The sequence below is a fragment of the Oncorhynchus mykiss genome, chromosome 4 (genome assembly GCF_057628025.1).
Source record: "Oncorhynchus mykiss isolate SJ-2025 chromosome 4, ASM5762802v1, whole genome shotgun sequence".
Lineage (NCBI taxonomy): Eukaryota > Metazoa > Chordata > Actinopteri > Salmoniformes > Salmonidae > Oncorhynchus > Oncorhynchus mykiss.
The window spans coordinates 96,462,187-96,571,275 of NC_143025.1; the positions used below are offsets into that span (position 1 = coordinate 96,462,187).

Sequence of the window (109,089 nt, forward strand, 5' to 3'; positions counted from 1 at the left end):
CTAAACCAGACAATAGATTATCTATTTACCTAGTCATGTAATGGTGTTATTAAACTAAACCAGACAATAGATTATATATTTACCTAGTCATGTAATGGTGTTATTAAACTTAACACGACAATAGATTATCTATTTACCTAGTCATGTTATTAAACTAAACCAGACAATAGATTATCTATTTACCTAGTCATGTTATAAACTAAGCCAGACAATATTTGATCTCTTTACCTAGTCATGTTATTAAACTAAACCAGACAATAGATTATCTATTTACCTAGTCATGTTATAAACTAAGCCAGACAATAGTTGATATCTTTACCTAGTCATGTTATTAAACTAAACCAGACAATAGATGATCTATTTACCTAGTCATGTAATGGTGTTATTAAACTAAACCAGACAATAGTTGATCTATTTACCTTGTCATGTTATTCAACTAAACCAGACAATAGATTATATATTTAACTAGTCATGTTACTAAACTGAACCAGACAATTTATGATATAATTTACATAGTCATGTAATGGTGTTACTAAACTAAACCAGACAATAGTTGATCTATTTACCTAGTCATGTAATGGTGTTATTAAACTAAACCAGACAATAGATTATCTATTTACCTAGTCATGTTATTAACACAATAGTTGATCTATTGACCTAGTAATGTTATTAAACTAAACCAGACAATAGATCATCTATTTACCTAGTCATGTTACTAATCTGAACCAGACAATAGTTTATCTATTTACCTAGTCATGTTATTAACACAATAGTTGATCTATTTACCTAGTCATGTAATGGTGTTATTAAACTAAACCAGACAATAGTTGATCTATTTACCTAGTCATGTTATTAACACAATAGTTGATCTATTTACCTAGTAATGTTATTAAACTAAACCAGACAATAGATTACCTATTTACCTAGTAATGTTATTAAACTAAACCAGACAATAGATCATCTATTGACCTAGTCATGTTACTAAACTAAACCAGACAATAGATGATCTATTTACCTAGTCATGTAATGGTGTTATAAACTAAACTAGACAATAGTTGTTCTCTTTACCTAGTCATGTTATTAAACTAAACCAGACAATAGTTGATTTCTTTACCTAGTCATGTTATTAAACTAAACCAGACAATAGATAATCTATTTACCTAGTCATGTTATTAAACTAAACCAGACAATAGATACTCTATTTACCTAGTCATGTTATTAAACTAAACCAGACAATAGATCATCAATTTACCTAGTCATATTATTAAACTAAACCAGACAATAGTTGTTCTCTTTACCTAGTCATGTTATTAAACTAAACCAGACAATATAAGATCTATTTACCTAGTCATGTAATGGTGTTATTAAACTAAAACAGACAATAGATCATCTATTTACCTAGTCATATTATTTAACTAAACCAGACAATAGTTGTTCTCTTTACCTAGTCATGTTATTAAACTAAACCAGACAATATATGATCTATTTACCTAGTCATGTAATGGTGTTACTAAACTGAACCAGACAATAGATGATCTATTTACCTAGTCATGTTACTAAACTGAACCCGACAATTTATGATATAATTTACCTAGTCATGTAATGGTGTTATTAAACTAAACCAGACAATAGTTGATCTATTTACCTAGTCATGTAATGGTGTTATTAAACTAAACCAGACAATAGTTGATCTATTTACCTAGTCATGTTACTACTCTGAACCCGACAATTTATGGTATAATTTACCTAGTCATGTAATGGTGTTATAAACTAAACCAGACAATAGTTGTTCTCTTTACCTAGTCATGTTATTAAACTAAACCAGACAATATATGAAATATTTACCTAGTCATGTAATGGTGTTATTGAACTAAACCAGACAATAGATCATCTATTTACCTAGTCATATTATTAAACTAAACCAGACAATAGTTGTTCTCTTTACCTAGTCATGTTATTAAACTAAACCAGACAATATATGAAATATTTACCTAGTCATGTAATGGTGTTATTGAACTAAACCAGACAATAGATCATCTATTTACCTAGTCATGTTATTAAACTAAACCAGACAATATATTATCTATTTACCTAGTCATGTAATGGTGTTACTAAACTGAACCAGACAATAGATGACCAATTTACCTAGCCATGTAATTGTGTTATTAAACTAAACCAGACAATAGATGATCTATTTACCTAGTCATGTTATTAAACTAAACCAGACAATAGATGATCTATTTACCTAGTCATGTTATTAAACTAAACCAGACAATAGATGATCTATTTACCTAGTCATGTTATAAACTAAGCCAGACAATAGTTGATCTCTTTACCTAGTCATGTTATAAACTAAGCCAGACAATAGTTGATCTCTTTACCTAGTCATGTAATGGTGTTATTCAACTAAACCAGACAATAGATTATATATTTACCTAGTCATGTTACTAAACTGAACCAGACAATTTATGATATAATTTACCTAGTCATGTTATTAAACTAAACCAGACAATAGTTGATGTCTTTACCTAGCCTGCTAATGGTGTTATTAAACTAAACCAGACAATTTTTGATCTAGTTACCTTGTCATGTTATTAAACTAAACCAGACGATAGATGATCTATTGACATAGTCATTTATTAAACTAAACCAGACAATAGATGATCTATTTTCCTAGTCATGTAATGGTGTTATTAAACTAAACCAGACAATAGTTGATCTATTTACCTAGTCATGTTATTAACACAATAGTTGATCTATTTACCTAGTAATGTTATTAAACTAAACCAGACAATAGATGACCTATTTACCTAGTAATGTTATTAAACTAAACCAGACAATAGATAATCTATTTACCTAGTCATGTTATTAAACTAAACCAGACAATAGATTATCTATGTACCTAGTCATGTTATTAATCTAAACCAGACAATAGATGATCTCTTTACCTAGTCGTGTAATGGTGTTATTAAACTAAACCAGACAATAGTTGATATCTTTACCTAGTCATGTTATTAATCTAAACCAGACAATAGATGATCTATTTACCTAGTCATGTAATGGTGTTATTAAACTAAACCAGACAATAGTTGATATATTTACCTAGTCATGTTATTAAACTAAACCAGACAATTGATGATCTATTTACCTACTCATTTTGTTAAACTAAACCAGACAATGGATGATCTATTTACCTATTCATGTAATGGTGTTATTAAACTAAACCAGACAATAGTTGATCTATTTACCTAGTCATGATATTAAACTAAACCCAACAATGGATGATCTATTTACCTAGTCATGTTATTAAACTAAACCAGACAATAGATGATCTATTTACCTAGTCATGTTATTAAACTAAACCAGACAATCATCATCGTAAAGAGTAGACCAAGGCGCAGCATGATACGAATACATAACTCTTTTAATTAGAAGAACGAACACTGAACAAAACTATACGAAACAACAAAACGAACCATGACGCTATATACAACGAGTGCTGACACAGGCAACTACACATAGACAATATCCCACAGATAAACCAAGGAATTTTGCTACCTAAAGATGGTTCCCAATTAGAGGCAGTTGTTTATTGTTGTCTCTGATTGGGAACCATACCACTATGCTGCATCAGTTGGGCTACAGGTAATAATCTTATAATATAGAACATGCATAGTTAAAGCTTGGTCGCAAATGGATCTTCCAAATGGACCTAGGATCCCAAGCATTCTTCCAAAGTTGTGGCAAAATGGCCTAAGGACAACAAAGTAAAGGTGCTGGAGTGGCCATCACAAAGCCCTGACCTCAATCCTATAGAAAATGTTGTGGTCAGAACTAAAAAAACGTGGGTGAGCAAGGAGGCCTACAAACATGATTCAGTTACACCAGCTCTGTCAGGAGGAATGAGCCAACATTCAGCCAACTTATTGTGGGAAGCTTGTGGAAGGCTACCCAAAAAGTGTGACCCAAGTTCAACAATTTAAAGGCAATGCTACCAAATACTAATTGAGTGCATGTAAACTTCTGACCAACTGGGAATGTGATGAAAAAAATTAAAGCTGAAATAAATCAGTCTCTCTACTATTATTCTGATATTTCTGACATTATTCTGACACTTAAAATAAAGTGGTGATCCTAACTGACCTAGGAAAGGGAATTTTTACTAAGATTAAATGTCAGGAATTGTGAAAACTGAGTTTAAATGTAATTGGCTAAGGTGTATATAAACTTCTGACATCAACTGTATATGTATCAATAATTTTAACATCATGTTTACCAATATGTAGGCTCATTTCTGGAGGTGAATGTCCTTTTAAAAAGTCACAAAAACTTAGCTTCTCAGTCCTTCTACATAATAATTATCCTGGGAGGACCCCAGACACTCTAAACAAGGGGACTGGAATTGATCGCAGTTCAATGCATGTGCAATTTTAAAGGGGAGATTAACGGTCTGAGATTGATTTACAGTAAGTTTATCGATTTACCTGAGATCTACCTTTTTTTTAAACTAGGCAAGTCAGTTAAGAACAAATTCTTATTCACATTGGCCATGTTCTGTTATAATCTCCACCCGGCACAGCCAGGAGAGGACTGGCCACCCCTCATAGCCTGGTTCCTCTCTAGGTTTCTTCCTAGGTTTTGGCCTTTCTAGGGAGTTTTTCCTAGCCAACGTGCTTCAACACCTGCATTGCTTGCTGTCTGGAGTTTTAGAGTGGGTTTCTGTACAGCACTTTGAGATATCAGCTGATGTACGAAGGGCTATAAAAATACATGTGATATTATTACCTCAGTCTGGAGGTATTCGTGGTGGTGGTGAGAAAGGTTTTTTAGGCTCCGGTGTCCGGGAGAGAAGCTGCCCGGAAGTTGTTCCAGCTTCGGCAGGACACCCTCAGTGTGGCAGACTATGAACCTGGAAGTTATTCCAGCTTCAGCAGGACACCCTCAGTGTGGCAGACTATGCGATGGAGTTCCGCATGCTAGCAGCGGAAGGTACCTGGAACCCGGAAGCGCTGTTCGAGACGTTCCTGCATGGATTATCGGAGGAGGTAAAGGATGAGCTTGCAGCCCAAGAACTACCGTCAGATCTTGACTCACTCATGGCTTTAACCATCCGGATCGATGGTTGGCTATGGGAACAAAGGAGGGAGAAGAGGTCCGATTGCGGTCTCAATCATTCACTCAGGAATCCCACCTTTTATCTGATGAACTCAAGATGTCCCTGGCGTCTACATCCCTGAGAGGATCCGAGCTTACACGAGTCCCTCCATGACCCTCCGGAGCCTGCTGATTCACCACTTCCCGAGCAGATGAAGCTCGGCAGGGCTAGGCTGTCTCCAGCCGAATGAGTACGCAGACTTGAGACCCAGAATTGTCTATATTGTAGTACTGCTGGTCATTTTGTGTCTACCTCTCCCTTCAAGAGACCTAGCTCATTCATTGGAGTGAGTGCACTTGTGCGTCTTAAAGATAATTGTTCTCCCCTTACTTGCCCCCCTCTCCATGCCACCCTGCTGTGGGGCGACCAGTCCAAATCTCTCCAGGTGCTTATCGACTCGGGGGTCAAAGTGAGTCTCATGGACGTTACGCTGGCGTCCGAGCTGGGCATCCCCACTCAACTCCTCTCCTTTCCCATGGGTGTTAGATTGCTGTACGGGCGCTCTGTAGGCTGGGTCACACACCAGACCACCCCCTGTGAACCTACGACTGTCGGGAAACAGCGAGACGATCCAATTCCTGCTGGTTAGGTCTCCGCAGGTTTCCGTTGTATTAGGATTCTCTTGGCTCCTGCGACAGAATCCCTCCATTGACTTTGCTACTAGTGCTATTGTGGGCTGGAGTCTGTCCTGCCACTCATTGTCTGTTCTCTTCCTGCCCCAGAATGTCTTCCTGGGGGCTTGGACCAATAGCTTCGGGCTAATTGGTGATTCCCCCGGGATGGTAACGCTAGCCAGGAGTGGTCACCCGGGATTGCGGTTAGCTAGTTGCAAAGATCCAGATGAGAATGTTCAGAGTTTGCGGTAGGGATCTGGCGATATGGAGAGAAATAGGTCCGTTATGCTCTGGTTTGAGTCACGTTGTTCGAACTGGCGAGAGCTTTCCAAGCTAAAGGTTAGCTGATGACCGCTAGCAATACTTTGCTAACTGATAGTTAACTGGCTAGCTTCAGTTGAGGGATTCTAGATCCGAAGTAAATAGAAATACTTTAGAAAAGACAGATCCACACCACATTGGGTGAGGCGGGTTGCAGGAGAGTATTTAGAAGTTGAGGTTTAGGAAAATATTTTTAAAAGATATGTGAAGAAAAAGATGTAAAAATATACAAGGGACACGACAGGACAAAGACGTCTGACTCCTACGCCATCTTGGAAGAAGAGCGACTGTTACTTTCTATTTTGACTCCCCCATTTGTTCAGGGACACATTATTCCATTTCTGTTCATCACGTCTGTGGAACTTGTTCAGTTTATGTCTTAGTTGTTGAATCTTGTTATCTTCATACAAATATTTACACATGTTAAGTTTGCTGAAAATAAACGCAGTTGACAGCGAGAGGAACATTTTTTTTCGCTGAGTTTAGTAGCCATGTCTAGGAAAACCAAAGTTAATAAGGCCTTAATTCAGTGTATAAGAGGTCATAGAAAAGGTTTTGTAGTGGTTCTTATGTTGATGATGTAACGCATATTTTCTGATCTGTGGTGTGTAATGAGGAGCAACCAGACGCAGCAATTGACACATTTATGGAATTGCTTATTCCACTTTCTAATACAAATGCACCAATTGAGAAAAATACTGTAAAAATTGTTAAATCCCCTTGAATTGATAAGGAATTGAAAAATTGTGTGGTTGAGAGGGATGAGGCAAAAGGTATGGCAAATAAGTCTGGAAGCACAAATGATTGGCAAACATACTGCAAATTAAGGAATCATTTGACTAAACTAAATAAAAAGAAGAACAAACTATACTACGAAAGAAAAATTAATGATATGAAGAATGCAAGTAAAATACATTGACATTTGGGCAATGTACAGACCGGCATAGGCAAAAGATGCAGTCGATGGTTTCGAGTACAGTATATACAGTGGGGAGAACAAGTATTTGATACACTGCCGATTTTGCAGGTTTTCCCATTTACAAAGCATGTAGAGGTCTGTAATATTTATCATAGGTACACTTCAACTGTGAGAGACGGAATCTAAAACAAAAATCCAGAAAATCACATTGTATGATATTTAAGTAATTAATTTGCATTTTATTGCATGACATAAGTATTAAGGGTACGATGTGTATGTGACCAATAAAATGTTATTTTGTTATATTTTATTTTATTTGATAGTACCTTTGTCCTGGATATCTGCTGTTGAGGTCAAGTTCATGAACTCATTTCAAAACTCACTGTCCATGAATTGAAGCCTAAAGTTACCTTTCAGTCTCAACTGCTTCTTTATCTCATTTGAGAGTTCATTCACAGACAATGATATTACAGGCGGAATAGTCAATCTCTGCAAGTTATTTTGTCCAAAGAGGATTCTGAGCCGTCAATTGCCAACTTGGTCTTAAAGAGAAGCTGAGGACAAATTTTGTGGCAAAATCATTTGAGCATTCATCTTTTCAATTCCTGAAACAAAAGTGTTGCAAACAAGCCAATACCAAGCACAACGTACTACTGTGTGTGTGTGTGTGTGCCAATACAGTTTACTAAGACAACTGTAAAAGCACATTTGCACATGTCTCTATTGAGTTTTATCGGATGGCAAAAGCTAGCAAGTCTCACCGGAGTAGTGTTAGCTGAATGATAGCTAGCAGAAACCCATAGACTAGCTAGCAGATACCCATAGACTAACTAGCAGATACCCATAGACTAGCTAGCAGATACCCATAGACTAGCTAGCAGATACCCATAGACTAGCTAGCAGATACCCATAGACTAGCTAGCAGATACCCATAGACTAGCTAGCAGATACCCATAGACTAGCTAGCAGATACCCATAGACTAGCTAGCAGATACCCATAGACTAGCTAGCAGATACCCATATACTTGCTAGCAGAAACCCATAGACTAGCTAGCAGATACCCATAAGACTAGCTAGCAGATACCCATAGACTAGCTAGCAGAAACCCATAGACTAGCTAGCAGAAACCCATAGACTAGCTAGCAGATACCCATAGACTAGCAGGCAGAAACCCATAGACTAGCTAGCAGAAACCCATAGACTAGCTAGCAGATACCCATAGACTAGCTAGCAGGTACCCATAGACTAGCTAGCAGATACCCATAGACTAGCTAGTAAATACCCATAGACTGGCTAGCAGATACAATGGACTAGCTAGCAGATACCATAGACTAGCTAGCAGATACCCATAGACTAGCTACACGCTACAATGCAATGAAAGACAAGTAGTTACACATAATCATGTCTCCAATACAAGATGTTCTAAACCAGTAAAATGACATTTACACATATTCATCCCTCTCATTTTAACAGATGACAATTTAATTTCATTTACTTATCAAAGTCTGCCATGGATCCCTCCAAAAAAAGATGATGGATAATCCTGACTCTCTGCTTTTGTGTTACCAGTTTGTGATGTCTTTTCAGCTTGGGGTGCCCCGAATTGGTGAAACAGCACCCACTTTCCCGCAAAACATGAAAACTAAATTTGGTCAGTTTTTACATTACAAGAAGGAATCTGGTGCATATCAAGTGCAGCTGAGTTAAGTAAATTCTACAAGACCCCGAAGTTGCATCTGTTGAAGATTCTGGAGGAAAATGCACATGAGGAGGTTATGCAGGCAACTAACGAGCTCATTATGAATTTGGGCCTTGAGATTGGAGCCAGAGCCATAGGTCCCCCCTCTGATGAAGAGCCAGGGCCCTCACAGCCAAAGAGACTAACAGTCACATACTGCGAGTCCTCCAACTTGGGGGATGGAGCAGATATCATTATGGCTGTGTCAAGACCAGTGGAAAACTGAATAAAACACAATGTGGCATCAAACTGGACCCCAGTCTAACAAACAAACCTGCCGCTGTTCTGTTGTGGTGGCAGGCACAGAGATTTCAGTTCCCTGCGCTCAGCAACCTTGCCCGCCACATCCTCATCATCCTGGCTTCCAGTGCCCCATCCGAGCAGGAGAGAGGAGAGACGGTTCATGCTCAGCAACATCCTCTTTCTTCATGGGTGTTTAAAGGGATGGCTAAAAAGTCATTGCCTATGCATGGTGTTGGATTCATTAAACAGTAATTTTGTGTTTAGCTCTGTTATGCTATATGTTGCATGAGATGTTTGGTTCTGTTGAAACAATGGATTGAATAAACGATTGAATATGTTTTTATTACATTTTAATTTCCGAGATACCAACCTGTTTAAATAAAACTATTTAACCTTGCTAACAAAAAATACACATTAAATTCAATTATATCAATGGGTTCTGTATACGGCAAAATGCGCGTTCATTATTATTGCTTTCAATTATATTATTTGTTGGTTTACTTTAGTGTGAAATTAGCTAAATTCATTTCCCAAAATCGAATTGAATATTTTAGAAGAAATAAAATATATTTATTCTGTGTATAATACTCATGCATTTTGTTAAAAAAGTAAAGGTTTCTATCTGCCTCTGTTATGACCATATTGGCTTATCCATTCCAAACTTCTTCTTAAATAGTCTATCTGGAAAGTATCGGTAGGCGATGATCAATTCTGTGACTGACCAACCCCTAATTAACAAAGATTTTGTCACGGTTGTCGTAAGAACGGGACCAAGGCGCAGCGGATGTTGAGTTCCACATATTTATTGCAAAGTGAAACTTAAAGAAAAAAACAATAAATTGTTGTGTCTTTGGCATCATTAACACTGAAGACTTAATGATCAAATAACTCCCTGTAATTATTATTACACGATTAAACTGATTAATCATGTAACTGTAATTAACTAGGAAGTCGGGGCACCAAGGAAAATATTCAGATTAAAAAGTTCTAATTTTCCTAATATAACTTTTCAGATATTTTAATATCTGATTAATTAGTCTTCTGATTAATGAGTTATTCTTTATTTTACCTCACGTTAGTCTCATTCCAAACATCAAAAATTGTTGGTGATCTGCACGAACACAGTCTTCACTATGAGTCATCCATACATCAATTGTTTAAAATAATATATTTGCTGTCTAAGTAATTAACAGAAATGCATAACAAACAGTAGATGGTTACAAGGAAATGATAACGGAGTTTCCCTGGTGGGATAAACCGGTATCGCGGCTTGGTGGACAAAAAGGGAATTGGGGGTCAACTGAGATGAGACACTACAAAAATGACAACTATAACAATTTAAATGCTATTCCTTTGCACATGAACGCTCACTCATTCGGGAACAATTGCAATCAATATATATATTTACGCTCAGTGTGTCGTTGGGATCTCTGTTGAAAAGTTAGTTTCCGTTGGAGAGTCTGTCCGCTCTCTCTCTGTAGTGGTTAGAATAGACAGTTCAGAGTGACATTCATTCCTGTCATTATAGAATAGATGTTTCGGCGGTTGTCGGTCTTCGCGTTCAATGATACTGAATTCCTAGCTGGAGACCAGTAATTAATATCAAAGACTTGTTCTTATTCTGTCAGTATTGATAGTCTAACAGTTTAACCACGTGGGATGGTTATTAAAAGATTCAGCAGTCTGGTCTGAAACCTTGGCCCTCTCGTTATTGAGGTAAGTTGGTCTGCAACCTTTGTCGTCTCGTAATTGAGAGAAACATGGTCCGTTGAGAAATTCTCAAGGTGGGGATTATATTCGGAAGAGCAGAAAAAGGCTGTCTCATGAGGGCGTGCCAGTGACTTAAGTGAAACTTCACACAGACATTCAATTCTCTCACATTACATCATTACATAGCATCCCATAATTTCACAAATAGTTTAATCTTTCCTCGTTCATCCTGTACAACAATTAGATGTAAGCCTCATATGTGAGGCTATTGTATAAACAGCGTTATGGATATTATATATTGTATCCCATGAGTTTCACAAAATTATACCAAACGGACCAGTTCGTAGCTGGATTCTTCACCGATCTTTTATACCTTCTCCAGAACATAAATGTTGTTCGGACCTCAAGTTCTGTGAGGTGGAATAAATTATTTTGTTCTCTATGAAAATTCACTCTCTCTCTATACAGTGGCCATGAGATCTCCTCCAGGAATTTATGACCTCTCTCTGACCACAGCAGCCTGGGTGTAGGAGACAGGGGGTAGGGGGATGGTGCATAGAAAAAGGCTGGTGCAGAGGGAGGGGTGCTCGCTGTACCCAAAGAGGGCAACGTCATGACAAAATCAATAAACAAACAACTAAACGTGACTACGTGGTGCACATGCACAAACACAAAACAATATCCCACAAACACAGGTGGGAGAAATATCTACTTAAATGTGATCCACAATTAGAGACAACGATTACCAGCTGCCTCTAATTGGGAATCATACAAAACACCAACAAAGAAAATATAAACTAGAACACAACATAGCAATTATAAACGAGAATACCCTCTAGTCACGCCCTGGCCTAATACACCACAGAGAAACAAGGGCTCTCTATGGTCAGGGCGTGACAGTGCCCCCACCAAAGGTGTGGATTCAGGCCGCAAAACCTGAAACCTGTGGCCGCGAACCCCGTCGTCGTCGCTGTCCTCCCTTCTCTCCTTGCGTTTGCCGCCAAGGAAGGCTATCCTATCCTGCCATGATTTCCTCCCATGTCCAGGATCCTTTCCTATCCAAGATCTCCTCCCAAGTCCAGGATACCTTCCCATCCAAGACCTCCTTCCAAGTTGAGGATTCCTTCTCCTCCTGGGCACGCTGCTTGTTCCTGTTATGGTGGGATATTCTGTCACGGTTGAATTTCACATATTTATATTAAAGTGAAACTTAAAAGAAAAACAATAAATCTATAAACGAACAACTAAACGTGACTACGTGGTGGACATGCACGAACACAAAACAACATCCCACAAACACAGATGAGAGAAATATCTACTTAAGATGATCCCCAATCAGAGACAACGCTTACCAGCTGCCTCTAATTGGGAATCATACAAAACACCAACATAGAAAATATAAACTAGAACACAACATAGAAGTTATAAACTAGAATACCCCCTAGTCACGCCCTAACCTACTACACCATAGAGAAACCAGGGCTCTCTATGGTCAGGGCGTGATAGATTTAGCCTACATTCATACTAACAGGTCGCGGTTTTACGGGCTCCTAACCAATTGTGCTACATTGAGTGTTTTTTCATGTTGTTTGTAATTTATTTTGTAAATAAGGTTGATGCTACCATCTCTTATGACTGAAAAGAGCTTCTGGATATCGAAACAGCGATTACTCACCAGAAACTGGACAAAGATTTGTATCTTTAATGAGCCTGACATGAAGGATATAATGCTGCTCCCAGACAAGAGCCAAATCAAATTCAAATGAAGAAAAGGAGATTCGGGGGGAGGTCAGGGTGCCTTGTGAGAATTTGTCAGCGAGTGGATAACCCTCTTCTTCCATCCTTTTTATTGAGTGAATTGCAATCACTGGAGAATAAACTGGATGAGCTCTGTTTGAGACTAACTGGGAGGCTATTTAACAGACAATTAGTTTAACTGGGAGGCCATTTAACAGACAATTAGTTTGATAACATCTTGAAGCTAGGGGGCACTATTTTTTATTTTTGTAAAAATAACGCTCCCAAAGTAAACTGCCTATTTCTCAGGACCAGATAATAGAATATGCATATAATTGACAGCTTAGGATAGAAAACACTCTAAAGTTTCCAAAACTGTAAAAAATATTGTCTGAGTATAACAGAACTGATGTTGCAGGCGAAATCCTGAGAAAAATCCAATCAGGAAGTGGCTCTTATTTTGAAGCCCCTGTCTTTCTATGCATCCCTATTGCCCATTGAAAGGGATATCAACCAGATTCCCTTTTCTGTGGCTTCCCTATTTAACAGAAAAGAGCGTAATAAACATAGCTTCTACAGCGCTGGAAAAGTTTGTTAGCTATTCCAAGAGAAGGGGGCTCCTTTGCAACCTAGCTACCTAGCTAGCTGGCTAGTTGGTAGCAGGTGTTAACAAAGACAATGATCAAAATTAGGTATCCAAGTTCATAACAGGAAATTGCAGGCTATATAACAGACAATTAGATTAACTTGTAGGCTATTTAATGCACAATTAGTTTAACTTGTAGGCTATTTAACAGACAATTAGTTTAAATTGGATGCTATTTCACAGACAATCAGTGGTGGAAAAAGTACCCAATTGTCTTACATGAGTAAAATATACTTCAATAGAAAATTACTTAAGTAAAAGTGAAATTCACCCAGTAAAATATTTGGTTTTAAATAAGTATTTCAAGTAAATGTATGAATAATTTCAAATTCCTTATATTAAGCAAACCAGACTGCACCATTTTAATTAACTTGGAGGCTATTTAACAGACAATGAGTTTGTTTATAGGGACATTTCCTTCAATCCTTATACAATATTATTTATGAATATTGGTTCAATATCTAAATGTTTATTGATTGAATATTTTTCATTGGTTGGGTTAAATTGTTGTACATTTCTTTAAAATGTTGTTGCTAAAAAAATATTTACTGCCCCTTTTCCTCCCTTTTATAGGATCCATGGCTGAAAACTACCTTGAAAATGGTTCCTCTAAACCTTCTGACTCCTGTGTGTGTAATTGTGTAGCTCTATTTGAACTGCAAATCTACTTGAGGGACATTCATGCTGTGACTCAGAGTTGCCTCCGCTGTGGGTACACTAGGACTAGGAGAAGCCAATTTATAGGCAGCACACCTGCATGGAATTTGCACCTCTGAGCAGCCATGGTAGTCACATTTGCATTTAAAATGTTTAAACACAGGTTTGAATTTTGCATCTTTTCGCATGAGAAAATAAGCTGTTGACCAATCTGAGACACTACCACCGACAGGTCTGTGGGTGAATCAAACTTCCCACCAGTACGATTCCAATGCTGTAGCCTATATTATAGCCATTCAAATCAAATCAAATCACATTTATTTGTCACATACACATGGTTAGCAGATGTTAATGCGAGTGTAGCGAAATGCTTGTGCTTCTAGTTTCGACAATGCAGTAATAACCAACGAGTATTCTAACTTAACAATTCCAAAAACTACTACCTTATACACACAAGTGTAAAGGAATGAAGAATATGTACATAAAGATATATGAATGAGTAATGGTACAGAACGGCATAGGCCAGATGCAGTAGATGGTATAGAGTACATATGAGATGAGTAATGTAGGGTATGTAAACAAAGTGGCCTAGTTTAAAGTGGCTAGTGATACATGTATTGCATAAAGATGCAGTAGATGAATATACATATGAGATGAGTAATGTAGGGTATACCAAGTATATGCATATCCTAGCTTCCGGGCCTGAGTAACAGGCAGTTTACTTTGGCAGGTCAGTCATCTGAAGTTCCAAACAAAAACCAGTCTCCAAAACAGGTTAAAGGTCTTACTAATATCGGCTACGGATAGAGTGATAACACAGTCGTGCGGAACAGCTGATGCTCTCATACATTTTTCAGTGTTACTTGCCTCAAAGCGAATATAGAAGTAATTTAGCTTGTCTGGTAGGCCAGTGTCACTGGGCAACTCGCGGCTCTGCTTCCTTTTGTAGTCTGTAATAGTTTGCAAGCCCTGCCACATCCGACGAGTGTCAGAGCCGGTGTAGTATCATTCAATCTTAGTCCTGTCTTGACGCTTTGCCTGTTTGATGGTTCGTCAGAGGGCATAGTGGGATTTCTTATAAGCTTCCGGGTTGGAGTCCCGCTCCTCGAAGCGGCAGCTCTACCCTTTAGCTCATTGCGGATTTTGCCTGTAATCCATGTCTTCTGGTTGGAATATGCACGTTCGGTCACTGCGGGGACGACGTCATCGATGCACTTTTTGATGAAGCCAGTGACTGATGTGGTGTACTCCTCAATGCCATCGGAAGAATCCCATAACATATTCCAGTCTGTGCTAGCAAAACAGTCCTGATCACGTCCTTATTGACCGAGTCACTGGTGCTTCCTGCTTTAGTTTTTGTTTGTATGCAGAAATCAGGAGGATATAATTATGGTCTACAGAACCAGGGTGTCTGTAGTGACGCCTTTAGTGCTCAGGTGCAATGCCTAAGACTGCTGCGCCACTCAGAAGACCCATTAAATTAATCAAAACAAGAACATTTTACATTTGGCTAGAATTCTAAAGGAAATTATCTCAACAGAGAAACATTTCCTACTGTGTGCTACCTATATCCCCCCAGTAGAATCCCCATAGTTGAATGAAGACAGCTTCTCCCTCCTGGAGGGAGATCTCAATCATTTCAAAGCCCAGGGACATGTACTAGTCTGTGGCGACCTAAATGCCAGAACTGGACAAGAACCTGACACCTTCAGCACACAGGGGGACAAACACCTTCCTGGAGGAGACAGAATTCCCTGCCCCATATCAAATCAAATCAAATAAAATGCTATTCTTCAGATAGCATGATTAGCAGATGTTATTGCAAGTGTAGTGAAATGCTTGTGCTTCTAGTTCCAACAGTGCAGCAATATCAAACATGTAATCTAACAATTCCACAACAACTACCTAATACACACAAAACAAAGTAAAGGAATGAAGTAATAATATAATATAATAATATATATAATAACACTACCTTTAAAAAGTTTGGGGTCACCTGAAATGTCCTTGTTTTTGAAAGAAAAGCTAATTCTTTGTCCATTAAAATAACATCAAAATTATCAGAAATACAACATAGACATTGTTAATGTTGTAAATGACTATTATAGCTGGAAACTGATGATTTTTAATGGAATATCTACATAGGCATAGAGGCCCAACCATCTCTCCTGTGTTCCAATGGCACGTTCTATTAGCTAATCCAAGTTTATCATTTCAAAAGGCTAATTGATCATTAGAAAACCTATTTGTAATTGTGTTAGCACAGCTGAAAACTGTTGTTCTGATTAAAGTAGCAATAAAACTGTCCTTCTTTAGACAAGTTGAGACTCTGAAGCATCAGCATTTGTGGGTTAGAATACAGGCTGAAAATGGCCAGAAACAAAATTCTTTCTACTGAAACTCGTCAGTCTATTCTTGTTCTAAGAAATGAAAGCTATTCCATGCGAGAAATTGCCAAGAAACTGACGATCTTGTAGAAGATCTCGCTGTGTACTACTCCCTTCACAGAACAGTGCAAACTGGCTCTAACCAGAATAGAAAGAGGAGTGGGAGGACCCGGTGCACAACTGAGCAATAGGACAAGTACATTAGAGTGTCTAGTTTGAGAAACAAAGTCTTCTCATGCTTTGTTGATTTCAAAAAAGCCTTTGACTCAATTTGGCATGAGGGTCTGCTATACAAACTGATGGAAAGTGGTGTTGGGGGTAAAACATACGACATTATAAAATCCATGTACACAAACAACAAGTGTGCGGTTAAAATTGGCAAAAAACAACACATTTCTTCACACAGGGTCGTGGAGTGAGACAGGGATGCAGCTTAAACCCCACCCTCTTCAACATATACAGTGCCTTGTGAAAGTATTCGGCCCCCTTGAACTTTGCGACCTTTTGCCACATTTCAGGCTTCAAACATAAAGATATAAAACTGTATTTTTTTGTGAAGAATCAACAATAAGTGGGACACAATCATGAAGTGGAACGACATTTATTGGATATTTCAAACTTTTTTAACAAATCAAAAATTGAAAAATTGGGTGTGCAAAACTATTCAGCCCCCTTAAGTTAATACTTTGTAGCGCCACCTTTTGCTGCGATTTCAGCTGTAAGTCGCTTGGGGTATGTCTCTATCAGTTTTGCACATCGAGAGACTGACATTTTTTCCCATTCCTCCTTGCAAAACAGCTCGAGCTCAGTGAAGTTGGATGGAGAGCATTTGTGAACAGCAGTTTTCAGTTCTTTCCACAGATTCTCGATTGGATTCAGGTCTGGACTTTGACTTGGCCATTCTAACACCTGGATATGTTTATTTTTGAACCATTCCATTGTAGATTTTGCTTTATGTTTTGGATTATTGTCTTGTTGGAAGACAAATCTCCGTCCCAGTCTCAGGTCTTTTGCAGACTCCATCAGGTTTTCTTCCAGAATGGTCCTGTATTTGGCTCCATCCATCTTCCCATCAATTTTAACCATCTTCCCTGTCCCTGCTGAAGAAAAGCAGGCCCAAACCATGATGCTGCCACCACCATGTTTGACAGTGGGGATGGTGTGTTCAGCTGTGTTGCTTATACGCCAAACATAACATCTTGCATTGTTGCCAAAAAGTTCAATTTTGGTTTCATCTGACCAGAGCACCTTCTTCCACATGTTTGGTGTGTCTCCCAAGTGGATTGTGGCAAACTTTAAACAACACTTTTTATGGATATCTTTAAGAAATGGCTTTCTTCTTGCCACTCTTCCATAAAGGCCAGATTTGTGCAATATACGACTGATTGTTGTCCTATGGAAAGAGTCTCCCACCTCAGCTGTAGATCTCTGCTGTTCATCCAGAGTGATCATGGGCCTCTTGGCTGCATCTCTGATCAGTCTTCTCCTTGTATGAGCTGAAAGTTTAGAGGGACGGCCAGGTCTTGATAGATTTGCAGTGGTCTGATACTCCTTCCATTTCAATATTATCGCTTGCACAGTGCTCCTTGGGATGTTTAAAGCTTGGGAAATCTTTTTGTATCCAAATCCGGCTTTAAACTTCTTCACAACAGTATCTCGGACCTGCCTGGCGTGTTCCTTGTTCTTCATGAAGCTCTCTGGGCTTTTAACGGACCTCTGAGACTATCACAGTGCAGGTGCATTTATACGGAGACTTGATTACACACAGGTGGATTGTATCATTAGTCATTTAGGTCAACATTGGATCATTCAGAGATCCTCACTGAACTTCTGGAGAGAGTTTGCTGCACTGAAAGTAAAGGGGCTGAATAATTTTGCACGCCCAATTTTTCAGTTTTTGATTTGTTAAAAAAGTTTGAAATATCCAATAAATGTCGTTCCACTTCATGATTGTGTCCCACTTTTTGTTGATTCAACACAAAAAATAAAGTTTCATATCTTTATGTTTGTGTCACGCCCTGGTCGAAGTAATTCGTGTTTATCTTCATGTATTGGGTCAGGCCAGGGAGTGGCATGGGGTTTTTGTATTGTGTTGTGTTTTGTCTTGGGGTTTTGGTGTGTATGTATTGGGATTGTAGCTAGTGGGGTGATCTAGCAAAGTCTATGGCTGTCTGGAGTGGTTCTCAATCAGAGGCAGGTGTTTATCGTTGTCTCTGATTGGGAACCATATTTAGGCAGCCATATTCTTTGAGTTTGTTGTGGGTGATTGTCCTTAGTGTTCTTGTTCCTGTGTTAGTTTACACAAGTATAGGCTGATTTGGTTTTCGTTACGTTCATTACGTTCTTTGTTTTGTAGTGTTTGTATTGATTCGTGTTTACGTTTGTTTATTAAACATGGATTGCAATCTACATGCTGCATTTTGGTTCGATCCTTTTTCCACCTCTTCGTCAGAGGAGGAGATAGAAGAAAGCCGTTACAGTTTGAAGCCTGAAATGTGGCAAAAGGTCGCAAAGTTCAAGGGGGCCGAATACTTTCGCAAGGCACTGTATATCAACGAATTGGCGCGGGCACTAGAAAAGTCTGCAGCACCCGGCCTCACCGGGTGCTGCAGGAACATAAATTTCAACATACCAATTAGGATTTGGCTAAAAATACTTGAATCAGTCATAGAACCCATTGCCCTTTATGGTTGTGAGGTCTGGGGTCCGCTCACCAACCAAGACTTCACAAAATGGGACAAACACCAAATTGAGACTCTGCACGCAGAATTCTGCAGAAATATCCTCCGTGTACAACGTAGAACACCAAATAATGCATGCAGAGCAGAATTAGGCCGATACCCACTAATCATCAAAATCCAGAAAAGAGCCGTTAAATTATAATAATCACTTAAAAGGAAGCGATTCCCAAACCTTTCACAACAAAGCCATCACCTACATAGAGATGAACCTGGAGAAGAGTCCCCTAAGCAAGCTGGTCCTGGGGCTCTGTTCACAAACACAAACACACCCTACAGAGCCCCAGGACAGCAGCACAATTAGACCCAACCAAATCATGAGAAAACAAAAAGATAATTACTTGACACATTGGAAAGAATTAACAAAAAAACAGAGCAAACTAGAATGCTATTTGGCCCTACACAGAGAGTACACAGCAGCAGAATACCTGACCACTGTGACTGACCCAAAATTAAGGAAAGCTTTGACTATGTACAGACTCAGTGAGCATAGCCTTGCTATTGAGAAAGGCCGCCGTAGGCAGACATGGCTCTCAAGAGAAGACAGGCTATGTGCTCACTGCCCAAAAAATGAGGTGGAAACTGAGCTGCACTTCCTAACCTCCTGCCCAATGTATGACCATATTAGAGAGATATATTTCCCTCAGATTACACAGATCCACAAAGAATTCTAAAACAAATCCAATTTTGATAAACTCCCATATCTACTGGGTGAAATTCCACAGTGTGCCATCACAGCAGCAAGATTTGTGACCTGTTGCCACGAGAAAAGGGCAACCAGTGAAGAACACACACCATTGTAAATACAACCCATATTTATGCTTATTTATTTTATCTTGTGTCCTTTACCATTTGTACATTGTTAAAACACTGTATATATATATATAATATGACATTTGTAATGTCTTTATTGTTTTGAAACTTCTGTATGAATTGAATTGAATTGAATTGAAACAGACGCATCACAAGTCCTCAACTGGCAGCTTCATTAAATAGTACCTGCAAAACACCAGTCTCAACGTCAACAGCGAAGACGCGGTTCCGGGATGCTGGCCTTCTAGGCCTTGAGATAGAACAACAGATTTTTTAACCTTGTCAGCTCGGGGATTCGTTCTTGCAACCTTTCGATTACTAGCCCAACACTCTGTATAGACATACTCTCTGTTCATTTTTTTTATTTCACTTTTATTTAACCAGGTGCCAAAACAGATGGCACTGTGATAGACTGCATCCAGTTTGCTGAGAGAGTATCGGAAACTATTTTGTAAATGACATTGCTGAAGTCGAGGATTGGCGGGATAGCCAGTTTTACGAGGGTATGTTTGGCGGCGTGAGTGAAGCTGATTCTAGATTTAATTTTGGATTGGAGATGTTTAATATGAGTCTGGAAGGAGAGTTTACTGTCTAGCCAGACACCTAGGTATTTGTAGTTGTCCACATATTCTAAGTCAGAACAGTCCAGAGTAGTGATGCTAGTCGGGCAGGCATGTGCGGGCAGCGAATGGTTGAAAAGCATGCATTTGGTTTTACTTGCATTTAAGAGCAGTTGGAGGACACGGAAAGAGTGTTGAATGACATTGAAGCTCCTTTGGAGGTTAGTTAATTAACACAGTATCCAGAGAAGGGCCACATATTCTAAGTCAGAACCGTCCAGAGTAGTGATGCTAGACGGGCAGGCGGGTGCGGACAGAGATCGGATGTAGAGCATGCATTTAGTTTTAAGTGTATTTAAGAGCAATTGGAGGCCACGGAAGGAGTGATGTATGGCATTGAAGCTCGTGTGGAGGTTTGTTAAACACAGTGTTCAAAGAAGGGTAAAAGTATACAGAATGGTGTCGTCTGTGTAGAGGTGGATCAGGGAATCACCCCGCAGCAAGAGCGACATCATTGATATACAGTGGGGCCAAAAAGTATTTAGTCAGCCACCAATTGTGCAACTTCTCCCACTTAAAAATATGAGAGAGGCCTGTAATTTTCATCATAGGTACACTTCAACTATGACCGACAAAATGAGAAAATAAAATCCAGAATATCACATTGTAGTTTTTTTACTTTTTTGCCCCACTGTATACAGAGAAAAGAGTCGACACGAGAAATGTACCCTGTGGTACCCCCTGTGTTTGACACACTGAACTCCATCAGAGAAGTAGTTGGTAAACCAGACGAGGCAGTCATTTGAGAAACCAAGGCTGTTGAGTCTGCCGATAAGAATATGGTGATTGACAGTCGAAAGCCTTGGCCAGGTCGATGAAGAAGGCTGCACAGTACTTTCATTTTTCGATGGTGGTTATGATATCGTTTAGTACCTTGAGCGTTGCACCCGTGTCCAGCTCGGAAACAGGATTGCACAGCGGAGAAGGTACGGTGGGATTCAAAATGGTCGGTGATCTGTTTATTAACTTGGCTTTCGAAGGCTTTAGAAAGACAGGGTAGGATAGATATAGGTCTATAACAGTTTGGGTCTAGAGTGTCTTCCCCTTTGAAGAGGGGGATGACCGCGGCAGCTTTCGAATCTTCTCGGGATCTCGGACAATACAAAAGAGAGGTTGAACAGAGTGGTAATAGGGGTTGCAACAATGGCGGCAGATATTTTTTAGAAAGAGAGGGTCCAGATTGTCTAGCCCAGCTGATTTGTACGGGTCCAGGTTTTGCAGCACTATCATATCATCTGTTATCTGGATTTGGGTGAAAGAGAAGCTGGGGAGTCTTGGGCAAGTAGCTGCGGGGGGTGTGGAGCTGTTGGCCAGGGTTGGGGTAACCAGGAGGAAAGCATGGCCAGCCGTAGAGAAATGCTTATTGAAATTCTCAATTATCATGTTTCCTAGCCTCAGTGCAGTGGGCAGCTGGGAGGAGGTGTTCTTATTCTCCATGGACTTTACAGTGTCCCAGAACTTTTTGGAGTTAGGATATTTCTGTTTGAAAAAGCTAGCCTTTGCTTTCCTGACTGACATATTATCTACGTACTTAATCTACGTACTTATTACCTCAATTTCCTCAACTAACCAGCACATTGACTGTTTTATATATATATATATATATATATATATATATATATATATATAATATATATATTTATATTGTCTGTTGTATATAGTTTCGCTATTGTTATTTAACTGCTGATGTTTCATTTTTTGTTTGTTTTATTTTCTATTTGTTACTTTTGTTTTCTATTTTTTACCTAACACTTTTTTTTCTAAACATCTTAAAGCCGGTTAAGGGCTTGTAAGTAAGCATTTCACCTGTTGTATTCGGCACGTGACAAAACAAATGTGATATGATTTGATTTGAAACAGTGAAAAAACAAAGACCATTGTAAATACAACCCATATTTATGTTTGCAACAGTGTGTATAGACATAAAATTACATTTGAAATGTCTTTATTCTTTTGGAAAATGTGAGTGTTATTTTGAAATGGAGAGAGAGAGAGTGTGAGAGAGAGAAAGGGAGGGAGAGGTAGAGGAAGAGAGAGAGATAGAAAGAGAGGTAGAGCAAGAGCGAGAGAGAGAAAGGGAGAGAGAGAAAGAGAGGGAGAGAGCTCTCATTATTTTAATGAAGACAAAAGAGGTCTGCAGCTCAATGTTGATTGGATGGGAGGATTGGAGCGTCACAACGTGTGTGAGTGTGTTTGCGTGTGGGGGGTTATGGGGGTTCAGGCTGGTGGCAGTCAGTGCCTGAGGCAGGGTTGAGGGGTCATGGCCCCCAGGGGGTGGCAGGGCCACACTAACCAGGGGACTTCTTCTCAATTAGCAGAACCGGAACTCCAGGCAACCACACACACACCTCAAACTCTCTGCTCACACAAATACATCTCACAGAACTACAGTCACATAGTACTGCACAATACAAAATACTGTCATTCACAAACGCATCTAGTGTGTTATTTTTAGATTTGCTAACTTCTTAGTAATGACTCGGGACGTCGGTTCTGATACGAAAGCTTATTTTAGTAAGAATACTTGTTTACGTTACATTTAACAACAATTGTTTTGGTACAGAGCAATGCAGGTAAGATGCTATCGGAAAGTCAGCCACAAAAAACACTAGCACCTGCACATAATTGGCGCGTTATCACTCATTCCTCTCGCAAGGCATTCTGGGACTTGCAGTCAAAAAGCGTAATTCAACACAACCCAATACAATTACATATGCAAATAAATCTAAAGAAATATCTTTAGATACAGCTCAAAGAATAAACTTAAACATTAACTCTGTAACACATTAAAGTTACAACATCCTCCCCCCCCGATGAACAAGTGTGTTCATCTAGATCTCTAGGCAGTATATCAACTGAATAGGTCTCCTCAACAAAGTCCCTGAAGCAGTACGAACTGAACATGATCTAACTAAGCCATCTCGGCCTGGAAACAGTTCCTCAATCTTTCCTAGTTTCCAGGTTTGTCTGGGTAGGTTATCTTCTCCAATGAGTACAACGTCACCCGCTTTCAGTGGGGTGGGCTGTGGTGTGTCACAGCGGTGTGCTGACTTTAGATCCAGCAAGTAGTCCCTTCGCCAACTGTTCCAGAAACTGGTCACAAGTCTCTGCCTGTACTTCCATCTGCGTGTCATTTCCCCTTTGTTTAACGTTGGGTGCTGAGTGTCAGCTGGAAATGGCTTTGGAGGCAAAGAGGTTAGTCTTTTACCCACCAGGAAGTGTGCTGGGGTCAGGGGTTGTGGTTCATCCACCTCATTGTGCACGAAGGTCAGAGGCCTAGAATTTAGGATAGCTTCAACCTCTGTCAGGACTGTGCATATCTCTTCAAAATTAAGTGAAGCTCTCCCAAGAACCTTTCGCAGGCATGTTTTTACTGACCTGACGAGTCTTTCCCAGAATCCGCCCAACCAGGCTACTCGCTCTGCGATGAACCTCCAGGTGATGCCCCTTTCTGAGAAGAACGCCAAGAGTTGGGGCTCTTCGATTGCCTTCCACAGCTCTTTCAAGTCCTGATCAGCTCTCTTGAACGTTTTTGCATTGTCTGAGTAGATTACCTTGCATAATCCTCTCCTTGAGATGAATCTTTTTAGAGCTAACAAGAATGTCTCTGTTGACTGATCTGAGACCAGTTACAAATGCACTGCTCTGGTTACAGCACAAGTGAACAGTGCAATGTATGACTTCTTCACAGAACCATTTTCTTTCACATAGAGCGGTCCTGCAAAATCCACACCTGTGACTTCGAATGGTGGGGATTCAGTTATTCTGTCTTTTGGTAAAGGCGCAGTGACCTGCTGTCCGGCCCTTGCCTTGAATCTCTTGCACACTATACATCTTGCCACTGTGCTCTTGACTAGCTGCCTAGCACTCAAGATCCAGTATTGCTCTCTGATTTGTACTAGAGTGTCTCTTGCTCCAGAATGCATCACCTTCTCATGGTGGTACTGTATCAGCATTTCTGAGTATCTGGACTTATTGGGCAGAACCCATGGGTGCTGCTCTCTGAATGTGAAGTTGGACTGTTGCAGTCTTCCTCCTACACTGAGTAGTTTGTGTTCGTCCAGGAAAGGTTTCAGTTCTCTGATTTTACAGTCATTGTTTAGGCTTTTTCCTGCCTTCAGTAGTTTGATCTCTTGTCCGAAACTCTGTTGTTGTGTTACCTTAATCCAGTACTTTTCTGCATCGAACAGTTCGTCAGCAGTCAGTTCACCTTGCATCTTTATGGTTGTACGAGCATTGGCTATGAATCTCTTTATCCAGGCGGTGACTCTGAACACTCTTTTCAGTTTGCTGTACCTTTCAAGCTCCAACACAGGTTCAGTGCTGTCTGTGCTGTTTGCTGCGAGTTGTACAGTAGCCTGGCAACTGGACTTGAGTTCTATATTCACCTCATCCGGAACCTTGTTTTCATCAGTCTCTTCGGACTGATTGGGTGATGTCAGAATTCTGGGTCCATTCCACCATAGCTCGCTCTGTGTCAAGTTTCTAACAGTTTGTCCTCTTGTAGGGAGGTCAGCTGGATTAGTTTTCCCTTCAATATGTGACCATGACTCTGGATTGGTCAAGGACTGGATCTCCGTCACTCTGTTCGCAACAAACTGTTTCCATTTCTGAGCTGAGCTGCAAATCCAATGCAGCACGATCATCGAGTCTGTCCACATGTTGATCTGTTTTTCTTCCATTTTCAGTGTGGTCATCAAGTTGTTTGCTAGTCTCGCTCCAATCACAGCTCCCATGAGCTCCAGGCGTGGCAGCGTCATTTTCTTAAGTGGGGCTACCCTGGACTTGGATGCGACTAGACTTGTTGTTTCCCTGTCTTGTGACTCACCTTGCAAGTAAGCTACTGCACTGTAAGCCCTTTCACTTGCATCACAGAACACGTGTAGTTTCAGGGTGTGGTTATTCTGTGGCCGCATGTCTGTTCGGTACCACCTTGGTATGGTGAGCTGGTGTAACTGGGGTAGTTCTGAACACCACTGTTGCCATTCTCGTGTCAGATCAGGTGGTAATTCTTCGTCCCAGCTGAGTCCCCTCTCCCACATTTCCTGGAACATGCACTTGATCCTGATGGTGAAGGGAGTTAAGAAACCAAGAGGGTCGAAGATACGTGCAGACGACTGCAGAACACTTCTCTTTGTGTTTTCCTTTTGCTTTAGAATGCTCAGTAGCGGCCTGAGGTCAAACAAAGTCATCCGTTTCCGGCCTCCATACTAAACCTAAAACCTTCAGCACTACTCCTTGTGTTTCTAGCATCAACGGGTGGTCAGTTGTCGTACTCTCCTCCCATTTTGTTTTCAATTCAGGAGAATTTGTCATCCACTTGCAGAGGTCCATGCCTGCATTCGACAGCATTCGCTTTGCAGTTGTTGTCACAAGGTAAGCCTCTTCAACATTGCGTGAACTTGCAATGAAGTCATCTACGTAGAGTGACTCTCTCAGTATCTCTACAACTTCTGGTTGTTCTGTTTCTTATTGTTTCAGGTGCTTCCTGATTGTAGCTGCCAACAAAAATGGACTTGGGGAAGCTCCAAATACCACTCTTTTCATCCTCAGCACACGCAGCTCCTCTTCATTTTCTCCCCTTGGTGGGCTAGTGAGCCATAGAAATCTCGCGGCGTCTCTGTCTCTCTCTGCTAGGGATATCTGCAGGAAAGCTTTCTTGATGTCTGCCATGAATGCGATCTCATGTAGTCTGAACTTTATCAGAACGCTGAGCAGATCCGGATTCAGGTTCGGTCCTGTGAGTAGACAGTCATTGAGAGATGGACAGCCATCTTCATGGGACGAGGCATCAAACACCACTCTCAGTTTTGTTGTCACCTTATCTTCTCGGAGTACTGCATGGTGAGGTAAGTAGTATTTTACGTTGTCTGCACTTGATGCGTTGTCCTTGGGCACGTCCTCTGCCATATCTTGTTGTAAGTAGTCTTCTACTACTTCATTGTATCTGCTGTACAACGTCACATCCTTCTTCAGCCTTTTCTTCAGACATTCAAACCGTTTCTTGGCGATTCTATAGTTGTCTTGGAGTTCTGGCATTTCTCGTTTCCATGGCAACTCCACATGGTATCGCCCATCTTTGAAGGTGGTTGTTTCCTCAAACCTTTGTAGAGCCTCGGTTTCCTCTGAGTTCTGTATTTTCTCGCTTAGAATACCCAGAGACTCAAGCTCCCAGAATGCATGCAATTGCTTGGAGACTAGTGTGTCTTCATCAAGTGGGATGAACATGCAAGTTGCCTCGGCGACACTTGACATGGACACGGGTCCCTGCACCGACCATCCAAAGGTGCTCTCTAAAGCAACTAGCGTCTCCGTCAGTCGCTCCACTCTGCCTGATACTATCTGCCAGTAGTAGTCTGCTCCTATCAGGACAGAGAGTTCAGGATCATTGTCATCTCCTGGAAAGTCTGCGAGCTGCAATCCCCTTTTACTGAGCTCATGCTGAATCCGTTCACCAGGAACCTTCATCACAGCTGTGCACACTTGTGGGGTTTCAATTGCCTCTATCTCTATTCTCTGCTGTTTGTCCCAGACATTCTCCAAGATGACTTTCACTGTGTTGCGTTGGGACGTTGCTGGGGCAGAGGAGCCAAACGTGTGAAGAGTGAGTGCCTCTTGTCTGATTACTGGTAGCTTCAAGCCCTTCACAAAGTTCTCATGTATGAAGCTTCTCTGACTGCCTCCATCTAGTAAGCAACAAGCTATCTTCCTGCCCGATGGGCCTTCTATCCATGCCTTTGCCGTTTGTAGCAACACAGTGTTCTGTCCATCTGGTTTCATCTTCACTGAATGGGGAATAACTGAGGAAACAACAGCATCTACAGAAACAGTAGGGGGTTGCACCTCCCTCCTCTTACTGGTACAAACCGCAATGTGATGTCTGCTTCCACATGTTGCACATGACACATCTTTGACTTTACAGAATTTTGCTATGTGTCTCTGTCCTAAACATACAAAGCATCTTCCCATGTTCTTTAGTTTCTCTTTGCGTGTAGCAATATTGTAGTCAGTGCAGTTTTCTGATTTGTGGTCTGCACTGTCACAAAATAGACACGTTTGTTGTTCCTTCTGGCTGGTTGTATGCAGTGCTGCAGCAGAGGGCATGTTGGGTCTTCTTGTTTTCATTTCATTGGAGAAGCATGACTTGTTCCATGGTTTGCTCTCTTTCTGTTGGTTGTATGATCTTGTCATTTGTAGCGCTCTCTCCCTGCTCTGAACCTCTTTCTGTAGGAAACTGATAATCTCAGACACTTTCCATTCATCATCTACTCCCCTCTGACGACTATAGTCAAGAGCTATGTCCTCTGGAATCATCTGCAGTAAGATTGGGAATAGTAGGCTTCCATAGGTTTCTGACATTACACCCAGTGCTTCCAGGCTCCTAATCTGAATTTCACATTCATCATATAGCTGCCTCAATGCATTTGGATCAGAGGATTTCTTCACAGGTGTGAGATTCAGCAGCTTTGACATATGAGCATTAATCACAAGATCTTTCCTTCCAAATCTGCTCTTGAGTAGAGCGATTGCATTATCATAGTTACTGTCTGTTAACATCAGTCCTGCTACTGCCTTTGCAGCTGGTCCAGTGAGATATGTTTTCAGATAGGTAAACTTTTCTTTTTTACACAGTGAATCATTGTTGTGAATAGCAGTCTCATATTGGCTCCAAAACTCCTGCCACATACTGACATCTCCATAGAATTTCTCAATAATCAACTTCGGTAGCCTTACTGATTGTCTCTGTGATATGTTTGAGTTAGCGTCACTCACCCGGGCTGGTAGTGGATTGACGTCCTGTTTCTTCGTTATCACTCTTTGTGCACGGCTCTTCAGCATGATAATGCGTTCTTTGTAATCCTCCGTGCATGCAATCTCTGCCTCCAATCCGTCCAATGACGTTAACTGTTCAATTCCACGATCGAGTTCAAACAAACTGTCCTCCTTAGTTGATAACAATTCCAACAATGTACTCAAGTGATCGGTATCCGGATTTGACTGGGATATTTCCACATCAATCTGATTCAAAATCCGCCTTGTTGCGCCTCGAATGGTACCCCGCTTTCGTCTCATTCTTTCTGCTTCATGCCGACGTTCCTCCTCAGCCATTTCAGCCACTTCTTCGTCGCAGCTCATATCCCGGGTTTCGGCACCAACTTTTAGATTTGCTAACTTCTTAGTAATGACTCGGGACGTCGGTTCTGATACGAAAGCTTATTTTAGTAAGAATACTTGTTTACGTTACATTTAACAACAATTGTTTTGGTACAGAGCAATGCAGGTAAGATGCTATCGGAAAGTCAGCCACAAAAAACACTAGCACCTGCACATAATTGGCGCGTTATCACTCATTCCCCTCGCAAGGCATTCTGGGACTTGCAGTCAAAAAGCGTAATTCAACACAATCCAATACAATTACATATGCAAATAAATCTAAAGACATATCTTTAGATACAGCTCAAAGAATAAACTTAAACATTAACTCTGTAACACATTAAAGTTACAACAGTTATACCTTGTTCACAATATCCTGACAAACCGACTCCAACCTTACTGTGTTATCCTGTTGACTCCAACCATACAGTGTTATCCTGTTGACTCCAACCTTACTGTGTTATCCTGTTGACTCCAACCATACTGTGTTATCCTGTTGACTCCAACCATACTGTGTTATCCTGTTGACTCCAACCATACTGTGTTATCCTGTCGACTCCAACCATACTGTGTTATCCTGTTGACCCCAACCATACTGTGTTATCCTGTTGACTCCAACCATACTGTGTTATCCTGTTGACCCCAACCATACTGTGTTATCCTGTTGACCCCAACCATACTGTGTTATCCTGTTGACTCCAACCTTACTGTGTTATCCTGTTGACCCCAACCATACTGTGTTATCCTGTTGACTCCAACCATACTGTGTTATCCTGTTGACCCCAATCTTACTGTGTTATCCTGTTGACCCCAACCATACTGTGCAAGCTTGGATATCACTGTTAATAACAACAAATAACCAGGCCAGTTAGTATCCCTAAACCTAACCCTATCTCAGTAACATTATCTCAATAGTACAGCTATATCCCTAACCTTATCCGAGTGGTACAGCTCTAACCCTAACCTTATCTGAGTGATACAGGTCTAACCCTAACCTTATCTGAGTGGTACAGCTCTAACCCTAACCTTATCTGAGTGGTACAGCTATATCCCTAACCTTATCTGAGTGGTACAGGTCTAACCCTAACCTTATCTGAGTGGTACAGGTCTAACCCCAACCTTATCTGAGTGGTACAGCTATATCCCTAACCTTATCTGAGTGGTACAGGTCTAACCCTAACCTTATCTGAGTGGTACAGGTCTAACCCCAACCTTATCTGAGTGGTACAGCTATATCCCTAACCTTATCTGAGTGGTACAGGTCTAACCCTAACCTTATCTGAGTGGTACAGGTCTAACCCTAACCTTATCTGAGTGGTACAGCTATATCCCTAACCTTATCTGAGTGGTACACGTCTAACCCTAACCTTATCTGGGTGGTACAGGTCTAACCCTAACCTTATCTGAGTGGTACAGCTTTATCCCTAACCTTATCTGAGTGGTACAGGTCTAACCCTAACCTTATCTGAGTGGTACAGGTCTAACCCTAACCTTATCTGAGTGGTACAGCTATATCCCTAACCTTATCTGAGTGGTACACGTCTAACCCTAACCTTATCTGAGTGATACAGGTCTAACCCTAACCTTATCTGAGTGGTACAGCTCTAACCCTAACCTTATCTGAGTGGTACAGGTCTAACCCTAACCTTATCTGAGTGGTACAGCTATATCCCTAACCTTATCTGAGTGGTACACGTCTAACCCTAACCTTATCTGGGTGGTACAGGTCTAACCCTAACCTTATCTGAGTGGTACAGCTTTATCCCTAACCTTATCTGAGTGGTACAGGTCTAACCCTAACCTTATCTGAGTGGTACAGGTCTAACCCTAACCTTATCTGAGTGGTACAGCTATATCCCTAACCTTATCTGAGTGGTACACGTCTAACCCTAACCTTATCTGAGTGATACAGGTCTAACCCTAACCTTATCTGAGTGGTACAGCTCTAACCCTAACCTTATCTGAGTGGTACAGGTCTAACCCTAACCTTTTCTGAGTGGTACAGCTCTAACCCTAACCTTATCTGAGTGGTACAGGTCTAACCCTAACCTTATAAGAGTGGTACAGGTCTAACCCTAACCTTTTCTGAGTGGTACAGCTCTATCCCTAACCTTATCTGAGTGGTACAGGTCTAACCCTAACCTTATCTGAGTGGTACAGGTCTAACCCTAATCCAATAGTACAGCTATATCCCTAACCCTATCTCAGTGGAAGAGCTCTAAACCTAAACCCATCTCAACAGAACAGCTTTAACTATAACCCTCTGTGTTAAAGCTCTAACCCTATCCCTATCTCAGTGACACAGCTCTAATGCAAACCCTATCTCAGTGGAACAGCTTTAACCCTATCTCAGTAGTACAGCTCTAACTATAACCCTATCTCAGTGACACAGCTCTAACGCAAACCCTATCTCAGTAGTACAGCTCTAACTATAACCCTATCTCAGTGACACAGCTCTAACGCAAATCCTATCTCAGTGGAACAGCTTCAACTCTATCTCAGTAGTACAGCTCTAACTATAACCATATCTCAGTGGTACACTTCTAACCTAACCCTATCTCAGGGGTACAGCTCTAACCCTAACCCTATCTCAGTGGTACAACTCTAACTATAACCCTATCTCAGTGGTACAGGTCTAACCCCTAACCCTATATCAGTGGTACAGCTCTAATCCTAACCCTATCTCAGTGACACAGCTCGAACCCTATCCCTATCTCAGTGACACAGCTCTAACTCTAACTACAACCCTATCTCAGTGGTACAGAGCTTACCATAACCCCACTTGATTCTCTCCAAGATGGCGTAGCAGTCAGACATCTTTGTCCTGTCGTGTCCCTTGTATACATCATTTTACATATTTTTCTTCGCATATTTTAAAATATTTTGCTAAACCTCAACGTCTAAATAGCTTTTTTTTCTAAAGGATTTATATTTACTTCGGATCTGGAATCCCTCAACTGAAGCTAGGCAGCTAACTACCAGCTATCAGTCAGCAAAGCATTGCCAGCGGTCATCAGCTAACCTTCAGCTCGGAAAGCTCTCGCCAGTTTGAACAACGTGACTCTAACCAGAGCATAACGGACCTATTATTTTTATCCCCGGATCCCTACTGCAAACTGAAAATTTTCATCTGGATCTTCACAACTAGCTAACCGCAATCCCGGATGACTACTCCTGGCTTGCGTTTCCATCCCAGAGCAAGCACCAATTAGCTTGAAGCTAGTCCGGCCAGGGCTCCTGTGCTACCACCGAAGCATACTCCTGGGCTACAATATCCGGACCCCTTCTACAGCCGGTACGGGGCATGGAAACCCGCAGATCCCCTACAACTTGAATACTGACATAATCTGCCCGAGGACTCCAACAGGCCCCTCAGGCGCGACGCCCGCTGAAGGCCCATTCAGCTAACCAGCTAGGCCTGCTAGCTAGCTAGAGCTACTTGGAAGCCTACTAACTTAGCCTACTAAGCAAACTGCTAGCCTGCCCCGGTCTACTAACTGCTAACTTGCCCCGGTCTACTAATTGCTAGCTTGCTGGCCCCGGCCTGCTAACTGCTAGCTTGCTGGCTCCGGCCTGTTAACTGCTAGCTTGCCTGCCTGGTCTGTAACTGCTAGCCCCTGCTAACTGCTTGCTTGCTTGCTAGCCCGACCTGCTAACTGCTAGCTTGCCCCTGTCTACTAGCTGTTAGCTAATTAGCATCGGCCTGCTAACTGTCTGAATCGCCGTGTCCCCAGCCAGCCCAACCACTCACTGGACCCATATATTCACATGGCTACGCATGACTCTCTCTAAAATCAATATGCCTCGTCCATTACTGTCCTGGTTAGTGATTACTGTCTTATTTCACTGTAGAGCCTCTAGCCCTGCTCAATATGCCTTAACCAACCATGTTGTTCCACCTCCTACATATGCGATGACATCACTTGGTTTAAACATCTCTAGAGACTATATCTCTCTCATCATTACTCAATGCCTAGGTTAACCTCCAACGTACTCACATCCTACCTTACCTTTACACTTTGCCTTGAATCTATGCTATCGTGCCCAGAAACCTGCTTCTTTTACTTTCTGTTCCAAACGTGCTAGACGGCCAGTTCGTATAGCCTTTATCCGCACCCTTATCCTACTTCTCCTCTGTTCCTCTGGTGATGTGGAGGTTAATCCAGGTCCTGCAGTGCCTAGCTCCACTCCCACCAGGTGCTCTCATTTGTTGACTTCTGTCACCGTAAAAGCTTTGGTTTCATGCAGGTTAACATTAGAAGCCTCCTCCCTAAGTTTGTTTTACTCACTGCTTTAGCACACTCTGCCAACCCAGATGTCTTAGCCGTGTCTGAATCCTGGCTTAGGAAAACCACCAAAAACCATGAAATCTCCATTGCTAACTATAATGTTTTCTGCCAAGATAGAATTGCCAAAGGGGGCGGTGTAGCAATGTACTGCAAAGATAGATAGTAATAGAGAACTCTGCAGGCTAAGTCTGTACTCAAACAATTTGACCTTCTACTTCTAAAAATTAACCTTTCTAGAAACAAGTATCTTATTCTTGCCGCTTGCTATAGACCTCCCTCTACCCCCAGCTGTGCCCTCAATACCATATGTGAATTGATTGCCCCCCATCTATCTTCTGAGCTTGTGCTAGTAGGTGACCTAAACTGGGACATGCTTAACACCCCGGCCATCCTACAATCTAAGCTATATGCCCTCAATCTCACACAAATTATCAATGAACCCACCAGGTACAACCCCAAATCAGTAAACACGGGCACCCTCATAGATGTCATCCTAACTAACTCGCCCTCCAAATGCACCTCTGCTGTTTTCAATCAAGATCTCAGCGATCACTGCCTCATTGCCTGCATCCGTAATGGGTCTGCGACCAAACGACCACCCCTCATCACAGTCAAACTCTCCCTAAAACACTTCTGCGAGCAGGCCTTTCTAATCGACCTGGCCGGGAATGATACTGGAATGATACTGACCTCATCCTGTCAGTAGATGATGCCTTGCTATTCTATAAAAGTGCCTTCCTCACCATCTTAAATAAGCATGCCCCTCTCAAAAAATGTAGAACTAGGAATAGATATAGTCCTTGGTTCACTCCAGACATGTCTACCCTTGACCAGCACAAAAACATCCTGTGGTGTTCTGCATTAGCATCGAATAGCCCCCGTGACATGCAACTTTTCAGGGAAGTTAGGAACAAATATACATAGGCAGTTAGAAAAGCTAAGGCAAGCTTTTTCTAACAGAAATTTGCATCCTGTAGTACTAACTCAAAAAAGTTCTGGGACACTGTAAAGTCCATGGAGAATAAGAGCACCTCCTCCCAGCTTCCCACTGCTCTGAGGCTAGGAAACACTGTCACCACCGATAAATCCACTATATGAGAATTTGAATAAGCATTTCTCTACGGCTGGCCATGCCTACCCCTGTCAACTGCCCGGCACCCTCCACAGCAACCCGCCAAAGCCCCACCATTTCTCCTTTACCCAAATCCAGATAGCTGATGTTCTGAAAGAGCTGCAAAATCTGGACCCCTGCAAATCAGCCTGGCTAGACAATCTGGACCCTCTCTTTCTAAAATGATCTGCCGAATTTGTTGCTACCCCTATTACTAGCCTGTTCAACCTCTCTTTCGTATCGTCTGAGATTCCCAAAGATTGGAAAGCTGCAGCGGGCATCCCCCTCTTCAAAGGGGGTGATACTCTAGACCCAAACTGCTACAGACCTATATCTATCCTACTCTGTCTTTCTAAGGTCTTCGAAAGCCAAGTTAACAAACAGATTACTGACCATTTCGAATCCCACCATACCTTCTCCGCTATGCAATCTGGTTTCAAAGCTGGTCATGGGTGCACCTCAGCCACGCTCCAGGTTCTAAACGACATCATAACCGCCATCAATAAGAGACATTACGCAGACGTCCCATCTAGACACCTGGAAATGCAAATGCGCTACGCTAAATGCTAAATGTACTCGTTAAAACTCAAACGTTCATTAAAATACACATGCAGGGTATTGAATTAAAGCTACACTCGTTGTGAATCTATCCAACAAGTCAGATTTTTTAAATGCTTTTCGGTGAAAGCATGAGAAGCTATTATCTGATAGCATGCAACACCCCGAAATACCTGAAGGCAACGTAAACAAAATAATTAGCGTAGCCGCCGCTACACAAATAGCAGAAATAAAATATAAAACATTCATTACCTTTGACGAGCTTCTTTGTTGGCACTCCTATATGCCCCATAAACATCACTATTGGGTCTTTTTTTCGATTAAATCGGTCCATATATACCCAAAATATCCATCTATGGAAACTGTGTGATTCAGGAAAAAACACAGTTTCAAAACGCAGCGTCATTTTTTTAAATTAAAAAAGTTGACGATAAACTTTAACAAAACACTTCGAAATACTTTTGTAATCCAACTTTAGGTATTAGTAAACGTTAATAATCTATCAAATTGAACACGGGGCGATCTGTATTCAATAGCTCCACGTCTTCAAATCATGTTCGGGAAATATCTCTTCCAAAACGTCCTGTCGGAGACCGGATGGAATGGAATCTCTCTCCTTTGTTTGACCAATAAATATCTCCCAGGAAATTGACAAGACTGAGTGTGGAAGCTGTAGGAATTGCAATCTCTGCCCCATTTAATTTGGTGTCCCTTAAACAATACATGCAAGTGGCGCATGGATATTTTTTATTTTATTTTTTTTTTTTTTTTTTTTTGATTTAACCAGTTTTAGAAACGTGAGAGTGTCTTCTATCCACACATACTAATCATATGCATATACTATATTCCTGGCATGAGTAGCAGGACGCTGAAATGTTGCGCGATTTTTAACAGAATGTTCGAAAAAGTAGGGGGTCGACTTTAAGAGGTACCTCCAGATGAGCTTCAATGCCATACAACTCTCCTTCCGTGGCCTCCAACTGCTCTTAAACGCAAGTAAAACTAAATGCATGCTTTTCAATCGATCACTGCCCACACCTGCTCGCCCGTCCTAAAACTGCTCTTAAACGCAAGTAAAACTAAATGCATGCTATTCAATCGATCATTGCCCACACCTGCTCGCCCGTCCAGCATCACTACTCTGGGCGGCTCGGACTTGTAATACGTGGACAACTACAAATACCTGGGTGTCTGGTTAGACTGTAAACTCTCCTCCCAGACTCACATTAAGCATCTCCAATCCAAAATTAAATCTAGAATCGGCTTCCTATATCGCATCAAAGCATCCTTCACTCATGCTGCCAAACATAAAACTGACCATCCTACCAATCCTCGACTTCGGAGATGTCATCTATAAAATAGCCTCCAACACTCTACTCAACAAACTGGATGCAGTCTATCACAAGGCCATCCGTTTTGTCACCAAAGCCCCATACACTACCCACCATTGCAACCTGTACGCTCTCGTTGGTTGGCCCTTGCTTCATACTCGTCGCCAAACCCACTGGCTACAGGTTATCTACAAGTCTCTGCTAGGTATATCCCCGCCTTATCTCAGCTCACTGGTCACAATAGCAGCACCCACTCGTAGCACGCGCTCCAGCAGGTATATCTCACTGGTCACCCCCAAAGCCAATTCCTCCTTTGGTCGTCTTTCCTTCCAGTTCTCTGCTGCCCATGACTGGAACGAATTGCAAAAATCTCTGAAGCTGGAGACTCACATCTCCCTCACTAGCTTTAAGCACCAGCTGCCAGAGCAGCTCACATATCACTCCACCTGTACATAGCCCATCTGAAAACAGCCCATCTATCTATCTACCACATCCCCATACTGGTATTTATTTATTTATTTATTTTGCTCCTTTGCACCCCAGTATCTCAACCTGCACATTAATCTTCTGCTGATCTACCATTTCAGTATTTCATTTCTATATTGTAATTACTTCGCCACCATGGCCTATTTATTTCTTAAACTTACCTCATTTGCACTCGCTGTATATAGAATTGTTGTTTTCTTTTGTTCTACTGTATTACTGACTGTATGTTTTGTTTATTCCATGTGTAACTCTGTGTTGTTGTATGTGTCGAATTGCTTCGCTTTATCTTGGCCGGGTCGCAGTTGCAAATGAGAACTTGTTCTCAACTAGTCTACCTGGTTAAATAAAGGTGAAATAAAAAATAGATAGAAAAAATACAGTAGTAGTACAGTAGTACAGCTCTAACCCTAAACCTATCTCAGTGGTACAGCTCTAACCCTAAACCTATCTCAGTGGTACAGCTCTAACCCTAAACCTATCTCAGTGGGACAGCTCTACCCCTACCCCTATCTCAATGGGACAGCTCTAATCCTTATCTCAGTGGTACACCTCCAACCCTAATCCCATTTCAGTAGTACAGCTCTAATCCTAACCCCATTTCAGTAGTACAGCTCTAACCCTAACTCTATCTCAGTGGAACAGCTGTAACCCTATCTCAATAGTACAGCTCTAACCATAACCCTATCTCAGTGGTACAGCTCTAACCCTAAACCTATCTCAGTGGGACAGCTCTACCCCTACCCCTATCTCAATGGGACAGCTCTAATCCTTATCTCAGTGGTACACCTCCAACCCTAATCCCATTTCAGTAGTACAGCTCTAATCCTAACCCCATTTCAGTAGTACAGCTCTAACCCTAACTCTATCTCAGTGGAACAGCTGTAACCCTATCTCAATAGTACAGCTCTAACCATAACCCTATCTCAGTGGTACAGCTCTAACCATAACCCTAACCATAACCCTATCTCAGTCGCACAGCTCTAACCCTAAACCAATCTCAGCTGTACAGTGCTAATCCTAACCCTTTCTCAGTGGTACAGCTCTAACCCTATCTCAGTGGTACAGCTCCAATCCTATCTCAGTGGTACAGCTCTAACCATAACCCTTTTTCAGTAGTACAGCTCTAACCCTAACCCTATCTCAGTGGAACAGCTCTAAACCTTATCTCAGTGGTATAGCTCTAACCCTATCTCATTGGTACAGCTCTAACCCTAACCCTATCTCAGTGGAACAGCTCTAAACCTTATCTCAGTGGTACAGCTCTAACCCTATCTCATTGGTACAGCTCTAACCCTAACCCTATCTCAGTGGAACAGCTCTAAACCTTATCTCAGTGGTACAGCTCTAACCCTATCTCAGTGGTACAGCTCTAACCCTATCCCTATCTCAGTGGAACAGCTCTAAACCTTATCTCAGTGGAACAGCTCTAACCCTAACCCTATCTCAGTGGAACAGCTCTAACCCTATCTCAGTGGTACAGCTGTAACCCTAACCCTATCTCAGTGGTACAGCTCTGCTAGGCTGGTCCGGCTGCCTCTCTGTTCCAATCCCAGAGTTCCAGAGTGCAAGCTGAGATGCCATGCAGGTCCTGACGGGAAACTCTTTAAATTATAGCTCTTCAGGAGGGGAATAGACGCACACATGGACACACACACACACACACACACACACACACAGAACACGCTATGCGTTTTGAAAAGTAATCTGCAAACTGATTCTGTCAGTGGGACTTAGTTACATGTGGTTGACTGCTACAGCTTTCCTCCATAACTGTACTAGGGAGGCCACCTGGGATGAGGAGTGTGTGTGTGTGTGTGTGTGTGTGTGTGTGTGTGTGTGTGTGTGTGTGTGTGTGTGTGTGTGTGTGTGTGTGTGTGTGTGTGTGTGTGTGTGTGTGTGTGTGTGTGTCCATGAGGGAGAGGGTGTTCTCTCTAAATAGACTCTTTGTTAAATATTAACTATCTCCTCTGACAGAGAGCAGACCCCATGTCAACTCACATCTCCACCATGCATAGCACTCACTCATTCACACACACACTGAAAGTCAAACAAATCAATCTGAGAGTGGAATAGACGTACGCATTTACACACACACACACACACACACACACACACACACACACACACACACACACACACACACAATCTGAGAGGCCTGTGCCATGTCAACTTTCAAATCAAATCAAATTGTATTGATCACATACATGTGTTTAGCAGATGTTATTGCGGGTGTGGCAAAATGCTTGTGTTTCTAGCTCCGACAGTGCAGTAATATCTAAAAAGTCATATCTAACAATTTCACAACATATTCCCAATACACAGAAATCTAAGTTTAGGAATGGAATTAAGAATATATACAGTAAATACTATATAGACGAGAAATGTCAGGGCGGCATAGACTAAAAATACAGTAGAATAAAAAACAGTATATATGTACAGTGGCAATAAAAAGTATGTGAACCCAAGACTGTCTCTCATTGTTGGTAATCAAGCCTACTACTCTTGTGTCGTCTGCAAACTTGATTATTCAGTTGGAGGCGTGCATGGCCACGCAGTCGTGGGTGACAGGGAGTATGGGGGGGGAGGGGGGGGGAGGGGGGGGGGGGCTGAGCACCCAAACATGCGCCAGTGTTGAGGTTCAGCGAAGGGAAGGTTTCCTAACTTCACCACCTGGGTACGGCCCGTCAGGAAGTCCAGAACCCAGTTGCACAGGGCGGGGTTCAGACCCAGGGCCTCGAGCTTAATGGTGGGCTTGGATGTTACTATGCTGTTGAACACTGAGCTATAGTCTAACTATAGTCTATAGTCAATGAACAGCATTCTTACATAGGTATTCCTCCAGATGGGATAGGGCACTGTGTAGTGTGATGGTGATTGCATCGTCTGTGGATCTATTGAGGCAGTAAGCAAATTGAAGTGGGTTAAGGGTGACAGGTAAGGTGGAGGTGATATGATCCATGACTAGTCCCTCAAAGCACTTCATGATGACAGAAGTGAGTGCTACGGCGCGATAGTCATTTTGTTCAGTTACCTTAGCTTTCTTGGGAACAGGAACAATGGTGGCCATCTTGATGTGGAGACAGCAGACTGGAATAGGGAGAGATTGAATATGTCCGAAAACACACCAGCCAGCTGGTCTGCGCATGCTCTGAGGATGCAGCTAGGGATACCATCTGTGCCAGCAGCTTTGCAAGGGTTAAATGTCTTACACTCGTCGACCAGGGAGAAGGAGAGCCCACAGTCCTTGGTAGCGGGACATTGTTTAGTGTTTAAGGTGTTTAGTTTGTCGGAAGCAAGACGTCGGTGTCCACGACATGGCTGTTTTTCCTTTTGTAGCCCTTAATTGTCTGTAGACCCTGCCACATACGTCTCTTGTCTGATCAGTTGACTTCTGACTCGTCTCTTCCGACTTTGTCTCTATACTTACATTTTGTCTGCTTGATTGCCTTACAGAGGGAATAACTACATGTTTTGTATTCTGCCATATTCTCAGTCATCTTGTCATGGTTATATGTGGTGGTTTCAGTTTTCCGAGAATGCTGCCATCTTTCCACGGTTTCTGGTTAGAGTAGGTTTTAAAACCTCTTAGGGATTAGCCCCTTTTTTTTGTTGCCTAAAATGACATACCCAGATCTAACTGCTTGTAGCTCAGGCCATGAAGCAAGGTTTTGCATATTATTGGTATCAAGAATGAAAGGAAACACTTTGAAGTTTATGGAAATACGAAAGGAATGTAGTAGAATATAACACAATAGATCTGGGAGAAGATAATACAAAGAAAAAAACAACCGTTCTTTTGTATTTTTTTGTACAATCATCTTTGAAATGCAAGAGAAAGGCCATAATGTATTATTCCAGCCCAGGTGCAATTTAGATTTTGGCCACTAGATGGCATCAGTCTATGTGCAAAGTTTTAGACTGATCCAACGAGCCATTGCATTTCTGTTCAAAAGACTGCTTTCTGCCAATATCAGATATGTCTATGTCCTGGGAAATGTTCTTGTTACTTACAACCTCATGCTAATCGCATTAGCTTATGTTAGCTCAACCGTCCCATTGAAGGGACACTGATCCCAAATAGTCACAGTGGGTGAAACATCTCCAATACACTTCCTGATAAACTCAGTCACCGTATCAGTATATTTTTCTATATTATTCTCGGAAGCTACCCGGAACATATCCCAGTCCACGTGATCAAAACAATCTTGAAGCGTTGATTCCGATTGGTCAGACCAGCTTTCAATAGTCCATAGCACAGGTACTTCCTTTTTGAGTTTCTGCCTATATATATATATATATATTTTTTTTTTTTTACATTTATTTTACCTTTATTTAACTAGGCAAGTCAGTTAAGAACAAATTCTTATTTTCAATGACGGCCTAAGAATAGGGGGTTAACTGCCTGTTCAGGGGCAGAACGAGGAGGAGCAAAATGGAGTCGTTGTCAGATTTGCCGAAAGAAGGGTGGGGGAAGGCCTTGTAGGCATCCCGGAAGTTGGAGTTGCAGTGATCAATGTTTTAGCAGCGCGATGTGTTGATAAAACTTCAGCAGCTTTTTCATCAAATTTGCTTTGTTAAAATCCTCAGCTACAATAAATACAGGCTCAGGGTTTCCAGTTAATAAAATCCAGTGAAGTTCTTTGAGGGCCATGGTGGTATTGGCTTGAGGGGGATATACACGCCGTGACTTTAACCTAAGAAAATTATCTTGGGAGAGAATACGGTTGTCTTTTGATTGTGAGGTCGGGTGAACAAAAGGACTTGAGTTCCTGTATGTTATCACAATTACACCATGAGTCCTTAATCATGAAACATACACCCTCGCTCTTCTTCTTCCCGGAGAGACATGTATTGCTGTCTGCATGATGAACTGAGAACCCAACTGGCTGGACTGACTCAGACAGTATATCCCGAGAGATCCATGTTTCTGTGAAACAGAGTATGTTACAATCTCTGAGGTCTCTCTGGGAAAGAAACCCTCGCCCTGAGCTTGTCCACATTTGCGAGTAATATACTGGGAAGCAAAGGGTGGTGTCCGTGCCTCCTAAATCAGACTAGAAGACCACTCTGAGTACCTCTCCTCCGCTGGCATTGTTTTGGGTCGGCCTTTGGAATCAGTTCAATTGCCCTGGGGGGTGAAAACAAACGATCCACTTTGGGAAAGTCGTATTCCTGGTCATAATACTGGTAGTGCTGGTGAGTTACCGTCGCTCTGATATCCAATAGTTCTTCCCGGCTGCATGTTACCGTCGCTCTGATATCCAATAGTTCTTCCCGGCTGTATGTAATAACACAAACCATTTCCTGGGCTAAAAATGTAAGAAATAATACATAAAAAACAAAAACCTGAAAAATGTTCTAAGAGTTAAAAGCAAGACAGCACTCTCTGTCTGCACCATTTTTTCATGTCTCCACCATGCATAGCACTCACTCATTCACACACAAACAGAAACTAACACACAACAATCTTATTTCCACATTGTGTTTCTCAACAGTCATAAGCTAGGTGTGTCTAAGCTAAGTGAGTTAGGTTTGTCTGAGCTAGGTGAGCTAGGTGTGTCTGAGCTAGGTGAGCTAGGTTTGTCTGAGCTAGGTGTGTCTGAGCTAAGTGAGCTAGGTGTGTCTGAGCTAGGTGTGTCTGAGCTAGGTGTGTCTAAGCTAGATGAGCTAGGTGTGTCTGAGCTAAGTGAGCTAGGTGTGTCTGAGATAGGTGTGTCTCATCTAGATATGTCTGAGCTAGATGAGCTAGGTGTGTCTGAGCTAGGTGTGTCTGAGCTAAGTGAGCTTGGTGTGTCTGAGCTAGGTGTGTATGAGCTACTTAAGCTAGGTATGTTTGAGCTAGGTGAGCTAGGTGTGTCTGAGCTAGGTGAGCTGGGTGTGTCTGAGGTAGTTAAGCTAGGTGTAAATTAGCTAAGTGAGCTACGTGTGTCTGAGATAGGTATGTCAGAGTTAGGTGAGCTTGGAGTGTCTTATCTAGGTGAGCTAGGTGTGTCTGAGCTAGGTGAGCTAGGTGTGTCTTAGCCAGGTGTGTCTGAGCTAGGTGTGTCTGAGCTAGGTGTGTCTGAGCTAGGTGAGCTAGGTATGTCTTAGCCAGGTGTGTCTGAGCTAGGTGTGTCTGAGCTGGGTGAGCTAGGTGTGTCTGAGCTAGGTGAGCTAGGTTTTTCTGAGCTAGGTGAGCTAGGTGTGTCTGAGATAGGTTAGCTAGGTGTGTCTGAGCTAGGTGAGCTAGGTATGTCTTAGCCAGGTGTGTCTGAGCTAGGTGTGTCTGAGCTAAGTGAGCTTGGTGTGTCTGAGCTAGGTGTGTATGAGCTACTTAAGCTAGGTATGTTTGAGCTAGGTGAGCTAGGTGTGTCTGAGCTAGGTGAGCTGGGTGTGTCTGAGGTAGTTAAGCTAGGTGTAAATTAGCTAAGTGAGCTACGTGTGTCTGAGATAGGTATGTCAGAGTTAGGTGAGCTTGGAGTGTCTTATCTAGGTGAGCTAGGTGTGTCTGAGCTAGGTGAGCTAGGTGTGTCTTAGCCAGGTGTGTCTGAGCTAGGTGTGTCTGAGCTAGGTGTGTCTGAGCTAGGTGAGCTAGGTATGTCTTAGCCAGGTGTGTCTGAGCTAGGTGTGTCTGAGCTGGGTGAGCTAGGTGTGTCTGAGCTAGGTGAGCTAGGTTTTTCTGAGCTAGGTGAGCTAGGTGTGTCTGAGATAGGTTAGCTAGGTGTGTCTGAGCTAGGTGAGTTCGGTGTGTCTGAGCTAGGTGTGTCTGAGCTAAGTGAGCTAGGTGTGTCTGAGCTAGGTAATCTAGGTGTGTCTGAGCTAGGTGAGCTAGGTTTGTCTGAGCTAGGTGTGTCTGAGCTAGGTGAGCTAGGTGTATCTGAACTAGGTGAGCTAGGTGTCTCTGAGCTAGCTGTGTCTGAGCTAGGTGAACCAGGTGTGTCTGAGCTAGGTGTGTCTGAGTTAGGTGAGCCAGGTGTGTCTGAGTTAATTGAGCTAGGTGTGTTTAAGTTAGGTGTCTCTGAGCTAGGTGTGTCTGAGCTATGTGTGTCTGAGCTAGGTGTGTCTGAGCTATGTGTGTCTGAGCTAGTTGTGTCTGAGCTAGGTGAGCTAGGTGTGTCTGAGTTAGGTGAGCTAGGTGTGTCTGAGTTACATGAGATAGGTGTGTCTGAGTTACATGAGATATGTGTGTCTGAGCTAGGTGAGCTAGGTGTGTCTTAGCCAGGTGTGTCTGAGTTATGTGTGTCTGAGCTAGGTGTGTCTGAGCTAGTTGTGTCTCAGCTAGGTGTGTCTGAGCTAAGTGAGCTAGGTGTGTCTGAGCTAGGTGTGTCTGAGCTAAGTGAGCTTGGTGTGTCTGAGCTAGGTGTGTATGAGCTACTTAAGCTAGGTATGTTTGAGCTAGGTGAGCTAGGTGTGTCTGAGCTAGGTGAGCTGGGTGTGTCTGAGGTAGTTAAGCTAGGTGTGTATGAGCTAAGTGAGCTAGATGTGTCTGAGATAGGTATGTCTGAGTTAGGTGAGCTTGGAGTGTCTTATCTAGGTGAGCTAGGTGTGTCTGAGCTAGGTGAGCTAGGTGTGTCTTAGCCAGGTGTGTCTGAGCTAGGTGTGTCTGAGCTAGGTGTGTCTGAGCTAGGTGAGCTAGGTGTGTCTTAGCCAGGTGTGTCTGAGCTAGGTGTGTCTGAGCTGGGTGTGTCTGAGCTAGGTGTGTCTGAGTTACATGTGTCTGAGTTATGTGTGTCTGAGCTAGGTGTGTCTGAGCTAGGTGAGCTAGGTGGGTCTGAGCTAGTTGTGTCTCAGCTAGGTGTGTCTGAGCTAAGTGAGCTAGGTGTGTCTGAGCTAGGTGTGTCTGAGCTAGGTGTGTCTGAGCTAGGTGTGTCTGAGCTAGGTTTGTCTGAGCTAGGTGAGCTAGGTGTGTCTTAGCCAGTTGTGTCTGAGCTAGATGTGTCTGAGCTGGGTGTGTCTGAGCTAGGTGAGCTAGGTGTGTCTGAGTTACGTGTGTCTGAGTTATGTGTGTCTTAGCCAGGTGTGTCTGAGCTAGGTGTGTCTGAGCTAGGTTTGTCTGAGCTAGGTGAGCTAGGTGTGTCTGAGCTAGATGTGTCTGAGCTGGGTGTGTCTGAGCTAGGTGAGCTAGGTGTGTCTGAGCTAGTGTGTCTGAGTTAGATGTGTCTGAGCTACTTGTTTCTTAGTTACGTGTGTCTGAGCTAGGTGTGTCTGAGCTAGGTGAGCTAGGTGTGTCTGAGCTAGTTGTGTCTGAGCTAGGTGAGCTAGGTGTGTCTGAGTTAGGTGAGCTAGGTGTGTCTGAGTTACATGAGATAGGTGTGTCTGAGTTACATGAGATAGGTGTGTCTGAGCTAGGTGAGCTAGGTGTGTCTTAGCCAGGTGTGTCTGAGTTATGTGTGTCTAAGCTAGGTGTGTCTGAGCTAGGTGAGCTAGGTGGGTCTGAGCTAGTTGTGTCTCAGCTAGGTGTGTCTTAGCTAAGTGAGCTAGGTGTGTCTGAGCTAGGTGTGTCTGAGCTAGGTGTGTCTGAGCTAGGTGTGTCTGAGCTAGGTTTGTCTGTGCTAGGTGTGTATGAGCTACTTAAGCTAGGTATGTTTGAGCTAGGTGAGCTAGGTGTGTCTGAGCTAGGTGAGCTGGGTTTGTCTGAGGTAGGTGAGCTAGGTGTGTCTTAGCTGGGTGTGTCTGAGCTGGGTGTTCTGGGTTACGTGTGTCTGAGTTATGTGTGTCTGAGCTAGGTGTGTCTGAGCTAAGTGAGCTAGGTGTGTCTGAGCTAGGTGAGCTGGGTGTGTCTGAGGTAGGTGAGCTAGGTGTGTCTTAGCTGGGTGTGTCTGAGCTGGGTGTTCTGGGTTACGTGTGTCTGAGTTATGTGTGTCTGAGCTAGGTGTGTCTGAGCTAAGTGAGCTAGGTGTGTCTGAGCTAGGTGAGCTGGTTGTGTCTGAGGTAGTTAAGCTAGGTGTGTATGAGCTAGGTGAGCTAGGTGTGTCTGAGCTGGGTGTGTCTGAGCTAGGTGAGCTGGGTGTGTCTGAGGTAGTTAAGCTAGGTGTGTATGAGCTAAGTGAGCTAGGTGTGTCTGAACTAGATGTGTCTGAGCTGGGTGTGTCTGAGCTAGGTGAGCTAGGTGTGTCTGAGTTACGTGTGTCTGAGTTATGTGTGTCTTAGCCAGGTGTGTCTGAGCTAGGTGTGTCTGAGCTAGGTTTGTCTGAGCTAGGTGAGCTAGGTGTGTCTTAGCCAGGTGTGTCTGAGCTAGGTGTGTCTGAGCTGGGTGTGTCTGACCTAGGTGAGCTAGGTGTGTCTGAGTTACGTGTGTCTGAGTTATGTGTGTCTTAGCCAGGTGTGTGAGCTAGGTGAGCTAGGTGTGTCTTAGCCAGGTGTGTCTGAGCTAGATGTGTCTGAGCTGGGTGTGTCTGAGTTACGTGTGTCTGAGTTATGTGTGTCTGAGCTAGGTGTGTCTGAGCTAGGTGTGTCTGAGCTAGGTGAGCTAGGTGGGTCTGAGCTAGGTGTGTCTGAGCTAGGTGTGTCTGAGCTAGGTGTGTCTGAGCTAGGTGAGCTAGGTGTGTTTTAGCCAGGTGTGTCTGAGTTATGTGTGTCTGAGCTAGGTGTGTCTGAGCTAGGTGAGCTAGGTGGGTCTGAGCTAGTTGTGTCTCAGGTAGGTGTCTCTGAGCTAAGTGAGCTAGGTGTGTCTGAGCTAGGTGTGTCTGAGCTAGGTGTGTCTGAGCTAGGTTTGTCTGAGCTAGGTTTGTCTGAGCTAGGTGAACTAGGTGTGTCTTAGCCAGGTGTGTCTGAGCTAGATGTGTCTGAGCTGGGTGTGTCTGAGCTAGGTGAGCTAGGTGTGTCTGAGTTACGTGTGTCTGAGTTATGTGTGTCTTAGCCAGGTGTGTCTGAGCTACGTGTGTCTGAGCTAGGTTTGTCTGAGCTAGTTGAGCTAGGTGTGTCTTAGCCAGGTGTGTCTGAGCTAGATGTGTCTGAGCTGGGTGTGTCTGAGCTAGGTGAGCTAGGTGTGTCTGAGTTACGTGTGTCTGAGTTATGTGTGTTTGAGCTAGGTGTGTCTGAGCTAGGTGAGCTAGGTGGGTCTGAGCTAGGTGTGTTTGAGCTACTTAAGCTAGGTATGTTTGATCTAGGTGAGCAAGGTGTCTGAGCTAGGTGAGCTGTTTGTGTCTGTGGTAGTTAAGCTAGGAGTGTCTTATCTAGGTGAGCTAGGTGTGTCTGAGCTAGGTGAGCTAGGTGTGTCTTAGCCAGGTGTGTCTGAGCTAGGTGTGTCTGAGCTAGGTGTGTCTGAGCTAGGTGAGCTAGGTGTGTCTTAGCCAGGTGTGTCTGAGTAATGTGTGTCTGAGCTAGGTGTGTCTGAGCTAGGTGAGCTAGGTGGGTCTGAGCTAGTTGTGTCTCAGCTAGGTGTGTCTGAGCTAAGTGAGCTAGGTGTGTCTGAGCTAGGTGTGTCTGAGCTAAGTGAGCTTGGTGTGTCTGAGCTAGGTGTGTATGAGCTACTTTAGGTAGGTATGTTTGAGCTAGGTGAGCTAGGTGTGTCTGAGCTAGGTGAGCTGGGAGTGTCTGAGGTAGTTAAGCTAGGTGTGTATGAGCTAAGTGAGCTAGGTGTGTCTGAGATAGGTATGTCTGAGTTAGGTGAGCTTGGAGTGTCTTATCTATTTGAGCTAGATGTGTCTTAGCCAGGTGTGTCTGAGCTAGGTGTGTCTGAGCTAGGTGTGTATGAGCTAGGTGAGCTAGGTGTGTCTTAGCCAGGTGTGTCTGAGCTAGGTGTGTCTGAGCTGGGTGTGTCTGAGCTAGGTGTGTCTGAGTTACGTGAGCTTGGAGTGTCTTATCTAGGTTAGCTAGGTGTGTCTGAGCTAGGTGAGCTAGGTGTGTCTTAGCCAGGTGTGTCTGAGCTAGGTGTGTCTGAGCTAGGTGAGCTAGGTGTGTCTTAGCCAGGTGTGTCTGAGCTAGGTGTGTCTGACATGGGTGTGTCTGAGCTAGGTGTGTCTGAGTTACGTGTGTATGAGTTATGTGTGTCTGAGCTAGGTGTGTCTGAGCTAGGTGAGCTAGGTGGGTCTGAACTAGGTGTGTCTGAGCTAGGTGTGTCTCAGCTAGGTGTATCTGAGCTAAGTGAGCAAGGTGTGTCTGAGCTAGGTGAGCTGGGTGTGTCTGAGGTAGTTAAGCTAGGTGTGTCTTAGTCAGGTGTGTCTGAGCTAGGTGTGTCTGAGCTGGGTGTGTCTGAGCTAGGTGAGCTAGGTGTTTCTGAGTTACGTGTGTCTGAGTTATGTGTGTCTTAGCCAGGTGTGTCTGAGCTAGGTGTGTCTGAGCTAGGTGAGCTAGGTGTGTCTTAGTCAGGTGTGTCTGAGATAGATGTGTCTGAGCTAGGTGTGTCTGAGCTAAGTGTGTATGAGCTACTGAAGCTAGGTATGTTTGAGCTAGGTGAGCTAGGTGTGTCTGAGCTAGATGAGCTGGGTGTGTCTGAGGTAGTTAAGCTAGGTGTGTATGAGCTAAGTGAGCTAGGTGTGTCTGAGATAGGTATGTCTGAGTTAGTTGAGCTTGGAGTGTCTTATCTAGGTGAGCTAGGTGTGTCTGAGCTAGGTGAGCTAGTCGTGTCTTAGCCAGGTGTGTCTGAGCTAGGTGTGTCTGAGCTAGGTGTGTCTGAGCTAGGTGAGCTAGGTGTGTCTTAGCCAGACGTGTCTGAGCTAGGTGTGTCTGAGCTGGGTGTGTCTGAGCTAGGTGTGTCTGAGTTACGTGTGTCTGAGTTATGTGTGTCTGAGCTAGGTGTGTCTGAGCTAGGTGAGCTGGGTGGGTCTGAGCTAGGTCTGTCTGAGATAGATGAGCTGGGTGTGTCTGAGGTAGTTAAGCTAGGTGTGTATGAGCTAAGTGAGCTAGGTGTGTCTGAGATAGGTATGTCTGAGTTAGGTGAGCTTGGAGTGTCTTATCTAGGTGAGCTAGGTGTGTCTGAGGTAGTTAAGCTAGGTGTGTCTTAGCCAGGTGTGTCTGAGCTAGGTGTGTCTGAGCTGGGTGTGTCTGAGCTAGGTGAGCTAGGTGTTTCTGAGTTAGGTGTGTCTGAGTTATGTGTGTCTTAGCCAGGTGTGTCTGAGCTAGGTGTGTCTGAGCTAGGTGAGCTAGGTGTGTCTTAGCCAGGTGTGTCTGAGATAGATGTGTCTGAGCTGGGTGTGTCTGAGCTAGGTGAGCTAGGTGTGTCTGAGTTATGTGTGTCTGAGCTAGGTGTGTCTGAGCTAGGTGTGTCTGAGCTAGGTGTGTCTGAGCTAAGTGAGCTTGGTGTGTCTGAGCTAGGTGTGTATGAGCTACTTAAGCTAGGTATGTTTGAGCTAGGTGAGCTAGGTGTGTCTGAGCTAGGTGAGCTAGGTGTGTCTGAGGTAGTTAAGCTAGGTGTATATGAGCTAAGTGAGCTAGGTGTGTCTGAGATAGGTATGTCTGAGTTAGGTGAGCTAGGTGTGTCTTAGCCAGGTGTGTCTGAGCTAGGTGTGTCTGAGCTGGGTGTGTCTGAGCTAGGTGAGCTAGGTGTGTCTGAGTTACGTCTGTCTGAGTTATGTGTGTCTTAGCCAGGTGTGTCTGAGCTAGGTGTGTCTGAGCTAGGTGTGTCTGAGCTAGGTGAGCTAGGTGGGTCTGAGCTAGGTTTGTCTGAGCTAGGTTTGTCTCAGCTAGGTGTGTCTGAGCTAAGTGAGCTTGGTGTGTCTGAGCTAGGTGTGTATGAGCTACTTTAGGTAGGTATGCTTGAGCTAGGTGAGCTAGGTGTGTCTGAGCTAGGTGAGCTGGGTGTGTCTGAGGTAGTTAAGCTAGGTGTGTATGAGCTAAGTGAGCTAGGTATGTCTGAGTTAGGTTAGCTTGGAGTGTCTTATCTATTTGAGCTAGATGTGTCTTAGCCAGGTGTGTCTGAGCTAGGTGTGTCTGAGCTAGGTGTGTATGAGCTAGGTGAGCTAGGTGTGTCTTAGCCAGGTGTGTCTGAGCTAGGTGTGTCTGAGCTGGGTGTGTCTGAGCTAGGTGTGTCTGAGTTACGTGAGCTTGGAGTGTCTTATCTAGGTTAGCTAGGTGTGTCTGAGCTAGGTGAGCTAGGTGTGTCTTAGCCAGGTGTGTCTGAGCTAGGTGTGTCTGAGCTAGGTGTGTCTGAGCTAGGTGAGCTAGGTGTGTCTTAGCCAGGTGTGTCTGAGCTAGGTGTGTCTGACATGGGTGTGTCTGAGCTAGGTGTGTCTGAGTTACGTGTGTATGAGTTATGTGTGTCTGAGCTAGGTGTGTCTGAGCTAGGTGAGCTAGGTGGGTCTGAGCTAGGTGTGTGTGAGCTAGGTGTGTCTCAGCTAGGTGTATCTGAGCTAAGTGAGCTAGGTGTGTCTGAGCTAGGTGAGCTGGGTGTGTCTGAGGTAGTTAAGCTAGGTGTGTCTTAGCCAGGTGTGTCTGAGCTAGGTGTGTCTGAGCTGGGTGTGTCTGAGCTAGGTGAGCTAGGTGTTTCTGAGTTACGTGTGTCTGAGTTATGTGTGTCTTAGCCAGGTGTGTCTGAGCTAGGTGTGTCTGAGCTAGGTGTGTCTTAGCCAGGTGTGTCTGAGATAGATGTGTCTGAGCTGGGTGTGTCTGAGCTAGGTGAGCTAGGTGTGTCTGAGTTACGTGTGTCTGAGTTATGTGTGTCTGAGCTAGGTGTGTCTGAGCTAGGTGAGCTAGGTGGGTCTGAGCTAGGTGTGTCTGAGCTAGGTGTGTCTGAGCTAAGTGAGCTTGGTGTGTCTGAGCTAGGTGTGTATGAGCTACTTAAGCTAGGTATGTTTGAGCTAGGTGAGCTAGGTGTGTCTGAGCTAGGTGAGCTAGGTGTGTCTGAGGTAGTTAAGCTAGGTGTATATGAGCTAAGTGAGCTAGGTGTGTCTGAGATAGGTATGTCTGAGTTAGGTGAGCTAGGTGTGTCTTAGCCAGGTGTGTCTGAGCTAGGTGTGTCTGAGCTGGGTGTGTCTGAGCTAGGTGAGCTAGGTGTGTCTGAGTTACGTCTGTCTGAGTTATGTGTGTCTTAGCCAGGTGTGTCTGAGCTAGGTGTGTCTGAGCTAGGTGTGTCTGAGCTAGGTGAGCTAGGTGTGTCTTAGCCAGGTGTGTCTGAGCTAGATGTGTCTGAGCTGGGTGTGTCTGAGCTAGGTGAGCTAGGTGTGTCTGAGTTACATCTGTCTGAGTTATGTGTGTCTTAGCCAGGTGTGTCTGAGCTAGGTGTGTCTGAGCTAGGTGTGTCTGAGCTAGGTGAGCTAGGTGTGTCTTAGCCAGGTGTGTCTGAGCTAGATGTGTCTGAGCTGAGTGTGTCTGAGCTAGGTGAGCTAGGTGTGTCTGAGTTACGTGTGTCTGAGTTATGTGTGTATGAGCTAGGTGTGTCTGAGCTAGGTTATCTAGGTGGGTTTGAGCTAGGTGTGTCTGAGCTAGGTGTGTCTCAGCTAGGTGTGTCTGAGCTAAGTGAGCTAGGTGTGTCTGAGCTAGGTGTGTATGAGCTACTTAAGCTAGGTATGTTTGAGCTAGGTGAGCTAGGTGTGTCTGATTTAGGTGAGCTGGGTGTGTCTGAGGTAGTTAAGCTAGGTGTGTATGAGCTAAGTGAGCTAGGTGTGTCTGAGATAGGTATGTCTGAGTTAGGTGAGCTTGGAGTGTCTTATCTAGGTGAGCTAGGTGTGTCTGAGCTAGGTGAGCTAGGTGTGTCTTAGCCAGGTGTGTCTGAGCTAGGTGTGTCTGAGCTAGGTGTGCCTGAGCTAGGTGTGTCTGAGCTAGGTGTGTCTTAGCCAGGTGTGTCTGAGATAGATGTGTCTGAGCTGGGTGTGTCTGAGCTAGGTGAGCTAGGTGTGTCTGAGTTACGTGTGTCTGAGTTATGTGTGTCTGAGCTAGGTGTGTCTGAGCTAGGTGAGCTAGGTGGGTCTGAGCTAGGTGTGTCTGAGCTAGGTGTGTCTGAGCTAAGTGAGCTTGGTGTGTCTGAGCTAGGTGTGTATGAGCTACTTAAGCTAGGTATGTTTGAGCTAGGTGAGCTAGGTGTGTCTGAGCTAGGTGAGCTAGGTGTGTCTGAGGTAGTTAAGCTAGGTGTATATGAGCTAAGTGAGCTAGGTGTGTCTGAGATAGGTATGTCTGAGTTAGGTGAGCTAGGTGTGTCTTAGCCAGGTGTGTCTGAGCTAGGTGTGTCTGAGCTGGGTGTGTCTGAGCTAGGTGAGCTAGGTGTGTCTGAGTTACGTCTGTCTGAGTTATGTGTGTCTTAGCCAGGTGTGTCTGAGCTAGGTGTGTCTGAGCTAGGTGTGTCTGAGCTAGGTGAGCTAGGTGTGTCTTAGCCAGGTGTGTCTGAGCTAGATGTGTCTGAGCTGGGTGTGTCTGAGCTAGGTGAGCTAGGTGTGTCTGAGTTACATCTGTCTGAGTTATGTGTGTCTTAGCCAGGTGTGTCTGAGCTAGGTGTGTCTGAGCTAGGTGTGTCTGAGCTAGGTGAGCTAGGTGTGTCTTAGCCAGGTGTGTCTGAGCTAGATGTGTCTGAGCTGAGTGTGTCTGAGCTAGGTGAGCTAGGTGTGTCTGAGTTACGTGTGTCTGAGTTATGTGTGTATGAGCTAGGTGTGTCTGAGCTAGGTTATCTAGGTGGGTTTGAGCTAGGTGTGTCTGAGCTAGGTGTGTCTCAGCTAGGTGTGTCTGAGCTAAGTGAGCTAGGTGTGTCTGAGCTAGGTGTGTATGAGCTACTTAAGCTAGGTATGTTTGAGCTAGGTGAGCTAGGTGTGTCTGATTTAGGTGAGCTGGGTGTGTCTGAGGTAGTTAAGCTAGGTGTGTATGAGCTAAGTGAGCTAGGTGTGTCTGAGATAGGTATGTCTGAGTTAGGTGAGCTTGGAGTGTCTTATCTAGGTGAGCTAGGTGTGTCTGAGCTAGGTGAGCTAGGTGTGTCTTAGCCAGGTGTGTCTGAGCTAGGTGTGTCTGAGCTAGGTGTGCCTGAGCTAGGTGTGTCTGAGCTAGGTGAGCTGTGTGTGTCTGAGCCAGGTGTGTCAGAGGTACTTGAGCTAGGTGTGTCTGAGCAAGGTGAGATAGGTGAGCTATGTATGTCTAAGCTAGGTGAGCTAGGTGTGTCTGAGCTAGGTGAACCAGGTGTGTCTGAGCTAGGTAACCTAGGTGTGTCTGAGCTAGGTGAGCTAGGTATGTCTGAGCTGGGTGTGGCTGAGCTAGGTGATTTAGGTGTCTCTGAGCTAGCTGTGTCTGAGCTAGGTGAACCAGGTGTGTCTGAGATAGAGTTGTCTGAGCTACATAAGCTAGGTTTGTCTGAGCTAGGTCAAGTAGGTGTGTCTGAGCTAGGTGAGTCTGAGTTAGGTGAGCCAGGTGTGTCTGAGCTAATTGAGCTAGATGTGTTTGAGTTAGGTGTGTCTGAGCTAGGTGTGTCTGAGCTTGGTGTGTTAGAGCTACGTGTGTTAGAGCTAGGTGTGTCTGAGATAGGTGAACTAGGTTTGTCTGAGCTAGGTGAAAAAGGTGTGTCTGAGCTAGGTGTGTCGGAGCTAGGTGTGTCTGAGCTAGGTGAGCTAGGTGTGTTTGAGTTAGGTGTGTCTGAGCTACGTGTGTTAGAGCTACGTGTGTCAGAGCTAGGTGTGTCTGAACTAGTTGTTTTTGAGTTAGGTGTGTCTGAGCTAGTGTGTCTGAGCTAGGTGTGTCTGAGCTAGGTGTGTCTGAGCTTGGTGTGTTAGAGCTTGGTGTGTTAGAGGTAGGTGTGTTAGAGCTAGGTGTGTCTGAGATAGGTGAACTAGGTGTGTCTGAGCTAGTTGAAAAAGGTGTTTCTGAGCTAGGTGAGATAGGTGTGTCTGAGCTAGGTGTGTCGGAGCTAGGTGTGTCTGAGCTACGTGAGCTAGGTGTGTTTGAGTTAGGTGTGTCTGAGCTAGGTGTGTCTGAGCTAGTTGTTTTTGAGTTAGGTGTGCCTGAGCTAGTGTGTCTGAGTTAGATGTTTCTGAGCTACTTGTTTCTTAGTTATGTGTGTCTGAGCTAGGTATGTCTGAGCTAGTTGTGTCTGAGCTAGGTGAGCTAGGTGTGTCTGAGTTAGGTGAGCTAGGTCTGTCTGAGCTAGGTGAGCTAGGTATGTCTGAGTTAGGTGAGCTAGGTCTGTCTGAGCTAGGTGAGCTAGGTGTGTCTGAGTTAGGTGAGCTATGTCTCTCTGAGCTAGGTAAGCTAGGTGTGTCTGAGTTAGGTGAGCTAGGTCTGTCTGAGCTAGGTGAGCTAGGTATGTCTGAGTTAGGTGAGCTAGGTCTGTCTGAGCTAGGTGAGCTAGGTGTGTCTGAGTTAGGTGAGCTATGTCTCTCTGAGCTAGGTAAGCTAGGTATGTCTGAGTTAGGTGAGCTAGGTCTGTCTGAGCTAGGTGAGCTAGGTATGTCTGAGCTAGGTGAGCTCGGTGTGTCTGAGTTACATGACCTAGGTGTGTCTGAGTTAGGTGTGTCTGAGTTACGTGTGTATGAGTTATGTGTGTCTGAGCTAGGTGTGTCTGAGCTAGGTGAGCTAGGTGTGTCTTAGCCAGGTGTGTCTGAGCTAGGTGTGTCTGAGCTGGGTGTGTCTGAGCTAGGTGAGCTAGGTGTGTCTGAGTTACGTGTGTCTGAGTTATGTGTGTCTTAGCCAGGTGTGTCTGAGCTAGGTGTGTCTGAGCTAGGTGAGCTAGGTGTGTCTTAGCCAGGTGTGTCTGAGATAGATGTGTCTGAGCTGGGTGTGTCTGAGCTAGGTGAGCTAGGTGTGTCTGAGTTACGTGTGTCTGAGTTATGTGTGTCTGAGCTAGGTGTGTCTGAGCTAGGTGAGCTAGGTGGGTCTGAGCTAGGTGTGTCTGAGCTAGGTGTGTCTCAGCTACGTAGGTGTGTCTGAGCTGAGTGAGCTAGGTGTGTCTGAGCTAGGTGTGTCTGAGCTAAGTGAGCTTGGTGTGTCTGAGCTAGGTGTGTATGAGCTACTTAAGCTTGGTATGTTTGAGCTAGGTGAGCTAGGTGTGTCTGAGCTAGGTGAGCTGGGTGTGTCTGAGGTAGTTAAGCTAGGTGTATATGAGCTAAGTGAGCTAGGTGTGTCTGAGCTAGGTGTGTCTGAGCTGGGTGTGTCTGAGCTAGGTGAGCTGGGTGTGTCTGAGGTAGTTAAGCTAGGTGTATATGAGCTAAGTGAGCCAGGTGTGTCTGAGCTAGGTGTGTCTGAGCTGGGTGTGTCTGAGCTAGGTGAGCTAGGTGTGTCTGAGTTACGTGTGTCTGAGTTATGTGTGTCTTAGCCAGGTGTGTCTGAGCTAGGTGTGTCTGAGGTAGGTGTGTCTGAGCTAGGTGAGCTAGGTGTGTCTTAGCCAGGTGTGTCTGAGATAGATGTGTCTGAGCTGGGTGTGTCTGAGCTAGGTGAGCTAGGTGTGTCTGAGTTACGTGTGTCTGAGTTATGTGTGTCTGAGCTAGGTGTGTCTGAGCTAGGTTAGCTAGGTGGGTCTGAGCTAGGTGTGTCTGAGCTAGGTGTGTCTCAGCTAGGTGTGTCTGAGCTAAGTGAGCTTGGTGTGTCTGAGCTAGGTGTGTATGAGCTACTTAAGCTAGGTATGTTTGAGCTAGGTGAGCTAGGCGTGTCTGAGCTAGGTGAGCTGGGTGTGTCTGAGGTAGTTAAGCTAGGTGTGTATGAGCTAAGTGAGCTAGGTGTGTCTGAGATAGGTATGTCTGAGTTAGGTGAGCTTGGAGTGTCTTATCTAGGTGAGCTAGGTGTGTCTGAGCTAGGTGAGCTAGGTGTGTCTTAGCCAGGTGTGTCTGAGCTAGGTGTGTCTGAGCTAGGTGTGTCTGAGCTAGGTGTGTCTGAGGTACTTGAGCTAGGTGTGTCTGAGCAAGGTGAGATAGGTGAGCTATGTATGTCTAAGCTAGGTGAGCTAGGTGTGTCTGAGCTAGGTGTCTCTGAGCTAGCTTTGTCTGAGCTAGGTGAACCAGGTGTGTCTGAGCTAGGTAACCTAGGTGTGTCTGAGCTAGGTGAGCTAGGTATGTCTGAGCTGGGTGTGTCTGAGCTAGGTAAGCTAGGTGTGTCTGAGCTAGGTGAGCTAGGTGTCTCTGAGCTAGCTGTGTCTGAGCTAGGTGAACCAGGTGTGTCTGAGATAGAGTTGTCTGAGCTACATGAGCTAGGTTTGTCTGAGCTAGGTCAAGTAGGTGTGTCTGATCTAGGTGAGTCTGAGTTAGGTGAGCCAGGTGTGTCTGAGCTAATTGAGCTAGATGTGTTTGAGTTAGGTGTGTCTGAGCTAGGTGTGTCTGAGCTTGGTGTGTTAGAGCTACGTGTGTCTGAGATAGGTGAACTAGGTTTGTCTGAGCTAGGTGACAAAGGTGTGTCTGAGCTAGGTGTGTCGGAGCTAGGTGTGTCTGAGCTAGGTGAGATAGGTGTGTCTGAGCTAGGTGTGTCGGAGCTAGGTGTGTCTGAGCTACGTGAGCTCGGTGTGTTTGAGTTAGGTGTGTCTGAGCTAGGTGTGTCTGAGCTAGTTGTTTTTTAGTTAGGTGTGCCTGAGCTAGTGTGTCTGAGTTAGATGTTTCTGAGCTACTTGTTTCTTAGTTACGTGTGTCTGAGCTAGGTATGTCTGAGCTAGTTGTGTCTGAGCTAGGTGAGCTAGGTGTGTCTGAGTTAGGTGAGCTAGGTCTGTCTGAGCTAGGTGAGCTAGGTATGTCTGAGTTAGGTGAGCTAGGTCTGTCTGAGCTAGGTGAGCTAGGTGTGTCTGAGTTAGGTGAGCTATGTCTCTCTGAGCTAGGTGAGCTAGGTATGTCTGAGTTAGGTGAGCTAGGTCTGTCTGAGCTAGGTGAGCTCGGTGTGTCTGAGTTACATGACCTAGGTGTGTCTGAGTTACATGAGCTAGGTGTGTCTGAGCTAGGTGTGTCTGAGCTAGGTGTGTCTGAGCTAGGTGTGTCTGAGCTAGGTGTATCTGAGCTACGTGTGTCTGAGCTACATGTGTCTGAGCTAGGTGAGCTAGGTGTGTCTGAGCTAGGTGTGTCTGAGCTAGGTGAGCTAGGTGAGTCTGAGCTAGGTGAGCTAGTTGTGTCTGATCTAGGTGAGCTAGGTGTGTCTGAGTTACATGAGCTATGTGTTTCTGTGCAAGGTGTGCTAGGTGTGTCTGAGCTAGGTGTGTCTGACTATCATGGAAAATAAGAATTTGTTCTTACCTGACTTGCCTAGTTAACTAAAGTTAAAATAAAATAAAAAATATAGGGGAGATTTGTGTTTCTGAGTTTGTTTTTTTCTGAGCTATTTGAACTAGGTGTGTCTTAGACAGGTTTGTCAGAGCTAGGTGTGTCTGAGCTAGGTGTTCCTGAGCTATGTGAGCTAGGTGTGTTTCAGCTAGGTGTGCTAGATGTGTCTGAGCTCGGTGAGCTTGGTTTGTCTGAGCTAGGTGAGCTAAGGGTATTTGATATACACTGCTCAAAAAAATAAAGGGAACACTAAAATAACACATCCTAGATCTGCATGAATGAAATATTCTTATTAAATACTTTTTTCTTTACATAGTTGAATGTGCTGACAACAAAATCACACAAAAATGATCAATGGAAATCAAATTTACCAACCCATGGAAGTCTGGATTTGGAGTCACACTCAAAATTAAAGTGGAAAACCACACTAGAGGCTGATCCAACTTTGATGTAATGTCCTCAAAACAAGTCAAAATGAGGCTCAGTAGTGTGTGTGGCCTCCACGTGCCTGTATGACCTCCCTACAACGCCTGGGCATGCTCCTGATGAGGTGGCGGATGGTCTCCTGAGGGATCTCCTCCCAGACCTGGACTAAAGCATCCGCCAACTCCTGGACAGTCTGTAGTGCAACGTGTCGTTGGTGGATGGAGCGAGACATGATGTCCCAGATGTGCTCAATTGGATTCAGGTCTGGGTAACAGGCGGGCCAGTCCATAGCATCAATGCCTTCCTCTTGCAGGAACTGCTGACACACTCCAGCCACATGAGGTCTAGCATTGTCTTGCATTAGGAGGAACCCAGGGCCAACCGCACCAGCATATGGTCTCACAAGGGGTCTGAGGATCTCATCTCAGTACCTAATGGCAGTCAGGCTACCTCTGGCGAACATATGGAGGGCTGTGCGGCCCCCGAAAGAAATGCCACCCCACACCATGACTGACCCACCGCCAACCCGGTCATGCTGGAGGATGTTGCAGGCAGCAGAACGTTCTCCACGGCGTCTCCAGACTGTCACGTCTGTAACATGTGCTCAGTGTGAACCTGCTTTCATCTGTGAAGAGCAGAGGGCGCCAGTGGCGAATTTGCCAATCTTGGTGTTCTCTGGCAAATGAAAAACGTCCTGCACGGTGTTGGGCTGTAAGCACAACCCCCACCTGTGGACGTCGGGCCCTCATACCACCCTCATGGAGTCTGTTTCTGACCGTTTGAGCAGACATGTGCACATTTGTGGCCTGCTGGAGGTCATTTTGCAGGGCTCTGGCAGAGCTGCTCCGGCTCCTCCTTGCACAAAGGCAGAGGTAGCGGTCCTGCTGCTGGGTTGTTGCCCTCCTACGGCCTCCTCCACGTCTCCTGATGTACTGGCCTGTCTCCTGGTAGCGCCTCCATGCTCTGGACACTACGCTGACAGACACAGCAAACCTTCTTGCCACAGCTCGCATTGATGTGCCATCCTGGATGAGCTGCACTACCTGAGGCACTTGTGTGGGTTGTAGACTCTGTCTCATGCTACCACTAGAGTGAAAGCACCGCCAGCATTCAAAAGTGACCAAAACATCAGCCAGGAAGCATAGGAACTGAGAAGTGGTATGTGGTCCCCACCTCCAGAACCACTCCTTTATTGGGGGTGTCTTGCTAATTGCCTATAATTTCTACCTGTTGTCTATTCCATTTGCACAACAGCATGTGAAATGTATTGTCAATCAGTGTTGCTTCCTAAGTGGACAGTTTGATTTCACAGAAGTGTGATTGACTTGGAGTTACATTGTGTTGTTTAAGTGTTCCCTTTAATTTTTTGAGCAGTGTATAATTCATTGTTCTGGGTCTTTTTAGGCTTTGTGTCATTTTAGTATAGAATTGGTATTTTACTAAGATCATGCAATGTATATTTTAATACTTGACTCTTAACCTGTCAAACTGTTAGCCAGTCTGAGTGTTATACTTTTAGCCTGTTAGCGTGTTTTCCTGCTTGCCAGTCAGACTGGTAGCATGTTAGCCTGTTGGCCAATCAGTCTTTTGGCCTGTTAGCCAGTCTGAGTGTAATCATGTTAGCCTGTTAGCAGTCAGTCTCATATCCTGTTAGCCAGTCAGACTGTCAGGCTGTTAACCTGTCAGTCTGTTAGCCAGTTATCCTCTTGGTCAGTCAGACTGTTAGCCTGTTGGCAGTTGGAGTGTTATCCTGTTTCACTGCACCAGAGAGAGAGATCAAGAGGGAGAGAGAGGTAGAGAAAGACAAAGACAGACATGAGGTAAAACTGCCCCCCCAGTCTTTGTCCCACTACTACCAACTCCCTAATTTACCCCTGCCACCCACCCACCCACCCACACAGACTTCCTGTTAGCCTGTAAGTCTCCTAGACCAGAGTGGTGAGAAACTCTGCCCTGCTGTAGTTGTCACTTCAGATGTGCTGCAGAGGGTGTATGTGTGTGTGTGTTTTTGCATGTGTGTGTGTGTGGAGGGGGGGGGGGGGTCTAGGGCTGTGCCTCAGGGCCTCGCATGCGCTACAAAAGACTCCACTCAACTCTGGTTAGTTCTCTCTACTACCATATAAGCACTGACGGACCACACACATTCCAGAAGATTATTGAAATGACTGGTGTGTGTGTGTGTGTGTGTGTGTGTGTGTGTGTGTGTGTGTGTGTGTGTGTGTGTGTGTGTGTGTGTTTGATAGTTGCATCATGTTGATTTGTGGTTCCAGTGTGTGTTTATGTTTGTAACAGCTCAGATGAGGACTGGCTCCAGGCAGCTGGTTTGCTCCAGGCCACGTTCAGTTCTGTCGAGGCGTGTTAGTCCCCAACCAACCTGTCACCCCCAGCTAGAGATTGATAGCATAGCACACACACACACACACACACACACACACACACACACACACACACACACACACACACGCACACGCACACGCACTCACACTCACACTCTGTAGTATAACCATTATAACTTTTAACGAATCAAAACGAATCATAATGCCAGTAAAAAGTAAAATGACCAAAGTTGCTAAGCTTCAACAAATGTCAAAATATCTCCTTCATTTGGCAAAACGAGTTGATTATACAGGTAGCAGATCAGCTCATGAATAACGGGGAGATGAAAAGTGGAAATAGTTTAAATCTTAACAGAGACCAAATCTGTTTGAAAATATCCAAACAGTTTGTTGATCACACTTTCTCTACTGAAGCTCTCATATGGACAGCAATAAGAGACAGCTCAGAGAAGCTCTCATATGGACAGCAATAAGAGACAGCTCAGAGAAGCTCTCATATGGACAGCAATAGAAGACAGCTCAGAGACATGTTACAATGGTATTTTAACATGCATAGGCAAGAAACATGCTTTGATAATGCAACCTATGGATTAAGTTTAGTTTTTGAGCTTCTAGTAATGAAATCTATGCAGCCTACTCAATCACTTTTTATAGCTACTGTTTACTGGCCTCCTGGGCCGTATACAGCTTTCCTCACTGAGTTCCCTGAATTCCTATCGGACCTCGTAATCATGGCAGGTAAAATTCACAGTTTTGGTGACTTCAATATTCACATGGATAAGTCCATAGACCCTCTCCAAAAGGCTTTCGGAGCTATCAACAACTCAGTGGGTTTTGTCTAACATGTCTCGAGACCTACGCATTGCCATAATCATACCCTGGATATAGTTTTGTCCTGTTGAATTGATATTGTGGATCTAAATGTTTTTCCTTATAATCCTGGACTCTCGGTCCACGATTTTAATAAGTTTGCATCGCAACAAATAATTAGCTCAGATCCCAACCAAGGATTATCAAGAGCCGTGCTATAAATTCTCGGACAACCCAAAGATTCCTAGTTGCCCTTCGAGACTCCCTCTTACCTACCCAAGGATGTCAGAGTACAGAAATCAGTTAACTACCTAACTCAGGATCTAAACTTACATTTGCATAATACCCTTGATGCAGTCGTATGGCTAAAAACAAATAAACAATTGTCACAAGAAACTAGCTCCCTGGTATACAGAAAATACCAGAGCCCTGAAACAAGCTTATATAAAATTTGAACGGAAATTATGTTCCAACAAATTGGAAGTGTTCCGACTAGCTTGGAAAGACAGTACCATGCAAAAACGTCCTCACTGCTGCATCAATAAGCCTATTATTCAAACCTGATTGAGAATAAAAACTATCAAAAATGTATTTCAGATTCTGTCTCAAAGCTAACTTAAAAGCTGCTCCTATTTTGGATGTAGTCTTGTGGCGCGTGTGGATGAGGGCGCGCACTTCATTATTTATCTCCGGTATTGAAAATACTATTCTCCGTCTTAAATTGTATCATTTATTTACATATTAGGGTACCTAAGGATTGTTTAGAAACATTGTTTGAGCGTGTAAACAAAGCTTATTGGTAACAAAGTTTATTGGTAACTTTTGGGATTCCTTTGTATGCATTTTGAACGAGGGAAACCGGTGGATTACTGAATCAAGCACGCCAACTAAAATGACTTTTTTGGGATATAAAGAAGGACTTTATCGAACAAAACAACCATTTGTTATGTAGCTGGGACCCTTGGGATTGCAAACAGAGGAAGATCTTCAAAGGTAAGTGATTTATTTTATCACTACTTCTGACTTTCATGACGCCTCTGCTTGTTTGGAAAATGTTTGTAATGCTTTTGTACGCGGGGCACTGTTCTCAGATAATCGCATGGTATGCTTTCGCCGTAAATCCTTTTTGAAAATCTGACAAAGCGGATGGATTAAGAAGTTAAGCTTTTAAATGATGTAAGACACTTGTATTTTCATGAATGTTTAATATTACAAATGTTGTATTTTGAATTTCGCGCTCCGCAATTTCACCTGATGTTGTCGAGGTGGGACACTGTCTTAACAAACCTCCAGATGAGCTTCAATGCCATACAACTCCCCTTCCGTGGCCTCCAGTTGCTCTTAAATGCAAGTAAAACTAAATGCATGCTCTTCAACCGATCACTGCCCGCACCTCCCCACCCGTCCAGCATCACCACTCTGGACGGTTCTGACTTATGTGGACAATATGTGGACAACTACAAATACCTAGGTTTCTGGTTAGATTGTAAACTCTCCTTCCAGACTCACATTAAGCATCTCCAATAACAAATTACATTTAGAATCTGCTTCCTATTTTGTAACAAAGCATCCTTCACTCATGCTGCCAAACATACCCTCGTAAAACTGACCATCCTACCGATCCTCGATTTCGGCGACGTCATTTACAAAACAGCCTCCAACACTATTCTCAACAAATTGGATGCGGTCTATCACAGTGCCATCTGTTTTGTCACTAAAGCCCCAAAAACTACCCACCACTGCGACCTGTATACTCTCGTTGCCTGGGTCTTGCTTCATACTCGTCGCCAAGCCCACTGGCTTCAGGTCATCTACAAGTCTTTGCTATGTAAAGCCCCGCCTTCTCAGCTCAATGGTCACCATAGCAGCACCCACCCGTAGCACACGCTCCAGTAGGTGTATTTCACTGGTCACCCCCAAAGCCAATTCATCCTTTGGCCGCATCTCCTTCCAGTTCTCTGCTGCCAATGACTGTAACGAACTGCAAAAATCACTGAAGCTGGAGACTCATATCTCCCTCACTAACTTTAAGCACCAGCTGTCTGATCAGCTCACAGATCACTGCACCTGTACATTAAATTGTTTTATTATTTTATTTCACCTTTATATAACCAGGTAGGCTAGTTGAGAACAAGTTCTCATTTACAACTGTGACCTGGCCAAGATAAAGCATAGCAGTGTGAACAGACAACAACACAGAGTTGGATAGTCAGTTTTACTAGGGTAAGTTTAGTGGCGTGAGTGAAGGAGGCTTTGTTGCGAAATAGAAAGCCAATTCTAGATTTGATTTTGGATTGGAGATGTTTGATATGAGTCTGGAAGGAGAGTTTACAGTCTAACCAGACACCTACTTATAGATGTCCACATATTCTAGGTCGGAACCATCCAGGGTGGTGATGCTAGTCGGGCGTCCAGGCAATGAACGGTTGAAAAGCATGCATTTGGTTTTACTATCGTTTAAGAGCAGTTGGAGGCCACGGAAGGAGTGTTGTATGGCATTGAAGCTCGTTTGGAGGTTAGATAGCACAGTGTCCAAGGAAGGGCCAGAAGTACACAGAATGGTGTCGTCTGCGTAGAGGTGGATCAGGGAATCTCCCGCAGCAAGAGCAACATCATTTGAGATATACAGAGAAAAGAGTCGGCCCGAGAATTGAACCCTGTGGAACCCCCATAGAGACTGCCAGAGGACCGGACAACATGCCCTCCGATTTGACACACTGAACTCTGTCTGCAAAGTAGTTGGTGAACCAGGCAAGGCAGTCATTAGAAAAACCGAGGCTACTGAGTCTGCCGATAAGAATATGGTGATTGACAGAGTCGAAAGCCTTGGCCAGGTCGATGAAGACGGCTGCACAGTACTGTCTTTTATCGATGGCGGTTATGATATCGTTTAGTACCTTGAGCATGGCTGAGGTGCACCCGTGACCTGCTCCGAAACCAGATTGCACAGCGGAGATGGTACGGTGGGATTCGAGATGGTCAGTGATATGTTTGATGGACTTGGCTTTCGAAGACCTTAGATAGGCATGGGCAGGATGGATATATAGGTCTGTAACAGTTTGGGTCCAGGGTGTCTCCCCCTTTGAAGAGTCCCCCTTTGAAGAGGGGGATGACCGCGGCAGCTTTCCAGTCCTTGGGGATCTCAGACGATATGCAAGAGAGGTTGAACAGGCTGGTAATAGGGGTTGGGACAATGGCGACGGATAGTTTCAGAAATAGAGGGTCCAGATTGTCAAGCCCAGCTGATTTGTACGGGTCCAGGTTTGGCAGCTCTTTCAGAACATCTGCTATCTGGATTTGGGTAAAGGAGATGCTGGGGAGGCTTGGGTGAGTAGCTGCGGGGGGGTGGAGCTGTTGGCCGAGGTTGGAATAGCCAGGAGGAAGACATGGCCAGCCGTTGAGAAGTGCTTGTTGAAGTTTTTGATTATCGTGGATTTATCGGTGGTGACCGTGTTACCTAGCCTCAGTGCAGTGGGCAGCTGGGAGGAGGTGCTCCAGTTAGAGCTACAGGATGCAAATTTCTGCCTGAAGAAGCTGGCCTTTGCTTTCCTGACTGACTGCGTGTATTGGTTCCTGACTTCCCTGAACAGTTGCATATCGCGGGGACTATTCGATGCTATTGCAGTCCACCACATAGCCCATCTATGAATAGTCCATTCAACTACCTCATCCCCATACTGTATTTATTTATTTATCTTGCTCCTTTGCACCCCAGTATCTCTACTTGCACACTCATCTTCTGCGCACCTATCACTCCAGTGTTTAATTGCTATATTGTAATTACTTCAACACCATGTCCTATTTATTGCCTTACCTCCCTTATCCTACCTAATTTACACACCCTGTATATAGACTTTTTCTACTGTATTATTGACTGTATGTTTGTTTATTCCATGTGTAACTCTGTGTTGTTGTATGTTTTGAACTGCTATGCTTTATCTTGGCCAGGTCGCAGTTGTAAATGAGAACTTGTTCTCAACTAGCCTACCTGGATAAATAAAAGTGAAATCAAATAAAATATAAAAAATATCATGGTAGTTACAAACAGCACAGGAATGAAATCATCAACATATATTGGTCACATCTTTACTAATGCTGCAGAAATTTGCTTTAAAACAGTATCCATATCCATAGGATGTAGTGATCACAATATAATAGCCATATCTAGGGAAACCAAAGTTCCAAAGGCTGGGCCGAATGTAGTGTATAAGAGGTCATACAATACGTTTTGTAGTGATTCATATGTTAATGATGTAAAGAATATTTGCTGGTCTGTGGTGTGTAATGAAGAGCAACCAGACGCTGCACTTGACGCATTTATGAAACTACTTATTCGAGTTACTAATAAGAACGCACACATTAAGAAAATGACTTTAAAAACTGTTAAGTCCCCGTAGATTGATGAGGAATTGAAAAAACTACACATGCGGATATGATCCATTCACCTACTCTGCGTCTCACAAAGACACGGTGGTTGGAACCAAAAATCTAAAATTTGGACTCATCAGACCAAAGGACAGATTTCCACCAGTCTAATGTTCATTGCTCGTGTTTCTTGGCCCAAGCAAGTCTCTTCTTATTATTGGTGTCCTTTAGTAGTGGCTTCTTTGCAGCAATTCGACTATGAAGGCCTGATTCATGTAGTCTCCTCTGAACAGTTGATGTTGAGATGTGTCAGTTACTTGAACTCTGTGAAGCATTTATTTGGGCTGCAATCTGAGGTGCAGTTAATTGCCGATTTCTGAGGCTGGTAACTCTAATGAACTTATCCTCTGCAACAGAGGTAACTCAAAGTCTTGAGTGGCGAATTTGAAGAATCTCAAATTTGAAATATAGGAAGATCAAGACAGTAACTTAAACTAAATTTGAGTATATTGAAAATAGCCTGGCATAACCTAATGCACCCCTCCTAGGGACGGCATGGGAGAGCACTAGCAAGCCAGTGACTCAGCCCCCGTCATAGGGTCAGAGGCAGAGAATCCCAGTGGAGAAATGGAGCCATCCAGGCAGAGACAGCAAGGGGTGGTTTGTCATCCCAGTGCCTTGCCGTTCACCTTCGCACCCCTGGGCCAGACTACACTCAAACAATAGGACCTACTGAAGAGATAAGTCTTCAGTATAGACAAAGGTTGATATCAAGTCTGATGCTCTCACATGGATAGGCAGACCAGGCCATGAAAACGTATCCCTATAGGAGAAAGCTCTGCTTCCAGCTGTTTACATAGAAATTCTTCAAACAATAAGGAGGCCTGTGTCTTGTTACCGTAGCGTACATGTAGATATGTACGGCAGGACCTAACTGGAGAGAAAGGTAGGACCAAGTCCATGTAATGCTTTCTAGGTTAGCAGTAAAACCTTGAAATCAGCCCTAGCCTTAACAGCAAGCCAGTGTAGGCTACCAATGGAGTAATATGTGACCCATTTCAGGAAACTAGGCGTATATCCCAAGTCACGACTTCAAAGGAGAGCTGTTTGAATGTAAAGAATATATTTTTATCTAAATGCATTTTTTGCCATTTTTTGTATGTCATCTGTAAATTTGAATAAAATTGTTAAATTACGAGCCTAGTTGGTTTAGCCACAGAATAAGGGCGTAAACTTCCGACTAGCCATGATTGGCTGAGATAATGAGTGGGCTGGATATGCCGAGAGATGAGTTTGGATTGGTCTACCATATAGCACGAGTCTGTCTATTGGAGCCGGTCAGTATGTCTAGGTAATCGTGTTGAACGCAGCTCTTTTGAAATGTATCACGTAGTAAAACTGCATAAATCTAATGTCAAGTTACTGTACCTGTTAGCTAGCTAACGTTGGCTAGCTGGCTGGCTCGCTAGCTAACGTTATGTGTATCAATCAAATTTCAATCAAATTTATTTACAAAGCCCTTCTTACATCAACTGATGTCACAACGTGCTGTACAGAAACCCAGCCTAAAACCCCAAACAGCAAGCAATGCAGGTGTAGAAAGACGGTGGCTTGGAAAAACTCCATAGATCGGCTGAAACCTAGGAAGAAACCTAGAGAGGAACCAGGCTATGAGGGGTGGCCAGTGCTTTTCTGGCTGGGCTGGGTGGAGATTATAACAGAACATGGCCAAGATGTTCAAATGTTCATAGATTACCAGCAGGGTCAGATAATAATAATCACAGTGGTTGTAGAGGATGCAACAGGTCAGCACTTCAGCACCTCAGGAGTAAATGTTAATTGGCATTTCATAGCCGATCATTCAGAGTATCTCTACCACACCTGCTGTCTTTAGAGAGTTGAAAACAGCAGGTCTGGGACAAGGTAGCACATCCGGTGAACAGGTCAGGGTTCCATAGCCACAGGCAGAACAATTGAAACTGGAGCAGCAGCACAACCAGGTGGACTGGGGACAGCATGGAGTCATCAGGCCAGGTAGTCCTGAGGCATGGTCCTAGGGATTAGGTCCTCTGAGAGAAAGAGAGAGAGAGAAAGAGAGAGAAAGAGAAAACGAGAGAAAGAGATAGATTTAGAGAGAGCATACTTAAATTCACACAGGACACCGGATAGGACAGAAGAAATACTCCAGATACAGTGGGGCAAAAAAGTATTTAGTCAGCCACCAATTGTGCAAGTTCTCCCATTTAAAAAGATTAGAGAGGCCTGTAGCTTTCATCATAGGTACACTTCAACTATGACAGACAAAATGAGAAAAAAAATCCAGAAAATCACATTGTAGGATTTTTAATGAATTTATTTGCAAATGATGGTGGAAAATAAGTATTTGGTCAATAACAAAAGTTTTTCAATACTTTGTTATATACCCTTTGTTGGCAATGACAGAGGTCAAACGTTTTCTGTAAGTCTTCACAGATTTTTTTGCCCCACTGTATAAGAAACTGACCCTAGCCCCCCGACACAAACTAATGCAGCATAAATACTGGAGGCTGAGACAGGAGGAGTCGGGAGACACTGTGACCCCATCCGATGATACCCCCGGACAGGGCCAAAAAGGCAGGATATAACCCAACCCACTTTTCCAGAGCACAGCCCCCACACCACTAGAGGGATATCTTCAACCACTAACTTACTATCCTGAGACAAGGCCAAGTATAGCCCACGAAGATCTCCCCCAAGGCACAAACCCAAGGGGGGGGGCGCCAACCCAGACAGGATGACCACGTCACTGACTCAACCCACTCAAGTGACACTCCCCTTGCGGTTTGTTTCTCCAGTGCATTCCCGTTCACCTTCACACTCCTGGGCCAGATTGCACTCAATCATTGGACTTACTGACAAGATAAGTCTTCAATAAAGATTTAAAGGTCAAGACCGAATTTATGTCTCTCACATGGATAGGCAGACCATTCCATAAAAATTGAGCTCTATAGGAGAAAGCCCTGCCTCCAGCTGTTTGCTTTGAAATTCCAGGGACAGATATGAGGCCTGCGTCTTGTGACCGTAGCATACATGTAGGTATGTATGGCAGGACCAAATCAGAAAGATAGGTAGTAGCAAGCCCATGTAATGCTTTGTAGGTTAGCAGTAAAACGTTGAAATCAGCTCTAACCTTAACAGGAAGCCAGTGTAGAGAGGCTAGCACTGGAGTAATGTGATCAAATTTTGCGGTTCTTGTCAAGATTCTAGCAGCCGTGTTTAGCACTAACTGAAGTTTATGTAGTGCTTTATCCGGGTAGCCGGAAAGTAGAGCATTGCAGTAGTCTAATCTAGAAGTGACATTAGCATGGATACATTTTTCTGCATTATCTTTGGACAGAAAGTTCCTGATTTTTGAAATGTTACATAGATGGAAAAAAATCTGTCCTTGAAACAGTCTTGATATGTTCGTCAAAAGAGAGATCAGGGTCCTTCACAGTTTTATTTGAGACAACCATTCAAGATTAATTGTCAGATTCAACAGAATATCTCTTTGTTTCTTGGGACCTAGAACTAGCATCTCTGTTCTGTCCAAGTTTAAATTCCTTATGTCTAAAACACAGGCTTCCAGGGAGGGCAATTTTGGGGCTGTGTGTCATCTGCACAGCAGTGAAAGTTGACATTGTCTTTCCGAATGACATCATCAAGAGGTAATATATATAGTGAAAACAATAGAGGTCCTAACACGGAGCCTTGAGGAACACCGAAATTTACAGTTGATTTGTCAGAGGACAAACCCTTCACAGAGACAAACTGATATCTTTCCGACAGATAAAATCTCAACCAGGCCAGAACTTGTCTGTGTAGACCAATTTGGGTTTCCAATCTCTCCAAAATAATGAGGTGATCAATGCAATCAAAAGCAGCACTAAGGTCTAGGAGCACGAGGGCAGATGCAGAGCCTCGGTCTGACACCATTAAAAGGTAATTTACCACCTTCACAAGTGCAGTCTCTGTAACAAATTTCCTCTTCCTTTTCTGAGGAGGAGTAGCAAGGATCAGACCAAAGTGCAGCGTGGTAAGGGTTCATCAGTATATTTATTCAACAGAGAACACTAAACAAATTAACAAAGGAGAACGAAACGAAACAGTTCTGTAAGGTGACAGACACATAACAGAAAACAATCATCCACGAAACACAGGTGGGAAAACGCTACCTAAGTTTGATTCTCAATCAGAGACAACTATGAAACCTGCCTCTGATTGAGGCCAAACACAAAACGAACATAGACAAACCACCCAACTCACGCCCTGACCATACTAAAACAAAGACATAACAAAATAACTAAGGTCAGAACGTGACAGTCTCAGTGCTATGATGGGGTCTAATAGCAGACTGAAGTGTTTCATATACATACAAAAAAAAAAAATTGAGAGGAATGGGAGATTCGATATTGGTCGAGAGTTTTTATATTTTCTTGGTAAATGTTTGGCTTTTTCAAGAGAGGCTTTATTACTGCCACTTTTAGTGAGTTTGGTACACATCCTGTGGATAGGGAGCCGCTTATTATGTTCATCATAGGAGGGCCAAGCACAGGAAGCAGCTCTTTCAGTAGTTTAGTTGAAATGGGGTCCAGTATGCAGCTTGAAGGTTTAAAGTCCATTACTATTTTCATCAATGTGTCAAGAGATATAGTATTAAAAAACTTGCATGTCTCCCTTGATCCTAGGTCCTGGCAGTGTTGTGCAGACTCAGGACAACTGAGCTTTGGAGGAATACGCAAGGTTAAATTGAATTCCTCAGTTAGGTGGTGTATGCGCTCCACTTTCTTGAGTTTTGAAATCAGTGGAATTTGATAGGAGATGGAGAAAACACCAGTCTGGATTACGTCATCTAATTAAAACTTCTTGCTCCTACTTGAGACGCAGACGTCTGAAGTAGGCACCTGGAAATGCAAATGCGCTACGCTAAATGCTAAATGTACTCGTTAAAACTCAAACGTTCATTAAAATACACATGCAGGGTATTGAATTAAAGCTACACTCGTTGTGAATCTAGCCAACAAGTCAGATTTTTAAAATGCTTTTCGGCGAAAGCATGAGAAGCTATTATCTGATAGCATGCAACACCCCAAAATGCCTGAAGGCGACGTAAACAAAAGAATTAGCGTAGCCGGCGCTACACAAAAACGCAGAAATAAAATATAAAACATTCATTACCTTTGATGATATTCTTTGTTGGCACTCCTATATGTCCCATAAACATCACAAATTGGTCTTTTTCCCGATTAAATCCGTCCATGAATGCCCAAAATATCCATTTGTATAGCCTGTCTGCATCAGGAAAAAAGCTCTCTTCCAACACGCAACGTCATGTTTAAAAATTATATAAGTTGCCTATATTCTTTGACAAAACACTTCAACCTACTTTTATAACCCAACTTTAGGTATTTGTAAACGTTAATAAGCGATCAAATTGATCACTGGGCGATCTGTATTCAATAGCAGCTACACAAGAAAACAGTGTCCATTTTTCAATCTTCCAAAATCGATTGAGGTAGGCTGGATGGAATGACGGATCTATTGGTAATGTCTCAAAGGATTTTCGTCAATGAAAATGACGTTTTTTGCATCCACATCGTGTGGAAGCTGTAGGAATTGCATCCGTCTCCATATTAAATTTGGTTTCCTTTAAACAATCCATGAAAGGGGCGCATGGATACTTTTTTCAGATTTCAGTGACCAGTTTTTCTTGCGCTTTTCGATGAAACACACGCTCTGTTATAGTCACAGCCGTGATTTAACCAGTTTTAGAAACTTCAGAGTGTTTTCTATCCACACATACTAATCACATGCATATACTATATTCCTGGCATGAGTAGCAGGACGCTGAAATGTTGCGCGATTTTTAACAGAATGTTCGAAAAAGGAGGGGGTAGGATGAAGAGGTTAAATCAAAATCAAATCAAAGTGTAATTGTCACGTGCGCCGAATACAACAGGTGTAGACCTTACAGTGAAATGCTTCATTACAGGCTCTAACCAATAGTGTGAAAAAGGTATGTGTGTGTGTATGTGTGTGTAGGTAAGTAAAGAAATAAAACAACAGTTAAAAGACATTTGAAAATAAGAGTAGCAAGACAAAATACCTGTTAGTCAGGCTTATTGAGGTAGTATGTACATATCGGTATGGTTACAGTGACTATGATGAACAGAGAGTAGCAGTAGCATAAAAATAGGCATTGGCGGGTGGTGGAACACAATGCAGACAGCCCGGTTAGCCAATGTGCGGGAGCACTGGTTGGTCGGGCTAATTGAGGTAGTATGTACATGAATGTATAGTTAAAGTGACTAATCATATAAGATAAACAGAGAGTAGCAGCAGCGTAAAAGAGGGGTTGGGGGTGGCACACAATAGTTTGGGTAACCATTTGGTTACCTGTTCAGGAATCTGATGGCTTGGGGGTAAAAACTGTTGAGAAGCCTTTTTGTCCTAGACTTGGCACTCCGGTACCGCTTGCCATGCGGTAGTAGAGAGAACAGTCTATGACTGGGGTGGCTGGGGTCGTTGACAATTGTTAGAGCCTTCCTCTGACACCGCCTGGTGTAGAGGTCCTGGATGGCAGGCAGCTTAGTTCCAGTGATGTACTGGGCCATACGCACTACCCTCTGGAGGCCGAGCAATTGCCGTACCAGGCAGTGATGCTCTCGATGGTGCAGCTGTAGAACCTTTTGAGGATCTCAGGACCAATGCTAAATCTTTTTAGTTTCCTGAGGGGGAAAAGGCTTTGTCGTGCCCTCTTCACAACTGTCTTGGTGTGTTTGGACCATTCTAGTTTGTTGTTGATGTGGATACCAAGGAATTTGAAGCTCTCAACCTGCTCCACTACAGGCCCATCGATGAGAATGAGGACAGCTTGGTGCCACTTTTCTTGTAGTCCCCAATCATCTCCTTAGTCTTGGTTACATTGAGGGATAGGTTGTTATTATAGGCTGTCTTGTCGTTAGTCAGTGATCAGGCCTACCAGTGTTGTGTCGTCTGCAAACTTAATGATGGTGTTGGAGTTGTGCCTGGCCATGCAGTCGTGGGTGAACAGGGAGTACAGGAGGGGACTGAGCACGCACCCCTGGGGAGCTCCAGTGTTGAGGATCAGCGTGGCAGATGTGTTGCTACCAACCCTCACCACCTGGGTGCGGCCCGTCAGGAAGTCCAGGATCCAGTTGCAGAGGGAGGTGTTTAGTCCCAGGTTCCTTAGCTTCGTGATGAGCTTTGAGGGTAGTATGGTGCTGAATGCTGAGCTGTAGTCAATGAATAGCATTCTCACATAGGTGTTCCTGTTGTCCAGGTGGGAAAGGTTAGTGTGGAGTGCAATAGAGATTGCATCATTTGTGGATCTGTTGGGAGGTATGCAAATTGGAGTGGGTCTATGGTTTCTGGGATAATGGTGTTGATGTGAGTCATTACCAGCCTTTCCAAACATTTCATGGCTACGGACGTGAGTGATACGGGTCTGTAGTCATTTAGGCAGGTTGTGTTTGTGTCCTTGGGCACAGGGACTATGGTGGTCGGCTTGAAGCATGTTGGTATTACAGACTCAATCAGGGACATGTTGAAAATGTCAGTGAAGACACCTGCCAGTTGGTCAGCACATGCCTGGAGCACACGTCCAGGTAATCCGTCTGGCCCCGCAGCCTTGTGTATGTTGACCTGTTTAAAGGTCTTACTCACGTCGGCTACAGAGAGCGTGATCACACAGTCGTCCGGAATAGCTGATGCTCTCATGCATGCCTCAGCGTTGCTTGCCTCGAAGCGAGCATAGAAGGGATTTAGCTCGTCTGGTAGGCTCGTGTCACTGGGCAGCTCGCGGCTGTACTTCCCTTTGTAGTCTGTAATAGTTTGCAAGCCCTGCCACATCCGACGAGCGTCGGAGCCGGTGTAGTATGATTCAATCTTAGCCCTGTATTGACGCTTTGCCTGTTTGATGGTTTGTCGCAGGGCATAGCGGGATTTCTTGTAAGCTTCCGGGTTAGAATCCCGCACCTTGAAAGCAGCAGCTCTACCCTTTAGCTCAGTGCAAATGTTGCCTGTAATCCATGGCCTCTGGTTGGGGAGTGTATGTACAGGGATGACTTCCTCAATGCACTTATTGATAAAGCCAGTGACTGATGTTGTGTATTCCTCAATGTCATCGGAAGAATCTCGGAACATGTTCCAGTCTGTGATAGCAAAACAGTAACAGCATCTGCTACATCTGACCACTGGTGCTTCCTGCTTAAATTTTTGCTTGTAAGCAGGAATCAGGAGGATAAAGTTGTGGTCGGATTTACCAAATGGAGGGCGAGGGAGAGCTTTGTACGCGTCTCTGTGTGTGGAGTACAGGTGATGTAGAATTCTTTCCCTCTGGTTGCACATTTAACATGTTGATAGAGATTTGGTAGAACTGATTTAAGTTTCCCTGCATTAAAGTCTCCGGCCACTAGGAGCGCCGCCTCTGGGTGAGTGGTTTCCTGTTTGCTTATTTCCTTATGCAGCTGATTGAGTGCGGTCTTAGTGCCAGCATCTGTCTGTGGTGGTAAATAAACAGCCACAAAAAGTATAGTTGAGAACTCTCTAGGCAAGTAGTGTGGCCTTCAATTTATCACAATATACTCTACATCAGGCGAGCAAAATCTAGAGACTTCCTTGGACTTTCAAATATTGTTGTTTAGAAATATCAATTGTGACCACATGTCACATGTGTAACCAGAGGAAGAAAAATCCTAGACCACCTTTACTTCACACACAGAGATGCATACAAAACTCTCCCCCGCCCTCCATTTGGCAAATCTGACCGTAATTCCATCCTCCTGATTCCTGCTTACAAGCAAAAACTAAAGCATTAAGTACCAGTGACTCACTCAGTACGGAAGTGGTCAGATGACGCGGATGCTACACCACAGGACTGTTTTGCTAGCACAGACTGGAAAATGTTCCGGGATTCATCCAATGGCATTGAGGAGTACACAACCTCCGTCATCGGCTTCATCAATAAGTGCATCGACGAACGTCATCCCCATAGTGACTGTAAGCACATATCCCAACCAGAAGCCATGGATTACAGGCAACGTTCGCATTGAGATAAAGGCTTGAGCTTTAACAAAGTGCCCAAAGAAGGCCCAGAAGTATACAGAATGGTGTCATCTCCGTAGAGGTGGATCATTGAATCACCAGCAGCAAGAGCGACATCATTGATATAAACAGAGAAAAGAGTTGGCCCTTGAACCCTGAGGCACCCCCATAGAGACTGCCAGAGGTCCGGACAACAGGCCCTCCGATTTGACACACTGAACTCTATCAGAGAAGTAGTTGGTGAACCAGGCGAGGCAGTCATTTGAGAAACCAAGGCTGTTGAGTCTGCCAATAAGAATGTGGTGATTGACAGAGTCGAAAACCTTGGCCAGGTTGAAGAATACGGTTGCACAGTATTGTCTCTTATCGATGGTGGTTATGATATAATTTAGGACCTTGAGCGTGACAGAGGTGCACCTCAGGTGCACCTAATCTGTTTGTTAACTTGGCTTTCGAAGACCTTAGAAATTTCCTGTAATTACCAAGTCATGAGAGCAAACCACCACACAAGTCAGAGTTATCATAAAGTCCATCTTTAATTATTATGAGCTCCATCACAACCCTGTGACTCTCAGATCAATTCAGTGTCTATAAATGAAGACACACATAGCCAGACAGCATTGGCTATAAATTATCGTTCAGCTTTGTCTCCTAAACTATGTTCTTATCTCGCTCTTGGTACCACTCCGGACCAAAAACAAAACCTCATCCACTAGCATATATCAAATACACCCCCTCCTGGACAAGATCACAGAGACAGTGACTGGCACACAGACATTGTGGAGCCAAGAGATAATTGGCTCCCCCTCAATCATCCCTTTAAAAGATATGTTTACATATGAAGACAAGTTTGACCTCTCCCCTTTCTGTGGCCCAAGTAACTTTGCCACATAAGCATGCCATAAAATAAATAAAACATCTTATTTATAAATGTTATCCAACTAATTCTGATTCTGCCACGACACGCCACAGGATGTTTTTGTGCTGGTCAAGGGCAGTCAGGTCTGGAGTGAACCGAGGGCTATATCTATTCCTAGTTCTACATTTTTTGAATGGGGCATGCTTATTTAAGATGGTGAGGAAGGCACTTTTAAAGAAAAAACAGGCATCATCTACTGACAGGATGATGTCAATATCCTTCCAGGATACCCGGGCCAGGTCGATTAGAAAGGCCTGCTCACTGAAGTGTTTTAGGGAGCGTTTGACAGTGATGAGGGGTGGTCATTTGACCACAGACCCATTACGGATGCAGGCAATGAGGCAGTGATCGCTGAGATCTTGGTTGAAGACAGCAGAGATGTATTTGGAGGGCAAGTTGGTTAGGATGATATCTATGAGGGTGCCCGTGTTTACGGTAGGTTGACTGACAACCTGATCCAGGTTGCAGACACAGGTTACAGTTTGAATTGTTTTCCTGTGTAGCCTGCTTGGTGATAGCCAGTCAATATTTCAATCACCCAGAAAATATACTTCTTTGTCGATTTTACATACATTATCAAGAATTTCACACATATTATCCAGATACTGACTGTTAGCACTTGGTGGTCTATAGCAGCTTCCCACCAGAATGGGCTTTAGGTGAGGCAGATGAACCTGTAGCCATAGTACTTCAACAGTATTTAACATTATATCATCTCTAAGCTTTACAGGAATGTGGTTCTGAATATAGACCGCAACACCACCCCCGTTGGCATTTCTGTCTTTCTGTAGATGTTATAACCATATATTGCTACCACTGTATCATCAAAGGTATTATCTAAATTAGTTTCAGTGATCTGTCAGAATATGAATGTCATCTGTCACAAGCAAGTTATTGACTTCATGGACCTGGTTTCTTAGGCTACATACAGTGCCTTGCGAAAGTATTCGGCCCCCTTGAACTTTGCGACCTTTTGCCACATTTCAGGCTTCAAAACATAAAGACATAAAACTGTATTTTTTTTGTGAAGAATCAACAACAAGTGGGACACAATCATGAAGTGGAACGACATTTATTGGATATTTCAAACTTTTTTAGCAAATCAAAAACTGAAAAATTGCGCGTGCAAAATTATTCAGCCCCCTTAAGTTAATACTTTGTAGCGCCACCTTTTGCTGCGATTACAGCTGTAAGTCGCTTGGGGTATGTCTCTATCAGTCTTGCACATCGAGAGACTGACATTTTTTCCCATTCCTCCTTGCAAAACAGCTCGAGCTCAGTGAGGTTGGATGGAGAGCATTTGTGAACAGCAGTTTTCAGTTCTTTCCACAGATTCTCGATTGGATTCAGGTCTGGACTTTGACTTGGACATTCTAACACCTGGATATGTTTATTTTTGAACCATTCCATTGTAGATTTTGCTTTATGTTTTGGATCATTGTCTTGTTGGAAGACAAATCTCCATCCCAGTCTCAGGTCTTTTGCAGACTCCATCAGGTTTTCTTCCAGAATGGTCCTGTATTTGGCTCCATCCATCTTCCCATCAATTTATTTTAACCATCTTCCCTGTCCCTGCTGAAGAAAAGCAGGCCCAAACCATGATGCTGCCACCACCATGTTTGACAGTGGGGATGGTGTGTTCAGTGTGATGAGCTGTGTTGCTTTTACGCCAAACATAACGTTTTGCATTGTTGCCAAAACGTTAAATTTTGGTTTCATCTGACCAGAGCACCTTCTTCCACACTTTTTATGGATATATTTAAGAAATGGCTTTCTTCTTGCCACTCTTCCATAAAGGCCAGATTTGTGCAATATACGACTGATTGTTGTCCTATGGACAGAGTCTCCCACCTCAGCTGTAGATCTCTGCAGTTCATCCAGAGTGATCATGGGCCTCTTGGCTGCATCTCTGATCAGTCTTCTCCTTGTATGAGCTGAAAGTTTAGAGGGACGGCCAGGTCTTGGTAGATTGGCAGTGGTCTGATACTCCTTCCATTTCAATATTATCGCTTGCACAGTGCTCCTTGGGATGTTTAAAGCTTGGGAAATCTTTTTGTATCCAAATCCGGCTTTGAACTTCTTCACAACAGTATCTCGGACCTGCCTGGTGTGTTCCTTGTTCTTCATGATGCTCTCTGCACTTTTAACGGACCTCTGAGACTATCACAGTGCAGGTGCATTTATACGGAGACTTGATTACACACAGGTGGATTGTATTTATCATCATTAGTCATTTAGGTCAACATTGGATCATTCAGAGATCCTCACTCAACTTCTGGAGAGAGTTTGCTGCACTGAAAGTAAAGGGGCTGAATAATTTTGCACGCCCAATTTTTCAGTTTTTGATTTGTTAAAAAAGTTTGAAATATCCAATAAATGTCGTTCCACTTCATGATTGTGTCCCACTTGTTGTTGATTCTTCACAAAAAAATACAGTTTTATATCTTTATGTTTGAAGCCTGAAATGTGGCAAAAGGTCGCAAAGTTCAAGGGGGCCAAATACTTTCGCAAGGCACTGTATGTTAATATGGGACATTTTTTATCACTTTTCTGGTTTGCTTGATTGTTTTTAATGCTTTACTGGGAAGCTAATCAGAGGCACACCGCCTCAGTGCTAACAGTGTAACTCTGGTCCATAGGCTCATGATTACTGCTTACAGTAGCTGTAGGATAAACAGATGTATTCGGTGCAGTTAGGGGTACATAAATTAAATTACTTACATTGTGTTTGCCAATGCCCTTAAGAACATGTACATTTGATGCAGCATTATGACGACTCATTGTCACAATGGTAGATATTAATAAATCCTCTTAAGGATATGGAGACGTTAGCGTCTCAACTGGCCAATTGCCTGGGGAAATGCAGAGCGCCAGATTCAAATAAATCTATAAAATTCAATCTTTCTTTAAATCACACAAGTAAGATACTCAATTAAAGCTGCACTTGTTGTGAATCCAGCCAACATGCCAGATTTTAAAAATGTTTTTCGGCAAAAGCATGAGAAGCTATTATCTGATAGCATGCACCCATCTGAACCAGTAGTAAACAAAAGAGCTAGCGTAGCAGGCGCTACACAAAACGCTGAAATAAAATATAAAACATGCATTACCTTTGACGAGCTTCTTTTGTTGGCACTCCAATATGTCCCATAAACATCACAATTGGTCCTTTTTTCGATTAATTCCGTCCATGTATACCCAAAATGTCCATTTATAAAGCACGTTTGGTCCAGAAAAAAACTGCTTACCAAAACACAACGTCACTACAGAACATTTCGAAAGTTGCCTATAAACTTTGCCAAAATATTTCAAATTACTTTTGTAATACAACTTTAGGTATTTTTAAACGTTAATAATCTATTAAATTGTAGACAGGGCAATCTGTATTCAATACAGCAAGTAAACAAACCATGCTCGTTTTTTCGTATTGCGCAACTCTCAACAGTGTAACCTTGTTGCAGGATGTGCTTTTTCTTCGTTGCACAAATGATTAACTTCAACCAAATTCCAAAGACTGGTGACATCCAGTGGAACTCGTAGGAACTGTAAAATGGTCCCTATCAAATATCCCTTGGCAAAGACAACAGAGGGAACGGCCAGAGGCAAAAAATAAAAAAAATCTGAACAGTTAGTCCTCTGGGTTTTGCCTGCTACATAAGTTCTGTTATAGTCACAGACATGATTGAAACAGTTTTAGAAACTTCAGTGTTTTCTATCCACACCTACTAATCATATGCATATCATATATTCCTGGCATGAGTAGCAGGAAGTTGAAATTGGGCACGCTATTTATCCAAAAGTGAAAATGCTGCCCCCTATCCCAAAGAGGTTTTAACTGAGCTGGTCTTGGATCATTTACCAGTTATTGTTTCAAAGCAGCCTTGAAATGTGTGGACAGAGCCTAGGAGCCAAGATGATTAGGATGGACCTTCATTCCTGTAGAGTATCTTCTGTTTCCAGAATGTGTCAAAGTTATCAATGAAAGTTACTCCAGATGTGTAAATCCAGTAGTCTGCTGAATCTTTCACACCCGCGGCCCAACGATGGTACTGGACCTGAAATGATTGACCACTTTAAGGAGTCTTTTAATGCTAAAATCAGTTCTTGAAAATCAATGTTCAAAGCTAGCCCTCTTGAAGTCGTTTGACCCCACATGGACTACGGCAGTGTCAGGAGATTGACTTCATCACTACTTGTTTTTGTAATAAGTGTTGACAAGCTGAATGTACCGATGTGTCTGTTTAAACTACTAGCACACAGCTCGAGGACAGAAGAAAAGGAACCCGGCTGTCCAACCAGGGAGCAGACTGAGGACAGGAGGAAAGGAACCCGGCTGTCCAACCAGGGAGCAGACTGAGGACAGGAGGAAAGGAACCCGGCTGTCCAACCAGGGAGCAGACTGAGGACAGGAGGAAAGGAACCCGGCTGTCCAACCAGGGAGCAGACTGAGTGTTCCTTTCCTCCTCAGCGTGTTACCTTGACAGCGTGTTATTTGAAGGTTTGTTCCATTTCAAGTTGAATTGATGTTTACTAGCAACTATATTAACTAACAACCAAAATTAGATGCTGATTAGATGTTACGTCAGGGTTTTGCCCGATGGGACATTTCTATTGTTATTATACTACAGCTGTAACTAACCCTAACCCTATTATATACAAAATATAAAACAAACTAAAATATTTAACTGTGTTTTTACAACAGAGTCTGTGGTCACCATGGTGATGGAGTGCCCCTCTTAACTGGTGCACTCAGGAATAATGCATTGTTGAACATAGCCTGAGGCTACACACTCACACACACACTAATCCCTACCATCTGCTACATCTGTGTGTCTGTGTGCGTGTGTGTGTTTGTAACTGTGTGTGTGTGTGTGTGTGTGTGTGTGTGTGTGTGTGTGTGTGTGTGTGTGTGTGTGTGTGTGTGTGTGTAGACCTCACACAAAATGCACTTCAATCCTTTCCTAGTGTATCCATTGATTATAAGTCCTATAAACCCCATTATCTTTCTGACAATGTTGTGTACTTCCACAACACTGCTGCTGCCCCCTCTACTGGACAGAATAACTCACTGCAGAGAGAGGGAGAGGGAGAGGGAGGGAGAGAGAGAGGTAGAGAGAGAGAGAGAGAGAGAGAGACAGAGACAGAGAGAGGTAAAGAGAGAGGGGTAAAGAGAGAGAGAGGGGTAAAGAGAGAGAGAGAGGTAAAGAGAGAGAGAGGTAAAGAGAGAGAGAGGTAAAGAGAGAGAGGTAGAGAGAGAGGTAGAGAGAGAGAGGTAGAGAGAGAGGTAGAGAGAGAGGGAGGTAGAGAGAGAGAGGTAGAGAGAGAGAGAGAGAGGTAAAGAGAGAGAGGTAGAGAGAGAGAGGTAGAGAGAGAGGTAGAGAGAGAGGTAAAGAGAGAGAGGTAAAGAGAGAGAGGTAGAGAGAGAGAGGTAGAGAGAGAGAGGTAGAGAGAGAGGTAGAGAGAGAGAGGTAGCGAGAGAGAGGTAGCGAGAGAGAGATAGCGAGAGAGAGTTAGCGAGAGAGAGGTAGAGAGAGAGGTAGAGAGACAGAGAGAGAGAGAGAGGTAGAGAGAGAGAGGTAAAGAGAGAGAGGTAAAGAGAGGTAAAGAGAGAAAGAGGGAGGGAGGGAGGCTGTCAGTTGTCTGTCTGTGTTCAGGTCTCTAGTGTCGCCCTCAGGCTGCTTCTCTTCACAATTAATGGAGTATCTCTCAGGGGAACACAACCACAATTCTCAATCACAAGCACAAATACACACTAACATACACTCAAACACACAATTTACAGAGTCTCTGAATGCTGTTCCAGCAATTAACTACTCACACCAGACATCTTATACCACGTATTCACATGGACTATCACATATTAGTTATCTGCTATCAACTATCAGATATCAGTTATAATTTAACAACTACTATCAACAATCATGCATCAGTTATCAACTACTATCAACAATCAGATATCAGTTATCAACTTACAACTACTATCAACAATCAGGTATCAGTTATCAACTAAAAACTACTATCAGATATCAATTAACAACTACTGTCAACAATCAGATATTAGTTATCATATAAAACTAATATCAGATATCAGTTATAATTTAACAACTACTATCAACAATCAGATATCAATTATCAATTAACAACTACTATCAAATATCAGATATCAATTAACAGCTACCATCAATTTTCAGATATCAGTTATCATATAAAACTAATGTCAACTTTCAGGTATCAGTTATCATCTAACAATTACTATTTTTTTATTTAACCATTATTTAACTAGACAAGTTAGTTAAGAACCAAATCTTATTTTACAATGAGGATCATTTATCAATTAACAACTACTATCAACAATCAGATATCAGTTATTATCTAACAACTACTATCAACAATCAGATATCAGTTATTATCTAACAACTACTATCAACAATCAGATATCAGTTATTATCTAACAAATACTATCAACAATCAGATATCAGTTATTATCTAACAACTACTATCAACAATCTGATATCAGGTGGGAGGTAGCCTAGTGGTTAGAGCGTTGGACAAGTAACCAAAATATGTTTTTCTGTTCCTAAGCCGTCATTGAAAGGAAGAATTTGTTCTTGACTGACTTGCCTAGTTAAATAAATTAACTGACAACTGATATCAGTTATTACTTAACATCAACTAACAACTACTTTCAACTCTCAGATATAAACTAACAACTAATGACATCACTCAGATATCAGTTTGGTATGGTAGGTTAGGGACAGTAATGGTGGTTTGGTAGGGTTAGGGGTTACTTATAGTGGTTTCGCAGTGGAATGTTCAGCATGTTACTTTGGTGTATGACTTGAGGTAGAATTCAGGTTTGGACTGACAGAATAGATATTAGTAATATTGTATATGGGGTAAGACAGACATGATGGATATCAGTTGAATTTAGTAATATGGTATCCGGGGTTGGACGGACAGAATAGATGTCAGTGGATATTAAAAATATAGAAAACAGGGTCGGACAGAAAGGATGGGTCTCAGTGGATATACATAATATGGTATCCAGGGTAGGACAGAAAGGATGGATACTAGTGGATCTTAGTAATATGGTATCCAGGGTCGGACAGACAGGATGGATATTAGTGGATATTAGTAATATGGTATCCAGGGTCGGACAGACAGGATGGGTCTCAGTGGATATTAGTAATATGGTATCCAGGGTCGGACAGACAGGATGGGTCTCAGTGGATATACATAATATGGTATCCAGGGTCGGACAGACGGGATTGATTTCCTCGGTCGTACAGACAGGATGGATATACTGTAAGTCCATATTAGTACTATGGTATACGGGTTGGACATACAGGATGGATCTCTGTAGATATTATTAATGTGGTATGCCAGGTTGGACAGACGTGATAGATCTCATGTGTCGGACAGACAGGATGGACTTCATTACATTTTTGTAATGTGTTATCGAGGGTCGGAAAGACAGGATTGATCTTAGTGGATTTACTTAATATGATATTTGGGGTCACACAGACAGGATGACTCTCAATAGATATTATTAATAGGTCATGCCGGATCAGACAGATGTGATGGATCTCCCGGGTTGGGCAGACTGGACGGATCTTAGAGGAATTTAGTAATATGGTATTCCGGGTCGGACAGACAGGATGGATATCAGTGGATATTAATAATATGGTATCCAGGGTCGGACAGACAGGATTAATATTAGTGGATATTAGTAACATGGTATTCTGGGTCGGACAGACAGGATGGGTCTCAGTGGATATTAGTAATATGGTATCCAGGGTCGGACAGACAGGATGTGTCTCAGCGGATATTAGTAATATGGTATTCCGGTCGGACAGACAGGATAGATATTAGTGGATATTAGTAATATGGTATTCCGGGTCGGACAGACAGGATGGATATTAGTGGATATTAGTAATATGGTATTCCGGGTCGGACAGACAGTATGGATATTAGTGGATATTAGTAATATGGTATCCAGGGTCGGACAGACAGGATGAATATTAGTGGATATTAGTAACATGGTATTCCGGGTCGGACAGACAGGATGGGTCTCAGTAGATATTAGTAATATGGTATCCAGGGTCGGACAGACAGGATGTGTCTCAGCGGATATTAGTAATATGGTATTCCGGTCGGACAGACAGGATAGATATTAGTGGATATTAGTAATATGGTATTCCGGTTCGGACAGACAGGATGGATATTAGTGGATATTAGTAATATGGTATTCCGGGTCGGACAGACAGGATGTGTCTCAGTGGATATTAGTAATATGGTATTCCGGGTCGGACAGACAGGATGGAACTCCCAGGTAGGACAGATAGGATGGATCTCCCGGGTAGGACAGACAGGATGGATCTCCGGGGTAGAACAGGCAGGATATATCTCCCGGGTCAGACAGACAGGATGGGTCTCAGTGGATATTAGTAATATGGTATCCAGGGTCGGACAGACAGGATGGATATTAGTGGATATTAGTAATATGGTATTCCGGGTCGGACAGACAGGATGGATATTAGTGGATATTAGTAAAATGTTTCAGACAGATGACTTGAAGTATGAGCAAGCTACATAACATTTAGTCAGCTACCCCTGACCCTGTGTGAGGTCACCAGGTACATTTGGGCAAATCGTGAAAGAGACATTTACATTTACATTACACTTTTCTGCAAGAATATCTTCAATATCAACTTTGATTTAGCTTTTCCAGTATTAGAAGCCACATTGTAAGTTCCACATTTGCAAAACACCCAGATTACATAACTTCATAACTCTCCATATTCTTGTAATTTTTGTCCAAAAGGAAAAGGTTAGCAGCAAATATTTTGCGACAGATATGGGTTTTCATAAAGCCCAGCTCATTGGCTATCTAGCTAGCTTTGTTTGACCCCGATTGGTGCTTATTTTGTCAAAGTTACAGTCAATCAAGTGAAGACTGCCCGCATCATCGGCGTGCCATGAAGGTGTCGCTCTCTGACCAAATTTGGTGCCCTATAGGATATAATACACTCCTAATGATATAGTGAAGTCTGCTTACGTTCTAGGATCTCTGAGGAATAAATGTGAATGTAATTTGACCCTTTCTTTGCAAATTGAACGAGTGGAAATACAAAATCGATCATGAATCTATATGGACCTTTTTAGGATATGAAAAAAAAAAAAAAAAAAAAAAAAAAAACGAGACTTCATGTTATCTCTGGGACCCTTTGGATGATAAATCAGAGCAAGATTTCAGAATGTAAGTACACATTTCACATTTCACTATGCCTGCACCTGGCCCTGTGCCTGTCCTGACTGAGTCCTCATGCCTGACCACTATGCCTGCCCCTGACCCTGTGCCTGTCCTGACTGAGTCCTCATGCCTGACCACTATGCCTGTCCCTGACCCTGTGCCTGTCCTGACTCTGAGTCTGCCTGCCTGACCACTATGCTTGCCCCTGACCCTGTGCCTGTCCTGACTGAGTCCTCATGCCTGACCACTATGCCTGCCCCTGACCTTGTGCCTGTCCTGACTGAGTCCTCATGCCTACCCTGTGCCTGTCCTGACTCTGAGTCTGCCTGTTGGAATATTAAAGCATTGTTAATTTGACGTTGTCTGGGTCTTACCTTCATACCTGATACTTAAAATGGTATCCAGGGTTGGACAGGTGGGATGGATCACCCGGGTTAGACAGGATGAATCTCAGTGGATATTAGTAATATCGTATCCGGGGTCGTAAAGACAGGATGATTGTCAGTGGATATTAGTAATATGGTATCCGGGGTCGTAAAGACAGGATGATTCTCAGTGGATATTCGTAATATAGTATCCGGGGACGTAAAGACAGGATGATTGTCAGTGGATATTAGTAATATAGTATCCGGGGTCGTAAAGACAGTGTCGGACTGACAGGATGGATATCAGTAGATTTTAGTAATATGGTGTCCAGTGTCGGACTGACAGGATGGATATCAGTAGATTTTAGTAATATGGTGTCCAGTGTCGGACTGACAGGATGGATATCAGTAGATTTTAGTAATATGGTGTCCAGTGTCGGACAGACAGGATGGATCTCAGTGGATGCTAGTAATATGGTTTACAGTGTCGGACAGACAGGATGGACTCAGCTTATATTAGTAATATGGTATCCTTGGTTTGACAGACAGGACTGATGTCAGCATACATTAGTAATATGGTATCCTTGGTGTGACAGACAGGATTGATCTCAGTAGGTATTACCACTATGGAATGCGGGTTTGACAGACAGGATAGATCTCAGCAGATATCATTAATATGGTATGCCCGATCGGAAAGACGCAATGGATCTCCTGGGTCGAACAGACAGGATGGATCTCAGTGGATTTGAATAATGTGGTATCAGTGTTCGGAGAGCCAGGGTAGATATCAGTATGTTAAGTAATATGGTAGCTCCATCATACCTTCTGATTGGCCAGGTGGAATTTCTGCCATATTAGTTTGGGTTCTGGATGGTGATTTGTCAGTGTGTCTGCATTCTGAGATCTGTTTTCTGTGCTTTGATTGGTCTGTATGTCTGTGTTATGTAATCTGATTGGTCAGTGTGTCTATGTTCTTGGATCTGAATATTCAGTGTGTTTGTGTTCTAGGATCTTATTGGTTAGTTTTCTGTGTTCTGGGATCCGATTGGTCAGATTGTCTGTGTTTTGATTGGCCTTCTCAGTGGAAGCAGCTCACCTGGGCATAGTGATGCTTATTAGCATACTCATTAGCATACTGTTCAATATGTATGAGCGGGCCGCTGGCGCCGCGGGAGACCAGTGCTGCAGGGCATTGTGGGAAATTAGCTGCATCACTAATTATGATCCGCTGCCCCAGAATCTGTCAATCAAACCAGAGAGGAGAGAGAGGGAGGGGGAGAGATGGAGAGAGAGCGATAGAGAGAGAGAAAGAGTGGGGGAGGAGCAAGATGGATGGATAGAGAGAGAAGGACAGAAGGAGACATGGAAAAACACAGACAGAAAAATAGAGAAGGGAAGTCTACACCTATTTGGGGAGCACCTGTGGCTGTGTGTGTGTGTGTGTGTGTGTGTGTGTGTGTGTGTGTGTGTGTGTGTGTGTGTGTGTGTGTGTGTGTGTGTGTGTGTGTGTGTGTGTGTGTGTGTGCGTGCGTGCGTTTGTGTGTGTCCTAGGCCACAAAACCACTGCGTTACCATGGAAACTCTATATCAGCACACATGAGATTACAGCCAAGAGAGAGAGAGAGGAGAGAAGCGGAGAGAGAAAAGCAGAGAGAGGAGAGAAGTGGAGAGGGAGGAGGAGCGAGAGAAGCAGAGAGAGAGAGAGAGGACAGAGAGTACAGAGAGGAGGAGATGGATCATATCAAATCAAATTTTATTTGTCACATGCCCCGAATACAAGAGGTGTAGGTTTTACTGTGAAATGCTTACTTATGAGCCCTTTCCGAACAATGCACAGTTAAAAAGAAAGAAGATGAGCAAATAAAAATAGAAAATAGTAGTAATAGTGACACAAAAACAATAACTTGGCTATATACAGGGAGGACCCGTACCGAGTCAATATACAGGGGTATGAGATAGCTGAGGTAGATATGTCCATGTAGGTACATAGGGAGAGAGAGAAGGAGAGAGAGAAGGAGAGAGGGAAGGAGGGAGAAAAGGAAAGAGGGAATGATAGAGAGAAGGAGATGTGTCCATAGATGCTCCATCAGTCTCCAGTGTAGAGGTGGTAGGGTGGATTATCCACACATAAACATTATCATAACTGTTATCAGAGTAGGTCATTATAAAGCTTTATATTACTTCATAGATGTTTTACCAGTGTTGTACCATAAAACTATCTGTTTAACATTGAGAGTATTAAAATTATATGTTTAATGTTGAGAGTAATTATCTGTTTAACATTAAAACAATCTGTTTAACTTTGAGAGTATAACGTGTGTGTTGTGTTAACAATGATACCATTAATATCTTCTCCTGTACATCAACACTTGGCAGAATGACACTAAGGTGGGTGCATGTGTGTGTGATTGACAGGTGGATGATCGCAGAGAGCAGTGCACCCTGGGATCAGCTGCATAATCAGAGAGACAAAGGAACGGGGGAAGAGAGGGAGAGAAGTGTGGAATATTAAAATTCCCAGTGGCGTGAAAGGGTTGTGTTCTCTCTTCTCTGTTTATTTCTCTGAATTCCTTTCAAATGGTTGGTTTGTGAGTGTTTGTGTGTGTGTGTGTATATGTGTTTGTGTGTATATGTGTGTGTGTATATGTGTGTGTGTGTGTATATTTGTGTGTGTGTGAGTGTATATGTGTGTTTGTGTGTGTATATGTGCTTGTGTGTGTATATCTGTTAGTGTGTTTTAGTGTGTGTGTGTGTGTGTGTGTGTGTGTGTGTGTGTGTGTGTGTGTGCGTGCGTGCGTGTGTGTGTGTTTTGTGTTTGACAGATAAAAGTAGTAAATGGGTTCATTGTGAGAACAGCAAAGGTTCAACATCAGGAGACTCCCTGTAATTATACAGCACGAACAGCATGTGTCAAATTAAACTAGCATCAACAACACACACACATAAACATACATACATACAGTACATACTAACACACATAAACATACATACATACAGTACATACTAACACACATAAACATACATACACACACACACAAACACACACACACACACACACACACACTCTGATCAGTGAGGTCTGTGCTTATGGGACTTGATGTAATGTGGTTCACATACACAAACCTGACAGTTGTTACAAACAACTAGTTGGTATGTAGTTGGTAAATCAGTTGGTATGTAGTTATGTAGTTGGTAAAATAGTTGGTACATAATTTGGTATGTAGTTATGTAGTTGGTATATTAGTTGGTATGTATAACAGTTGGTATGTAGTTATGTAGTTGGTATACCAATTGGTATGTAGTTGGTATACTAGTTGGTATGTAGTTGGTATATCAGTTGGTATGTAGTTGGTCTAATAGTTGGTATGTAGTTATGTAGTTGGTATAATAGTTGGTATGTAGTTAAGTAGTTGGTATATATGTTGGTATGTAGTTGGTATAATAGTTGGTATGTAGTTATGTAGTTGGTATAATAGTTGGTATGTAGTTATGTAGTTGGTATACCAATTGGTATGTAGTTGGTATACTAGTTGGTATGTAGTTGGTATATCAGTTGGTATGTAGTTGGTCTAATAGTTGGTATGTAGTTATGTAGTTGGTATAATAGTTGGTATGTAGTTAAGTAGTTGGTATATATGTTGGTATGTAGTTGGTATAATAGTTGGTATGTAGTTATGTAGTTGGTATAATAGTTGGTATGTAGTTATGTAGTTGGTATACCAGTTGGTACGTAGTTTTGTAGTTGGTATAACAGTTGGTATGTAGTTGGTATAATAGTTGGTATGTAGTTTTGTAGTTGGTATACCAGTTGGTATGTAGTTGGTATTATAGTTGGTATGTAGTTATGTAGTTGGTATAATATTGGTATGTAGTTATGTAGTTTGTATAATAGTTTGTATGTAGTTATGTAGTTGGTATTATAGTTGGTGTGTAGTTATGTAGTTGCTGTAATAATTGGTATATCAGTTGGTATGTAGTTATGTAGTTGGTATACCAGTTGGTATGTAGTTGGTATACCAGTTGGTATGTAGTTGGTATACCAGTTGGTGTGTAGTTGGTATATCAGTTGGTATGTAGTTGGTAAATCAGTTGGTATGTAGTTATGTAGTTGGTATAACAGTTGGTATGTGGTTATGTAGTTGGTATACCAGTTGGAATGTAGTTGGTATAATAGCTGGTATGTAGTTATGTAGTTGGTATACCAGTTGGTATGTAGTTGGTGTACTAGTTGGTATGTAGTTGGTATATCAGTTGGTATGTAGTTATGTAGTTGGTATAACAGTTGGTATACCAGTTGGTATGTAGTTATGTAGTTGACAAAATAGTTTGTATGTAGTTATGTAGTTGGTATGTATTTATGTAGTTGGTATAATAGTTGGTATGTAGTTATGTAGTTGGTATAAGAGTTGGTATACCAGTTGGTATGTAGTTATGTAGTTGACATAATAGTTGGTATGTAGTTATGTAGTTGGTATATCAGTTGGTATGTAGTTGGTATAACAGTTGGTATGTAGTTATGTAGTTGGTATAACAGTTGGTATACCAGTTGGTATGTAGTTATGTAGTTGACATAATAGTTTGTATGTAGTTATGTAGTTGGTATGTATTTATGTAGTTTGTATAATAGTTGGTATGTAGTTATTTAGTTGGTATAACAGTTGGTTTACTGGTTGGCATGTAGTTGTGTAGTTGGTATAATAGTTGGTATGTAGTTATGTAGTTGGTGTAACAGTTGGTATGTAGTTATGTAGTTGATATGATAGTTGGTATGTAGTTATGTAGTTGGTATAATAGTTGATATGTAGTTATGTAGTTGGTATAATAGTTGATTTGTAGTTATGTAGTTGGTATTACAGTTGATATGTAGTTATGTAGTTGGTATAATAGTTGATGTGTAATTGTGTAGTTGGTATAACAGTTGGTATGTTGTTATGTAGTTGGTATAACAGTTGGTATACCAGTTGGTATGTAGTTATGTAGTTGATATAATAGTTTGTATGTAGTTATGTAGTTGGTATAATAGTTGGTATGTAGTTATGTAGTTGGTATATTAGAAGGTATGTCGTTTTGAGGTTGGTATACCAGTTGGTATGTAGTTATGTAGTTGGCATACCAGTTGGTATGTAGTTGGTATAATAGTTATGTAGTTGGTATACCAGTTGGTATGTAGTTGGTATTATAGTTGGTATGTAGTTATGTAGTTGATATGATAGTTGGTATGTAGTTATGTAGTTGGTATAATAGTTGATATGTAGTTATGTAGTTGGTATAATAGTTGATTTGTAGTTATGTAGTTGGTATAATAGTTGATATGTAGTTGTGTAGTTGGTATAACAGTTGGTATGTAGTTATGTAGTTGGTATAACAGTTGGAATACCAGTTGGTATGTAGTTATGTAGTTAATATAATAGTTCGTATGTATTTATGTAGTTGGTATAATAGTTGGTATGTAGTTATGTAGTTGGTATATTAGAAGGTATGTCGTTTTGAGGTTGGTATACCAGTTGTTATGTAGTTATGTAGTTGGCATACCAGTTGGTATGTAGTTGGTATAATAGTTGGTATGTAGTTATGTAGTTGGTATAATATTGGTATGTAGTTATGTAGTTTGTATAATAGTTGGTATGTAGTTATGTAGTTGGTATTATAGTTGGTGTGTAGTTATGTAGTTGGTGTAATAGTTGGTATACAGTTATGTAGTTGGTATATTAGTTGGTATAATAGTTCGTTTGTAGTTATGTAGTTGATATAATAGTTGGGATAATAGTTGGTATGTAGTTGGTATAATAGTCGGTATAATAGTTGGTATGTAGTTATGTAGCTGGTATACCAGTTGGTATGTAGTTATGTAGTTGGTATACCAGTTGGCATGTAGTTGGTATAATAGTTGGTATAATAGTTGGTATTTAGTTATGTAGTTGATATAATAGTTGGGATAATAGTTGGTATGTAGTTGGTATAATAGTTGGTATGTAGTTATGTAGTTGACATAATAGTTTGTATGTAGTTATGTAGTTGGTATGTATTTATGTAGTTGGTATAATAGTTGGTATGTAGTTATGTAGTTGGTATAAGAGTTGGTATGTAGTTATGTAGTTGGTATAAGAGTTTGTTTACCGGTTGGCATGTCGTTGTGTAGTTGGTATAATAGTTGGTATGTAGTTATGTAGTTGGTGTAACAGTTGGTATGTAGTTATGTAGTTGGTATAAGAGTTGGTATGTAGTTATGTAGTTGGTATAAGAGTTTGTTTACCGGTTGGCATGTCGTTGTGTACTTGGTATAATAGTTGGTATGTAGTTATGTAGTTGGTGTAACAGTTGGTATGTAGTTACGTAGTTGGTATATTAGAAGGTATGTCGTTTTGAGGTTGGTATACCAGTTGTTATGTAGTTATGTAGTTGGCATACCAGTTGGTATGTAGTTGGTATAATAGTTGGTATGTAGTTATGTAGTTGGTATAATATTGGTATGTAGTTATGTAGTTTGTATAATAGTTGGTATGTAGTTATGTAGTTGGTATTATAGTTGGTGTGTAGTTATGTAGTTGGTGTAATAGTTGGTATACAGTTATGTAGTTGGTATATTAGTTGGTATAATAGTTCGTTTGTAGTTATGTAGTTGATATAATAGTTGGGATAATAGTTGGTATGTAGTTGGTATAATAGTTGGTATAATAGTTGGTATGTAGTTATGTAGCTGGTATACCAGTTGGTATGTAGTTATGTAGTTGGTATACCAGTTGGCATGTAGTTGGTATAATAGTTGGTATAATAGTTGGTATTTAGTTATGTAGTTGATATAATAGTTGGGATAATAGTTGGTATGTAGTTGGTATAATAGTTGGTATGTAGTTATGTAGTTGACATAATAGTTTGTATGTAGTTATGTAGTTGGTATGTATTTATGTAGTTGGTATAATAGTTGGTATGTAGTTATGTAGTTGGTATAAGAGTTGGTATGTAGTTATGTAGTTGGTATAAGAGTTTGTTTACCGGTTGGCATGTCGTTGTGTAGTTGGTATAATAGTTGGTATGTAGTTATGTAGTTGGTGTAACAGTTGGTATGTAGTTATGTAGTTGGTATAAGAGTTGGTATGTAGTTATGTAGTTGGTATAAGAGTTTGTTTACCGGTTGGCATGTCGTTGTGTACTTGGTATAATAGTTGGTATGTAGTTATGTAGTTGGTGTAACAGTTGGTATGTAGTTACGTAGTTGATATAATAGTTGGTATGTAGTTATGTAGTTGGTGTAACAGTTGGTATGTAGTTATGTAGTTGATATAATAGTTGGTATGTAGTTATGTAGTTGATATAATAGTTGATATGTAGTTATGTAGTTGGTATTATAGTTGATATGTAGTTATGTAGTTGGTATAATAGTTGGTATGTAGTTATGTAGTTGGTATAAGAGTTGGTATGTAGTTATGTAGTTGGTATAAGAGTTTGTTTACCGGTTGGCATGTCGTTGTGTAGTTGGTATAATAGTTGGTATGTAGTTATGTAGTTGGTGTAACAGTTGGTATGTAGTTATGTAGTTGGTATAATATTGGTATGTAGTTATGTAGTTTGTATAATAGTTGGTATGTAGTTATGTAGTTGGTATTATAGTTGGTGTGTAGTTATGTAGTTGGTGTAATAGTTGGTATACAGTTATGTAGTTGGTATATTAGTTGGTATAATAGTTGGTATGTAGTTATGTAGTTGGTATATTAGAAGGTATGTTCTTTTGAGGTTGGTATACCAGTTGTTATGTAGTTATGTAGTTGGCATACCAGTTGGTATGTAGTTGGTATAATAGTTGGTATGTAGTTATGTAGTTGGTATAATATTGGTATGTAGTTATGTAGTTTGTATAATAGTTGGTATGTAGTTATGTAGTTGGTATTATAGTTGGTGTGTAGTTATGTAGTTGGTGTAATAGTTGGTATACAGTTATGTAGTTGGTATATTAGTTGGTATAATAGTTGATATGTAGTTATGTAGTTGATATAATAGTTGGGATAATAGTTGGTATGTAGTTGGTATAATAGTTGGTATAATAGTTGGGATGTAGTTATGTAGCTGGTATACCAGTTGGTATGTAGTTATGTAGTTGGTATACCAGTTGGTATGTAGTTGGCATAATAGTTGGTATAATAGTTGGTATTTAGTTATGTAGTTGATATAATAGTTGGGATAATAGTTGGTATGTAGTTGGTATAATAGTTGGTATAATAGTTGGTATGTAGTTATGTAGTTGACATAATAGTTTGTATGTAGTTATGTAGTTGGTATGTATTTATGTAGTTGGTATAATAGTTGGTATGTAGTTATGTAGTTGGTATAAGAGTTGGTATGTAGTTATGTAGTTGGTATAAGAGTTTGTTTACCGGTTGGCATGTCGTTGTGTAGTTGGTATAATAGTTGGTATGTAGTTATGTAGTTGGTGTAACAGTTGGTATGTAGTTATGTAGTTGGTATAATATTGGTATGTAGTTATGTAGTTTGTATAATAGTTTGTATGTAGTTATGTAGTTGGTATTATAGTTTGTGTGTAGTTATGTAGTTGGTGTAATAGTTGGTATACAGTTATGTAGTTGGTATATTAGTTGGTATAATAGTTGGTATGTAGTTATGTAGTTGATATAATAGTTGGGATAATAGTTGGTATGTAGTTATGTAGCTGGTATACCAGTTGGTATGTAGTTGGTATAATAGTTGGTATGTAGTTATTTAGTTGGTATAATATTGGTATGTAGTTATGTAGTTTGTATAATAGTTGGTATGTAGTTATGTAGTTGGTATTATAGTTGGTGTGTAGTTATGTAGTTGGTGTAATAGTTGGTATACAGTTATGTAGTTGGTATATTAGTTGGTATAATAGTTGGTATGTAGTTATGTAGTTGATATAATAGTTAGGATAATAGTTGGTATGTAGTTGGTATAATAGTTGGTATAATAGTTGGTATGTAGTTATGTAGCTGGTATACCAGTTGGTATGTAGTTGGTATAATAGTTGGTATGTAGTTATTTAGTTGGTATACCAGTTGGTATGTAGTTGGTATAATAGTTGGTATGTAGTTATGTAGTTGGTATACCAGTTGGTATGTAGCTGGTATTATAGTTGGTATGTAGTTATGTAGTTGGTAAAATATTGTTATGTAGTTATGTAGTTTGTATAATAGTTGGTATGTAGTTATGTAGTTGGTGTAATAGTTGGTATATCAGTTGGTATGTAGTTATGTAGTTGGTATAATAGTTGGTATATCAGTTGGTATGTAGTTATGTAGTTGGTATACGAGTTTGTATGTAGTTGGTATACCAGTTGGTGTGTAGTTAGTATACCAGTTGGTGTGTAGTTGGTAAATCAGTTGGTATGTAGTTATGTAGTTGGTATGTATTTATGTAGTTGGTATAACAGTTGGTATGTAGTTATGTAGTTGGTTTACCAGTTGGTATGTAGTTGGTCTAATAGTAGGTATGTAGTTATGTAGTTGGTATAATAGTTGGTATGTAGTTATGTAGTTGGTAAATCAGTTGGTATGTAGTTGGTATAATAGTTGATATGTTTGTGTGTAGTTGGTATAATAGTTGGTATGTAGTTATTTAGTTGGTATACCACATGGTATGTAGTTGGTATAATAGTTGGTATGTAGTTATGTAGTTGCTATACCTGTTGGTATGTAGTTGGAATTATAATTGGTATGTAGTTATGTAGTTGGTATAATATTGGTATGTAGTTATGTAGTTTGTATAATAGTTGTTATGTAGTTATGTAGTTGGTATTATAGTTGGTGTGTAGTTATGTAGTTGCTGTAATAGTTGGTATATCAGTTGGTATGTAGTTATGTAGTTGGTATACCAGTTGGTATGTAGTTGGTATACCAGTTGGTATGTAGTTGGTATACCAGTTGGTGTGTAGTTGGTATACCAGTTGGTATGTAGTTGGTAAATCAGTTGGTATGTAGTTATGTAGTTGGTATAATAGTTGGTACATAATTTGGTATGTAGTTATGTAGTAGGTATATCAGTTGGTATGTGGTTATGTAGGTAGTATACCAGTTGGAATGTAGTTGGTATAATAACTGGTATGTAGTTATGTAGTTGGTATACCAGTTGGTATGTAGTTGGTATACTAGTTGGTATGTAATTGGTATATCAGTTGGTATGTAGTTGGTCTAATAGTTGGTATGTAGTTATGTAGTTGGTATAATAGGTGGTATGTAGTTATGTAGTTGGTATACCAGTTGGTATGTAGTTATGTAGCTGATATAATTGTTTGTATGTAGTTATGTAGTTGGTATGTATTTATCTAGTTGGTATAATAGTTGGTATGGAGTTGGTCTAATAGTTGGTATGTAGTTATGTAGTTGGTATAATAGTTGGTATGTAGTTATGTAGTTGGTATATCAGTTGGTATGTAGTTGGTATAATAGTTGGTATGTAGTTATGTAGTTGGTATACCAGTTGGTATGTAGTTATGTAGTTGGTATACCAGTTGGTATGTAGTTGGTATAATAGTTGGTATGTATTTATGTAGATGCTATTTCCCATTTGGTATGTAGTTGGTATTATAGTTGGTATGTAGTTATGTAGTTGGTATAATAGTTGGTATGTAGTTATGTAGTTGGTATACCAGTTGGCATGTAGTTATGTAGTTGGTATACCAGTTGGTATGTAGTTGGTATAATAGTATGTATGTAGTTATGTATTTGCTATACCTGCTGATATGTAGTTGGTATTATAGTTGGTATGTAGTTATGTAGTTGGTATAATAGTTGGTATGTAGTTATGTAGTTGGTATATCAGTTGGTATACCAGTTGGTATGTAGTTATGTAGCTGATATAATAGTTTGTATGTAGTTATGTAGTTGGTATGTATTTATGTAGTTGGTATAATAGTTGGTATGTAGTTGGTCTAATAGTTGGTATGTAGTTATGTAGTTGGTATAATAGTTGGTATGTAGTTATCTAGTTGGTATATCAGTTGGTATGTAGTTGGTATAATAGCTGGTATGTAGTTATGTAGTTGGTATAATAGTTGGTATGTAGTTATGTAGTTGGTATACCAGTTGGTATGTAGTTATGTAGTTGGTATACCAGTTGGTATGTAGTTGGTATAATAGTTGGTATGTATTTATGTAGTTGCTATTTCCCATTTGGTATGTAGTTGGTATTATAGTTGGTATGTAGTTATGTAGTTTGTATAATAGTTGGTATGTAGTAATGTAGTTGGTATATCAGTTGGTATGTAGTTGGTATAATAGTTGGTATGTAGTTATGTAGATGGTATAATACTTGGTATGTAGTTATGTAGTTGGTATACCAGTTGGCATGTAGTTATGTAGTTAGTATACCAGTTGGTGTGTAGTTGGTATACCAGTTGGTATGTAGTTGGTAAATCAGTTGGTATGTAGTTATGTAGTTGGTATAATAGTTGGTACATAATTTGGTATGTAGTTATGTAGTTGGTATAACAGTTGGTATGTGGTTATGTAGTTGGTATACCAGTTGGAATGTAGTTGGTATAATAGCTGGTATGTAGTTATGTAGTTGGTATACCAGTTGGTATGTAGTTGGTATACTAGTTGGTATGTAGTTGGTATATCAGTTGGTATGTAGTTGGTCTAATAGTTGGTATGTAGTTATGTAGTTGGTCTAATAGTTGGTATGTAGTTATGTAGTTGGTATAATAGTTGGTATGTAGTTATATAGTTGGTATATCAGTTGGTATACCATTTGGTATGTAGTTATGTAGTTGATATAATAGTTTGTATGTAGTTATGTAGTTGGTATACCAGTTGGTATGTAGTTGGTATAATAGTTTGTATGTAGTTATGTAGTTGCTATACCTGTTGGTATGTAGTTGGTATTATAGTTGGTATGTAGTTATGTAGTTGGTATAATATTGGTATGTAGTTATGTAGTTTGTATAATAGTTGGTATGTAGTCATGTAGTTGGTATTATAGTTGGTGTGTAGTTATGTAGTTGCTGTAATAGTTGGTATATCAGTTGGTATGTAGTTATGTAGTTGGTATACCAGTTGGTATGTAGTTGGTATACCAGTTGGTATGTAGTTGGTATACCAGTTGGTGTGTAGTTGGTAAATCAGTTGGTATGTAGTTATGTAGTTTGTATAACAGTTGGTACATAATTGGTATGTAGTGATGTAGTTGGTATATCAGTTGGTATGTAGTTATGTAGTTGGAATAACAGTTGGTATGTGGTTATGTAGTTGGTATACCAGTTGGAATGTAGTTGGTATAATAGCTGGTATGTAGTTATGTAGTTGGTATACCAGTTGGTATGTAGTTGGTATACTAGTTGGTATGTAGTTGGTATATCAGTTGTTATGTAGTTGGTCTAATAGTTGGTATGTAGTTATGTAGTTAGTATAATAGTTGGTATGTAGTTATGTAGTTGGTATAATAGTTGGTATGTAGTTATGTAGTTGGTATATCAGTTGGTATGCAGTTATGTAGTTGATATAATAGTTGGTATGTAGTTATGTAGTTGGTATGTATTTATGTAGTTGGTATAATAGACGGTATGTAGTTATGTAGTTGGTATATAGGTTAGTATGTAGTTGGTATAACAGTTGGTATGTAGTTGGTAAATCAGTTGGTATGTAGTTATATAGTTGGTATAATAGTTGGTACATAATTTGGTAAGTAGTTATGTAGTTGGTATATCAGTTGGTATGTAGTTATGTAGTTGGTATAACAGTTGGTATGTAGTTAAGTAGTTGGTATACCAGTTGGTATGTAGCTGGTATAATGGCTGGTATGTAGTTATGTAGTTGGTATACCAGTTGGTATGTAGTTGGTAATATAGTTGGTATGTAGTTATGTAGTTGGTATAATATTGTTATGTAGTTATGTAGTTTGTACAATACTTGGTATGTAGTTATGTAGTTTGTATTATAGTTGGTGCGTAGTTATGTAGTTGATATAATAGTTGGTATATCAGTTGGTATGTAATTATGTAGTTGATATACCAGTTGGCATGTAGTTGGTATAATAGTTGGTATGTAGTTATGTAGTTGCTATACCTATTGGTATGTAGTTGGTATTATAGTTGGTATGTAGTTATGTAGTTGGTATAATATTGGTATGTAGTTAAGTAGTTTGTATAATAGTTGGTATGTAGTGAAGTAGTTGGTATTATAGTTGGTGTGTAGTTATGTAGTTGCTGTAATAGTTGGTACATCAGTTGGTATGTAGTTGGTAAATCAGTTGGTGTGTAGTTATGTAGTTGGTATAATAGTTGGTACATAATTTGGTATGTAGTTATGTAGTTGGTATACCAGTTGGTATGTAGTTGGTATACTAGTTGGTATGTAGTTGTTGTATCAGTTGGTATGTAGTTGGTCTAATAGTTGGTATGTAGTTATGTAGTTGGTATATCAGTTGGTATACCAGTTGGTATGTAGTTATGTAGTTGATATAATAGTTTGTATGTAGTTATGTAGTTGGTATAATAGCTGGTATGTAGTTATGTAGTTGGTTTATCAGTTAGTATGTAGTTGGTATAACAGTTGGTATGTAGTTATGTAGTTGGTATAACAGTTGGTATACCAGTTGGTATGTAGTTATGTAGTTGATATAATAGTTTGTATGTAGTTATGTAGTTGGTATGTATTTATGTAGTTGGTATAATAGTTGGTATGTATGTATGTAGTTGGTATAAGAGTTGGTATGTAGTTATGTAGTTGGTATAACAGTTGGTATATCAGTTGGTTTGTAGTTATGTAGTTGGTATAACAGTTGGTATGTAGTTGGTATAACAGTTGGTATGTAGTATTGTAGTTGATATATCAGTTGGTCTGTAGTTATGTAGTTTGTATAATAGTTGGTATATCAGTTGTTATGTAATTATGTAGTCTGTATACCAGTTGGTATGTAGTTGGTATACAAGTTGTTATGTAGTTGGTATACCAGTTGGTGTGTAGTTGGTATACCAGTTGGTATGTAGTTGGTAAATCAGTTGGTATGTAGTTATGTAGTTGGTATAATAGTTGGTACATAATTTGGTATGTAGTTATGTAGTTGGTATATCAGTTGGTATGTAGTTATGTAGTTTGTATAACAGTTGGTATGTAGTTATGTAATTGGTATACCAGTTGGTATGTAGTTGGTATAATGGCTGGTATGTAGTTATGTAGTTTGTATACCAGTTGGTATGTAGTTGGTATAATAGTTGGTATGTAGTTATGTAGTTGGTATAATAGTATGTATGTAGTTATGTAGTTGGTATACCAGTTGTAATGTAGTTATGTAGTTGGTATACCAGTTGGTATGTAGTTGGTATAATAGTCAGTATGTAGTTATGTAGTTGCTATACCAGTTGGTATGTAGTTGGTATGTAGTTATGTAGTTGGTATAATATTGGTATGTAGTTATGTAGTTTGTATAATAGTTGGTATGTAGTTATGTAGATGGTATTACAGTTGGTGTGTAGTTATGTAGTTGCCGTAATAGTTGGTATATCAGTTGGTATGTAGTTGGTATAACAGTTGGTATGTAGTTATATAGTTGGTATAATAGTTGGTATGTATTTGGTATAACAGTTGGTATGTAGTTATATAGTTGGTATAATAGTTGGTATAACAGTTGGTATATCAGTTGGTATAACAGTTGGTATGTAGTTGGTATAATAGTTGGTACGTAGTTATGTAGTTGGTATAATAGTTGGTACGTAGTTATGTAGTTGGAGTACCAGTTGGTATGTAGGTATGTAGTTGGTATGTAGTTATGTAGTTGGTATACCAGTTGGTATGTAGTTATGCAGTTGGTATACCAGTTGGTATGTAGTTGGTATAACAGTTGGTATGTAGTTATGTAGTTGCTATACCTGTTGGTATGTAGTTGGTATTATAGTTGGTATGTAGTTATGTAGTTGGTATAATATTGGTATGTAGTTATGTAGTTTGTATAATAGTTGGTATGTAGTTAAGTAGTTGGTATTATAGTTGGTGTGTAGTTATGTAGTTGCTGTAATAGTTGGTATATCAGTTGGTATGTAGTTGGTAAATCAGTTGGTATGTAGTTATGTAGTTGGTATAATAGTTGGTACATAATTTGATATGTAGTTATGTAGTTGGTATACCAGTTGGTATGTAGTTGGTATATCAGTTGGTATGTAGTTGGTCTAATAGTTGGTATGTAGTTATGTAGTTGGTATATCAGTTGGTATACCAGTTGGTATGTAGTTATGTAGTTGATATAATAGTTTGTGTGTAGTTATGTAGTTGGTGTGTATTTATGTAGTTGGTATAATAGTTGGTATGTATTTATGTAGTTGGTATAATAGTTGGTATGTAGTTATGTAGTTGGTATATCAGTTAGTATGTAGTTGGTATAACAGTTGGTATGTAGTTATGTAGTTGATATAATAGTTTGTATGTAGTTATGTAGTTGGTATGCATTTATGTAGTTGGTATAATAGTTGGTATGTATGTATGTAGTTAGTATAACAGTTGGTATGTAGTTATGTAGTTGGTATAACAGTTGGTATGTAGTTATGTAGTTGGTATAACAGTTGGTATGTAGTTATGTAGTTGGTATAACAGTTGGTATGTAGGTATGTAGTTGGTATAACAGTTGGTATGTAGTTGGTATAATAGCTGGTTTGTAGTTATGTAGATGGTATAACAGTTAGTATGTAAGTGTGTAGTTATTTAGTTGGTATACAGCTGGTATGTAGTTGGTATAAAAGTTGGTATATCAGTTGGTATAACAGAAGGTATATGGTTGGTATGTAGTTATGTAGTTGGTATAATAGTTGGTATGTAGTAATGTAGTTGATATAATTTTTGGTATGTAGTTGGTATAACAGTTGGTATGTAGTTATGTAGTTGGTATAATAGTTGGTATGTAGTTGGTATAACAGTTGGTATGTAGTTATGTAGTTGGTATAATAGTTGGTATGTAGTTGGTATAACAGTTGGTATATCAGTTGGTATAACAGTTTGTATGTAGTTTTGTAGTTGGTATAATAGTTGGTATGTAGGTGGTATAATAGTTGGTATGTAGTTATTTAGTTGGTATAATAGTTGGTTTGTAGTTATGTAGGTATAATAGTTAGTATAATAGTTGGTATAATAGTTGGTATGTAGTTATGTAGTTGGAAGAATAGTTGGTATGTAGTTATGTATGTTCTTAGAACAGTTGGTATGTAGTTATATAGTTGGTGTCACAGTTGGTATGTGGTTGTGTAGTTGGTAGAATAGTTGGTTTGTAGTTATATAGTTGGTATCACAATTGGTATGTAGTTATGTAGTTTGTAGAATTGTTGGTAAGTTGTTATATAGTTGGTAGACCAGTTTTTGTGTAGTTGGGATAACAATTTCTATAACAGTTTGTATGTAGATGTGTAGCAGGTATAGAAGTTGATATGTCGATAGGAATCTAGTTGGCATAACAATTGGTATGTAGTTATGCAGTGTGTGTAACATTTGGTTTAATAGTTGGTGTGAAGTTATGTAGTTAGAATAAGTGTTGGTGCAAAACTTGGTATGTACTTGGTATAGCAGTTGGTGTGTAGTTGGTATTATAGTTGGTATGTTGTTATGTAGTTGGTATATCAGTTGGAATGTAGTTATGTAGTTGGTATAGCAGTTGGTTTGTAGTTATGTAGTTGGTATAACAGTTGGTACGTAGTTATGTAGTTGGTATAACAGTTGGTATGTAGTTATGTAGTTGGTATAACAGTTGGTATGTAGGTATGTAGTTATGTAGTTGGTATAACAGTTGGTATGTAGTTATGTAGTTGATATAATAGTTGGTATGTAGTTGGTAAAACAGTTGGTATGTAGTTATGTAGTTGGAATACCAGTTGGAATGTAGGTATGTAGTTGGTATGTAGTTATGTAGTTGGTATACCAGTTGGTATGTAGTTATGTAGTTGATATAATAGTTGGTATGTAGTTATGCAGTTGGTATAACAGTTGTTATGTAGGTGTATAGTTATGTAGGTAGTATACACCTGGTATGTAGTTGGTATAACAGTTGGTATATCAGTTGGTATAACAGTTGGTATGTAGTTGGTATGTAGTTATGTAGTTGGTATAATAGTTGGTAAATAGTGATGTAGTTGGTATAATAGTTGGTATGTAGTTGGTATAACAGTTGGTATAACAGTTGGCATGTAGTTATGTAGTTGGTATAATAGTTGGTATAACAGTTGGTATATCAGTTGGTATAACAGTTTTTAAGTAGTTGCTATAATAGTTGGTACGTAGTTATGTAGGTAGTATAATAGTTGGTACGTAGTTATGTAGTTGGAGTACCAGTTGGTATGTAGGTATGTAGTTGGTATGTAGTTATGTAGTTGGTATACCAGTTGGTATGTAGTTATGTAGTTGATATAATAGTTGGTATGTAGTTATGTAGTTGGTATAACAGTTGGTATGTAGGTGTGTAGTTATTTAGTTGGTATACAGCTGGTATGTAGTTGGTATAACAGTTGGTATATCAGTTGGTATAACAGTTGATATGTGGTTGGTATGTAGTTATGTAGTTGGTATAATAGTGGGTATGTAGTTATGTAGTTGGTATAATAGTTGGTATGCAGGTGGTATAATAGTTGGTATGTAGTTATTTAGTCGGTATAATAGTTGGTTTGTATTTATGTAGTTGGTATAATAGTTGGAATGTAGTTATATGGTTGGTATAATAGTTGGTATAATAGTTGGTATGTAGTTGGTAGAATAGTTGGTATGTAGTTATGTAGTTGGTATCGCAATTGGTATGTAGTTATGTAGTTGGAAGAATAGTTGGTATGTAGTTATGTAGTTGGTATAATAGTTGGTATGTAGTTATGTAGTTGGTAGAATAGTTGGTATGTAGTTATGTAGTTGGTATAATAGTTGGTATAATAGTTGGTATGTAGTTATATGGTTGGTATAACAGTTGGTATGTAGTTGGTATGTAGTTATTTAGTTGGTATAATAGTTGGTATGTATTTATGTTGTTGGTATAATAGTTGGTATGTAGTTGGTATAACAGTTGGTATAACAGTTGGTATGTAGTTATGTAGTTGGTATAATAGTTGGTATGTAGTTGGTATAACAGTTGGTATATCAGTTGATATAACAGTTGGTATGTAGTTATGTAGTTGGTATAATAGTTGGTATGTAGGTGGTATAATAGTTGGTATGTAGTTATTTAGTTGGTATAATAGGTGGTATGTAGTTATGTAAGTTGTATAACAGTTGGTATATCAGTTGGTATAACAGTAGGTATGTAGGTGGTATAACAGTTGGTATGTAGTTATGTAGTTGGTATGTAGTTGGTATAACAGTTGGTATATCAGTTTGTATTACAGTTGGTATGTAGTTATGTAGTTGTTTTATCTGTTGGTATGTAGTTATGTAGTTATGTAGTTGGTATATAGTTATGTAATTGGTTAATATCTGGTATAAAACTTGGTATATAGTTTGTTTAACAGTTGCTATCTAGTTATGTCTACATATATATATATATATATATATATATATATATATATATATATATATATATATATATCACATTTACATAAGTATTCAGATTCCTTACTCAATTCTTTGTTCAAGCACCTTTTGCAGCAATTACAGCCTAGTGTCTTCTTGGGTATGACGCTGCTTGGCACACTTGTACTGAGGTTCTCCTATTCTTCTCTGCAGATCCTCTCAAGCTCTGTCAGGTTGGATGAGGAGCGTCGTTGCAAAGCTATTTTCAGGTCTCTCCAGAGACGTTCTATCAGGTTCATGTCCGAGCTATGGCTCGGTTACTCAAGGACATTCAGAAACTTGTCCCAAAAGCCACTCACACATTGTCTTTGCTATGTGCTTAGGGTCGTTGTCCTGGTGGAAGGTGAACCGTCGCACCATTCTGAGTTTCTAATCGCTCTGGAGTAGGTTTTCATCAAGGATCTCTCTGTACTTTGCTCCGTTCATCTTTCCCTCGATCCTGATTAGTCTCCCAGTCCCTGCCATTGAAAAACATCCCCACACCATGATTCTGCCACCACCATGCTTCACCGTAGGGATTGTGCCAGGTTTCCTCCAGAAGTGATTTTTCGCATTCAAGCCAAAGAGTTCAATCTTGATTTCGTCAGACCAGAGAATCTTGTTTCTCATGGTCTGAGAGTCCTTTAGGTGCCTTTTGGCAAAGTCCAAGTGCGATGTCATGTGCCTTTTACTGAGAAGTGGCTTCTGTCTGGCCACTCTACCATAAAGACCCGATTGGTGGAGTGCTGCAGGGATGGTTGTCCTTCTGTAAGGGTCTCCCATCACCACAGAGGAACTCTGGAGCTCTGTCAGAGTGACCATCGGGTTCTTGGCCACTTCTCTGACCATGGCCCTTCTCCCCCGATTGCTCAGTTTGGCCGGTCGGACAGCTCTAGGAAGAGCCTTCCTGCTTACAAACTTCTTCCATTTAATAATGATGGAGGCCACTGTGTTCTTGCTGCAGAAATGTTTTGGTACCCTTCCTCAGATCTGTGCCTCGATACAATCCTGTCTCTGAGCTCTATGGACAATTCCTTCAACTTCATGGCTTGGTTTTTGCTCTGACATGCACTGTCAACTGTGGGACCTTACATAGACAGGTGTGTGCCTTTCCAAATCATGTCCAATCAATTGAATTGACCATATGTGGACTCCAATCAAGTTGTAAAAACATCTCAAGGATGATCAATGGAACCATAGCTTAATTTTGAGTCTCATAGCAAAGGGTCTGAAATGTTATGTAAATAAGGTATTTAGGTTTTTCACTTGTAATACTTTTTTTTAAACAACTGGTACAACAGTTGCTATGCAGTTTTGTAGTTGGTATAATAGTTAGTATGTAGTTATATAGCTAGTTGGTATAACAGTTGGTATGTAGTTATGTAGCTAGTTGGTATAACAGTTGGTATGTAGTTATGTAGTTTGTATAACAGTTGGTCTGTGGTTATGTAATTGGTATAATAGTTGGTATGTAGTTGTGTAGTTGGTATAACAGTTGGTATGTAGCTATGTAGTTGGTATACCAATTGGTTTAACAGTTGGTATGTAATTCTGTAGTTAGTATCCTTCTACCAAACCCCAAGGTAGACACAACCACAAACTATGGAGGAATAAATGTCTGGCTTAGGGGCACAACGGCAGAAGGTGGTACCTAGAATCTGCCACCAGCAGCCTTACAGCTCATCTTTATTTACCTGGGCTGACATGCTAACCTTTTAATGGACCTCGGTACATTTTGTTTGGTCCTTTCTGAATAACTGATTTTTGTAGAGCCCATTTTACTGACAAAAAAAACAACAGAGGATGTTTGTATAAACATGTTGAATCAACATGATTTAAAGCTGATTGGATTTGCAAAAAGTAATCAATGCAAGGTAATTTCGTCTTTTTTCACGCAACTGTTAATAACCTAGTACAATGACATTGTGAAATATTTGGTGGATTTCACGTTTGAATTCCCATTAGTTGACAACTTAACCAAGTGTAAATAAAAACTATATGTTGAACTGACGTCTGTGCCCAGTGTGGTTTTATATCAATGTGTTATTTGGGCCGATTTAACCAGGACATTCCCAATTTCCCATGAAGCCCTTTAATATTCCATCAACAGGCTATAGATCCAGGCTTGTCATGACTTGTCTAATGGATGATGTCTGATCAATTCAATTTGATCAAATTAATTTCATTTTAGCATTATCATTTATGAAAATGCGTAAAAAGTTTTAAATCTGCAACCAACAAATCAATTCAACTTGGACCGGCTGTTGCGTGTCTGTTGGCGTCTGAGTGGGAGCAAGCAGATCGGCCTTTTTCTGCACTCTTTTGTTAATTATAGCAGCTGGCACGTGTCTGGTCTGAAAGAACTGAATGGGGCAGTAATTAAATTAACAATGAACAACAATAACTCTGTTAATGATGTAGACAAACGGTTAGTGATACCAGTAGTTTGTTGTTAATGAAGTAGACAAATATTCATGATACCAGTAGCTTGTTATCTTGTTTCTGATGTCTGGAGTTGTTCCCCCGTATGTAGCGTCGTTATTGTTTGTAATTGTATTGTGTTACTTTTAATTTTTTACTTTAGTTTACTTAGTAAATATTTTCTTAAATATATTTCTTGAACTGCATTGTTGGTTAAGGGCTTGTAAGTGAGCATCACTGTAAGGTATTCGGTGCATGTGACAAATGCAATAGAATTTTATTTTCTTGTATTTGTTTGATTAAAGGGAGATCCCTGGTCTCCGGGATGACTTCAGAGCCCTCAGATACAGTACTGTGACAAGGCCGTGACCGGCTGGCAGCCCAGGCTTACTGGCAGCTCCTTATAACGACTACATGATGGCATTAAGGTCATGAGACGATAACTGAGGGGTAGCCTATGGGTGAGGGGTATGGGTGAGGGTGCTGGTGAAGTGTGAGGGTATGCTGCTAGTAGGGTTTGGAGTTTCAATAGGCCTAGCTAGCCTGGATGAGGGTCAGGAACCAAGACATATTTCCATGGTTTGGACTAAATCTAAGGCACTTTGATAACTAACGAGTCATCTAGGTCTACTGCATTGTTGAGGGAGCGAGCACATACTCATTTCGCTGCACCTGTTAAACCTGCTCTAAACTGTGTAGCCTTTGATTTGATTTCTTAATTCAAATAATAAAACATCCCAACTACAAATAAAAAGAAGAATCTTCACTACTAATGAGACATGTTTCTATGTATGTTTATATTTGGTCTGGTGGTATGTGTAAATAATGAATGGCTTATATCGTTACACTAGGCCTACAGCCTAATATAAGAAACTCTGGCTGAACGGCTCTGGCCTTGCAGCAACAGGCTTCATTTAAATACTGAACACCTGTTTCCTGCTCCACTCCTAGCACCATGTGAAATTAATTTAGTGAAATGTGTAAATTAACCAAACATTGCCTCTAAATGACCCCCCCTCCCCTAATATCCCATCACTGGGCTTTGCAGGACAGGCTAGGATGTTGTCATGGCGGGTTGTTATGTTGCGTTATAGCCAGGCTTTTTTTCATGGATGGTTGTTATGTATCCTTAATTAAAGCCAGGCTGTTGTCATGGCGGGTTGTTATGTTTCCTAATAATAACTTACACTCTGACCAAGACTCTTACTTGGGCTGGCGCTGCATGCGGTGCAAAGGTAGCCTAATGGACTCTTGTGGCCATATGAACCCGGTGTCTGACTTAGTTTACAACTTCGCCACATGGGCATAACAGTCCACAGCACAACACAGTCCTCAACACACCGTTCAATACAACACATTAATATACAATATATAGGCCTACAAAGGCGTTTATACATCGTTAAATATAGCCTACCCTACAAATGATTCGTTTAAAATCTATTCTTAAATCTGTATTTTGTTTATTGGATTGTATTGCTGTCTGTTTTTACGTATTTCTAGCATAGTAATTCTACTTGTATGGTAGGCTTATTGTATGGTAATGTGTAGTTCCCGCTAGTGTTGATATTGTTGATTGACCAAATTTTTAACCTATTGCTGATATCATTTTATCCTAATTTAACCATAAAAAATGTATGTTTAAAGGTGGATTAATATGTAGGCTACTGTCTCAGACACCTGAAAACAAAATATGCCTAAATAAATGAATAAATAAATTCAGCATAGTTAAATAACCTTGCCTAGTTACATAAAAAAACGTAAAAAGTAATAACACTTACCCTAATCATGTGAAGCATTTCCAGGCTTCCTTAATAACTTAACTTCCCTGCTGGAAACTGAAACAACACCGTTCCAGTCTGAAACGGCAGTAGGCCCCTCCTATTTAGATATAAAATGGGAAGAAGAGAGGAGAAAGGATGTCGAGATGAAACCATGTGGCATTTCTATTTTTTATATATATTTGAAATGGGACAGATACAAGCAAGTTGACATATTGACAAAACTAAGCCTGCTCCAAAGCCTGCAAAAATATGGTTCAACTGTATTTAGAAACATAAACAGCTCGACCTATAGGCTTTTACCAAGTGTTTTCCACTAAACCAATCTATTTGATTAGTGGTCTGTAAATGTTTCGTTCACGTGAGGATTTCGATTAAATTCCAGTCCCAATAGAAGGAAGCGTAGAGGTTTTAGCGACAAAACAACTCAAGAATTGAAAGACGAGTTCATAATAGTATCTCATCTCAGTTTCACAGGGTCTTTATCACTCTCCAATAAAATTGGTGATATTTTCTTTCAAGTAATGTTGACCCTTAAAATGAAAGTTCTTAAAATGTAACTTTAATGCCTAAAGTAAGGGTATTTAGTATATTTATCAAAAATAGTATCGGCTAGTATATTTATCATGAATAGTATAGCCTAGTATATTTATCATGAATAGTATAGCCTAGTATATTTATCATGAATAGTATAGCCTAGTATATTTATCACGAAGAGTAGAGACTAGTATATTTATCATATGGTAGGCCTGTAGGTTAGTATGTGTATCATTCAATGGTTGTAAATGTATTAGGGTCAGACGGAATTGATCGTTTATGAGATGATTTACGGTTCAACCTCAATGTGACGTTGATAGGCATGGTTAACTGTATTCGCCGATATATAATACACTGTAATAGTTGTTATAGTATAACCTAGTATACTGTTATAGTAGTTTATTATTACAGTAGGAGATATGTTATGAGTTGAGCCTGTATGTGTGACTGTTCATTTCTCTGCCGCTGAGATTCTGAGAGTTGGAGCTCATGTCTCTCCGAGCCTTGCGAAGCAGCAGATGGAGCCGGTCCATGCTCGATCTCACTGCGCATCTGGCGCTGCGCTTCCCGCCCTGTCCGTGAGGCTGCTCCAGGAGCTAAGCCCTATTAGCACTGTCTACTACGCAACTGGTGCCTCGCGCACACACAGTGCGCTCTGCCGGGCGGAAAACTTAATCCTCACATGCGACAACTGGCCTTCAATCGCGCGGAGGTTTCATCAAGCCTCGAGGCAAAACAATCGAATTACTTAATTTGCTCATGGACATGAGGGCCTTGAGAACTTTATATATATATTTTTTTATTAAACCTTGCATGATGTGTGCGTTTCATTATCTTGTTTTGTGGTTGTAAATTCTCATTTGATTACGATATATTTTAGAAGAGATGTAGAATAATATTGTTGAGATGAGAGAGTGTTGTGGTGGTTATTCAGCGATAGGCCTGAGACCTGCAGGAACAGATGGATAAATAGTTTGCTAATTCAAGACTAAGAGTCAATAGCGGCGTCTAACTGGCCTGCCTATCTGTCGGTCTGTCTGTAGCAGCGTCTGTGGTGACTGGATATTATAATGACACAGTCTGCACTCTGCACATTAATATCACATCGTTACAGTTTAAACAATAACCGGTTGTTTCAGTTAAACATTGATTAACATGTCCAAGTTCCTGTTGGGCAGCCGGTTTCGATAGTGGAGTGGGCGGATGAGTTTAGGGGTCTAGACGCTCCCGGAGTAATTGCGATCATTTGGGTTAAATAATTAGGCTTTGGGCTTTAAAACACTTTAAAAGCACCGTCCTGCCCTCACGTTGACTCACGTTCTGTTCTCCCTCCCTCCCTCCATCCCTCCCTCCCTCTGTGTGTGTGTGTGTGTGTGTGTTTGTGCGTGTTGGTGTGTCTGAATGTGTTATATCTGACAGACTGCTAGAGTAGTTCAGTACTGAGGCAGACAGAGAGAGCTGCAGGGCCTGACCGGAAGCACAGCCTTCTTCTGTCGTTTCACATTTCTATTTTCCTCTCTTCCCTCCCGAGCCGGCAGGCCCTTGCTCTCAATCCCTCTCTCTCTCTACCCGCCTAACCAGCTCAGGACCACCCTGTGGGCACGCGCCCAGGTGAGTGCGGGTGGTTCGGATCATCATACTGACCGCCGTGTCTCCGCCAGCTGACCTCCGTGCACGCCCCGCCTGTCACACAATGGAGTCAGCGTCTTGTAGCGGTCTGCTCAGGGGCAACATGGCAGAGGCAGAGGACACTTCCTCTCAGCGCGTGAGCACGGGTTGAAGCGGCTCGATCCAAACCGACAAAAGAGACTGAGTTTGTGTCGCCGTTTCCCTCACGAGCTGCAACCCTATCGCCCTTCTGCATGAGCGCAGAGCAAAAACACACACACAAACTTCTCCTGGAAATATCACAAAGCCTCTACAATTGACTGTGAAACGACATTTGTTTTGCCTATAAATGTACGTTATAAATGTCCACGATCCATTCACGACATAAAATACAAAGCAATGAGGTTTATTTCTCAAAGAAAATCCAGTGCTG

General features: G+C 41.6%; 1 long non-coding RNA gene across 1 annotated transcript; it reads right to left on the reverse strand.

Annotated features, from left to right (window-relative positions):
* Positions 1–9,772: 9,772 nt before the first annotated feature.
* Positions 9,773–106,617, reverse strand: LOC149984200 (uncharacterized). Its single transcript, XR_016495530.1, has 3 exons — positions 106,512–106,617; positions 66,103–66,290; positions 9,773–11,851 (listed from the first exon to the last, which is right to left on the reverse strand). It is a non-coding gene; the product is annotated as an uncharacterized LOC149984200 (long non-coding RNA).
* Positions 106,618–109,089: the final 2,472 nt, after the last annotated feature.